This window comes from Zingiber officinale, chromosome 10B, assembly GCF_018446385.1.
Source record: "Zingiber officinale cultivar Zhangliang chromosome 10B, Zo_v1.1, whole genome shotgun sequence".
Classification (NCBI taxonomy): Eukaryota; Viridiplantae; Streptophyta; class Magnoliopsida; order Zingiberales; family Zingiberaceae; genus Zingiber; species Zingiber officinale.
The window spans coordinates 976,197-1,106,897 of record NC_056005.1 but is presented as its reverse complement, the minus strand read 5'-3'; the positions used below and the strand labels follow the sequence as shown (position 1 = coordinate 1,106,897).

The 130,701-nt window shown below is 40.5% G+C and overlaps 6 protein-coding genes and 3 long non-coding RNA genes across 13 annotated transcripts; 4 read left to right on the top strand and 5 right to left on the bottom strand.

Moving 5' to 3' along the window:
* Positions 1 to 10,510: 10,510 nt before the first annotated feature.
* Positions 10,511 to 11,619, bottom strand: LOC122030358. Its single transcript, XR_006125403.1, has 4 exons — positions 11,513 to 11,619; positions 11,214 to 11,425; positions 10,710 to 10,834; positions 10,511 to 10,569 (listed from the first exon to the last, which is right to left on the bottom strand). It is a non-coding gene; the product is annotated as an uncharacterized LOC122030358 (long non-coding RNA).
* A 6,518-nt stretch (positions 11,620 to 18,137) lies between these two features.
* On the bottom strand, positions 18,138 to 19,250 carry LOC122030331. Its single transcript, XR_006125400.1, has 4 exons — positions 19,140 to 19,250; positions 18,841 to 19,052; positions 18,337 to 18,461; positions 18,138 to 18,196 (listed from the first exon to the last, which is right to left on the bottom strand). It is a non-coding gene; the product is annotated as an uncharacterized LOC122030331 (long non-coding RNA).
* Positions 19,251 to 50,800: 31,550 nt separating this feature from the next.
* On the top strand, positions 50,801 to 62,308 carry LOC122029329 (protein NETWORKED 1A-like). Of its 3 annotated transcripts, none has more exons than XM_042588274.1 (6): positions 50,801 to 50,989; positions 51,087 to 51,229; positions 51,858 to 52,192; positions 53,567 to 58,023; positions 58,129 to 60,096; positions 61,007 to 62,308. In XM_042588274.1, exons 3-6 carry the CDS (start codon positions 52,090 to 52,092, stop codon positions 62,093 to 62,095), a joined length of 7,617 nt encoding a protein of 2,538 aa, XP_042444208.1. In that variant the 5' UTR covers positions 50,801 to 50,989; positions 51,087 to 51,229; positions 51,858 to 52,089; the 3' UTR covers positions 62,096 to 62,308. The 3 variants fall into 3 exon arrangements, with proteins under 3 accessions (XP_042444208.1, XP_042444206.1, XP_042444207.1); XM_042588272.1 differs by having other exon boundaries at positions 60,974 to 62,308; XM_042588273.1 differs by lacking the exon at positions 51,087 to 51,229 and having other exon boundaries at positions 60,974 to 62,308.
* A 1,535-nt stretch (positions 62,309 to 63,843) lies between these two features.
* LOC122030608 (E3 ubiquitin-protein ligase RDUF2-like) lies at positions 63,844 to 64,615 on the top strand. Its single transcript, XM_042589817.1, has one exon. It carries the CDS (start codon positions 63,948 to 63,950, stop codon positions 64,464 to 64,466), a length of 519 nt encoding a protein of 172 aa, XP_042445751.1. The 5' UTR covers positions 63,844 to 63,947; the 3' UTR covers positions 64,467 to 64,615.
* A 2,047-nt stretch (positions 64,616 to 66,662) lies between these two features.
* Positions 66,663 to 68,197, top strand: LOC122029789 (protein crumbs homolog 1-like). Of its 2 annotated transcripts, XM_042588918.1 has the most exons (7): positions 66,663 to 66,803; positions 66,907 to 67,039; positions 67,121 to 67,273; positions 67,360 to 67,443; positions 67,521 to 67,646; positions 67,710 to 67,814; positions 67,889 to 68,197. In XM_042588918.1, the coding sequence occupies exons 2-7, from the start codon at positions 66,916 to 66,918 to the stop codon at positions 67,960 to 67,962; spliced, it is 666 nt and encodes a 221-aa protein (XP_042444852.1). In that variant the 5' UTR covers positions 66,663 to 66,803; positions 66,907 to 66,915; the 3' UTR covers positions 67,963 to 68,197. The 2 variants fall into 2 exon arrangements, with proteins under 2 accessions (XP_042444852.1, XP_042444851.1); XM_042588917.1 differs by lacking the exon at positions 66,663 to 66,803 and having other exon boundaries at positions 66,810 to 67,039.
* Positions 68,198 to 68,316: 119 nt separating this feature from the next.
* Positions 68,317 to 71,503, bottom strand: LOC122029788 (protein LIFEGUARD 1-like). The gene is made up of 5 exons (XM_042588916.1): positions 71,357 to 71,503; positions 70,916 to 71,288; positions 70,715 to 70,828; positions 68,723 to 68,880; positions 68,317 to 68,631 (listed from the first exon to the last, which is right to left on the bottom strand). The coding sequence occupies exons 2-5, from the start codon at positions 71,268 to 71,270 to the stop codon at positions 68,431 to 68,433; spliced, it is 828 nt and encodes a 275-aa protein (XP_042444850.1). The 5' UTR covers positions 71,271 to 71,288; positions 71,357 to 71,503; the 3' UTR covers positions 68,317 to 68,430.
* A 9,078-nt stretch (positions 71,504 to 80,581) lies between these two features.
* LOC122029804 (polygalacturonase-like) lies at positions 80,582 to 81,668 on the bottom strand. Its single transcript, XM_042588935.1, has 2 exons — positions 81,393 to 81,668; positions 80,582 to 81,022 (listed from the first exon to the last, which is right to left on the bottom strand). The coding sequence occupies exons 1-2, from the start codon at positions 81,463 to 81,465 to the stop codon at positions 80,769 to 80,771; spliced, it is 327 nt and encodes a 108-aa protein (XP_042444869.1). The 5' UTR covers positions 81,466 to 81,668; the 3' UTR covers positions 80,582 to 80,768.
* Positions 81,669 to 84,121: 2,453 nt separating this feature from the next.
* On the top strand, positions 84,122 to 103,700 carry LOC122028764. 2 transcript variants are annotated; one of them, XR_006124951.1, is made up of 3 exons: positions 84,122 to 85,425; positions 102,232 to 102,310; positions 103,188 to 103,700. It is a non-coding gene; the product is annotated as an uncharacterized LOC122028764 (long non-coding RNA). The 2 variants fall into 2 exon arrangements; XR_006124950.1 differs by lacking the exon at positions 102,232 to 102,310.
* A 4,837-nt stretch (positions 103,701 to 108,537) lies between these two features.
* LOC122028763 (calcium-transporting ATPase 7, plasma membrane-type-like) lies at positions 108,538 to 112,302 on the bottom strand. Its single transcript, XM_042587640.1, has one exon. The coding sequence runs from the start codon at positions 112,177 to 112,179 to the stop codon at positions 109,141 to 109,143; it is 3,039 nt and encodes a 1,012-aa protein (XP_042443574.1). The 5' UTR covers positions 112,180 to 112,302; the 3' UTR covers positions 108,538 to 109,140.
* Between the last annotated feature and the right edge of the window lie 18,399 nt (positions 112,303 to 130,701).

Sequence of the window (130,701 nt, the reverse complement as noted above, 5' to 3'; positions counted from 1 at the left end):
ACCAAGGGGCCCAGCAAGGGTGTGCTAAAAGGAAATGAGAGCAATTATATTTAAGTTTTAGTGGGGGTGTATTAATCAGTTAATATAAATAGGGAAATTAAGTAGAGAGTTATTATTTTTGGATCGACAACTTTTTTTTCCCTCATCCTCACACGCCGCCCTCTCTCCTCTCCCGCACCCTCACGACATGCCAAGCTCAAGAGACCTAGGGTTCCATCCCTAGGGTCGTAGGAGCACCTTCCGGCGACAACTCCGGCACGAGGACGCTCCCCTTCGCGAGAAGAACGTGTAAACGTAAGAGGATCGCCGAGGAGACCTTCTTCTCCGGAAATCTAGTGATTTTGATCGTAAGAAAACTTAGCGCAGGAAATAAGTAACCCCTCACCTGCAGTATAAGTAGCTCCTTGTATGTTTTTATGTCCTTAGTCCGCATTTATGTGCATAGTGCAGCCACACGTAGAGATAGAGCATACCAGGTGCTCGATAAAATGACTAGTATAGTTATCTGCTACAGTAGGCATTTTAATAACTCAGTTAAATGCCATAGATGCATTTTTAAATAGCATACCTAGCCTAGCTTGAGTTTTATGGAACTACGGTCCAATGGATGGGCTCCCATAGTCGCCTCTAGGTTCAGATAACCTAGCTCTAGGTTCAGATAACCTAGCTCTAGGTTCAGATAACCTAGTAAAAGCAAGATAAGATAAATCAGCTTATAAACAGTATTATCAATGGCACTGTACTGGACTTCAGTTGTCCTTGGGTTGGACTCCCATAGTCGTCCCTAGGTTTAGATAACCTAGTAACCCTACTAGATTCGGGACTTGCTACCTCGGGCATAGTTTGTGATGCGCGCATAACAAGTACAGTTGTCGGGCCCATCAGCAGCATGTTTAATTTTTATCTATTATGGAAATAGTTTTTAAACCTTTACAAATCAGATATATGAATACAGTTCAGCGACAGCAGTGATCTAACACGAGTTTTAGCTTAGCTCATGTATCGATTTAGCTTCCTCGATGATACAGTAATTAGTTTGTGTTCAGTATGTGATTGATATGATTTACATGTCTATATACCATGCTCCTAGCACTTTCAGTATGATTCTCATTATGTATATCAGCATAGCATCTTTAAAAAAAAAAAGCATGATTTATTCGAATGCATGTTTTTGTAAGGTAGATGGTTTCTTACTAAGCTCCTAAGCTTATAGTTTCCTTTTTCCTTATGCTGCAAATAAAGGTAAAGGGAAGATGGAATAATGGAGGCTGGAGGGCAATGCAACCAGATGTGTGTGAGAAGGAACTTGGAATAAAGATTGTTGGGAACTAGCAAACCTTAAAACTTAACATTTCTTTATGTTGTTACTTTTCTACAGTTTAGGATGTTAAGTGTTTTGAATCATGAAAGTTATGCTTAGATTGCTTATTGTTTGGATGTTAAATAGCTAACCATGAGTAATGACATGTCTGGTAGTAGAGTGGTGTTTTTGTGTTGATTTTTGAAGGTCCTGTACGAGGTTTGGGTCTGATTTATGCGAAAATCAGAAACTCAATCGATCAACCGATCGATTGAGGAGGCCTCAATCGATCAACCGATCAATTGAGGAGGCCTCAATCGATCAACCGATCAATTGGAAGGAGTCCCCGCGTACAGAACGCTATTGAGTCAATCATCTGATCGATTGAGGAGCCCTCGATCGATCAACCGATCGATCGAAACGCGATCTGCTGCGTACAGAGAGCTGATGAGTCGATCAGCTGATCGATCGGCCATGGATCGATCAGCCGATCGATCGGGAATCTAAATCCCGTGAACAGAGAGCTTCTGAATCGATCTCTAGATCGATTGGCTAGACTGGATCGATCAGCTGATAGATCCAGACGGGACTTCCGTGTACAGTAGCACGTTGAATCGATCAACGGATCAATCAAATAACTCCAATCGATCAGCCGATCGATTGGAATGTCTGATTTCAGCCAGAAACGTCTAATTTCAGTTTTTGGATCAAATAGAAAGTTTAGGTTCCCCTCTTTAGCATATGTAAAATTTTAGAAGTGTATTCTGAACAGTGCATTCCAGATTTTATAGCAATTAGCGATGAGACTTTAATTACTTCAATGTTCCGCACTAGAATAGTTAGCATAATGTAACCCTCGGCCTTACAGTTTAGTTAGTAGAAGGTGGGTCGTTACAGCCAGCGAGCCGCTGTGCCGGCCGTGCCGGTGGTTGCTATTACCACTGTGCCGGCTGGCATCAGGCCGCTGCATGTGCTGGCCGGCAGCGGCCCGCTGGCCGCTGTGCCAGTTGCTTATGAGCCGACCGTTCCAGACGTTGCCTTGGTGATCGTTGCTGCGTTGGACATTGTTGTGTTTATCTGTAGTAATAATTTATGCTTTGTACTTGTTAATTTTTAGTAAAATTTTGTACTAAGTTGTTTTTATTTTCTAAACAGATAGCATTTGCTGCTCTTCTCCGGTTGACCTACACATCTTCAAGTATATTTTAGTAAATTGTACTTGATATTATTTAGCATGATTTAATTTAGATATATTCGTATATTATTCTGTAACATAATATAGTTATTTCATTTGTATTGTGTTTGTACGTTAATATTTGCTAATTTTTAATTTATTGGTTTAAGGTCAAAATGTCTATGAACAAAGCTTGGATGTACAATCGTTTGGAAAATTCAAAGAACGAGTTAGCGCGTCTGGTACTACATGGAGGCATGTAGACCAGGAGATGAAGCTATTTTACTATAATAAATTTGTGTTAAGTAAATTTAATATATTTGGTATTATATTTAATATAGTTATCACTTAACTTAAATGCTTAATTTATAATTGTAGAAAATGTATACATGGGAGGACGGGCATGAAGAAGAATTTAAATCTACATGGAATATATATTGTGCCAAACTATACAGAGACCATATGTATTACATGAGAAAGAAGGGCGTTAGACCTGCGTATGTTTCCGAGGCGATATGGAGTGCATGGACGACTACTTGGGCTACAGAAAGATGGTAGGCAAATGCTGAAAAGGCAAAAGCAAATAGAAATACAGAACCAGGTGACTCGAGCTCCGGAACCGCTTGGCATATGTCAGGATCCAGATCTATTGTAGAGCATACCATGGATCTGGTGAGTAAAATTTAAAGTTATACATTGTAACAAATTATGTATTTATTAGCAAACTTGTATAATTTTATCCAAAAATTTTTTGTACGTAGGAACGCGAGCTTGCCCGACAGCCCACATGTATGGAGGTCTTTCCAAAGACCCATAAGAAGAAGGATGTATCATTTGTTGATTCTTGATCTCAGACTCTCCATGTAAGATTATTAACTTTATTACATTTGTTCATTTCTATATTAATTAGTAGTCAGCAATATTGATTAAATTGGATATTATTTATTTGTTTATAGCAACAAATGACAGAAAGGGTGGCTCAGACATCTCAACCATTAGTAGAGGGGCCGGGGAGATTCACAGTCTCTATCCACCGACGCTCTAAATGAGATTTATTATGATGTTATTGGTGGAAGGACAAAAAACTCTACCCTCTACGGCCTGGGCTCTCAAGCAAAAGTTACATTTAATTGTCTGAGAAATTCGGCCGGCCGTGCTAGTTCCTCTTCATCTAGTGAGATGCAATCCTTAAGACATGAAAATCAAGAACTGCACACTCAATTGAAATCAATGGATCAGAGGATGACCGTTATGGATCAGTGGAGAGTTGATGAGGAGAAGAGGAGAGCCGAACGTGACAAGAGTAATGATGATCTCATGACCCAAATGCGCCAGATCATGGCTAATTTCACCCAGGGGTCACATGATTCTGAGTCACAGGAGACTCAAGATCCATCAGCCGGTGATGATTAGCATTTTCTGAGGTATGTTCAATTACACTTTATTAGTTTTTTATTTATCATATATAGATCGTGGTAATATATTTATTCCATTTTTATATTTGGTATAATATGTTCATTTAATTTCTAAATGTTTTATTAATATATGTTTCTGGAGTCACGTTCGGTTCTATTTACATACTGGCTCTTCATATGATCATATGCTCCTTTTTGTGTCAAGGTATCATTTTATTATAAATAAAATTCGATATACATATATGCAAAAATGTTTATTTATATATCAACATGATCATTTGATATTTGTCTTTTTGACAGGATTTCTAGCATTATCTTTCATTCTTGTATTATTTTGCGTACTCTACACTATGGTATGTATTATGTAACTTTGCACTATGGTATGTATCATTTTGACAGGATTTATATATGCACTATGATATTTTGTTCAGTTTAGTTTGTTTTAGATGATTATAGTTGTACTATAATATGAATGAATTGTTATGATATTGTAATTGTTTAAGTGTCGATTGTGTAAAAGTGATTGTTATATATATATATATATATATATATATATATATATATATATATATATATATATATATATATATATATAATGTAAGTTAGTAAGTGTGGATTATATGTTTGTATGCAGTTGTATCAATGAAGTGTTAGAATGTTATGATTGTTTAAATGTGGATTGTGTAAATGTGATGTTTTAATTTATGTGTGGATTATATATATTTGTGTGGATTGATTGTAATGAATTATATTTGTGATGGTTTGTATATTTGGAATTTGTATATATGGAAATTGCTAAAACAGATTGAGCCTGGAAATTTTTTTTAGTTTACCGACGGAATACCGACGGAAATCTAATCCGTCGGTAAATATCGAAAAAATCTTTTTTTACCGACGGTAGATCGATATGTTACCGACGGAAGAAGGTGTTTCCGTCGGTAATTACTGACGGAAACACCTTTTTCCGTCGGTAATTACCGACGGAAGAGGTGTTTCCGTCGGTAATTACCGACGGAAACAGTCTTCCGTCGATAGTTCATTCCCTGGCCAAAATCATTGTTCCAGCAATGTTTCTGACGGAATTATGGTCCGTCGGTATATTATTACCGACGGAAATAGGACCTTCCATCGGTAATGACCGTTCCGACAAATCGATTGCCGACAATTACAATTCTGTCAGTAATCCGTCGGTAACCTAGTATACCGACGGAAGGCCGACGGATAATTTTGTCAGTAAAACTATTTTTTTTATAGTGTTTGTATACTTTATGTTACATACACCATGGAAATCTAAAAAGATTGGGCTTGGATTTTTTTTTTTTTACACTTAATACTATAATTCAACTTTTAAATTCTAAAGATATTATTAGTATAATAAAAAATTAAAAAAAATAAAAAATACATCAACGCGTGCGAAGTTTGCAGGGTAATTATATATATAGGGGTTTGATATAGTGCCCGCTCTCGTGCTCAATTCCTATCCCTAACTGGGTGTACATGGGCGCCCGAAAGTGATTCAAGTGTCCGAATGTCTATGAGAGTCACGGACAGGAGTCGGGTATATATCAACCTCTCTCTCTATATATAGTTTTAAAATCATACCTGACTAAGTGTGCGAGGTGCCCGAAAATAATCCAGGCGCCCGAATGTATATGAGCCATGGACAAGAATTTTATATATATATATCCTATATTTGTTGATTTTAATTGAAAATTATGTAACTATTATTTATAGGGGATCGAGAATGAGTCATGAATTAGACTCGAATCAAACCAATTTAACTTAAAGATTAGGGCAAAGGGGGAGTCAAATATGTGTTGGTGTAATATCCCCTAGGTCAAGGATGACCAGGTTGACTAAACTTGAGTTGGCTCAAATTTGAGTCTTGATTTGGTTTCGATGTTTGACAATATATGGAGATTGCAGAAGTAATCGTCCTATTGGAGATATTGTTGGTGCAATCCCCCTCTGGTCAAGTTTTGACCAGTTTAATGTGAAGAAGAGTCAAGTAAGAGTCAGGCAGTAGGAACTGAATACTTGATTGGGAAAGTCCTAATTGGAGGTTAGACAAGGGGAAGTTCTGGTGAGTTAAGCAAGACAATTGAAAATCTTAGTGAGTGAAGCCAGGTGAAAGACCTAGTGAGTGAAGTCAGACAGTTGTGAAATCCTGGTGAGTGAAGATAAGTGAAAGTCCTCGTGAGTGAAGTCAGAGAATGGGAAAATCCTAGTGAGTGAAGCTAGGTGAATATCCTAGGGAGTAAAGTTAGGCGGATGGAAAGTCTTGGTAAGTGAAGCCAGACAGATGGAAAGTCTTGGTAAGTGAAGCTAAGCAGATGGAAAAACCTGGTGAGTGAAGTTAGGCACATGAAAATCTAGGCGGGCCAAAGTTGACCGAATACCTGATATTGGGAAGTCCAAGTAGGTCAAAGGACTCACCAGACACTTGGCATGAGATGGTAAGTCCAAGTAGGTCAAAGTTGACCGGTTACTTGGCACGAGGAGAAAAGTCCAAGTGGGTCAAAGGATTGATCGAACATTTGGTGAAGAAGTCCCAGCAGGTCAAGGTTGACCAGATGCTAGGCATGAGGAGTTCCAACAGGTCACGATTAATCGGTTGCTGGATTAGGAACCCTTGAGTTTGAGTTAAGCAAGTCAAGGGTGGTCAATCGATCAGCCGATCGATTGAACCGAAGCCCAATCAATCAGCCGATCGATTGGGAGAGTGTTATACTAAACAGCAGCCCAATCGATCGATCAATCGATTGGGAGTGTTTATCGCGAGCACAGAAGCCTTCCCAATCGATCAGCTGACCGATTGGGTACCTCCAATCGATCAGCCAATAGATTGGGTACCTCTAATCGATCAGTCAATTGATTAGGGCTGGAATTCTCGCGTGACGTGAGGAAGGCTGAATCAATTGGGCGATCGATTCAGGCCTTTTCTAGCAGAGCACAGAGGCACTCTGAATTGATTAATTGATCGATTCAAGCCTCCCTAATCGATTGGTCAATCGATTGGGATATGACCGTTGTGAAGGAAGAGCACAGTTAAAGCCATGGCGAGCCTCCTTCGTTCACATCTCTCTACTTCTTCTCTCACGATTCTCTCAGGCGATCTCACTAGTTCTTGAAGCTTCTTGGAGCAAAGTGTTGCTGCACTTCCAAGGTCAAGAGGCGTTCCACACAAGAAGAAGAAGTTAGCTAGGGTTTTATTTGTGTAAATCTTGTAAGATTTTCTTTATATTCACTTCTTTTTTTTCTTCTTGTTGTATTGAGAGTTTGCACAAAGCTTCTCCGCTTTCGGTAGTTACCAAGGAGTGTTTTTCTTAGTGGAGAGCGCGTCGTGTATGGATCCTTGGATTAGTCACCTCTTCTTGAGGTGGATACCAAGTAAATCCTAGTGTTAGCGTCGTGAGTCTTATTTCAAATTTAATCCGCTGCAAATCAACAATACCAAACCAAGCAAACGAAGTATGGACATATCCGAGTCCTCCATCAAGATATGAAGTCATTTGATCAAAGGATTAAGATCTGATCTATTTTAGCCGTTTATTTAAGATCTGATTGATTCTAAGTCATGCATCTAGTCATCCTGACCCACTACTAGGACCTATTAGATCTTAACCATATGCTCAGATTCGATGTTAGTAGCTTCATTAGATCTAGACTAATCAGAACCCTCCGTTCAAATTTGAGGAACTACAACACTCCATTTGACGAAAGGGGACGCATCTGCTTAATGAAAAAGGACTTCGCTACCAATCCTCCTCTTCTTCCACTCCGTCGCTGACCACCAAGGCCGGCGGCGCCACCACCTTCCTCACCACCGTCGTCGGCCGCCCACTTCATTCCCCTCCATGTCAATCAGCCACCATCCTCCCCAATACCTTAAACTTTGCTCACGCTAATTTGATCCCTTCACGCAAAATCCTCTATCCCGTCACCACTTCGATCTCTTCTCATGCCTCCACAGCCACATCTTCTTCATCGCGTCACCTTCTCCACGCCAACACCAGCTTTTGTCCCAACAGGTCAAGGTTGACCAGATGTTAGGCATGAGAAGTTCCAACAGGTCACGATTGACCGGTTGTTGGATTGGGAACCCTTGAGCTTGAGTTAAGTAAGTCAAGGGCAGTCAATCGATCAGCCGATCGATTGAACCGAAGCCAATCGATCAGCCAATCGATTGGGAGAGTGTTGCAATAAATAGTAGACCAATCGATCGGTCGATCGATTGGGAGTGTTTATCGCGAGCACAGAAGCTTTTCCAATCGATCAACCGATCGATTAGGGTTGGAATTCTCGTGCGACATGAGGAAGGCTGAATCGATTGGACGATCAATTCAGGTATTGTCTAGCATAGCACAGAGGCACTCTAAATCGATCAACCGATTGATTCAAGCCTTCCAAATCGATTGGTCAATCAATTAGGATATGACCATTACGAAGGAAGCACACAGTTAAAGTCATAGTGAGGCTCCTTCGTTCACATCTCTCTACTTCTTCTCTCAAGATTCTCTCAGGTGATCTCGCCAGTTCTTGAAGTTTCTTGGAGCAAAGTATTACTGCACTTCCAAGGTCAAGAGGCGTTCCACACAAGAAGAAGAAGTTAGCTAGAGTTTTATTTGTCTAAATCTTGTAATATTTTGATCCCAAAATCAATTGTTTCATTGTATGGAAGCTCGCTAGTGATTTAGTTGATCCATAGGGTCAATATGTCACGCCCCAGAGAAGTCTCTGTCCGAAGAAATTTCGACAGCATCTCTCCTGTACAGCGGACAATCTGAAACTTTTCTACAAGCACTATATACCTCAGCCACATGCGGCTGGAATAATAACAATAAAAGAAAACAAACACCACGCAGTTAATATCAAATTTAGCCTCTGGCTGACACAACCACGCAGTTAAAAATAAAGCAGCCTACTCGGCTGTACCAAAATCAAAACACAAAACTGCTAGCCGGCTAGACTTACACAACCAATAACATAAATACAAAATACCACATAACAACGTCAACACTCTAAAAATAAAACCAGAGTACAGAGCTAAACAAACTGATACATAAAAACAAACAAAACATACGTGAAACCGATAAGTCCTCTGATGTGACGTGGGGACCAGCAGACAGGATACTCCAAGCGACACCAAAACCAACCTGGTACCTGAAAAAGATAGTATCAACGGGGGTGAGTTCAACAACTCAGCGAATACCAATGGACATGAGTAGTAAGATATATCTAACAGCAACAAACATGGAATACAGCTTCCTAATCATATATAGGAATATGCAAAACTGAAAGGTAATCGAGGCGTACTCACCAGAACTCCTATCCGGACAAAAAAGGTCACAAACCGAAAGTGTCAATAATCCGTATGCAAGTCAAAAGTATGTATCCAACCAAAATGCAACAACATGCAGCAAACACAATCATAAAATATAAATGCATCAATGCATATGATGCTAATGATGCGTCTGGTCACCGCCAGTCGATCATCTCACACACAAATGGTGAGACCGAGTGGGTAGGGTGGTGACCTGCACTCTGTCGTCACTACTCCCGATGAGTGACCGAGTGGACGGATGTTGTCGTACTCTGTCCCGTGACCCCAAATCATAAATGGGGAGCTCAATGCTCTCAACTCCGACACGATGACGGGAGGTATCCCGGCTACCACGCTGAGTCACCGACCAACGGAGCCAACAGAGTCCACCGTCTGCCGGCTACTACTGCTACACTAGATGCTAGCGTAGCCAGACAGAGCGGAACGGGCTACCACGCTGGGTCATATGACTAACGGAGCCAAACAGCAGAACCGCCACACACCTGCCTGATATACCACTAAACCATGAGTGGGGGTGTGTGCAGTACATGTAACTGGCGATGGGCTCAACCATAGTGGAGCCGACAATCGCACAGCATGCAATCATGATGCATGTCACTATGCATAACAAAAACTGATCAACATAACCATATCCATATATACAAAATGGGTACTGTAAAACTGATGGTCACATACCAAAATCTAGAGTACACAGGTCAGATAGAATATCAAAACATATGTCCTGAACATAACAAGTATGGTATATCCTGATCAGCATAGAAAAATCCATATATATATAATATGGGTACCACAGTATCAGTAGGTCAAATCCACAGATCTAGGGCATACAGGTCCTCTATGGTATAGCAACCTAGATCCTAAACATATCTCCTTCCATAACATATGTACCAACAATATGCACATATCAAGAATCAAGGTCTAGGTACACGAATCATATATGATATACAAATAGAGGTACACAAGCCAGTCATGGCATAAAACCTAAGTATCATATAATCTCGATACACATGATTGAAACCAAAAGTCCAGAACCTAGTCCTAACCTCAGTAAAATATGGTATGTCACTTATTCTAGAAACTAAAATACTCATGGTAATACAGTACTCATGGCAATAAATCACATGATATAAGCACGGATATGTCACAGGCGATAAACCTAACATGCTATGGATATCAAACAGTGACATACCAAAGACAAACATGTTCATTGCTTGTAGTTATAAAATACTATGCATATCCAAAGACATTATCATAAAAGATAAGTCAAGAGGTACCCGCCTCCAATAGATCGAGCTAATCAACCTCTATGTCGAAGTGCTCGTCCCGAATCCGAATCCTGTATAAATCAATACATATATTTTATTTAGTCAAACTCATATGAACTAACCAGCTAAATAAAATACTCACGCCCAATTAGGGAAAAATCCCAATCATTCTAGCATACAGATTTAACCTAACAAACGGAATATCACTCACCTCAAAAGATCCCCAACATCCTCAATCGAACCTCAATCAGAACTATATCATTCCTTCACATTTTCTTCTTTTAAATCCAAGACATGAGTCAACAACTCACAGGATCCTCTTTCAACATAGATCATCTACAATTTTAATAAAAGGGTAAAATCATATAAATGGCAACTTACATTGAGTCCTGGATAAGGATAAATTCATATCACACTCCACCTAATGAAATAATTAGGTTTATTCCACTAATAAATCACTGACAACTAATCATATAACAAAACTAATCAACTAGCATGGATAACAAATTAATCATGTTAATCTCCAAACACAAGCTCCATAAATCTATAGATCTATTAATTCATGCATGATCACAAACCATAATTCCAACTCCTCCCTCCATTATAAACAACTGATCAAATCTCATACGTACCCAACCAAAACTATAATCAAATAACCAATCTAGTATATAAATGGAACAAACACTTAAATATTGATACACTGATCATATCTTACCCCCAAAATGATCTATCCCTGCGTGATGAAAAAATCTGGAAGCAGAAGGAAGAGATGGATGAGTAGTAACTCCGGATCCTTTTACCCCCACTTCAGATAGTGTGATTCGAAGAAACGAAATGTAACCCATCTGGGTGATCAGTGAAGCTTGAGATACGATGGCTCTCACCACGACTGCCTTAGTGTAGCGGCGACAATGATAGGGCACGTTTCTACAATCAGAGGAAGATGAGTAACACAATAAGCAACAATCAACACTAATCGCCGATCCATGATACCCAGATCAGAGCCAAACCTACTTCCACAGTGTCGACATCTAGGCCAAACCCTAAGGTAGATGAAGGACACACTGAGCCGATGGTGTGCCTCTGGTGATCGGCAATGGCAACGATGGTGTAGCGTCGCGAAGAGGAAATCCACGAGGGCGTCGACGCGTTTCGGCACAAGCACAGAGGAAGAAAGGCGTTGCGCGGTGATCGGCGCTAGGGCACCGGGGGTGCGGCGCTGCTCCGTGCGTCGCCGGCGGCTAGAACGCTGGAACGGCGTCGCTGCGGTGGCGCTGTCGCTCGGCGAAAACGGCGGAGCAATACGGCTAGGGTAGAGGAGGGGCGCGGGCGTCGGGCACGGGGGGAAAAAAAAAGAAACGGTGATAAAAATAGGTAAAAGAAAAACAAAATATAAAAAGAAAAGGAAATATCAACATTTCCTCACTTAAAAGGGGTAGCCTAAACAGGCTTTCCCGGATCCCGTTTTTATTCCCGTTAACTCGTTCGTACGAGCTCCGAAAAATTCCCGAAAATCTCCAAAAATTCCGGAAAATTCCCTTATTAATAATCGTCATTTTTTCCGGTATTTTACATTCTCCCCCACTAATAAAAATTTGGTCCCCAAATTTCAATATCTACCATCAGCAAGTACTAATAACAGATAATAATAATAAATGCTGAACGGTAAATAAACTCACATACCTCAAGTGAAAAGATGGGGATATCGAGCTCGGATCGTATCCTCGAGCTCCCAAGTAGCCTCCTCGTCCGAATGATACTGCCATCCGACTTTAACCAGCCGGATAGTCTTGTTCCGCAACTGACGCTCTTTCCGGTCGAGAATCCGTACCGGAACCTCCTCATATGTAATGTCAGGCTGAACTGGAACTGGAATATCTGTCAGCACATGCGTCGGGTCAGGTACGTATCTCCTCAGCATAGATATGTGAAATACATCGTGGACGCCTGACAGGGACGGTGGTAGTGCCAGTCGGTAAGCTACTACTCCGACCCTCTCCAAGATCTCGAAAGGGCCAATGTACCGCGGAGCTAGCTTACCTCTGATGCCAAATCTCTTCACCCCTTTCGTGGGTGAAACTCTCAGAAATACATGGTCACCAACAGAGAACTCTAGTGGTCTGCGTCTCCGATCAGCGTAACTCTTCTAGCGATCCTGCGCCTCTGACATCCTCCGTCTGATAGTACGGACCAACTCTGTATCCTGCTGAACTCTCTGAGGTCCCAACAACTGAGCCTCTCCAACCTCATCCCAGAGGACGGGTGTCCGACAAGGTCTACCATACAACGCCTCAAACGGTGCCATCTGAATAGCCGAATGAAAGGTGTTGTTGTAAGCAAACTCTACTAACGGCAGATGGTCCTCCCAACTGCCTCCAAAATCCATAACACATGATCTCAGCAAGTCCTCAAGAGTCTGAATAGTCCGCTCTGACTGTCCATCTGTATGTGGATGGAAAGCTGTACTAAGTCGGAGCTGTGTGCCCAAGGCCTGCTGCAGACTCTGCCAGAAACGAGACGTAAACCGTGGATCTCTATCCGAAATGATACTCAACGGAACACCATGTAGTCTGATGATCTCCCGACAATACAGATCTGTCAATCGATCTAGAGAATCAGTCCTCCGGATCGCTAAGAAATGCGCGGATTTGGTTAATCGATCAACGATTACCCAAATAGCGTCATGGCCTCATCGTGTCCTCGGCAATCCTACCACAAAGTCCATGGTAATGTGATCCCACTTCCACTCAGGAATAGGAATCCGCTGAAGTAATCCTGCAGGTCTCTGGTGTTCAGCCTTCACCTGCTGACAAACAAGACATCTAGCTACGAAATCCGCGATGTCTTTCTTCATACCGTTCCACCAGTAGGAACGTCTCAAATCTCGATACATACGGGTTCCGCCTGGATGGATCGTAAATCGAGAACGTTGAGCCTCCTGAAGTAGCTCCTGTAAGACCGGATGAGACTGAGGTACGCATAATCTGCCTCGGAAGTATATAACACCCTCCTCGTCTCGTGTAAACTCGGTCTGCTGCCCGGAAGCTATCTGACTGCAAATAAACTGCAAATACTGATCAGCAGCCTAGGGCTCTCGGATCCTCGTCCAAGTGAACTTCACGCCTTTCCTGGTCAGGCATGTAAGTAGCATAGCAATCCGTGAGAAACCCTCAACGTATCTCCGGAAATATCGGCCAAACAAAGGAAGTTGCGAGCCTCTTCTATAGACTCTGTCTACTCCCAACGGTAACTACCTCGATCTCCTGTGGAACCACGGTATACTCCTTCTGGTGACCGTGTGTCTCAAACATCTCACAAAAGACACCCAAAACACGCACTACTGATCTTCGCATATAGATGTTCCATCGAAACATCTCTAGAACTATGCAAAGGTGATACACGTGTCTCACCTCGGATCTGTAATAAATCACAACATCGTCAACAAAGACAATGGGCACAGATCCAAACATCCTGGGAATACTAAAATCATCGAGTCCATGATAACATCTAGGGCTCCGTAAGCTCTAATGGTAAAACCAAGACACATCATGTCTGTATCACAGACATTCCTAACCATAAGATCCTCAACAATAAACAGATCTGATCACCCACTAATAACATAAATCACCAAGGAAAAGATCCTCTAGTGTGAGAGCAACGCTCCATCACACGAAATACCACAAATGTGGGAGCAACACTCTACCACAAGAAATCATCCATATGTGGGAGCAACGCTCCACCACAAATAATCCAAAACATGTATCCACAATAAATATGGGAGCAATGCTCCGCTACAAACAATCCGCAATAAGTAGGAGCAACGCTCTACTACAAAATAATCCCTAAATATGTGGGAATCCAAAATATGTGGAAGCTATGCTCTACCACAAACGATCCATAACATGTGGGAGCTACACTCTACCACAACAATACATAAGTGCCCAAAACACCTAACTATCTAGCTAGAGACTGCACAAGACATCTCTCTACCACAGATCACTGTGGGTAAGCCTAGGGTATAACAACCCAGTAAGCAAATCAAATCCATAGTCAACTCTATCATCCTCCTAGTGGGTCGGTCACTCACTAATGGGAGAATTAGTTGACAAGGTAAAACAACCAATATCATAATGTAGACATTTAATATTCTACATTTAACATAGGTAGAATCATTATGATGCTACCATCCATACATTTGACACACGTGCACACACCACATATATATGATCGACATAATCCTCCAATTGGTACACACCAATAATACTCACATCATAGGTACAAATCACCGTGATACCTCCAACAATGTATACCGAACCCGTGTGCATATATCATCGTAGGTAAAATCAACAATACCCCTCAAACAACACTCACATGACAAATATACACATATGCCAAGAGTATAATCAACATATATTTCCAATAAGGCATACTAAAACTCAGGTGCATTCACAAATCACACATAATCAACAAGATACCTCAGATACCACACCAAACACATATGTACATATCACAACACCGATGTAGTCGACAAGATACTTCCAACATGACATTCACACCCATGTGCACATACCACTACACAGATTTAAATCAATAAGATACCTCCAATATGTCAATCAGACACGTACAGCTAACTAAGAAGTTATAATCCACAAGGAACATACAACAACCATATCTAGATGTGAATACTCACACTTCCTGCAAATGAACTAACCATCAGAGACCTCATACAACTCATTACAATCATATGTACACGAAACAAAGCTAGGGATAATCAACATATTTGACCCAATCAACCTGACATTCTGAAACGGTAGGGTCACCTTCTAAGTTATCTCACTAGGTACATACAGCCAAAAATTAAAGTCCACATGGAATAGGATACATCGATCCTCTATAGACTGACCCAATTCGACAATGATATACTGTCAACTCAATCTTTTCCCACGTCAGTACAAAACATGTACTCAAATGTGCTCTAAATATCCAACTAAGCACGAATAACCCAAGATTCAAACATCTAAAAAAATAAAGTAGGTCAATCCCCTACTGATCGGATCAACAAAACTAATCGGTCATCAACTAACTAATCAAGAACAAATAAAGCCTCTACAAGCGTCTAAGGTAAATCAACCCACGACTACCCCAAGTCAATATGTGTAAATCAGTTTTCTATTGACCGATCTAACCAGAGTAAATCAATATTTACTGATGAAATTTACTATGATAACATGGTATACTACTGGCTAGGTCAACATAAAGATATAAATGCTATCCACTACCCAGCTAATAAAAGCAGAGGCTGGCATAAGCTAAAAAAAAAACTTCTGGTGTATGACATGATAAATCACCAGAAACTGAAATCCTTAATCTCTATTAAGGTCGATCATCATCATTGGTTTACCTAATACATAAAACATATGCCATATCAACTAGACAGGTACCAGTAAAGGGTGTCAATACATGTCATAAACTGTAATAGTGAACAGGGCATAAACTAATCAAAAAGGTAGGATAACATATACCAACATACCTCCTATAGCTTGGAGATGTCCTGCTGCTGCCAGGTCCCAAAACCCGAAAAGTCACATCGAGAAGTCCAAAACACAAAAATCTGAAACACCGGAAAAATAAGACTCGTAAGCCGATCTCTGATACCAAATAAATTAGTATCAGATAAATCTCAAAAATCCAGAACACATAGCAAGTATCGTGTAACTTGGCTCTGATACCACTAAATTGTCACGCCCCAGAGGAGTCTCTGTCCGAAAAAATTTCGGCAGCATCTCCCCTGTACAGCGGAAAATCTGAAACTTTTCTACAAGCACTATATACCTCAGCTACATGCGGCTGGAATAATAACAATAAAAGAAAACAAACACCACGCAGTTAATATCAAATTCAGCCTCTGGCTGACACAACCACGCAGTTAAAAATAAAGCAGCCTACTCGGCTGTACCAAAACCAAAACCAAAACACAAAACTGCTAGCCGGCTAGATTTACACAACCAATAACATAAATACAAAATACCACATAACAACGTCAACACTCTAAAAATAAAACCAGAGTACAGAGCTAAACAAACTGATACATAAAAACAAACAAAACATACGTGAAACCAATAAGTCCTCTGATGTGACGTGGGGACCAGCAGACAGGATACTCCAAGCGACACCAAAACCAACCTGGTACCTGAAAAAGATAGTATCAACGGGGGTGAGTTCAACAACTCAGCGAATACCAATGGACATGAGTAGTAAGATATATCTAACAGCAACAAACATGGAATACACTTCTAATCATATATAGGAATACGAAACCGAAGGTAATCGAGGAAAGACTCACCAGAACTTCTATCCGCATAAAAAGGTCGTCCAAACCGAAAGTGTCAATAATCCTGTATGCAAGTCAAAAGTATGTATCCAACCAAAATGCAGCAACCAAATGCAGAAACACAATCATAAAATATAAATGCATCAATGCATATCTTGCTAATGATGCGTCCGGTCACCCCGACGCTCAGCCATCTCACACACAAATGGTGAGACCGAGGGGGTAGGGCACCGTGCACTCTGTCGTCACTACTCCCGATGAGTGACCGAGTGGACGGGATCTTGAGTACTCGTCCTGTGACCCCAAATTATAAATGGGGAGCTCAATGCTCTCAACTCCGGTACACGATGACGGGAGGTATCCTGCCGGCTACCTGAGTCACCGACCAACGAGCCAAACAGAGTCCACCGTCTGCCGGCTACTCCTCATACCAACGGAGCCAAACAGAGAGGAATCGACTGCCGGCTACCACGCTGGGTCATATGACCAACGGAGCTAAACAGTGAACCGCCACACACCTGCCCGATATACCACTAAACCATGAGTGGGGTGTGTGCAGTGTAACTGGCGATGAGCTCAACCATAGTGGAGCCGACAATCGCACAGCATGCAATCATGATGCATGTCACTATGCATAATAAAAACTGATCAACATAACCATATCCATATATACAAAATGGGTACTGTAAAAGTGATGGTCACATACCAAAATTTAGAGTACACAGGTCAAATAGAATATCAAAACATATGTCCTGAACATAACAAGTATGGTATATCCTGATCAGCATAGAAAAATCCATATATATATAATATGGGTACCACAGTATCAGTAGGTCAAATCCACAGATCTAGGGCATACAGGTCCTCTATGGTATAGCAACCTAGATCCTAAACATATCTCCTTCCATAACATATGTACCAACAATATGCACATATCAAGAATCAAGGTCTAGGTACACGAATCATATATGATATACAAATAGAGGTACACAAGCCAGTCATGGCATAAAACCTAAGTATCATATAATCTCGATACACATGATTGAAACCAAAAGTCCAGAACCTAGTCCTAACCTCAGTAAAATATGGTATGCCACTTATTCTAGAAACTAAAATACTCATGGTAATACAGTACTCATGGCAATAAATCACATGATATAAGCACGGATATGTCACAGGCGATAAGCCTAACATGCTATGGATATCAAACAGTGACATACCAAAGACAAACATGTTCATTGCTTGTAGTTATAAAATACTATGCATATCCAAAGACATTATCATAAAAGATAAGTCAAGAGGTACCCGCCTCCAATAGATCGAGCTAATCAACCTCTATGTCGAAGTGCTCGTCCCGAATCCGAATCCTGTATAAATCAATACATATATTTTATTTAGTCAAACTCATATGAACTAACCAGCTAAATAAAATACTCACGCCCAATTAGGGAAAAATCCCAATCATTCTAGCATACAGATTTAACCTAACAAACGGAATATCACTCACCTCAAAAGATCCCCAACATCCTCAATCGAACCTCAATCAGAACTATATCATTCCTTCACATTTTCTTCTTTTAAATCCAAGACATGAGTCAACAACTCACAGGATCCTCTTTCAACATAGATCATCTACAATTTTAATAAAAGGGTAAAATCATATAAATGGCAACTTACATTGAGTCCTGGATAAGGATAAATTCATATCACACTCCACCTAATGAAATAATTAGGTTTATTCCACTAATAAATCACTGACAACTAATCATATAACAAAACTAATCAACTAGCATGGATAACAAATTAATCATGTTAATCTCCAAACACAAGCTCCATAAATCTATAGATCTATTAATTCATGCATGATCACAAACCATAATTCCAACTCCTCCCTCCATTATAAACAACTGATCAAATCTCATACGTACCCAACCAAAACTATAATCAAATAACCAATCTAGTATATAAATGGAACAAACACTTAAATATTGATACACTGATCATATCTTACCCCCAAAATGATCTATCCCTGCGTGATGAAAAAATCTGGAAGCAGAAGGAAGAGATGGATGAGTAGTAACTCCGGATCCTTTTACCCCCACTTCAGATAGTGTGATTCGAAGAAACGAAATGTAACCCATCTGGGTGATCAGTGAAGCTTGAGATACGATGGCTCTCACCACGACTGCCTTAGTGTAGCGGCGACAATGATAGGGCACGTTTCTACAATCAGAGGAAGATGAGTAACACAATAAGCAACAATCAACACTAATCGCCGATCCATGATACCCAGATCAGAGCCAAACCTACTTCCACAGTGTCGACATCTAGGCCAAACCCTAAGGTAGATGAAGGACACACTGAGCCGATGGTGTGCCTCTGGTGATCGGCAATGGCAACGATGGTGTAGCGTCGCGAAGAGGAGATCCACGAGGGCGTCGACGCGTTTCGGCACAAGCACAGAGGAAGAAAGGCGTTGCGCGGTGATCGGCGCTAGGGCATCGGGGGTGCGGCGCTGCTCCGTGCGTCGCCGGCGGCTAGAACGCTGGAACGACGTCGCTGCGGAGGGGCGCGGGCGTCGGGCACGGGGGAAAGAAACGGTGATAAAAATAGGTAAAAGAAAAACAAAATATAAAAAGAAAAGGAAATATCAACATTTCCTCACTTAAAAGGGGTAGCCTAAACAGGCTTTCCCGGATCCCGTTTTTATCCCCGTTAACTCGTTCGTACGAGCTCCGAAAAATTCCCGAAAATCTCCAAAAATTCTGGAAAATTCCCTTATTAATAATCGTCATTTTTTCCGGTATTTTACACAATAGATGTTGTCTATTCTAAATCTGGGTTAGAAGTATATTTTAAAATCTCTAGCTGAAGTCTATTCATTTCATGAATGTCTATTTTAATCAGGTGTCGAGCTGTCTCAAATTTTAAATCTATCCATTCTGGAGAACTGTTAAAGGTGAAAACGATAAAAGTTTCTTCTTCGAAAGCTTGAGCTAAGATATCGACTAGTTTCTTAGGAAAGTCTTTTAAAGAGTGTAAATCATGAACCCAAAGTTTATTTAGAAGCCCATAGTCCATCAGAATAAAGGGGGTAATTAATTTTCCCTTAAAGTTTGGAACATATTTTTCATAATCAATATTTGTTTTCTGAAAAGTAAAGAAATTGGCATGAAGAACAAGAATTCATGGTTTGGTTACATGTTTTGGAGAGTTGTTAACACTTAAGTTTATAGTTGAACTTGACTTTATAAACTATAGTCATACCTTCTGGTGGACTTGTATGGAGGATTTTGAGTAATTCACATAAGTCCAAAAAAGTTTAAAATGTTAATTTTTTTACTAAGTTGTGAACATATGTAGTAATGTCTTCAAGAATATTATTGGGAAAGTCCAATAGTATAGATTCCGAAGTTCATTATTTTGACGTACTAGCCTCTTCGGCTTTAAGTTGGGCTAAAGTCAAGTAATTAAGTCTATGGATTAGGCCAGAAAACTATTTGTTTATTTTTTTCAAGCTCAGTAGCAGCTTGAGCATAACTTTTGTCTAACTGTAGTTTTTTCCTACCTTTAGTAAGATACTAATAAATAAATTTGGGCTTATTACTGCCCTGGCTAAAGAAAATACTTCATCTAAGGAGTAAAAGTCTTTATAGGATGATTTTTCATATCCTTGTATGACTATTTTGACTTCTTTCCGGTCATAATACGTATCTGATTGTGTTCATGAAAAAATAACATAGCAAGAGTATTTCTTGCCTTTTACTTTGTAAATTAGTGTCAGGAAGTAATTTGAGAGTGCATTAATGACAACAATCTTGTAATTGGAACTCCATGGTATTGTTGAGATATTTCAAATGTTGTCAAGTAAATAATTCTCTATATTATCAAGTTTATATCTTGAGGAGAAATGGAATTGAACCGCATGCTTTATGAATTGTTGAAGTTCTTAATTGCCAAATCTCATGATTTTCATGGCAAAAGTTCACACCTTTTTCTGTCTATCCATTAATCCTAAAATATTCATTAAATGTTAGTGTAAAAGTCTGGATAAAGAGTCTGCGAGGGAATTATTTATTCCTTTAATATGTTTCCAGTGGATTTTTAATCCTCTATTTATAATTGTGTTTGTAATTTAAGCCATCTTTTTGTGCTTAAACCTATTTTTTACTTCTTTGGTTTGTTGATTGTATTTTACTATTGCTTCAAAGTCTGTTCTTATGGATATATTAATGTTTTAAGTTCATATTTTGAAGTTTTTCTAAATAAGACTCCTTCCCATTCCGAGTCACAACCATTGGCTTTAATTACCATATAGACGGTGTCTAATGGAAGAGTTAGAGCTGGAATGATTTTTACCATTGCTTTGATTTGTTTTACTAGGTCAATATCTTATTGATTAAAAGATCTTTGCTAGTAGTTGAAGTTTTATTATATAGTGGTCCACTAATTTTTCTAATATTTTTTAAGTAACATCTAGCATAGTTAAGAAGTCCAATAAAAACTCTTAAGGTTGTTGTGTCTTCCATTTTATCTGGAAACACTAGTAGTTTGGTTGTGATGTGTGGTTGAAGAGTAATTTTTCTTTGTCCTATTTTAGTTTCTAGAAATTCTATGTTTTTTATGGCCAGTTTCATTTTCTATCTAGAAACTATGAGTTCATGTTTCTTAAAAAGGTTGAAAATAGTAAAATGTTCATCTATTGTTTTAGAAGAAACTAATACATCATCAACATAGACGTAAGTAAACATAGAAGCATTTCTAAAAATGTCATCCATTTTCTTTGAAAGATTTGTGGTGCTATCTTAAATCCAAATGACATTACTAACTGTTGCGCAAAGAGGAGAGGTAACACCTCTCAACCTCTAATACAGAAGAAGAGACAGAGAGAAAGAGATCGCGCGGAACAACGAGACAAAGCGCACAAGAAAGAGCAAACACAAGGAAGAAGAAAAAAAAAGAAAGAAGAGTTACCTGGTTTGACGACATGCCTACTCCACAAAAACTGTCGAAATTTTATTAGAATTCTCTCTACTCAATAGAATGACATTCAATGATTCTCATTATACAATAAGTTTATAATGATTCCTATAAATAGTGTCTAACCCCCAGACCCAATAAAATCATAATAGATTTTTGTTATGAAAAATCAGAATATAATTCTGTTATGAAAAAACATAATAGAATTATGTTATAAAAAATCGTAATAGAATTTTGTTAAGAAAAATCTTAATAGATTTTTTTTCATGATATTCATCGCATTGACTTTTATCCAAATATAGGTCACTCGTCAACACTAACCATTCAAAATGTCCTTCTGAATAAGAGAAGATTGTCCATTCGATAGAATTAGAATGCATCTTAACTTATCAAAATCCTGATTTCATATCAAAATTAGAATATCATTTTGAGTTTTGTATTTTGTTTAGTAGTTTGTCTTTATCAGGTATTTTATATCTATCTTCTTGACAATTATCATTTAATCTTTTGTAATTAAATATCATTCTTGATTATCTATGTTTTTGCTCTGATCCATTATTTACTATAAACGTTGGACACCTATGTCTTGAGGTGGATCTTTGGATTGTGCTAAGATTTAATTGTTGTTTAATATGTATAGTATATTCTTCTGTTTTCCAATATTTAGTACGATTTTCCTCTTTGATTTCAATTTTATCTAGTTTAGAAATTAGGGAGTCTAGGTAGGGTTGGACTTTTAATAATTGAAGTAAATATGATGGAAAAAGTAAATCCGCAGGGTTGTCTAAGAATTCACAATAATAATAGGGGCTAACACAGCCACGTATTTCTAATTTTCTTGATATTCTTGTATAGCTAGTGAGCTAAAAAAAGTCCAGAGTATTTATCAAACAGGGACCTTTACATGAGTTTTTGTTTCGACAATTATAATTTTCTTTGTTTATTTTGATAGTTAGTGCAATAGCTGTGGAGGTGGAAAGAATATTGAAAGGATCAGTAGAGATAGTAGCATTTGAAGCGGCATTACCACACTTATGCATGGTGGAAGGATAAGTTAGAAACAATAGGGAAAACAAACAGGAGTAGAAAAAAAAATAGCATGACCTTTAGTAAGGAGGAGAGCTCAATCGAGAGTGATGAGAAGGTTAAGTCCCAAGATTAAATGTATATTCGAGCATAGTAAAGGTTCAATCCATAATATAGAAAGGGGCATGGGGAGTGTCCAAAGTATCATAGTTGTTATAAAATCGTAAGTGTATGTTGGTAACTGATGATAACTAGATTTATCGCCGAGTTAAGTATTTTAAAATATTTATTTATCAAATTCCATTCCACTGTACTCATTACTCCGATTTGAAGGAGAAACATCTTATAGTAACCAGATTTATCCCTGAGTAATGGGGTTATCTTTTCTCAACTTTCAAGATTATTAACATCCAAGTATTGGGGATAAACTCTGTCGAGCAATATGACAAAGATCTACCGAGACGAGTAATATGATTAGATTCTGCTGAATAATATAACTAAGTTCAGCCAAGCAATATGAATAGCTTCTCCGAAGCAATTACATTTTCTGATGCTACAGAAACATCACTACTACTGTACTGCACCTGCTACAATATTTTTGGAAATCAGTATTGTCTTCAGAACGATCATATTATCATCACACTATAGTAATACCACTACTACAGTACGCTACAATAATGCTACAGTGTTTAGAAACTCAAATTAATTTCCGAACAACTTTGCTATAATAAAATGCCTGAAAATTTAAATTAATCCCCGAGCAACACTACTACAATTTGCGGAAACTCAAAACGAATCCCCGAGCAACCGTGTTATAGTAAAACGCTTTAGTATCAGACTGCCACATAGCGGTAGTAGAATGTTATACTACCACATACTACAGTGTTCCAGAAAATCAAATTAACTCCCGAACAATTACAATCTTATATAGTGTAGTACCATAGCTATAGAAAACACTACAGTAAGTCAGTGCTACACTATGCTATAGAAAATACTTCAGTGTTCTGAAAACTCAAATTAATTCATGAGCAACTCTACTACAATAAAATGCCTGGAGACTCAAATTTATCCCCAAACAACACTGCTACAATTCTGTAAACTCAAATAAAATTCCCGAGCAACTGTACTATAGTAAAATGTTACACTATTGGATTACTATATAGCTACAGTATTACTGCTACACTATCACATGTTACCATGTCTGGAAAATCAAATTAATTCCTGAGAAATTACAATCTTATATGCTGCGGTATCACAGCTATAGTAAATGCTACAATACCAACGTTCAGGAAATTAATCTATTTTCCCAAGTAATACAACCAAGTTCTGCCAAGAAATGTCACCAAGTTTCGAACAATATAGCAAAGTTCCCCCAAGCAATATGACAAAGTTCCTCCGTGCATAAAAAAAAAAAAGTCCTACAGAGCATTGGAGTCTACTTCTACCAAGCATCAAAATATACTTTCTCCAAGTACTAAAATCAACTTCCCTTAATAATAAGCTCTGAAGCTTTTGGTTACCAATATGTGGCACTTGATGAATAGAAGATAGTGTAATAGACTGTTAGAAGATTCATCTTCACCGACTTGCAGGAAAAGTAGAGAGGCACATAACATCTTTTCTGAGAACTATATAAACATCACGGATGACAAATTTTAGGGAGGTCGGTCTTCTTATTCTCACAAGCAAAGACAATTCTTCTCCACCAAGATGTCCTCCTCTTTTTTTTCTTCTTCTTTTTTCTTTACTCTTTGTTTAATCGGTGACTAACTTGAGCATCGGAAGGGTCATGCTGACAAGCCAGCCCAAGCGCTAATCTGTATTACATCTTAGGAAATCGGATCTTGCAAGTTGGAAGACGGATCTAAGCTTTTTGAAAAGGTGGAATCCGAGTGAGCGAAAAAATAGACCATCAAATTGGTGCCGTCTAAGGAAAAATCCTACAAAAAGCTACAATAGAAGATGAGCAAAAAGAGAGAAGAAACGTGGTGGAGGCATAAACCGTCACTTTCACATGAGCAAAAACATTGACGTTGAGGTGTCGAAGGTTGAAGGAATGAACTATGAAGATTTCTGTGATGGTCTTTCCAAATTGTTCAGCCAAAGCATCCTCAAACAAATCTGGGATTTTTTTTCATCATGTCAGATTTCAAAAACTTTAAGCCACCATTGGTATGGAGATCTATTGACGCCTCAAGTTAATTGATTCTCTTTCCTGTATTTTTGATCAAAATATTTCTCAATTCTGCTTGGTTTCTCCTTGCGAGAACCTATTCTGGTGGCTAACTACAACAAATGCTCCCGCAACACTTTGAAGCTTCTGTCGCTTTCGCGGTATCTTCTTTGTCAGTTATCGGCAGTGATTCATCGCACGACCCCTGGAGTTCTTGAGTTTTTGTCGTCCGAATCAAGGTCCTGTGGGATATTAAGTTTCGTCTTGCTCATCATATCCGCCTGTTTTGATTGTTAATCATTGATTTCTTATGATTTGATCTGGATATAAGAAACTCCATTTTGTGGTCTCCAATGATTGCTGGTTATGCACATAAGGGCGAGATTGAGGAGGCTTTGCATTTTCTCTCCAACTACATATGTACTGAGATTTTTATTGACTCACCATGCGTCCAGGTTGTTTCAAGATTTTCATCTCCTTAAAAACTTAAGTGGTTTGATGTTGAAATAATTTCTTCATTGGAGTGACAAGTGAGTTATGCAATATAGTTTTTCCTACATTTGCTTAGAAAATATGTAAAAACAGAAGCCTCTACTCTTGAAGCTAGTATTTTGTTCTCTATTATTAACACATTAATTGATGGAGCTATTACACATGAAACTTGTGGTCACTGGGCATCTTTTGATTCATGGAAGGTTCTGCATGATGAATTTGATAAAATTAATGATCAATTTCTCCATGGCCGAGTTTCCTTGCTTCTCTACTTTGTTTGTCAAGGAAAAATTCTGGAAAAAGTGTGAGGCCATTCAATTATTTAAACGGTATATGGATAATCTTTATGATTAACACTTCTATTATGCATAATGGCCTTAGAAATTTTCCTAAGGAATTTTGAAAGATTCTCTGCATGATAACCCAACAAGAAAATATGTCATAAGTTGGCTTCAAGACTCCCTTTCCTTTTCCTTTAATAAATCTCAACCAAAAAAGAACAAGATATTGAAGGATCCAAACCGTTATATCATGTTATCCAAAACTAGGAGATTTCTGAATGATGCAAACAAGGTTTTCTGAATGATGCAAACAAATTATTAAACAAGATGATCCAAGATGCATCAGTGCCGCTCATAATTACACAAGATGCTCTTCTAGAAGATTGATCCGGTCCGGAAGCTGAGTCAGACAGATCGTCGGGTGAGGTGGCGAGAATGTTGACTGAGTCGCGACGTCCTGGAGGGGTGTGTGCTGAGATGACTCCCGTGTTAACCAAAAGTCATCTGGTCAACGCTACCTGCAGCCAGCGACCGGGTTGACCCGGCCCCCGGTCCCCCGATGCTCGAGGCAGATCCAACGAATATATGAGTACAATGCTAAGCCATAGAATAATGAAAATGCATATGAAATATAAACGAGAAACGTACCCTGGGTCAGGGGGGCGCCCTCGAATGGGACGCGGCTCGAGCTGTCGCGACCCGGAAGAGTGGATGACTCCGATCAAGTGGAGAGCGGGTTATGACAACGAGAAGTTGAATGATGCACTGACCCAGAAGACGAGCTGCAGATCGGGATATAATACCGGTACGCAGACCGGGTTACGAGATCGGCACGCAGACCGGGATAAGACATCAGTACGCAGACCGGGAAACTAGGTCGGCACGCAGGCTGGGATATCAGACTGGCACGCAGGCCGGGATATCAGACCGGCATGCAGGCCAGGGCACAACATCAACACACATGCCCGAATACAACATAAACATACAATTTGAAATATAACGACTGCACGATGAACGAAATACGATGATGGCTCGAAAACCAAATCAATGCCGAACGCGCACAACGGCGTGGATCGGATGTCGGCTGGACGTCGAAACTATAAATTTGCACGGATCGGAGCATGACAATAACTGGGCTGCCAGCGACGTCGTGGATCGGGCGACGACGGCTGATGGTGTGCTATGGAAAATGGAGGAAGGCGGCGGCCCGAGCCCACTGCGGTTGCTCAGATTCGATGGTCGCCGTGCGAAGACGCGGGGGAGGACAACGGAGGAAAGGCAACACTGAGTCGGCTCCGGCGGAGGGAGAGGAGAAAGAGTAGAGGGAGGGCAGCGCTGGGTCGGCTCCGGCGTGGAGAGCTTGAGAGAGAGGGAGAATAGAAGGAAGAGAAGAGGTCATTGTGCTCGCTTGAGGACTCGCGAGTGCGGCATGGGTGGTCCAGTGAGCAGTGAAGCCAACGACGACAGCCTTCTATGCATGAGGTGGCGGAGAAGACCCCTGTTGGTGTTGACGTCGATGACGCCGGCGACGGGGAAGAAGGAGGTGATGGCGACGACGTGAGGGAGCGAGGAGTTGGAGGTGGAGGAGAAGTAGAACGTCCTGCTGGAAGAAATGGAAGGAGCAGCCGGTGACCGGCATCCTCGTCGACGGCAGCTACGGAAAGGAAGAAGACAACCTCCCCCTTTGCGGCGGCGGCGACATGCGGCGAAGAGAAGGGCAAAGTGGCAACCGACGGCGCCTATCGGTGGGAGGAGGGGGGAAAGGAGCAGGTCCGACCCTCCCTTGGCGGCTTGGGGGCAACTGCCAGCAGCGGCCGTCGCTCGATGATGTCGACGAGGGACGAAGAAGGCTCCGTGTCCTCACTGTGCATCGGGCGCCGAAGGGGAAGGAGAGAGGAAAGGGAGAGGGGCAGTGGAACATCGGCGATGTTGGCGTGTGGAAGAAGAGGAGGTGCGGCCGGAGGCGCAGGAGAGTAGAGGAGGAGAAGGCTGGCGGTGGCCGGCGTCCGAGCCGACAAAGAGGAGAAGGCCGAGGAAGGTGTGCTGACGGCGGAGACCCAAACACGGAAAGGAAAAGACCCCCTTTCTTTCGCATGCTACAGTGCCCTAAATAAAAGGTGCTACAGTACATTGACGAAAATGTCCTCCCCCTCTCCATTAATCTCTCCTCTGCCCTTTATACCTAGCCACATCACAAGCCTCCCCCTCAAGTCTAGTCGAAGGAGACGCAAGTCCGACTGACTAGACCCAGCCAACGATAAACAGAATCGCTACTGAATGCAAAGTTATATCGCGGGTCTGTCATATAATTGTGGAACGAGTAGCTGTGGACGACGGGTACCTGTCATATAATCGTGGTCAAGTAAACGGCCAAGCAACAGCGATGAGCGAAATACGGATGACGAGCGTCGGGCAGAGCGACGAGCGGGGCGAGTATGTCGAGCAAAGCTACAAGTAAGCGATGAGTGCCGACCCAGCCACAGCCACAGCGGTAAGCGAAGCGCTAAGGATGAGCGACGAGCAGAGCGGCGAAGCGTGCACGATGAGTGCCGGGCAGAGCGGCGAGTGAAGCGATGAATGCCGATCGAGCAACATCAGTGAGCGGAACGTAGGAGCTGAGTGCCGGGTAGAGTGGCGAAGCGTGCATGATGAGTGCCGAGCAGGGCGGCAAAGCGTGCACGTTGAGTATCGAGCAGAGCGGCGAGTAAAGCAAGCGGGATAAGTGTCGGGCAAAGCGGCCAGTGGAGGAAGTGGGATGGGTGTCGGGCGGAGCGACAAGTGAGTGGAGTGATGAGTGTCGACCGAGAGGTCATCGGGCGTGAGAGCAGAGCTCACTTATAACTCGCATTGGGGCGAGAGTCTGGGACCCTGACCAGGAGGTGCTCTGGAGGCCTAACCAGTACTCGATCTGGAGACTTGTGACCCAGAAGCAATCCGCAGGCCTGACAAAAAAGCAACCTGGAGGTCTGACCCAGCCTTGATCTGAAGATCTAACCCAGAAACAATCTGAAGGCCTGACAAAGAAGCAATCTGGAGGTCTGACCCAGCCTTGTTCTGAAGATCTGACCCAGAAACAATCTGAAGGCCTGACAAAGAAGCAATCTGGAGGTCTGACCCAGCCTTGATCTGAAGGTCTAACCCAGAAAATCTGAAGGCCTGACAAAGAAGCAATTTGGAGGCCTGACTAGGAATTGATCTGAAGGTCTGACCAGGACTTGGTCTCTGGAAGACCGAATGGGCATTGGTCTGACCGCCTAACCGAGAGATCGTTAGTGATACTCTGATCCGAGACCGGTGGTAATAGCCCAACCCCGAACGGGGGAGGATAAGCCTTGAAGCCCATAGAAGCGAAACCTGTAGCAATATAAAAAGACAGAATCTTTATCATACCTGATCACAAAGTGATGCCAACCGACTGAGGATCCGTCTCGGTCCCTCAACTCCCAAATACCCGTGGAGCAAGGGGAGAAGAGAATAATCTGAGCCCTGACCGTCAGAAGTCCGGGACTACCGACCTGAAAGGTCGTTGGGCGTGAGAACAGAGCTCACTTTTAATTCTCGCATGGGAGCCGACCTGAAAGGTCGTTAGGCGTGAGGGCAGAGCTCACTTATAACTCGCACTGAGGCGAGAGTCTGGGGCTACCGACCTAAAAGGTCGTTGGGCGTGAGCAGAGCTCACTTATAATTCTCGCATGGGAGCCGACCTAAAAGGTCGTTGGGCGTGAGAGCAGAGCTCACTTATAACTCGCACTGAGGCGAGAGTCTGGGGCTACCGACCTGAAAGGTCGTTGGGCGTGAGAGCAGAGCTCACTTATAACTCGCACTGAGGCGAGAGTCTGGGGCTACCGACCTGAAAGGTCGTTGGGCGTGAGAACAGAGCTCACTTTTAATTCTCGCATGGGAGCCGACCTGAAAGGTCGTTGGGCGTGAGAGCAGAGCTCACTTATAACTCGCACTGAGGCGAGAGTCTGGGGCTACCGACCTAAAAGGTCGTTGGGCGTGAGCACAGGGCTCACTTTTAATTCTCGCATGGGAGCCGACCTGAAAGGTCGTTGGGCGTGAGAGCAGAGCTCACTTATAACTCGCACTGAGGCGAGAGTCTGGGCTACCGACCTGAAAGGTCGTTGGGCGTGAGCACAGGGCTCACTTTTAATTCTCGCATGGGAGCCGACCTGAAAGGTCGTTGGGCGTGAGAGCAGAGCTCACTTATAACTCGCACTGAGGCGAGAGTCTGGGGCTACCGACCTGAAAGGTCGTTGGGCGTGAGAACAGAGCTCACTTTTAATTCTCGCATGGGAGCCGACCTGAAAGGTCGTTGGGCGTGAGAGCAGAGCTCACTTATAACTCGCACTGAGACTCCGGTCCGAGACCGGTGGCGATGGCGCTGGTCCGAGACCAGTAATGATACTCCGGTCCGAGACCGGTGGCGATGGCGCTGGTCCGAGACCAGTAATGATACTCCGGTCCGAGACCGGTGGCGATGGCGCTGGTCCAAGACCAGTAATGATACTCCAGTCCGAGACCGGTGGTGATGGCGCTGGTCCGAGACCAGTAATGATACTCCGGTCCGAGACCGGTGGCGATAACTCGACCCCGAACGGGGGAGATAAGAAATCCAATAAGCTGGTCTGAGACCAGTGACAATCGCTTAACCCCGAACGGGGGAAATATGAAACCCAATAAGCTGGTCTGAGACCAGTGAAAACCACTCAACCCCGAACGGGGAAGGATAAGCTTTGAAGCTAGTAAAAGCAAAGCATGTAGCAGCATGAGGAAATAAAGCTTATGTCATACCTGACAGCGGTGTGGTGCCAACCGACTGCGGATCTGTCTCGATCCCTCAACTCCCGAATACCCGTGGAGCGAGGGGAGAAGATAAAGGGCGCGAAGCCGATATAAGGGAGCAGAGCCCATAGCCATAGAAGGAAGCAGAGCACCGTGGATGAAGAGAGCAACACCTGTAGATGTAAGAGGCTGTACAACAAGTGAAGGATGCAGAGCATATAATAATAATAGAGTGAAGTGCATATAGCAATAAGAGAATGCTGAGCCTCATGGTGAAGGGTGCAGAGCCTGTTGTAATAAGAGGATGCAGAGCCTCATGGTGAAGGGTGCAGAGCCTGTAGCAATAAGAGGATGCAGAGCCTCATGGTGAAGGGTGCAGAGCCTATAGCGATAAGAGGATGCAGAGCCTCATGGTGAAGGGTGCAGAGCCTGTAACAATAAGAGGATGCAGAGCCTTATGGTGAAGGGTGCTGAGCCTGTAGCACACATGATCGAGGAACTGGGCCCTGGCCCCTGATCGGAGAGTAAGGTCCCTAGCCTGTAATCAAAGAGCGAGGCCCCTAGATCCTGATCGGGAAGTGGTACTGCAAGTCTATGCTCGGGGAGCTATGTCCCAAGTGTATGAGTGGGGAGCTGTGCCCCTAGAGTATGAGCGGGGAGTTGGGCCCCTAGTGTCCGATCAGAAATTGAAGGCTCTAGTCTTTGATCAAGGAACTAGGCTCTTAGGGGGCGTTTGGTTCTTTCCTAGGAATAGGAATCGGAATGGGAATCATTGTATTGTGGAATGGGAATGGGTATGAGCATGGATATCACTCTTAAAAGCAATGTTTGGTTAGTTGTATATCTTCTATCGGAATAAATCAAAGTTTCCTTTTTTACCCTTAAAGGAAAATAAGAAAAAAAATTAGATGGGAGAGAAAGATGAATGCGAGAGAAAAATATGATGAAAGAGAATGATGAGAGAGAAAGTATTATGAGAAAGAAAGTGTGATAAGAAAGAATGAAGAGAGAGAAAGTGTGATGAGAGAAGATATGATGTGAAAGAAAGTATGATAGGAGAGGATGAAGAGAGAGAAAATATAGTGAGAAAAAATGAGGAGAGAGAGTGTGATGAGAGAGATTGAGGAGAGAGAAAGTATGGTGAGAGAAAAAGAGAACAGTGAATATGATGGGAGAGATTGAGGAGAGAGAAAATATGATGAGAAAGAAAGTGTGTTGAGGAAAAAAGGAGTAAGTGTGATAAGAGAGATTGAGGAGAGAGAAAGTATGATGAGAGAGAAAGTGTGTTGAGGGAAAAAAGGAGGAAGTGTGATAAGAGAGATTGAGGAGAGAGAAAGTATGATGAGAGAGAAAGTGTGTTGAGGAAAAAAGGAGGAAGTGTGATAAGAGAGATTGAGGAGAGAGAAAGTATGATGAGAGAGAAAGTGTGATGAGAAAAAAGAGAAAAGAGAGTGTGATGGGAGAGATTGAGGAGAGGGAAAGTGTGATGAAGAACAAAAGAAGGAAGAGAGTGCGATGGAAGAGATTGAGGAGATAGAAAGTATGATGAGAGAGAAAGTGTAATGAGAAAAAAAAAAGAGGAAAGAGAGTATGATAGGAGAAATTAAGGAGAGAGAAAGTGTGTGATAAAATGATGAGAGAGAAAATATAATGAGAGAAAATAAGGAGAGATAAGTGATATGAAAGAAAAAATAAATAAATATATTTTGATATTTGATATTAATGGAGAAAATTTTAGTTTAAAGTCAAGGGTATTTTTGGAATAAGGGAATATTTTGATTGATGAAAATAGGGTAATGATTCATTGAAGGGGAGGTACATGGGAATGAGTCATTACCCAATTTCAAGGATTCATTCCCTTATTTGTATTCCTATTCCTATAATCCAAACATTAACAATGGGAATCAATGATTCCCATTCCCATTCCCCACTCCTATTATCCTAAACCAAACACCCCCTTACTCTTTTATCAGGGAAATATAGCAGTTCCTATAATCGTAAAAAGAGAGCAGAGCTTGTAATCGTACCTGATCGGGAAGTCATGCCAACCGGCTAAGGGTTGGTCTCGGTCCCTTAACTCCCGAATACCCGTGGAGTCAGGGAAAAAACATAACGGAAAAACTAACCTGTCAGCCAGCTGAAGCTCCACTCGATCCCTCGACTCCCGAATACCGGTGGAGTGGGGATGGAAAATAATATGTGCATCGAGATCCTCCGGGATTATGATAATAGCAGAGAACCCCCCGACGTCGTCCATCTTCACGTTCCAGAACAGGCTGTTGTGTTCCCACAGACGGCGCCAAATTTGATCCGGTCCGGAAGCTGAGTCAGACAGACCGTTGGGTGAGGTGGCGAGAATGTTGACTGAGTCGCGACGTCTTGGAGGGGGGTGTGTTGAGATGGCTCCCGTGTTGACCGGGTCCTCAAAAGTCCTCTGGTCAACGCTACCTGCAGCCAGCGACCAGGTTGACCCAGCCCCCGGTACCCCGATGCTCGAGGCAGATCCAACGAATATATGAGTACAATGCTAAGCCATAGAATAATGAAAATGCATATGAAATATAAACGAGGAACGTACCCTGGCCCACGGGGGCGCCCTCGGATGGGACGCGGCTCGAGCTGTCGCGACCCGGAAGAGTGGATGACTCCGATCAAGATGGAGAGCGGGTTCTGACGACGAGAAGTTGAATGATGCACTGACCCGGAAGACGAGCTGCGGATCGGGATATAATACCGGTACACAGACCGGGTTACGAGATCGGCACGCAGACCGGGATAAGACATCGGTACGCAGACCGGGAAACTAGGTCGACACGCAGGCCGGGATATCAGCCCGGCACGCAGGTCGGGAAACTAGGTCGACACGCAGGCCGGGATATCAGACCGGCACGAAGGCCAGGGCACAACATCAACACACATGCCCGAATACAACATAAACATACAATTTGAAATATAACGACTGCACGATGAACGAAATACGATGATGGCTCGAAAACCAAATCAATGCTGAACGCGCACAACGGCGTGGATCGGATGTCGGCTGGACGTCGAAACTATAAATTTGCACGGATCAGAGCATGACAATAACTGGGCTGCCAGCGACGTCGTGGATCGGCCGACGACGACTGATGGTGTGCTATGGAAAATGAAGGAAGGCGGCGGCCCGAGCCCACTGCGGTTGCTCAGATTCGATGGTCGCCGTGCAAAGACGCGGGGGAGGACAATGGAGGAAAGGCAACACTGAGTCGGCTCCGGCGAGGAGCGCACAGCTCCGGCGGAGGGAGAGGAGAAAGAGTAGAGGGAGGGCAGCGCTGGGTCAGCTCCGGCGTGGAGAGCTTGAGAGAGAGGGAGAACAGAAGGAAGAGGAGAGGTCATTGTGCTCGCTTGAGGACTCGTGAGTGTGGCATGGGTGGTCCAGTGAGCAGTGAAGCCAACGACGGCGGCCTTCTATGCATGAGGTGGCGGAGAAGGCCCCTGTTGGTGTTGACGTCGATGACGCCGGCGACGGGGAAGAAGGAGGTGATGGCGACGACGTGAGGGAGCGAGGAGTTGGCGGTGGAGGAGAAGTAGAACGTCCTGCTGGAAGAAATGGAAGGAGCAGCCGGTGACCGGCATCCTCGTCGACGGCAGCTACGGAAAGGAAGAAGACAACCTCCCCCTTTGCGGCGGCGGCGGCGGCGACATGCGGCGAAGAGAAGGGCGAAGTGGCAACCGACGGCGCCTATCGGTGGGAGGAGGGGGAAAAGGAGCAGGTCCGACCCTCCCTTGGCGGCTTGGGGGCGACTGCCAGCAGCGACCGTCGCTCGATGATGTCGACGAGGGATGAAGAAGGCTCCGTGTCCTCATTGTGCGTCGGGCGCCGAAGGGGAAGGAGAGAGGAAAGGGAGAGGGGCAGTGGAACATCGGCAATGTTGGCGTGTGGAAGAAGAGGAGGTGCGGCCGGAGGCGTAGGAGAGTAGAGGAGGAGAAGGCTGGCGGTGGCCGGCGTCAGAGCCGGCAAAGAGGAGAAGGCCGAGGAAGGTGTGCTGGCGGCGGAGACCCAAACACGGAAAGGAAAAAAACCCCTTTCTTTCGCATGCTACAGTGCCCTAAATAAAGGTGCTACGGTATATTGACGAAATTGCCCTCCCCCTCTCCATTAATCTCTTCTCTGCCCTTTATACCTAGCCACATCAAAGATCATTTCTCGTCTTTCGCTTTTTTCCTACAAATATTTACTGCACTGATTTACCGTCAAGATTAAGAATACTATTAGTTTGTTGGTAAAATCTGCCTCATGCAACCATTTTCAAAAGTGGGACACGATCAATCCATAGGAATGACAAGTTCAAAAGTTTTTTGTTGCTTCCGATCCTTGTCGAACACCATTATCAAGGCGCCGAGCATTCCATGTATGCAAGGATGGAATCCACTTAATCAAAAAATTACGAAGCGAGCAAGGGATAGGACTGAACTCGAGCACATTTTTGGTAAGAATTTATTTGTATTAAACTACTTAGAGATGGTCATTTTAAGGAGCTTTCATCGGCAAGATAAATCTCCTATTATTTACTGCTACATTATGTTTTACAGTTTTATCCTTTTTCCTGACTATTAGTCATTAGTGCAAATGGCTAAGACATGAGGGAGGTTATGCTCGGTCACGCTGAATTTCGACCCCAAGACCTCATGTGACAACACCTCATACCTTAACCATTGCACCACCCCAAGGGGACAACAATATCACCTAATACTTTATACATTTAGTGGATGAATTATTCTTTCGTGCTTATGCTTAGTTTGATGTGAACACATCTAATATGACTATTTTCTTACCAAGTCATTCTTTTGGATTATGCAACAATAAATTATGTTTTTTTCCAAATCCTTATAGAAATGCTAGATGTCACAATTTGGAGTTTTTCTTTGATAATCTGCCTAATATTAGTCGTTGATGGAAAACAATTATCTTGTTATTTCAATAAATCTTTCTAACTTTGTTTCAAGATATGTTTTGTAGGTAAGATTATCATCATCAATAGATTAGTTATCCAAGCCTTTGGGCAACTATAATGGCCTATGGCCAGGTATCATACAATGGCCCCTGGGCACTATAACAATGCTATACACTATAGTATATGCTAACAACCTCCGAGCCAACTATGACAGTGTCTAGGTTAGTATTGTGACAGCCTTTGGGCATCAATATAATGACATAAGTGATAAGTAAACTATTGCTTTTAAGCCACTAATAGCGGCCAATGCTCCATAGATATATGTTCGTACTGTCTTAAGACATCATTTTTACTGCCTCATGACATCAATATAATTAACGACTTCTGAGCCAATAATAACATCCAATGCGCTAGGTGTTACTACTCTAACAACCTTCGAGCATTAGATTAAAGGCCAGATAGCTAGTGCCTTCAGTCCATAATTATGGTCAATGAGCCAGGATATATATCTAACAATCGCTAACCCAACCTTAATCGTCTATATATCCTGATGGTTTAGTGAAGCTGGTAGTTTTGCATAATCTTCAGCTATTCTATATATATATATATTGTCCCCCCCCCCCCCCCCCCCCCCCCCCCCCCCCGCGAGCTGGAATCAATATTTAGGCGTCCATTTTACTGATATCGCCGATGAATCACTCTCATTTTGGTTGCACAAACAGGAGGCTCTGTTCTTGCTTCTCATAAGAAGGTTATTAATGGTATTTGGAGTTATTCCTACATGTGATGGTATTTAGAATTATTGAAGCATTTTGCTCAATAATATCTGATTCTATCCGAAAGCTAAGTCGATGGGTGTTGGGGATGTGGCGCTCCTGTTGACTGGTTCAGGACTCTGAAGGCGCAAGTCTCCTGCTGGCGTGGACCTGCAAACACAACGTCGAGCCAGGGAGGGGTTCCCCTGCGAGGGTCCTCCGACACTCAAGTAAGATCTCTGACGAAAGAAGAGTGAAGCCAAGAAATGAGAACTGTAGCTACAGTATATATGTGTGCATACCTCCGTCGAAGTCTGGGGGTCCTTATATAAGGCTCCCCAGGGGCGCGCACACGCTCCCCGAAGTGTGCACACTCAAAGCATACCTAAAATGGATGTGTCAGAAAAGCGTGGCTGACGCCATACCTTAGTATCACGAGCATATCTCTGACGTGACAATGGAAGTTTCCACCGTACGGTTCCCTGTTTGACCATGCCGCCGTCTATGCCTCTTGTCGGTGGCACTGGTTCCTAGGAAGATATCGCCAACTGCTCCCTTTGTCCTTTACCGGGCCGAGCGGAGGAACCGCTCGGCTAGCGCCTTTCCCGGGCCGAGCGAAGGAACTGCTCGGCTAATGCCGTCTCGGCGACACCAAGGTCGGACCGACCCGGATGTCCGCTCGTCTGGTGGTTTGATGTCCGACTCCGCCCTGTCGAGCGAGGGAGCCTTAACTGTCGGGTTGATGTCGTGTTCCTGGTGAGCCGAGCAGGATGTTCGCTCGGCCTTCGTCTCTTCTTGCTTTGCCTTATGAGCGTCAGAAACTCGGCACCAGGCCGAGCTGTCAAGATGCCGGGTCGACTATTTTTCCTGCCGCTCGGGAAGGTATCTCGCTCGATCGGCTGCCTACCCTGGATGTTGACCACTTTGACTTCCTACCGTGTGGACCTCGTCTTACCACCGGATCAATATCCTCTTGCAGGGTTTGGATTTCTTATTTTATTAGATTACTTTGTGATATCACAATGAAATTATTTTTCTATATCGTTGGTGATTGGTCTTCTACTTTTTCGACGTTTTTACTGATTGGCTCTGTTGAGATGTTATTGAACTTTTGTTATTCCTAGATTCCTAATTATCCCCACAACCAAAGGATCAAACTTCTCTCCCCGATTAGGATAAATTGGCCTTCTGGTGCTCTTTATATATTCTCATTATTATCCTTGGATGGGATTGGTCTTCTAGTCTTAATGAATTCCTATTATTATCTCAAATTGGATTTCTACTTTTCTTGACATTCTCATTATTCTCGATCGACATTGGTTGGATTTCTAGTTTTCTCCATAATCTTATGTCTCAATGATCAAGAGATTGAATCTCTTCCTTGGTCGGGATTGATCAGACTTTAGATTTTTCTCAATATTTTGCAATAGTGGGATCTTTTTCTGGTTGGGACTTTATGGGATTTTTAGTATTCTAGATTTTTATGATTATCCTCTTCGACCCAATACTCTTTATCAGACTTTATTCGACTATGTTCCTTAGTTTGACTTGAAGGAAGGACATATAATGGTAACCAAATTTATCCCCAAGCTAAGTATTTTTAAACACTTCTTTATCAAACTTCATTTGACTGTGCTTCTCAGTCAAACTTAAAGGAGGGATATCTGATAGTAACTGGATTTATCCTTGAGCTAATTATTTTAAATACTTTTTTATCAGACTTCATTCGACTGCGCTCCTCAGTTCGACTTGAAGGAGGGATATTTGATGGTAACTAAATTTATTCCCGAGTAATGAAATTATCTTTTCTCAAGTTTTGGGATTATTACCATCCAAGTATTAGGGGCAAGCTCTGTTGAGCAATATGACAAAGATCTATCAAGGCGAGCAATATGGTTAGGTTCTGTCGAATAATATAACTAAGTTCCGCCAAGCAATATGAATAGGTTCTCTTTGTTAGATTGGGTGGACCGGCTAGAGGGGGTGAATATCCTGTAAATAAATTAGAATTTCTCTTGCTTCTATCTTATCAAGGACACTCTAATAAAGAAGGGACTCGGGAGATTTACTTAGTTATAATCTAGGTGTTTGTAAATTTAAGGTAATGAAAAACACTAAAAGAAACTCATTCTTCAATAAAGGTCGGAGGCGAAGAAGTCTCTTACAGAAGTTGAAAGCTCAAAACTTAATTACAGAAAATGAATACTGAGTGTGTTGTTGAATTCCTAGTTCTAGGGTGTTATTTATATGCCACTGGTCGAAGTGACCATTTATTGACGTAGCATTGGAGGCACCTCAAATGTCATCCAGGGTGCCTCCATGTGAATAAAATTTTATCCTTAATGCGATGACAGCCTAACAAATCTGTGGGATTGGAGGTGCCTTCGATCAACTGAAGTCCCCTTGGCTACTATTCATCTAAGGCGCCTGTAGTCCATTGGAGGTGCCTCAAGTAGCTTTTGTGGTTCTGAGGCACCTCCAGACAACTGAGGTGCCTCGAGTCTTCAAGTCTTCAATGTCAACTTCCATGTTGACCCTTTTGAGACTCCACTAGCTTGGGTGATGCTCTGGTCGTCCAGAGTTGAGCTCATCCGAACCCAACTCTGACCTTCTCCTTGAGCAGACTTTCTCTCGATTTCTCGTCCCTCAGATACGGCACACACGTTATTCTCACTTCACCGATGTACTCTTCTGTAGCTCCTCACCCCTCAGATACATCGGACACATTGACTCTCTTCCCATGTCATCCTTCTCGCTCACTATGTCTTCTACTCAACTTCTTGTGTTCCTAAGTCCTTGAACACTTAGACACAAGACATCAAATCCACAAAGTCTAACTTAACTCGGTTGATTAACATCAAAATCAATCCGGGATACTTACACTCCCGAGCAATTACATTCTCGGATGCTCCAATAACATCAGAGTTACAGTACCTGACCTGCTATAGTATTTTTGGAAATCAATATTATCTTTAGAGTCATCTCATTCTCGGGATGCTAAAGTCCACTTCTATAGTACGCTACAATAAATGCTACAGTGCTCTTGAAACTCAAATTAATTCCCGAATAATTCTACTATAGTACAATGCCTAGAAACTCAAATTAATCCTTGAGCACACACTACTACAATTCATGGAAATTTAAAACGAATCCTTGAGCAACTATGCTGTAGTAAAATGCTACAGTCGGGACTGCTACATAGCTATAGATTACTAAATAGCTACAGTAAATTGTTGTAGTACAACATGCTACAGTGTTCTAGAAAATCAAATTAACTCCCAAGCAATCACAATATTATGTGCTACAATGCCACAACTACAGTAACACCATTGCTACAATACACTATAATAAATGTTGCAGCATTCTAGAAACTCAAATTAATTCTCGAGCAACTCTGATATAGTAAAATGCTTGGAAACTCAAATTAATCCCCGAGTAACATTGCTACAGTTTTGAAAACTCAAAACTAATCCTCGAGCAACCGTGCTACAATGAAATGCTACCATACCAGACTGCTATATAGCTACAATAAAATGCTATAGTACCACATCATATAATGTCTGAAAAATCAAATTAACTCTCGAGCAATCATAATCTTATATGCTATAGTACCACAACTATAGTAAATGTTACAGTGCCAATGCTAGTTGCTATAACGCTATGGAAATCAATCTATTCTCCCAAGTAATACAATCAAGTTCCGCCGAGCAATATGACCAAGCTACGAGTAATATGGCAAAGTTCTCTCGAGTAATATGATAAAGTTCCTTTGTGCATCAGAACAAAGTCCCATCGAGCATTGGAGTCTACTTCTACCAAGCATTAGAATATACTTTCACCAAGTAATAAAATTAGCTTTCCTTAATAATAAGCTCTAAAGCTTCTAGTTACCAATACATGGCACTTGATGAATGGAAGAGGGCGTAATAGATTATCAGAAGACTCGTCTTCACCAACTCATAGGAAAAGTAGAGAGGCGCATTATTGGGGTTGTAAGATTACAAACATAGTCCCACATTGAAAACACATCGGAAAGATCAGGGGTTTATAAGAGAAAAGATATCTCCATTGGCATGATGCCTTTTGGGGAGAGCCCAAGAGTAAAGTCATGAGGGTCTAGGCTTAAAGTGGACAATATCATGTCATTGTGGAGATATCTAAATTATTTTCGATCCTACAATTGGTATCAGAGTCCGGGCTGCCAGAAGGTTTAACCGCTGACTGTGCACAAGAGCTATGGTTTGATTGTGCCATGTGGGTATAATATTGACCTTGAACAAAGAAAGTGGGGGTTCTTATGTTCGGATCAAGAGGACCAGACACTAGGCAGGAAGTCCTTATAGGTCGGGTAGACCGAGGGGCAGGAAGACCTGGTGGGTTGAGGATCGGCCTAGTTGCGGCTAGGCAAGAAGTCCTAGTAGGTCGGGTAGACCGAGGGGTAGGAAGACCTGGTGGGTTGAGGATCGGACGTGGGAAGTCTCTGATTCTTTGTTTGAGGGGGGATTGTTGGGGTTGCAAGGTTGCAAACATAGTCCCACATTGAAAACACATGGGAAAAATCATGAGTTTATAAGAGAAAAAATATCTCCATTGGCATGAGGTCTTTTGGGGATAGCCCAAGAGCAAAGCCACAAGGGCCTAGGCCTAAAGTGGACAATATCATGACATTATGGAGATATCTAAATTTTTTTCGATCTTACACGCATGACATCTTTTCTGAGAACTATATAAACACCATGGATGGTAAGTTCAAGGGAGATTGGTCTTCTTATTCTCGCAAGCGGAGGCAACTCTTCTCCACCAAGGTCTCCTCCTCCTCCTCCTTCTCTTCTTCTTCTTCATCTAATCGATGACTGACTTGAGCATTGAAGGAGCCGTGCCGGTAAGCCGGCCCAAGCTTTGATCTATGTTACATCTCAGATACTGGATTTCGCAAGTTGGAAGATGAGTCTAAGCTTTCTGAAGAGGAGGAGCCCAAGTGAGTGAAAAAAGAAACCATCAGAACAAACTTGGTTGGTGACAATTCTTGGTCATCAAATTGAGTAATAACTAAAGGTTGCGCCACTGTCAAGGAAAGCATGAAGCGTAAATTCATGGTCATGAATGCTTACTAAACATCAAGCCTGTATATTAGTGGTTTGACCCATATTGAAAATATTGGTGTTTTTATAAAAACCATATCCAATCTGGATCTGGCTCATTTATCATTAAAGGTTTCCTTTATCCAATTGCTATGTAGAGAATATGTTTGGCTTGAGAGCGGTTAGTTTTGTTTCTATAAGGTTAAGAAGGGTTTCCAAGACTAATATTCATGTTTCAAGAAGTATATTTCGAGTACTACCTCTTACATGGGAGTATTGTGGGTATTATAATAGCAAAAATTTATTCTAAGCATAAGTTACAAACTTGCTTTCGACAAAGTTTTCACGTACCTCATTTGTCTATGGATGGATAAAATTTGCATAGAAAACATTGAACATTATTTTTTCCTATTTCTAATTCCAATTACGGAGGTAGTTGATCAATTCATGTAGGTACAGATGTGTGAGGTAGAACTTGCTGAAACATCAAGTCTATGTCCTCAGATGGGAGCAAGTTGTCCCATTGATCTTCTATGTCATTGAATTTGTACGAAACGTTTTCATTAGACGGTCCATATTTCTCAGCTGCCCTATTTTTGGTATTTAAAAATTAATTGACTAATTTATATTGGAAGAATATTGGATTTCTTCTACATCATCTGCGAACACAATAGAATAGATAGACGAAATGTCTGATATGTCTGATTGGACTTCCACTAAGTCTAAATTGGTACAAGTTACTAGTTTTGCTTCCCAAGTTGTTCAAGTTCTCTTAAATCTTCCAAAGTTATGTATGTTGTCATTTCAGCAAGTATATATATGCATTCATTTAAATCATCAAAAAATCCTTGATGTAGTTCTTGTTAAAACATACAGTTTATATTGTTTTGTTGATATATAAGTTGGTCGACTAATTGAAGGTGTTGGTTACCTAGTTGTCATAATGTTTGTCTTTCAATTTTTAAGGCATCTTTTTGTGGAATTATTTCAATATGCATTGAGTTAAAGTTTTTTTGTTTCTTCACTTTTCTCTGGTTGTAGAGTAGAAGGTTTATAATCATTAAACTTAATTGTCAGGCCGCCATGGTTGTCTTTATACATGATTGACTCTGTAGGTTGAAGAGTTTGGTTTTGAGTTACGAGACTCATATTCTAGTCTAGCCCTGTTAGATTTTTTGATGATAACTCTTTTGACTTTTGGTAGTAAATACCTTTTGATGCATGATATTATTGATTTATATCTTAAAACTATTGTTTATTTGTGTCATAGTTTTTCATAAGAAAATTATATTTGAAAATTATCTTAAAACTACCTCAATAAGTCTGATGATGACCTTTTCATCATCTGAAAATATGGTGTGCATATAGAGCGAGGAATACTTTTGCTCCTATGCTTTTCCTAGTTAATCCTCTAAGACTAAATACAATTAGTCCTAGATGAATATAATTATGTCTTCTTTGAAAAAGTGTTCTTGTTGACTCTTCAATCATAAGGTTAAATCTTTTTTTTCCTCCATCATGAAAATGAAGAGGTTATGTCCTATGATAGCTATAGAGTTAAGTACAAAAAGATAGTATCCCATGGTTGTAGTCTTCTCAGATTAAATGAGTTATATTGTTCATTAGAAAAGGTCGTTAAGTTCATGTCTACATGTATAAGGTTTTTTAATTGATAAGTTGAGGTAATATTACGTCTTCTAGTTATGACATTATCTAACCAGGAGGCTGTGTTTATTTTTGTTTGTCATCTCACTATTTATGAGGAGCCTGTAAAAGGTTCAGTTTGATTTATTATTAGACTCATTGAGACTGGGTGGTGTAAGTTAAGAAATAATAAGTTTTGTGTTGTCGTCTAGGGATGATATTTCCTGTAGATAGTTTGCTTAAGTCTCTTGTTAGATTCTCTATACTTTCACTCCAATCGGTGACCTTAGTTGTTTTCTAAATATATGTTTCGACTTGAAGTAGTTTATTTTCTAGTATAGTTAGTTTGTGGTTCAGTGATACTAGTAATGCTATTGTAGTATTGTTTTGTTAGATTAAAACTTGATCTCCTTTCCTAGTAACTTCAAGTTTAGAATAGTCGTTATCTTTGATTTTTTAAAATTGTGTAGAAAAGTCTAAGGCTTCTTCATGATATATATTTTTAAAATTTAGTTTGTTTATTTAAACTTGATTTCCTCAAGTGTGGTATGGAGAAGTTTTAGTTCTCCTTACATCAATGTTTATGTGTGGTAATTAGGTCTTTGATTCGTAGTAAAATTATTTTAGATTGAAGTTCAAAATGTTTGCACTGAAGTTCAGAGTTCTTAGGTTTATTTTCTTCAATAAGTCTCGAAAAGCTTGAGATTTCTTTCTTGGTAGAAATACTAAGTAGATTGAGTTGGCTGAATCTTATATTTAGCAAATCTTGTGCGTCTTTTAAGAAGTCTATGTTTCTTCTTAAAACACTTATTATTTGTGATTGTTGAATTAAAGTAGTAGATACTTGTTCTAATGTATGTGTAGTTAGTTTTTGTTGAGAATATAAAATAGTTCCTATACTAAGAAGTAGATCTTGTGATGGTTTTAAGTGTGGATTATCAGTATGTAAGTAGTGATTATATGTCCTAAATCTAAAATAACAACTATGTTTATGATGATTTGAAGTAATAATTTTTTTAGCTAGGGAATGGAAGACTAAATCTAAAAAGTCTAGTTTTTGAAAGTCCTAAAAGTCTTTAGAATTATAAGTCATGCATTGTATTATGATCCAGAAGATCTTAGGGCTCTAATACCAATTATTTTAATACTTCTTGTAGAAGTTGAGTTGTTTCTAGAAGTAGAAGTTGGGGTTTGGAGTTAAGTTGAGCTCTGATACTAATTATTTTAATGCTTCTTGTAGAGTTGAGTAGGAAGAGGAGTCTTGGCGTAACGGTAAAGTTATTGTTTTGTGATCAAAAGGTCATATGTTTGAATTCTGGAAACAGTCTCTTGCAAAAAGGTACGACTGAATATAATGGATCATTCTGCGGGACCCCGTATGATGGGAGCTTCGTCCACCGGATTGTCTTTTTCTTGTAGAAGTTGAGTTGTTTATAGAAGTAGAAGTTGGGTTCGGAGTTAATATATTGAGATTTTTAGTGTTTTTACTTGTGAACAGTAATTGTGAATTAGACAGTGAATAATAATTTTAGTTAAGATTCATCTAAGTTTTTGTAGTTTTAGATAAAACTTATAACATCTAGTCTTAGTCTTAGATATACTAGAGATGCATCTCAGGGCATTGGGCTGAGATTTGAGAGGTATAAGAGGCTTTAAAATACTATTGGGTTGTTCATTTTTATCTTACATTTTCCTATGTTCTACTGATTGTTTGTGGTTTGTTTGGTAATAAATATGAGTATTAATTTTGCTCTCCTTTTTTTTTTTTTTTTTTTTTGTATGATCCATGCTGATTGATTTCCATTACTGACCCAAAAAACTATTGCATGTTCATTCCTCACAACCTCATGTTGGCTAACTAAACTTCTTTTTAAGTAATCCAACAAGAATAACAACATACAAGTTGTATGCCCCAACAAGTTGAATTGGACGACTAAAATTAAACAGGACCCTGCATAAGATTTGTATTCGATAGAAATATTTTGTAGTTAAGGACACTTTTTTTAAAAAAACACACACAAATATATTTTATCTAAGATCTCCTTTTATGTTTATTTCCTTGAAATTTGCATACTTAACTATCTCTGATGATAAGAATTAAATTTAATGTGAGAGAAAATAAATTTTACTATTTTAATTAGTCGCTTAGAAAAACATAATAATGTATATGCAAATCAATATTTCTATTGGGCTCATTTGGTTTGCAAATAAAAATTGATTTAGATAATTTTTTATGAATGTAAGAGGGCCTAGATGCCTTGTTTCTTTCTTAGCCCAAATTAAGGGGTTTCTATTTCATTTTTATCTGTCTATTTGTGCTAGTAGTTTGTGATTTGCATTGAGCTGCTTCGATTGGAGCTGTCATTCTTTCTTGGTTTCATAATTCTTCATAGATTGAAGTATATGGCTACTGGGACCTTTGGATTGGCTAGATTAGGAGCCTGCACAATTTTAAGGAAGGATTGATATCATTATTATTATTTTATTTTGGCAGCTGTTTTTTTTTTCTCATTGAGATAGAATAATAGATTGGACGTTCTACTTGAAGAAATTTTCACACCCCTTGATAGATTGCTTCAGAAAAGCAGCTGTGCCTGTTTGAAATCATCAATATCTTGTGTGCTTCTTGTGCATGGAAGGTTCAGTTTCTCCATGGTGGAATCTAGAACACAGTTGTTGATTTGTTTGTTGGTGATCCGTGGTGGCTAAAAAAGTTGGAGACAAAGGTGTAAGGAGTTGGAAGGTTAGTTTAGACTGGGGGTAGTCAGAGATCATATATAATTTGGTGAACTGATTTTTATGGGGAATCCTAAGCTTATCTTGTGCCTACTTAGTTTCTCCTGTTAAAGATTCCTTTTCCCTGCTACTCAACAAGGTGTTTGTGGTGACCTGACTGACCTCTAAGATTGTTGGCATGGGAGGCAGCACAAAGATTGAACAAAGCACATGCTCATTGTATCCTGATTACTTGACAACAAACTGTTGAAATGCCTGACATCATTACTGATTACCAATGGGCTGTTATTGATGAAATTCAGGTGTCACATTGATATTATTACTTACCTACCACTTGATGGCTGTCATAATTTATTAAAAATAAAAGTTTTTTTTTTTAAATCAAAACTTGTTACACGAGTTTAAAAATAAACATGATGTCTTACACAAATATTAAGAAAGTTACTTTTAGAAGGTTCATAAAAAGGTTAATAAACTATTCAAAAGTTGAGGTAAATATCTTTCTTATATGTTAATCATTATTTTAAAAATTAATAGTTGTTCGTGATTTACCTCCTCCGTATTAACCTTTGGACGAGTTGACAGAGACACTGAGGACGAGCACATTCAATTTTTTGCCACCATAAAAGAGGCTAACAAACTTGTGTTACAATATTTGCCTTCTCCTAGATGCTCATTATGTTGGAGTATATGGCTTAGTCTTGATGCGGTGATAAATAGGAATCTATTAAGTATGATTCAAAGGATAGAGATAACAATAGATGTGAATTCTAAAATTAAGGAGGTCAATGTCAAGAGGACTAACGGGCTCAACGAAAGGAGTCGAGCGAAACTCTACTGCAGTAGCCGATCGAGCGTAAAGCTTCTGACCGGCAAATGGATGATCCAAGCACAACGTCGGTACATCCAAGATAATGAGGCGCTCGTCATAGAGCAGAGCACTATTGGGACGATCAAAGTGTTGGTCCGGTCAGACGATAACAAACTACTATACCCAACCACTCCAAGGAAGAACGACATAGGCCTACCAATCGGCGGAGTCTTAGTCAATCGGTCACCTCGCTCGATTGAATGGTGGGATAATTAGCGTATCTCTCAATATCCTTTTGGGAGCTAGTATCACTGACACGCGGCATGGTCAACATGCGGATCGTATAATGGAAGCTTCTATTATCTTATCAATGATATGCATGTCCTATTAAGGTATGGTGTCAGAGACACTTTCCAGACATGTCCTTTCATAGGATAAATTGAAAAATGTGTCCACGAAAAATTGGAGAATATGCCCACGACCAAATGGAGAACGTGCTCATGCTTCGAGGAGCGTGCACGTCGCCCACATGACACTATATAAAGGGAGAGTCCTACACCGACGGAGGGACACGTTATTCACTATTCACATCTGTATCTACTGTTGTCCTATCTTTTCCTCTTTCCGATGACTGACTTGAGCGTCAGAAGATTAATTTCGGGACTCCTTCCTTGACTCGATATTAATATTTCTTATATTACAGAGTGGAGCAAAATTTATATCCAATCAATATAATAATCACATCCTTAACTTACCATTTCATTGATTTTGGACAAAATTAAGTCCCATGTTGGATATCGAGTCTTTAAATATTTTGTTAGAGAAACCTTATGTCCTGTTCTGATTCTTGTTAAACCATAAAACTCTTAAGTTTGGCCCTTTTTCAATAGCTTAATCTCTACGACATGGTGATTGGTCCATCAAATGTCAATATGGCATCAAAGCACGAGTTTAAGTTGGCTTGGCTTCTCTTGGATCCCGAGCTGTCTCTTTTTGGATGGCTTATGCTAACATGCAACAACCTTTTTTCAATTAGATGAAATATCTTTCATGGTTTAAAAAATATTATATCATCCAAGTATTTTCTCCTTACCGACTCTTCAACACAATTGGGCTGAGAACAAAGCCATAGACAGTCAAATCGTTTTTCTCTTAGGTCGAAGCAGCCATTAAAAAGAGCGACAGAGAAACAAATTCACAAAAAGAAAAACTCCATTAAAGCTGCTTCATTGTCCTTTGGCACTGAAATGGTTTGCCGGATGCTCCTTGAAGTGTGTGCCCATCGATCACTGCTCATCTTGAACTGGTCATGTAGTCGAATGGTCACATCCTTCAGCTCCTCTGGGATACTGCCAACTTTGGGATGCCAGTAGCCATGCCCTGTTACTTGGGCTTCTGGGAATCAGTCATTATCTAGATTGTTTAGAGTTTATAGAAATACCTCTTTTATCCTGTCTAAGCTTTTCACCAAGGATTCAATTCCAGTAAATCTCTGACTGTGTAGAATGATGGACATCGAATATTATGACAGGCATGGGGGAGCAAAACCTTGTGGTGGACCAGAGAGAGGGAAAGAAAAAGGGACGTGAACCATGTGAATTGCACATGTGAGATCACAAAGATCTCTGTCTCTTCTGAGGAAAAGAAAAAGGTGACTTTTTGATTGGTTCAACCACCTACTCAATGAATGAATTCTCATCGAGCATTTATGTAAAACTGGGAGACAGGGCTCCCAATTCATATTATCTCTTTTCATGAGATCGAATTTGCCATGTTGATCAAGAAAACTAATTTCTTTTTCTAATGCGTCAGTCTATCATACAATTGTCAGATCATCCATCTCTTGTATACAGCTGGAAAACATGGCATCCAACAGTGCACTTGCATATATTGTAGTGCATCTATCCTGACAAGTTCACTGTTATCCCCCACTGAAGTCTGAAGTTTGGACTATGAGTCAGCCCTTCACAAATGAGGTTGCTGCATTGTTTTTTTTCCCTCCATCCATATACGGAGAATGCGAAAAGCGTCGCGAATGCAAACGATCATCAATTAGATATTGAACTGGATTAGTGTGAAGAAGAGTCCTAAGTTTTTCGAGTGAGCTGATCTACCATGTCAATCCAAGGTCATCCATCAGAGTTAACTGGCCAGCCTTCTAAAATCGATCCGCTAGGACCGACTTGCTAAAGCCAACTCTCCATTCTTCCAAGACTAATCTAACAAGACTTATCCGCCAGAGTTGATCGGCCAATCTTTCAACCAATCTTCTTTCTAGCTCACCGACATATTAGACTTCATCGATTTCAGACGGGATTAAATTTGATATTGTCTATGGAAACACACATCTTATCTAAAATGTGAAGATAGATTATGTCAAAAAATTCACTGTCATCACCATGACCCCGGATGATTTCGATAAACAGAACACCGTCATAATACAGGAACAAGAAATTAGAGTTTCTTATGTATCGTTCTCGCTTGGCTATTGGACTAGAAGCTCATGAATCTTAGGCTCAGCAGAATCCATACTCTCTAACTCTGCCATCGGATACTCTAAGGGCCGAGCTCCTTGATCGTATATTCCAGGAGCCAACTCCTCGATCGGATACTCTAGTAGCCAACCCCTGATTAGAAATCCAGTTCATGTCCGATCGATTCTACTACTTGGATGTTCCGACTTATTTCCATACTAACTCGACGTCTCTCCTAGATCCAAATATTTAGACGTTATATGCACATGGATTGACGTGACAAATGGAGCAGTGTGATAGATATAACGTGATCTCACGAAATCTTCTACAATGCCATATGTGATTGGTGAAATCTTTTGATACGACGATGGAACATCTTTTTTATCTTATCTTGATACAACATCCTATCATAAGCACATAATTCTTCTTAACAATCACAGATTTGACATATTTCTCTTTCAAATTATAAAAAGTCCCGTCTCACGGGCCAAAGTACCTACGCGTCTATAGAAATACATGTCACTATACTATACTGTTTATCTTTTTTATTCCCATTGTTGGAGATTAATTTGAGCATCGAAGTGGAAGGCCGGGGTAACTCAGTCTCACTCTAATGCTCCGTCTATCCTTTCCTGTCTTCTAAGAATTTTAGACACCTTTGACAAAAAGACTTTCTGACACCTTTAGTCATCTCTTCTTGATTTTTCTTAGGGAAATGACGATGTTCATGTTATGGGACTTCAATTTTACATGTTTGTGTATGTAGTCGGATGAGAATACTAATAAACTAATCCACAATTATAATGGAAACACACATTTTTTTTTATCATGCATTAGCTATAAAGATTTCTTTACATTTAATGTGATCGGCCATGTCATATTCAATGTCTTGAGCCATATAAGGACGGAGAGATGCTCCTCGTCCAGACCAAAAGAAATATGAATATACATTTTGACAAGTAAACTTCTAATTTATTTTAGCTGTAATTGCTCATTAAAATAAAAATATTTTTATTCGAAAAATTAAGCAAATACCGGCTGTACTATTGCCCCAGGGGTGATCTCGTCAATTCATGATCTTATTAATTAACAAATTATTCTTTGTAAAATTAATCAACATTGTTTATGGAATTAATTAATATGATTCCCTTTCCATAAGCTAGAGCCATCCGTGGGACCCTCTCGTGATTCGTGAATTGCCCGCCGAACCAGTGGCATTCTTGTAAATTTTGCTTCGATTTGGGCTATTGCACTTCCGCTCTGCTTGTGCAAAAGCCTATTTCCTGTCCCATCGGTTCTCTATCGCCAGGGTTTCTCTTCGGAATCCTGGACGATGTCTCGGCTCGGAGAGGCAGCAGAATGACAGAAATGCCAAACGGGTCGGGAATGGGGCCCGCATGTATCCGAGCTACGAAGCCTGTAGCGTGTCCTATCTCGGGCAGGCGATCGGCCTTACGAACAGAGAAAACCAGGGACAAAATCCAATAAAACGCTCCATGTATTCAAAATTAATTAATCGGTAATTAATTTTGACCACAAGGCCTCCTTTTTATAATAATCGTTTATAAAATTACTATAAAAATTCAGGTGCAAAAGTGTGATATTAATTTTTTTTAAAAAATATTCCAACTGTGATTCGATTTTTTTAAAAAATTGTTATGTAATGGGCAAAAGATAAATTGTCATTTAGGAAAATAAGGGATGCCTTTTGGAGTTTTATAAAAACAGTGGGGCGTTTTCTTGAATTTTGCCCAACAAGAGAGGCGAAAAAAGAGCATTACATTAAATTATTACTAAATTAGGAGCTATCAGAGTAGGGAAGGAAGATCACTCCACGGCCTAATCAGCTTCCCGTAGGATCCATCCCCTGCTCTCAGTCTCAGCCTTAAACAGCGCCGCGCTCACTCTACCGTCGATCTCCTCACTGCTGCCATTGGCGTTATAGCCAGCCAAGGTTCCGACACCGGCACAAGGCCACAGCGGACGAGGTGTGTTTTCCCTGTTCCGTTCCATTGTGCTCCGGTTTTCTCTCTTTTTTTTTTCTTGTGTCCACTGTGGCAGCCTTTTGTTTTTTTGTCTTGGTAGTACCGAAAGCATACAAATGGCAGTGAGACAGTGAGAGAGAAGGGAAGGGAGGTTGTGTTGAATGAGAGTGCATGCGGGAAAGGCAGTAGCAACTGATCATCGTCGCAGGCGCTTGTGATTTTGGGTTCAGATTTCGATCCTCGGTACTGATTTTTCTTCCCTAAAATCCGACCTTTTTTTCGTGGTTTGGTTGTTTTATTTTGATCTGCGAGGTGAGTGGCATCTTCTCGTTGGAGATTTTGGTAGGTGGTATTGACATTACCTGCTTCCATATTTTGTCCAAGCTCGGACGTCCAGTGATGATCATGATTTTAAGTAAAACGAGGATTTTTTTATATATGTATATTTAGCAGATCTCGTGCTCTTGAAGTTTTGATTATTGTGTTTTTTTGGATGATTCACTACTCTTTCCTTTTTAGTCGCATGGATTTTTTCCTTGATGAACATCGTTCTATGTTGAGAGTTTTTATAGTCGTGCAACTGTTTTTAACCCACAACAGCTCTTGTATCATCTCGAATTCGGTGATCAAAGACATTTGCATTCTTGCTTGATCTGCACACGAGGTTAATGTAATTTGCAGTCTTAGTTGATTCAAAAGGGTTCTTTTTAGAAAATGTCTTGATAGAAAAACCAGCGGAAAAAGATTTTTTGTTCCTGGTTCTAGTTCTCGTTCTTCTGGCCATTGGCCAAACCGATCTATATGCTACGTTTTACTTGATGCTTCAACTAATTGATTCAACTTAAACAGAACAAAATATCTTGTCTTGCAGATGGTGGATCTAGCCAAGTCATGTTGGTGACAGTCTGAATGAGAAATGGAGGGAGGCTAAATTTGCTTCTCCACTTTTGATAAGATACCGAGGGAAATTTTTGTGTGTGAAATACCATGCTGTATTAACATACTGCATCAGTATGGTACCTAGATAATTCTAGGATAGATATATAACTAAAGACATCAATTGAGATTTCTAAGTATATATCTGTATTTCTGCACTTGACCCCATGGCTACCAAGCTGCATACTGAATCAAGGCGACATTATTCATGGTGGTGGGACAGTCATATTAGTCCCAAGAATTCTAAATGGCTCAAGGAGAATCTTTCAGGTTCGTGATATTGTTTTCATCATCAATATGTCCTTTAGAAAAATAAACTGCATCTACCATACCATTTTTCATGGATATCCAATTCAATAAAACCAGAATTTTTTGTTCATTTCTTTATTTATTAGAATTCTTTGGCAGTGCGACTAGGGCTTGTTTGGAAACCAATGAGTGAGTGAGAGGGAGGAAGGGGCGGGGTGCATGTAAAAATAGAAAGGAAGGATAATTGGGTAAAATATAGGAGTCCCCTTCCTCAAACAGGCATGGAAAATAAGGAAAAGAAAAATACTCTGTTCTTCTATCGACAAATTCCACAATCTAACCATGCCATTACATTTATATCCACTACCATACTTAGGAAAGAGCTTAGATTGCATTCTTATCATGTGCTATATTGTGCAACTTGCCTCTATCAAATTGATCTCTGATACTCTTATTCCTAACTGAATTTTCAATAATGAATCCCAATACAGTTACTGTTATCACTTCTCTAGTGCTGTTCCTTGTGCTTTACTTCCCTTTTAAATGGCTTAGTGAATCAAGGTAGTGTTTGGTTTGCTACTATTCTATGGCCCTACTTACTTGGGTTGATGGATATGTTGATAGATGGATGTCAATAATAGACATCAAGAAGAATAAATTGAAAAATGAGATATCTTAATGCAGCTGATCATGAATTAACATTGTTCTACGCATTTTTGCTTATATGTTCCTAAATTTGGGTCTTTCTTACCTAGTTATCCTCAAATCTCTAGCTAACATATTCTGTAAGATTCTTTATCAGTTGGTACACTGTCATTTAAGGTTCTCTTCAGGTTTGTGGCCGGACTTTCTACCTCAGGAACTCTAGAACTTATTAATATGTAGCTTATTTGATCATAAGTTGAATCACTTCCATGGAAATTCTAGGGAATAATTAGATAAATACAGAGGTTGGGAGGGATGGAGGCATGGATCTTCAAATTGACAGATCCTATAAACCTCCCTGTATGGTTGCAAAGTTTTTATCTACTTACTCACAAAAGAGCATTTTGGTCCAACCCCACCTAGTGGAATAAGGTTTGATTGTTGTTGATGTTGTTGCACTCACAAAAGAGCATTTTGGTGAATTACTATTATTTATCTATTAAGGATTGAATTGAGTTCTCTTATTGCATAGTATGTAACCTTTACCATTATTTCTCCTTTGATGAGTGATATGGTGGATTAGAAAACATGTGAATTTTAACTATGGACAAATATTAGTGATGTGGTCTATCTTTTCCTAATGATTGTATAATTTTCTTATTGATGGTTTTATATAGGTAATAATTAGAATTTGATACTTTCTTGATTGCCATTGTGTTCTTTTTGTCTAAATGGGTCTTGCATGAACAGATGCAGACATGAAAGTCAATGCAATAATCAAGCTGTTAGAAGAAGATGCTGATTCTTTTGCAAGGAAAGCAGAAATGTACTATAAGAAGCGACCTGAACTGATGAAATTGGTGGAGGAGCTGTATAGAGCATACCGTGCATTAGCTGAGAAATATGATCATGCTACTGGAGCACTTCGCCATGCTCATCGAACAATGACCGAGGCATTCCCTAACCAAATCCCATTACTATTATCAGATGAATCTTCATATGTTTCCTCCAGCAATGAGGCTGAGCCACAGACTCCTGAAGCACCTCCACCACTTCGTGCATTATTTGATCCCGATGACTTCCAGAAGGATGCAGTGGGATTCCCATCAGAGTTACTTGTTGTAAAAAGAAATGGGCCATATTCTGAACCAAATGATTCTTTTTCGAGCAAAAAAGGTTTGAAGCAATTGAATGAGATGTTTGCCATACAAGATGAAACTGTATCTACGTCTGAAGGTAGAGTAAGAAAAGGGTTAAAATTTCAAGAGGAAGAGGGAGAAAATATTGAAAATAGAATGCTCAAGTGGTCCAAGGAACAAAATCAAGGTCATGAGAAATTGGATGCAAGCTGTGTGCCGAAAGGTCCTCATCAAGACATTTCCCAATTTTCAGATGAAGACCAAAGTTTGAAGAACCAGACAGAGGCAGAAATTGACCGGGCTAATAAAGCAGAGAGTGAATTTCAAAGACTCCAAAACACAATCTCTAAATTGATTGGAGAGAAGGATGCAAGTACAGTTCAATGTGAGATATCTCTTCAGAGAATAATTGAACTTGAATCTCAACTTTCTTTAACACAAAATGAATTGAAGAAAATCAGTGATGAGAGGGCAAGAGAAGTTAAGAAGTTGCAGAATATTGAAGAACTAAATGAATCTCTTCTTTTGAAGATAGAGCTGTTAACAGAGGAAGCGAAGAAGCACGAGCATGAGCTTAACCAGAAGCAAGATGAATTGGAGAAACTCCATATTGCCATTGAAGAAAAACATCAAAAATGTGCTCAGATTGAGATGGCTCTCGTCTTAAAAGAAAAGATGCATGCTCAATCTGAGGAAGAAGTAGCTCATTTGAGTCAAGAAATTGAAAAAGAAACAAAAAAGTTGAAGGACATGGAACTGTTAAACATGGATCTTCAGGAAAAAATTTGCAAGAGCAATGAGGAATTTTGCAGCTTGCAGAAAGAAAATCTTCATGCTAAATTGACAGTGGAGGAGCTTAAAGAAAAATTAATTTTGTATGAAGAGAAGAATATAGGTCATGAAAATGAAATTCAGATCCATTTAGGCAAAATGGAACTTCTTAATCAAGAGCTTTTCCAAGTTAAAGAAGACAAAATTGATTTGGAAGGGAAACAGCAAGATCTTGAAGCAGCACTAAAGCATTTGCATAATGAGAATTCTGAACTGAAGGAAATCTTGGATAAACATGAAACTGAAAAAAAGATTTTTGTGGACAAGCTGAAAGTTATGGACAATCTTCTTGATAAGAATTGCCTCCTAGAAAGGTCACTTTCATATGCAAATCTTGAGTTAATAGACTTGAGGGGAAAATTTTCAGCACTAGACAATTTGCACAAGGCTCTAAATGGTGAAATTTCCACTTATGCTGCTGAGAAAAAAGCACTAATGTCTCAGGCAGATGATCTTACCCAGACTATAAGTGTTCTTTCTGAGAAAAATCTCTTACTGGAGAACTCTCTTTCTGTTTTAAACTCTGAAGTAGAAAGTTTAAGAATAAAGTTGAAAGAGTATGATGAATCTTTTCTGTTGCTCAATGAAGAGAGATCTGATCTTCTTCATGAAAGGAAGAGTCTTCTTGCACAGATAGAGACCCTAATTCATTTTGTGGAGGAACTTTCAGAGAAAAAATTGTCTTTGGAGAAATCATTATCAGCTATCACCAGTGATGTTTTGAGTTTGATGTCAAAATTGAAAGACAAGGAAGACTGCTATCAATCTCTTCAGGAAAAAAACTCTGGCCTTCTTGATGAAAGAGATACTCTTCTTTCTCAGGTCAAGATTCTTACTAAAGATGTGGAGAATCTCTTGGGTAAGAATTCTGCTTTGGACAGCTCTTTATCTGATGTAAGCAGTGAAGTTTGTGATTTAAGGAAAAAATTGAAGGACATTGAAGAATCTTATGAATCTCTCAGTCATCAGAACTCCAGACTTCTTGCTGAAAGGAATACTCTTCTCACTCAGAGAGAGTTGTTTACACTAAAAAATTCATCCTTGGAGAAGTCTCTATTTTCAGCTAACAATGAGGTTGATTCTTTGAGATTGAAGTTGAAAGACTTGGAAGAATCTCTTCAGTCTCTCAGTGATCAAAACTCTTGTCTTCTTTCTGAAAAGAATAGTCTTCTTTCCGAGTTAGAGGTTCTTACTCAGGATGCAGACAAGCTTTCAGAGAGCAATTCCTCCTTAAAAAACTCCCTATCTAATATAAGCAGCGAGGTAGTGTGTTTGAGGTCAAAATTAAATGACTCTGAAAACTCCTGTCAGTCTTTGAGAGATCAGAATTTTGTTCTTCTTAATGAAAGAAATGCTTTAGTCTCCCAGGCAGAGGACCTTACTCAGAATGTGGAGAAGCTTTCACAGGAAAATTCTTTCTTTGAGAATTCACTAATTTCTTTGACCATTGAAGTCAGTTGTTTGAGTTCCATGTTAAAAGATTTCAATGACTCCTTCCAGTTTCTCAGTGATCAGAATTCTAGTCTTCTGGCTGAAAAAAGAACTCTTCTTTCTGAGATTGAGATTCTTTTGCATAATGTGCACCAGCTTTCTGAAAAAGGTTCCTTTCTGAAGATCTCTCTATCTGATGTAAGCAATGAAGTTGTGAGTTTGAGATCAAAGTTAAATGGCTCTGAAAATTCCTGTCAGTCTTTGAGAGATCAGAATTTTGATCTTCTTAATGAAAGAAATGCTTTAGTCTCCCAGACAGAGGTCCTTTCTCAGAGTGTGGAGAAGCTCTCTCAAAAAAACTCTATCTTGGAGAACTCACTAACTGCTATGAGCACTGAAATGGAGCTTTTAAGTCCTAAATTGAAAGATTTGGAAGAAACCTGCCAGTCATTGAGTGACCAAAACTCTAGTGTTTTGGCTGAAAAAAACATTCTTCTCTCTGAGGTAGAAATTCTTACTCAGGACATGGAGAAACTTTCTCATAAAAATTCATACTTGGAGAACTCCTTATCTAAGTTAAGCAATCAAGTTGGGTGTTTAGAGTCAAAATTGAAGGAATATGAGGAATCCTATCAGTCTATAAGGGATCAGAATTCTGATCTTCTTATTGAAAGGACTGCTCTTGTCTCTCAGGCAGGGGATCTTTCACAAAAGCATTCATTGTTGGAGAACTCACTCGTCGCTGTAACTACTGAAGTTGAATGTTTGAGATCTAAGTTGAGTAATTTTGAAGAGTCCTGTCAGTCACTTAGGCATCAGAACTCTGATCTTTTTGCTCAAAGAAACACTCTCATCTCTGAGGTTGACGTTCTTACTCAAAATGTGGAAGAGCTTTCCAAGAAAAATTCTTTGCTGGAAAATTCTTTTTCTGATGTAAGTACTAGGTTTGAGTGCTCAATGATCAAGTTGAAGGACTTTGAGAGGTCTTGCAAATCTCTAAGTGATCAGAAATCTTACCTTCTTACTGAAAGGGACAGTCTTCTGACTCAAGTGGAAACTCTTACTATTTCTGTCAATGACCTCTCTGAAAAGAATTCCTTCTTAGAGAACTCCCTTTCCAATGTAAGCACTGAGGTTGGATTCTTGAAGTCAAAGTTGAAAGATTCTGAAGAGGCCTTCCAGACAATGAGTGATCAGAATGCTGATCTTCTTTCTGAAAGGAACACTCTTGTTTCTCGCATAGAGATTCTTGCTCAGGATATGGGTAAGGTTTCAGAAAAATATTCCGTCTTGGAGAATTTGTTAGCTGATTTAAATACTGAAGTTGAGTGTTTGAGGTCAAAGCTGACGGACTCTGAGGAGTCTGGTAAATCTTTGAGAGAGAAGAATGTTTATTTTCATTCTGAGAGAGAGAATCTTCTTTCTCAGTTAGAGGTTCTTGCTAACAATATGGAGAACCTTTCAGGCCATAATTCTTTCTTGGAGATCAACCTTTCTGATGCAAGAACTGAAGTCTGCTCTTTGACATTGAAGTTGAAAGAAATGGAAGACTCTTGCCAATTGCACAGTGCTAAGAACTCAGATCTTCTCTCCGAAAGGAAATGTATCCTATTTCAGTTAGAGGTTGTCACACAGAATGCAGAGAAGCTTCAAGACAAGAATTCCATTTTAGAGAGCTCCCTATCTGATGTAAGAACTGAAATTGATTTTCTGAAGTCAAAGTTGAAAGACTATGAAGAATCCTGTCAATCACTCCAGAATCAGAACTCTGCTCTTCTCAGCGAAAGGGATGCTCTCGTCTCTCAGGTCACCTGTCTTTTAAAGCAAAATTCTTGAATTTATTCTGTGATATTTCATGTTATTTCTGTTATACATTCCTACATCTTAGCCTTTTCCATGTTCGCGTGTCAGGTTGATAGCATCACTGCAAATCTGAAGAATCTGGATAGTAGTTATGTAGTGTTAGAAAACAAATTCTTGAAAGCTGCAGAAGAAAGAGATCTGACAACAAATCAGTTCAAGGTTCTGCAAGATCGTTTGGAACTAGAAAAAGAAGAATATGGAACACTTATCCAATCATGTAAGAGTCAGATGGCTGCATTAGAGGACCAGATTTTTCTTTTGCAACAGGAAAGTAAACTTATAATGATTGAACATGAAGCAGCACAGAGTCATTTAATTGGCGCTTCAGTAGAAAATTTTGTGTTGCAAAGAAGTTTGTGTGATGTACATGCAAGGAACCTTTCTCTCTCTATAGAACTTCAGGAAAACATACAGGCATGCCGACGTGCTGAGGGTCTTGTTTCTGATCTTGAGAAGGATAATCTCATTCAGGTTGAAAAAAGAATGTCACTGAAAGAACAAAATAAGCGGTTATGCCAGGCAATTAATTTATTGCAGAGCACTCTAATTATTGACAAGAGCTTTGATTGTCTGGATGAAGTTCAGGATGAAGTTCTCCTGGATATGGTAGTTGAAAATATCTTGGCATTTGTTTCTGGAGCTGAGCATAATAATCAACTATTGCATCTTGAGATATCAGTTCTTGTCATTCTTTTGAAGCATGCAATGCTGGATCTGAACACTTTGAAATTGGAGAAGTGTTCTCTAGAAAGGGATCTTGCCATAAAGACCACAGAATTGTTAGCATTGGAAAACAAAGAGCAAGAACTTCTAGAATTAAATATAAATCTAACAAAGGACATTGAAGCAAGCAGCCACAAGGAGGTAGAAATAAAGATTGAGATTGAGGTTCTCTCTAGATGTTTGACTGAGCTGCAAGAGTCTCTCATGACATCTAAATGTGAAATACTAAGTTTGACGGAAGAGAATAAGATTCTAATGGAAAATCTTTGTATTTTAAGACAAAAGTGTGATCTATCGGAAAAGGAAAATATTGAAGTGCTCTCTGAGGCAGCCAAATTGGATCATCTTTGTTTATTCTTTAATAGCCTTTGTGCAGAGAGAGTCTCTGAACTGAAATGTTTCACATCTGATATTGATTCTCTTCATCATGTTAAAAATGGCCTCATGGCTAAGGTTTACAAGAAGAAGGGGGTGATTAGGGCCCTCAAGGAACAAAACACCCATCTTATTAAATCACTTATCTGTCTGGAAGAAGATTATAGAAGTCATATGCTACTCTCTGAATTTGATTTGATTACAACTGCATGCTTTTGTGAAGAACTAAATTTTGAGAGACAGAGCATAGAGAATAAATTACTAAAAACACAGTTACAGCTGTCAGAAACAATTCAGAAAACTGAGTCAATCCAACTGGAGAACTTCAAATTAGGTGGCATTCTTCATGTGCTTCGGCTGGATAATGAAACTAGTAAGATGGTCAAGGAACAGTTGGAGCAAAAGATTTCAAATTTATCTCAAGTGGTTGCTGACAGGAATCAGGAGATGAAATGTGTTTATAAAGAAAATGAGATTCTGCAAGTGGAAATTGATCAAAAGCACACAGAAATTGACATCCTTTTAAATAGGAAGGAAGATTTATTTTCAGAACTCCAAATACAAATCCATGAAAATGATCTCTGTCAAGTAGAAATGGAAGCACTGTTAACTGAGGTCCATCTCTCCACAATTACTGCAGTTTTATATGAAGAAAAAATCCATGAGCTGATAATAGAAGACGAACTCAGCACAATCCTGCAAAAAGAGACACTAATGATTGAGGTAAAGTTAATTAAGGAGTACATTGATACTCTGAAGAAAAAGGTCGATTATCTTGAAGGACGAAGTCATGGGTTGGAGGTTGATTTGGGGGTTTATGAAGCTTTGGTTACATCATTGTGGAATAGTATTGCCTCTCTGGGAGATCAGATTATTGAAGTGACAAGAGTTAGATCAGCAGTACATCATGACAATGAGGTAATCTTCTGTTAAATAAAATGAATCCGACAGGCATGATCCACTATACATAGTTCATGAACCTCAAAAGTAGATTGCAAGTAAGTTTAATTCTGTGAGTTTAGAGGAATTGGAAACTACATTAATACTAAGATGGTTTTAGATTTTGGTAGATTCTTAACTTTGGATGTTAGTGATATTGTTTTTGCTATTGTATAGTCTAGCTGGTAGCTCGTGTCCACTAGGTTGAACTCAATGCTCTAAGTTTGACCTCTGACTTTGTGATCTCTAGTTTCTGTGCTGAAGATATGTAAATTAAATGGGAAAAAAAAACAATTGTTGGACTAGAGTATGTATCCTATTGTTATGCTTCAAATTGGAAATGCACCTATAAGTGGAGTTGAATTCAAAATCTATACTTAGTTGAAAAGTGCAATTTTTATATTTGATTCTATAATCTTAGATAGACAGGCACAATTCTGACTGAAATTGAGAAATGAATTGTTTGTTTGGCTGTGTCTGGCCTAGACTAATATTATTTCACATTCGTTAATGCATTATTAAGTGACAAAACTGAATCAACCTATTCTGTTGGAAATTGTTACATTGTGCTGGCAGCTAATAGAAGTAAGAACTAGCAATTTGCAGACTCAAATCTATTTTTTTTCCTCTCAATTAGACAAACATGCAATGTTCAGTAGCTTTTCTGTTGCCTACTTTTTTGTTTTTGTTTCTAATATAGATCCACATGCTTGTCGTGGAGTATTATTGTCTAGTTGGTGAATTTTCATCCTAAATCTTCTATAGAATTTTTTCTCTAGTTACTTAGGTTAACTAAACATATTTGTTAACTGAGTTTTATATATTTATTTGTAACACTCAACAAATCTTTATACAGGATATGTCCTTGCTTTCTCATTTATATCTACAGGAAAATCATCCCAGTCAATGTCAAACAGGCATAAAAGTTGAAAGTGTTCAAATGTTGGAGAAGTTGATTACTAAAGTAGAATTTCTTCGAAATGTGATCAAAGATATCCAAAGTGACGTAGAGCAGGAAAACTTTGAATCGACTGAAGGAATTGAAAGGCTAAAGAAAAAAGAACTGCAGGAGCAGGAGTTTCAAACACAACAGAATTTTATTAGACAGTTTGATGGAGTAAATGATGCTGAAATCTCAAAAGGGAAGAAGACCAGAGAGATGATGAAGGATATTCAGCTCGATAAGGATTCAAGTTCTTTACCTAATGTGGCAATTGATTCTTTTGGTATAAGCAGGATTAGCAGTAAGGAGATTGATGATCAATTATGGGAAACTGCCGAAAGCAATTACAGCAACCAGAAACTGAAAGCATCAACCACTGCCATGGACAATGACATAGAGCCAGTGGAGGAAGAAAAGAGTGAATACCCTTCTTCGGAACTAATGGTTGAAAAGGAATTGAGTATTGATAAGCTAGAGGTACCCATTATAGTTCCTGCATGTCAAAAAGAATGGAACAAGCGAGTCCTAGAAAGGCTAAGATCTGATGTTCAGAGGCTGTCAGACCTTAAAACAAATGTGATTGATTTGAAGAGGAAACTAGAGAGCTCCCAAACGGGGAAACTTCCTGCTAGCTTCAGTCTTGATACAATTAAAACACAGTTAAAGAATGCTGAAGAATCTTTATTGGAGTTGTTTGATACGAACAAAAAGTTAAGAAACAAGGCTTTAGAGCATTCCTCAGATGCCGTCAGTACAGAATCTGAAGAAAGCAGCAGGACATTAAGGAAAAAAATTTCAGAAGAAGCAAGGAAGCAATCAGAGAAAGTCGGAAGATTAGAGCTGGAACTACATAAAATCCAATATGTGCTGCTGAAACTCGAGGAAGAGCACATGACCAGGCACACTCAAGCTGTGGACAGAAGAGCCCGAACACTCCTGAGGGATTATATCTACGGCCGAAGGGGTGGCAATCGACAAACGAAGAAGAGTCCATTCTGCGGGTGCATGAGGCCTAAGACAAAGAACGATCAGTGAGGTCCTTAACCACATAAATAACACAGGCGTTTCTACATAGAGCTGAGTCTGAATCTATTCTCATTGAAGCGTTATCGTTTCTCTGCACCCTTTTTCCCCTCGAGCCTAAATTTTCAAATGCTCAATCAACTTGTTGCTGTCAACTTTTGCTTAGTTAAAGAATACCTGTACATTCTAAGATGGTTTACTTCTCGATGGGCTTCGGATTTATCAGGCTTGGCGTTATTAGATAGAATAGAAGTTTTAAGCAGTACTAATTTCATTCTACTAAGCGTAAATAATCACAGCCAGTATACTTGCACCTATTGGTAATTATGTCTTGGGCCATTTTATTGGAAAAAAATGCAAATTGAGTAGTGTATTGCTTAGAATCAAGCTCAATTCCAAAACTTGCTGTTGCTTTCTGGGTGATAGGTTCAATTCTATAGAAATTTTTTATCAGTCGTTAAGTTAAATGGGAATAAAATATATTTTGAGATTATATCGTAGTTATAGATATATCGTAGTTAGAAATTAAATCTGTGATTTTGAGTGGCATTCCTTCTATTATTTTGTAGCCCTGGGAATAAAATATGATTATATCCGATACAACGAAGCTGGAAAGTCGGGGTTGATGTGGTCGTTGATGGGAAGAAGACTTTGATCCTCGTTTTTTGCAAAACAAAATCAAAATTAAGGAACGAGTCCCGGAGTTGATCCTCCGACACTTAAGTTAGAAATGGAAGCAACAGAAATTGAGTGACAGAATAATTTAGAATTTGATAGCTTAGATCTTGAGATAGGAAACTTCTCTTTTTTTATATCTTTCTTTATGATCCTTCATCTTCTCCCTGTTTAATGACATTAATTGTTAACAGAAGACATCTTTGTTTTGACTTCATTTAATGGCAGAGTGTTCTGCTTGATTCTCTTCCTGCCTGGGCCATATGCGGATGTCGAGCCGGGGCGGATGTCTCAGTCGACAGCTAATGTCCCGGTTAGTCCTTGCCGAGCCGACCAGACACCCGAGGGATAATATCCCGATCGACCAATATATCTGAGCGGCCTGTGTATGTCTAAGCGGCATGATTAGTCAACCCCCACTCGGATTCTGCAGATGAGTCATTCAATCCTGACATTGACCGATGTTGATCATCTTGACTCTGACCTACACGTGACAATTGATCCATACCACACCGATACCATATGTGCCCCTCTTTATCGCTGCATCAAAACAGATTTAATCAATCAAATAATCTATCGCAATAGAAAACAATTGAAATTATCTTCTATCTTTTAACCCAAAAATATTTAATCATGCCCTACTTTATTCGGGATCTATCTCTATTTGCTTCGGTAATCCAATGGCCCATTTCATCCGCCCTGTCTTTACAATAATTACGCAGCTGTTTCGGACAACCAGCGTTTACCATTATTATCTTATTAAAGTCCGACGCGCAATAACGTGGCGAGATTATATACGCCGATTTATTAACGTGCCACTATACTATTGGATCATAAATAGGTTTGCTGTCGCGGATCGAGTATCCGTAGCCTCCTAGTGTTCGACCTTTAGACGGCGGAGGCTTCCACGTTGTTTCGGAGTAGGTGGATGTAACGGGCGAAACTTCGTTCCGGTTTCCTGAAAGTTGAATTCATTTCCCCTGCGACTGCCAATGCTGTTGACGATATTACTCTTCGGATTCTATTTAATTGCAAAAATGCCACCTCGGCTTTGTAGTCATCGTTATAGCAGGATGGCTCTGATGTAATTATGGCAATAAGTATGGGTAGTTTCGACTCCTTGTTCATCGCCGGAGTGTCGTATTAAAATGGGGACGAAGAGAAGAAACCGGAGAGAAATCTGAATCTGATGTTGCCGGGAGTGGAGTTGGCTCGGAAGCGCAGGATGCATAACCGCCTCGACGGCTGGGCGCGGCCGCCGGAGCCTTCGCCCTCGGCGCGGCTCCCCCTTTCGCACCGGCCGTCGCCCTCGACGGCGATGGGCGAGTCGGCGCTCGCCGCGCGTCTCCGCCTCGCGGAGAAGCTTCAGAGCATGCACGGCTCCCACCGCCCTCCTACTTCTTCTCCTTCTTCTTCTTCTTCTTCTTCTTCTTCCTCCACCGCTTGCGGCGCAGCCGGTAGGTCGGTGGCGCTTGGGTCTGCTGCGGATGCGCAGGAGAGCAGCAGGAGTGGAGAGGCGCTGCAGAGGAGCAGGTCGAGGGTGGAGGTGTGCGCGGTGTGCCTGGAGGAGGTGCAGGCGCAGCAGAGGGTGACATGGCTGCCGTGCGCGCACAAGTATCACACGGAGTGCCTGCTGCCATGGCTGGCAGCTCGGTCGCAGTGCCCCTGCTGCAGGACTCATGTCGCTGCTCTGCCTCTGCTTTCCTAGCACTAATTTAGAGGCCTTTGATTTTGCTGAAGATGAAGAAGAAGAAATGAATCGATCTTGATTAATTTGTTGAATTCATTCTGATTGTGAATCTTCTGTGGCTGAAATCGATATTGGTATCAGTGGAAACAGGAATGCCAATTTCACGAGTTTGATTGGGTCGAACATGTTAATCGGCTGGTTGGTCAGCAAAGATTAGTCAAGCGGACTTGTGTTTCCTAGGGGTGCAAGCGAATTGAGTCACGAGCGGATTTGTGTTCGATTTGTGTTTTCTAGGGTGCAAGCGAATCGAGTCAATTCGTGAAGTTTTTGAATCGATTTGAAAAATATTAAATTTATATTTAAAATTATCGAATTTGAGCCCACTCAAACATGAATGTATATATCTTCGAACCTATTCGATTGTTCGCTAGTGAGCTATACTGGAATAATTATTTTTTCATAATTTTAAATTAATATATTTAAATTAAGAGAAAAATATGTTAGAATCTCCAAACACAATTTAAATTTTGTATATAATTTGTATGTAATTTTTTTTTAATATAATAAGAATTAATTTATCTAATTCTCTCTTAATTTTTTCAATAAAGAAATTTAAAATGAAATATAATTTTTCCAGCATATTATATTAAAATTTTATATATTTTTTTTATGTATGATTCTTCTTTCATCTCAATAATCAATTGAAAATATATGTTAATCGATTGAGTTAGGTTGAATCGATTTGGTTAATCGATTGGTTGATCAGGTAAAAAATAATGATGTTCAATTAAATGGAAAAATATATTAAATTTTTGTTAAATTTATGAGGAATTATATTAAGTGAAAAAAAAATCATGAAAATGTATTCAATATAAATTTAAATATGTTAAATTTTAAAAAAAATTATGTCTCATTTTTATCTTTTTTTATATAAAAAAAGTGAGTGACAAATAGATGATGTTTATATACATGAAAATTTTAAATACACGGATGAAAATAATTTTTTTTTTAACATGTAAGACTACATTCTAGGTTTAAGTTTTGATTGAAAATTTGAAAATAACTTATCGTTAAATTAATGTTCAAATAATTTACTAGGGTATTTTGAATTATAGTTCAAATATGTAGATATTTTTCTTTTTCATGTTGACCTTAGGACGGGTTGACGGAGACACTGAAAGCGAACGTATTCACCTTTTACCACAAATATATAGATATTTTGAATTATAGTTGGAATATATATATTGAACACAAATTTAAATATCAATATTTTTATATTATTCACCCTACTCCTTTCCATCTATATAAAAAAAAAAATATTTGGATGAATTTAATTTAAACATTTTACGTATCATAATCCTGCATTTTCATCGAATCATTAACGAGTTAACAATCTGGTGTCAATGTTGGGCCGAATCGATTCTGGAGGCCCATTGGACGTCTCTGTAGTTTTCAACGTGAAATCCATGTTTTTCTCAATGTTTGCTTGGATTGATTTACAAAAATAACGTTTTTAATTTCATTCATTTCATCATCCAATACAAACCTCAACTTCCAAATTTAAGGGGAATAAAAAACAAAGTTTATCATTTACCCGGAAGTGTGTGAATTAGGCTGCTTCTTTGAGTTTCTAATCCTTGAAAAAAATTAGAGGACATCGCTTTGGTTAGTGCTGTAAGGCATCGTTTTGTCAAAGGATTAAGGAGAAGTATAAAAAAAAAGCGACTTTAATTATTATTTAAACTTATCAATCCTTACTCTTCCGTATGAAAACCATGGCACAAGATTTCCTTCGATTGCTTTCCGTCTCTTTCCAAAGTTATGAGATTTCAAATACAGAATTCAAAAGGATCGAAAGATGCAAATTCCACTAAAATATTTTAAATTAAAGACTCGAGTAGTCGATGGGTCTGCAGGTTAATGTGGCATCTCTTCGGAGCGACAAAGCAATCAACCGAATGTGTTTGTTTTTTGGAATCCCCAAAAAATGATTTTGTGAAGTTAGTGCGTTATCGCTTCCCCTACACTCTCTCCTGGGATTTTGATTTCGGTGAAAATTGACTTGTTCTTGTGATCTTCTAGAAATAAATCAGTCAAATGTTTGAATGAATTTCCCCATAAATTTAGTCACTCAGTTTCCGTAAATGCTTCTTCCTTCCATCTGTCAAAAATCTCCATCAGTGGAAAATTCAATTGACTTTCGTGTGCTCAGATACGAGAAGAAGAATGCCAAACGATTACGGCATCGAACTCCCAACGGCCACCTTAATGAAGTCCGGTCGTGAACTTCAAGGCGTGGCCCAGTGAACGGTGGATACTTATTTCACACATTTCTCGAGTGTCGACTCTCGATCGGTGTGCATCGATTTCCAATGTCAATTTCGCATTGTGACATCGTCCCCTCGCTTTAAAAACTTCTCCCCTTTACTGCTTTTCGTTCCTGGCTCTCCTACCGCAGGGAAGGCAGATGGATCGTCGTCCTAAAGTCGAAGTGGCGGTGCTAACTCTGCTTGCTCTCCTCCAGTTCCTCGCCACTTCGCACAGAGCAGATGCAGGGAACCCGCTTGCTCCTCTCCTCCAGCCTCTCTTCGGTACATCCTCCTCCTCTCTCGGCGTGCTCCAATAGGATAAAGTAATTTGAGGTGGGTTTTGTGGTGGAATGGAATAAACAGGTAATATGTGCAATAGGAGCACGCAGTGCGGAAGGGGAACCTGCGAAGAGTCATCGGACGTGTTCTTCGGTTACGTGTGCAATTGCGACAGGGGGTGGAGCCAGTTCCATGTCGGAGATAGCTTCAGATTCCTCCCTTGCGTCGTCCCCAACTGTGAGTCGTCTTCCCCTCTTCCTTGCCATGGAACAGCAGTCGTATACAAATGGCCGTCCTGATTCAACTCTGGAAATCTTTTGTAGGTTCCCTAAATTATAAATGCTTCAATGACTCCGGGACTCCGGCAACGCCTCCTGAACCACCGCGTTTCCCCAACATATCGAACAGTAAGTTTCATGATCCTTGATATACGTGAGAGCTGAGGTTGAGGATGTATAACTTGTATCGCCTTTATTTCCAAAAGTTTGTTCCGTTGCCTACTGTGGAGGAGGCCAGTGTGTGCAAAACTCGACGTTCGGGTATCATTGTGATTGCCATGAGGGCTACAGCAATCTTCTCAACAGCACAAATTTGCCTTGCTACAGAGACTGTAAGAATATTATTCCTATGAATATTTGCCTAGGACTATTTTGAAGCTTTAAACCCGATTTAGGTTCTTTGGGAGCTGATTGTTCCGATCTTGGTATTACGCTGAACAATTCTTCGTCGTCTTCACCGCCAAGTCTTTCAGATAATGGTGGGAATCCATCTGGAGGAGGTAAGACTAGACTTCTGTATCTCGGTCATAGTTAAACCACTTTTTATTAACACTCTTCTAATGCTTGTCGACAGGTAGGTTTGCTCCAAATAGCTTCCTGTGGATAGGCAGCTTCTTGGGGATTTCCTTTATGGCTTTAGTGGGATAGCCAGAAACCATAGTAGCATGATATTTATATATACATACACTATCTTATCATACTAGATGATCATTTTCACTTTGACATTTTACAGCATTTTTTTTAAATTTTCTTCCACCTATTTAATAGGATTTTGAGATCTGATGTAAATGGCATTCAGAGCAGCCACTGGCTCTGATGAGGATGTTGTTTGATCATTCTAGATTGGTATTGGAATAATAAAGTGGCAGATCATTTATTAGAAGTTTGATTGGTTTATACGTATCCAAGTCTAATGAAGACTCTAAAAACACATGAATAAAGCGAAACAAGATAAGAGCATTGATTTCTCGAGTCATCCCAATTCACTACGACCTAAGGGAGTTGGAAAAGTAAATGTTTTCATAAACTGTAATTGCCTTTATATGTCTAAGCAAGCAAGTTAGGAAGGACCTGGATTCTCTGCTGGCATGAAGTCAATCATGCGTTGATGGTTGATTAGTTGTGCGTTGAGAAGCCCAAGAGGGACATGAAGAGGTTAATGATGTCCATGTACAAGCTGATTGCAGCAATGATGTATTCGTTGTAAGTGTGGCGCTTGATCATCCTCTCAGTGTCCATGATTATAAAGCCTGAGAAGATAGTCGAAGCTATGCAACTATATATTGTATAGAAGATGCTTGGCAGAGGGAAGAAAATCTGCAGGATGTTCGCATGAAATAGCTCATCTCGTCATGTATTAACCAGATAAAAAGTTAGCAGACGATCAAAATAAACAAAGTATCAGTACCTGAATGATGAGATAAATTAGAAGCACCGGAAGGCAGGCAAATAGAAATGGAAATAGAAAGGAAAATTCATGGCCTTGCCTTGCCGCCCAGAAAGTGTATAATGTGAGCCCGATGACAATGGCACTAGTAACAACTACAGATTGTAGCATGGCTCTACCTATTTCAGTTGACACAGAACAAATATAAACATCAAATGCTATTTATAAAGCATATAAATTGCAGTTGTGAGCATTCTCAGGTGCAACTAATCATAGAATTTGTTTCTTAAAAGGATAAAATCAAAATTGTCATAATGCTTATAGGAAATAACAATATTCAAAGCGTATATAGGATTGTTAGGTTGTTCTAAAAAAGCTGCTATTTTGGGTGTATGATATTAGGAACTTATCTTAGAGACCATCATGAAACATTTCCATATCGCTAATTTCAGAATTTATCCCACGCCATAACACGAAGTTCAAGGATATAGAAAATTTGAAGTTAATGATTTTCTTCCTATGATTATTTGCTTGTTATTGGTAACAGGTTTATACATTTTGAATTGATTTCATGAACTTCTGGTATTGAGAATTTAAGATTTGCAATAACTAACCAATTTATGATTCATAACAACCTAAAAATTCACAGGAATGGAATCATTATGTCGCTCATATACTTGTTTTCACTTTAAACGGTCTAAGTATTTAGAGAAAACCTGTTTGATTGCAATTTTGTTTCTTTTTAAGAATAAATTATGATTCATAACAACCTAGAAACTCACAGGAATGGAATCATTATGTCGCTAGTATACTTGTTTTCACTTTAAGTAACTTTAAACAGTCTAGTATATAGAGAAAACCTGTTTGATTGAAATTTTGTTTCTTTTTAAGAATAAATTAACATGGGTGCTCAACTCATGTTTAGAATGACATAATAAACTTGCAAAACAGGGTAATGTCTAAGAAAATCTCATGCAGTAAGAGACAGGAGTAATCGTCAGAATTAAGTTAAAAACAGCTAAGTAGAGTTATTCAATTTCGTTAGTCTGAATTTTGAAGTTTATAGTTAGTTGAACCAGTTCAATCGAGAACTAATCTCTATTTGGGTCAGGTTCAACAAAAAAATGTTAAGAATTGATCAACATCTTTTAAATTCTTTATGTAGTGTCATCCTTTAACTATTCATCTCTATCAATCAAATCCATTTCTCAATAGCAAAAGAAGATGATGCATTTTTTTTGTTTAAATAGGGGTATCCTAGACGTGTAGCATGGAGGTTGTCCTAGAGATAACATGCTACACTGGTCATATAGAGAGATGTCGTCATAGTAAGAAAAACTAAAAAATGCTTCCCTTATTTGTGTTAGTATTGCAAACTTTGATAGTATCATATTCTTGCTAGATTAGCAGTAAACTTATCAGGATCCATAATTGTGAGAGTTTTTCAGGTCCTGATGTTTTTTTAAGAATTTGATTGGAAAATAAGAAGGAAAGAAAGTATAACAATAGAGCTCCATGTGTAATTTTATAACTTTTTTCTATTCTGCTGATAACTTCCATCTAATTAATCGGATTTAAAAGTTGGAAATTGTACCTCTAACCCGGCATCAACATAAGCATACCGCTACAGTGGTCAGTGATATGTAGAAAGACTATATTACTTAAATTTAAAAAAAAAATCAACAGGGACATCATTCAGAACAAGAGATAAGGTTTAAGGATTATTCAAACAGTTTATTTTTATACAATGTTTGGTCCAAGTATTTCACACATTCCATATGTACAATTCATACAAAATAGAAAGAACAGCCAAAAGTAGTTGATAATAAAGTGATTACCATCACTCCATCATCACTCTAATTGAATATCGACCAAAAAAACAAAGGATAAAAACTGCATATGACATTGACGGATTAGTTCACTTCTCTCTTAAACTACCGAGCAATTAACAAGTAAAGAAACAGAAAGGATTTCAAATTAGAACAAGGAAGAAATTCTATGTTTTTTTCTTACCGCCTACAATCACGGACGTCACTCCGATGCAAAGGCTGATGCTGACAGTGTAAATCGCCAAAAAAACCAGGTTGATCGGGTGGCGCTCCCGGAAGCGCAGCACGGGCCACACCACTATCCATGGATCACCAACAAAAGCGAAACAGGAAAAAGTTACAAGGAAAAGTAAAGGTGATACAACCTGTTATTCGAGTCGATTACCGAGCAGCGGCAACAGGATGAAGGTGATAATGACGCCCCACGCGGGCATGGTGCCGGAACGGAGGAAATCGGGGATGGGGTGGACGAAGGAGATCACGGAAGCGACGCCGGCGGTGAAGACGAACTGGGCGGCGATGATCGCATAGACCTTGCGGATGAACATCCAACGAAGCCGGGGGTCCTCCGTCATATTCGGGTACAAAGGAGCCTCACCTGCCGAAGCCGGATCCGCCTTCCCCGCCTCAAGGTCGACAGTCGCTTTCGATGGGGCATCCGGATCCGCCTTCCCAGCCTCGATCTGAACAGTCGCCTTCGACGCAGCAGGCGGCGCGACCATCCCGGCCTTCGCCGCCATCGCAGGACTCTCATCGACCTTCGACATGCCAATGTCGATCAGACTCAAAAGAGAGGGAATGCGGTTGGGGAGGAGCGGAAACTCACAAGAAAGAAATGCTGATCAGGGAAACGTGGTCCGATCGCCCGGAAGGAAGCGAGGATGAGGATGAGCGAAAATGGAAAGCGCTGAGTAGTGCGGTTGCGTACGACGAGACGAGGTGGCTTGCTTTCCTTGTCTTTATCGATAATCCGAACCCTTTGGTGGGGGGCATGGTTCTATATATGCTGTATATTATTGACTTAAAGTTGTAATCTTTATTGATGGAAAGCCCAGAGTGAAAGGAATTCTTTTCCCTGCTAAATATGCCAAACAATTAATGCACTGCCTCCTTTACTAGCTGGCCCTGCCCAACTTTACACCGCATTATTAGGTTGCGATATTTATATAATAATATTAATTTGTAATTTGAATATCAGAATAGGATGATTTTTTAAGAGGATTAAAGCATATTATGGATTTCACATTCAGGTCAAATCCGTAATCTGTCAAAAATTTCGGATACAAAATTAATTTAGAATATTTTCTGATGGATCGTAAAGTTACGGGAGATAGCGATCATCATTTTTTTTTTTTTTTCAAAAATCGAGAATATGCAATGAAAAGAAAATACAAAAAATTTAAACACTAATATAAGTAATTTTTATTTGGTTTGAATCTTTCGACGACTCTTATTCCAAGACTCGTATTCGTCGAATATTTTTATTAGACAATCACTATCAATTTGAAAATAGGTTACAAAAGATTTAGTACAAAAACTGAAATACAAATGTTACCGATAAATAGAAAAGAAATTTGAACTTTGGAGCAACCGTTCGGTGTCGCGGGAGTCTTTTCAGAGCAGCGTGTAAAAATGAAAATTGTAGCAATTGTTGTTCTAAAGTTGCTGGTCGAAAGCCTTTATATAGGCTCATTCCGGGCTTCTGGAATCCCTCCAGGTACTTGGACCATTGTTGACGTGGCGGTCTCTCGTTGAAACTTCATCCGCGAAGTTTATCTACTTTCGGGCGCCCGGGCCCCCTCCAGGCGCATGGACCGTTGACGTGGGTTCAATCAGTCGTCGTGTTCCAACTCAGATTTTGGATATTTTTTCTGATTCGGGCGCCTGGACCAACTCCGGCGCAATTTCCTTGAAACAGATTCGCCCCACCTATGACTATACTTCGAGACTTTCTCGGGTCGTCTGTTTCCCAGGATACAACGGCTAACGACGATTCTCATCAACCACTGGTGGTCACGACAAACTGAGTGGTACCCGACTATTATCACGGGCACTCCGTCGGGTAAGAGTTGCATGACTGAGAAAGAAGAAACGTAGGTAGAGAGCTTCTGCTGCTTTTCTGTGTATGTCCTTTTACCTGTGATCATATACTCCTTATATAAGAGCTCAGATCAACGACAACGTTAATGATCGATTAATGATCATTACTTGCCGAGCTATGAAACGCCCATTTTGATTCTGCACTAATCTTACTTTAATGCATCCGTTACATAAGCAACAAAAAGATTTATTTGGCAAAATATTAGTTGTTTCATCTAGGCAAATTTTACCCTGACCGGTCCAACATTTAGCGCGCACAAGTCATGCCCGCACACGAGTCAACATAGTTCAATGCAATCCTGACCTTGAATCTCCAGTCAGCATAGGTTGGGTGTCCTTTACACTGATCGCTAACAACGACATCAAGCTCATTCCTCGTGATGATCTTGCAACTAACTCTCGATTTAACCCTTTAGTTAGCGGATCTACTAGGTTATTATTTGACTTTACATAGTCAACAGTGATAACTCCGGTTAAGAGTAGTTGTCTAATGATATTATGTCTACGACGTATATACCTAGACTTACCATTATACAGATGGCTCTGTGCCCGACCAATTACTGATAGACTATCGCAATGTATGCAAATTATCGACATCGATTTTGGCCATCTTGGAATATCTTCTAAGAATTACCGTAGCCATTTAGCCTCTTCACCACATTTGTCAACAGCTACAAACTCAGATTTCATCGTGTATTTGGTTATTACGATTTGCTTAGAAAATTTTCAGGAAATGACTACATCTCCTAGAATGAATACATATCCACTCGTAGACTTTGAGTCTTTTATATCGGATATCCAATTCGCATCGTTGTATCCTTCGATCATAACAAAATATCTTGTATAGTATAGTCCATATTCATGAGTATACCTTAGGTACCTCAGTACTCTTGTTATTCCTTTCCAATGCTCAACACCGGGATTACTCATGTATCTACTCAGTTTACTTATTCCATAGGCCAAGTCTGGTCGTGTACAACTCATTAGGTATATCAGACTTCCAATCACTCGAGAGTACTCTATCTGAGATATACTTTCACCTTACTTTTTTGATAGATGTTGACTCGTATCTATCGGCATTCGTGCCAACGCAGTATCATCCTTGGTGAATTTCTCAAGAATCTTGTCCACGTAATGAGACCGACTAAGGATAAGTCTTTCTGTTGTTTTAAGAATTTTGACTTCTAGAATCACATCAACTAGGTCCATGTCTTTCATGTCAAATCTTGAGTTCAGAATATCTTTAATGGATTTGATTATCTTATCATTACTCTCAATGATAAGTATGTCATCTATATATAGACACAAGATGATGTAGTCATTCTCTGTGACTTTCATGTAGGCACATTTATCATATCCATTAATTTTGAATCCACATTCCTTCATGGTATTATCAAATTTCTCATCTCACTGCTTTGGTGCTTATTTCAAGCCATATAATGACTTCACCAATCTACAAACCTTATTTTTCTGTCTTGACACAGAAAATCCCTCAGGTTGCTCCATGTAGATTTCCTCTTCTAAATCCCTGTTTAGAAAGATCATCTTTACATCCATCTGATGTATTTTAAGATTTCATAGAGCGGCAATAGCCAACAATATTCTAATGGAAGTTATTCTCGACACTGAAGAATATGTATCAAAGTAATCGAGACATTCTCGTTGTCGGTATCCTTTGATTAACAACCTGACATTATACTTATCAATTGTGTCATCTGACTTTATTTTCTTCTTGATGATCCACTTGTAACCTAGTGGTTTACTTCCTGGAGGAAGATCTACAAGTTCTTAAGTGTGATTTTATAAGAAAGATTTTATCTTAGATGTAATTGTCTCTCTCTAGTGAGGTCTATCAGAAGAGCTTACAACTTCTGAGTAACTTTAGAGTTCACTTTCCAACATGAAAGTGATAAAATCCGATATGTAGGATTTTTCTACCTGAGCTCTTTTGATCCGTCCAAGCTTAATCTCAACTGGTTCATCATCATCTTCTTCACCTTATGTTTCATATGCCTATTTTGAGGAGCTAGCATCCTCTTGAGTCTTATACAAAAACACACGTTCGACGAACAAGGCATTTCTCGATTCTATTATCGAGTTCTGATGTATCTCCGGTATTTGTGACTCGTACACAAAAAATTTATATACATTGTTATTATGCGCATATTCAATAAATATATAATCAACAGGCTTTGGTCCTATCTTAATCCTTTTCGGATCAGGCACCAATACTTTGGCAAGACACCCCCATATTCGTAAATATTTGTAGGACTGTTGTATTCCATTCCATAACTCATAAGGGATCTTATCTATTTTCTTTTGAGGCACCTTATTTAAAAGGAAATTCACTATTAGCATAGCTTCCCCCCACATGAACTCTGGCAATCCATAGTTCAATAGAAGAGCATTCATTATTTCCTTTAGAGTTTGATTCTATCACTCAGCAACTCCATTTTGCTGATGAGTATAAGGAGTTGTTGTTTTATGTCTGATCCCATATTTAACACACAACTCAGTGAATGGTGATATGTATTCACCGTCTCAGTCATTTCGAACTACCTTAATCTTTTTATTAAGTTGCTTTTCAACCTCATTTTTATAGAGAGCAAATTTCTCTATAGCTTCATCCTTACTTTTAAGAAGATACGTATAACAATATTTTGTATTATCATCTACAAAAGTGATGAAATATTTATTACGACAACGTGTTGGTGTACCTTTTAGGTCGCACACGTCAGTTAGATTAAGTCAAGTGGTTCATTACTTCTTTCAATATGTTGAAAGGACGACCTTATCATTTTCGCTTAAACACAAATCTCACACTTGTGTTTTGGGTCAAGGTGGAATGTAAGTATGCTTTGCATGTTTATTAATCTATGCAACACATCGTAGTTAACATGTCATAGTCTACCATGCCATAAACACAAAGACTCAAATATATAAGTAGAAGAGCATTCATTTTTATTTATCTTAGGCCTAATGGTCATTACATTGAGCTTGAATAGCTCATCAAATACATAGCCTCTCTTGACAAACATTACATTCTTAGACAATACAACTATGTCTGACTCAAAAATAATGTGAAAGTCATGCTTGCTTAACAGTGATTCAGACACTAGATTCTTCCGAATCTCCATAATATATAACACATTGTTCAGAGTTAGGTCCTTGCCCAAGGTCATCTTCAACACCACTTTTCCTTGGTCCATAATGTCCAAGGTTGCTGAGTTCTCCATGAACAGTTTGTCTCCAGTGATTTCTTTAAAGTTGCGGAGTAGCTCCTTGTTGCAGCACACATGTCTGGTGGCTCCAATATCGATCCACCATTGCCATGAGTTTGAACCAACTAGGTTCAGTTCTGAGATCATTATGCAGAGGTCGCCCATTTCTGGTCTCTCGTTTAGGTTTGTCTCTTGCTTCTTCTTCAACTTTCTGTACTTCGAAGATTTATGGCCGACTCGGTCATAGTTGAAACACTTCTCAGAAAATTTCTTTTTGCTGATGCCTCTTCTGGGTCCCATCTTGGAAGACTTGGAGTTCTTCCATTTCGAGTTTTGATCGTGCTCAATCACGTTGGCTTTCACAGTAGCTTGAGAGAGCAGTTTCCTCTATGAACTATTGTTATTTTCTTCAATGCGAAGTCTAATAATAAGTTCCTCCACATTCATCTCCTTCCGCTTATACTTCAGGTAGTTCTTTAAGTTCTTCCAGCCAGGAGATAGTTTCTCAATGATAGCAGTCAACTGGAAGGTATCACTCAGAACCATCCCTTCTGAGTGGATCTCATGCAAGATCACCTAAAGCTCTTGGACTTGGCTCATCACCGTCTTAGAGTCAACCATCTTGTAGTCCAGGAATTGGCCCATGATGAAATTCTTGGCCCTGTATCCTCCGTCTTGTATTTCTTGTCTAGGGACTCTCATAGCTCCTTAGTCATTCTCTTCATGCTATACACAACGTACAGTGAGTTGACAAGACAGTTGAGGATGTAGTTTCAACAAAAGAACTCAGAAAGAGACTATGCCTCCACTACACTAATGGTCTGCGCATCAGCATCCTCAGCTCGCTTGGGAGGGTCATCGGTCAAGAATCGGGCTAGATTGAGCGTAGTCAAGTAGAAGAGCATCTTCTGCTGCCATCTCTTGAAGTTCAGTAACTTCTCTGGCTTTTCCCCATGATTGATTAACACAGTTCCAATCAGAGCGGAGGGGGCCTTCATGTGTTGAGTTTGTTGCACTTCAACATTCTGTTCTGTGGTCATCTCAATAGAAGCGATTCTGTTTCAAGTTTGTTGGAGAAGCAATCTGCTTCCGAAGATTTATGAGGTATTAGTTGAATTTAAATTACATCGAATTAAATTCACTTATATGTTGAAATATCAAGAACTAATAATCTCAGGCTACCAGCAGGGTCTGATTTATGCTAATTGTTGAGTGCAGACCGAACTACGAGTCCTAGTAGCAAAGTCCAAGCGGACTGAAGGGTCGGGCGGGCAAGCAGTAGACTGGCCGACCGGGAAGTAAGGTCAAACAAGTTCGACCGAACAGAGCAGACAGGCCGAGCGATAGGCCGGTTCGGCGAGCAGACAGACCGAGTGAGAGGTCAGTCGGGCGAGCAGATAGGTCGAGCGAGAGGTTGGTCATGTGAAGCAGACATGCCGAGTGAGAGGCCGATCGGGCGAACAGACAGGCCGATCGAGAGGCCGGTCTAGTGAAGCAGATAGGCCGAGTGAGAGGCTGGTCGGGCGAATAGGTAGGTCGAACGCGAGGCCGATTGAGAGAAGCATACAAGCCGAGTGAGGGGCCGATTGGGCGAAGTAGACAGGTTATCGACAGAGCAAATGAAGAGGCTGAGCGAAATTTCGTTGAGCGAAGGATTCAGAAGGGCGGGCGATGAACCGAGGCCTGTGAGAGTCGCAGTTTCCTTGAAACAGATTCGCCCCACATCTGGCTGTGTTTCGAGACTTCCTCGGCTCATCTGTTTCCTAGGATACAACGGCTAACCGTGATTCCCACCAAGCATTGGTGGTCACGGCGAGCTGAGTGGTACTCGACTGCTATCACGGGCACTCTGCCTAGCAGGAGTTGCACAACAAAGAAAAAGGGAATGTAGGTGGAGAGCTTGTGCTGCATTTTTGTGTGTGTGTCCTTTTACCTATGATCATATGCTCCTTATATAGGAGCTCAGATCAATGACAACGTTAATGATCGATTAATGATTATTACTCGTCGAGCTGGGAAACACCAACAACATTTCACTCGGCCGTTTTGATTTGGCATTAATCTTACTTTAATGCATCCGTTACACAAGCAGCAAAAAGATTTATGTGGTAAAATATTGGTTGTTCCACTTGGACAAATTTTATCCCAATTGGTGCTCTATTCGGCGCGCAGGTCGTGTCCGCACACGAGTCAACATAATTTAGTGCAATCCAGGCCCTGGATTTGCACTCACCCTACGCACCCACGTATGAGAGAGAGCCTCTCGTCATGCATTTGCTCACATTATCAATGTTTGTGAATCAATATAAACTAACCAACATGCCATGAAACTCTCAATGTGGGACTAAAGTCTCATTCATAATAGAGTCTCTTACCACTTCTACTTATTCTCCATTCACATCACTTATATCCAACATGTTGTTTATCATGTTAAATTTTTATCCCTATTTAAGCTAGTCTTAATTACCCAGCAGGGTAAAGTATTATTTTTGGATGTGCCAACTAATTTAGAACTTCCCCCTGAATTGTTGAATTTAGGTTTAGGTTTTACGTTTGTGTCGATTTATTTTATAGTTATAATAAACTTGATTGTAACTTGAATTTAAATTAATTTTGTAGTTTATTTATTTAAATTTAGTTTTTCGATTTGAGTTTGATTTGTTTTATTTTATTTTACATTTTAGGTTTAGGTTTAAATTAATAGGTTTAGTTGAATTTAGTTTTAGATAATGAATTTTATTTTTTGGTATATAAAATTGATTGAGTCATATTTGCATGGTTAGGCAGAACAGAAGAGGATAATAGTAGTAATTAGATTTTGTCTCCCCAAGACCAAGATCTAGTCAAAGTCTCAGCTTAGATTTTCTAAATTGACCTAAGTTGGACCGACGCTTACAGTTCCCTCAACCAAGAACGCACCCTCACTGAATCTCTCCTCCAGCTACTTACCTCCACTCACCAACTGTAGACTTCAGGTCCCTTGATCCACCAGGACTTCCTGTCAGATTTCAACCAATCTGGACTTCCTCCTGTCAGATCTCAACTGATTTGAACTTCGTGCCGACTATCAACCTAGTTGAACTTCCTGCCAAATCTCAAATAATCTAAACTTCGTGCTAGATATCAATCTAGCTGAACTTCCGCCTGGTGTTCTGATCTTTTATTCTCATCATGTCCTGCACACTTAGTAAAGAGTTTAGACAAATAACATATCTAACTTTAACCTATTTGTCATATATCAAAACTTGATTATCAGTGTAACCTGCACCAATATTTTCGGAGTTTCGAATATTTTTTTTATTATTTTTAGTAATTTTTTTTTAAAAAATATTTAAGATGTTTTTGAAATTTTTTTTATGAGTTGAAAGTTTATCTATTTAACTATAGTAAAAAAATGATTACACTAAAAAAAATGTTGCTTGTGGGATAAAGGGCAATAGGGAAAAATGATGCCATATAAAGGGAAATACAAAGCAGTGTTCAGAGAAAAGAATAAAGGGATAAGCGATTAACTTTTTGTATATTTGTCTCCAAGGACAGTATAATATATAATGTATATGAAGTATTTGGTCAATTGATTGATTCATAAAAAAATAGAATTATTCGAACAATTATTGAATCCTAATACTAATTTGATTTAATTTGGTTATACTGGTTATATTAAAATATAACGATTCTCTTTTACCCTCCCCCTATAATAGGAGATCTTTATGAGTACGAAAGATTGGATTAGCTATAAGATATGTTGCTCCAATAATATTGCATCAAATTTTTGGTGTATTATTTGATGTAAGATGAAGTTTAGAAATAAGCAATTTAAGTCAAATAATTTCATATGTTTAATTGACTATAGTTTTATATTCAACCTTAGCGCTTGAATGAGATACCGTATGTTACTTTTTTGAATTCCATGAGATATGATTTCGTTATAGAAATATTGTATATCCACTTCTAGATTATTTGTCTTCAAGAGAGTCTACTGAATTTGCATCGCAAGCTATAAGTATGTAAATCTCAACGTGATTGACGATATAAAAAAAAGACGATAAAATAATACCTATGAGATAGTGAAATATTCTTTTTATATTATCTCAATTTTACTCAGTTGGAACATGTATAAATTGACAAAGACAATTTAATGCAAATGTAATATCAACTTGTGATAATTACATATTGTAAGACTCCAATAATACTTCAATAAATCAATGGATTAAACAAAATAGAAGAGGATGAAGTGTAGAGTTATTTATAGCAATTAGTATCATATCCCACTTTCTCATTCATGCTCCTTCCCCTACCCTCTACCTCGCAAGCAACCTTTTTCTTTTTTAACCACTCCTCACAGTTTATCCTCAAGCTACATGAAGGAAAGTAAATTATGGAGTCCATTTATAGCTGACTGTCAAGTGATGAGGAGATGAAATTTTTTATTTTCCGAAGATATATATCTATCAAATTTTAATTTTTATCTCATTATAATAAATCTATCATCACCTCATCAACCGTTTAAAATTTATCTATTTATTTAAGTTTCTATTTAGTTGCTTTAAGATTATCTTTTATTATTATTATTGAATGAAATTTCATTTTTAGGAAAAATTTAGACACTGATTTCCTATCGTTTGTCGATTGCTTTTCTCTAGAATTCCTTTTTAATTTCAGCCATAGAATAATGTTATTATGTCCGACGTCAGGTTGAAATCAACTTGTGAGCAGAAGAATTTTAATCCTTTGGTTCTGGAGACGAGATGACTCGACAAATTAGAGTAGCTAATTTACCATTACATAGAAATCTTTTGTACAAATAATGTTTACAAAGAAGCTGTTCTCATAGCGGCTTCTTCTTCTCCTCGCTACACTAAAAATGGTCTCCTTTTTTTTTTTTTTGACGAACTCTGAAGGACTGTTGATTTCTTCTTATGGCGTGAAGAGCTTGTTGCCGCATTTGCATCGCCATGCCTCAGGGTAGTACTCGAGCGGCATGGCCCGGCCGGGCTGGATGGCGACGTGCACCGTCACGCAGGGGCGGCAGCGGCCGCAGCGAGCCCTGCAGTTCGGCGGCCATGAGCCGGGCCCGATGAGTAATCTCCGACGAGCCTCCGAGATTAGCTCCCTGTTCCAAACCCGCACCGGCTCTCCCTCTTCCTCAAGGATTCCAGCTAAAGCGACACCTGCACATCAAGACCGGGAACATCAACAGCGAGTGCATGAGCAAGAACAGTCGACGGCGAGAAAAAGTCCTCCTTTTTCCCCTTTTGAGCGACATGGTAATGGTCGTAGTAATCATTTCTCCCTTCGGGCAGAGAACTGGATTCTTTAGTAGAAACCATGGACCACAAGTAGGAAAGATCAGAAAAACAAGTGGCAGAAGGCACTCAAAAGCAAGAAAAGGAGAGATTTTTAGTACGAACTAGAACGCAAGTTTGGATTTTTAAGCTGAATAACTCGTTAAAGTAGGCAGCAAGAGAGCCCAAAAAAGTATAGGTAAGGTAACTCAAAAAAGCCAGAGACAGAGCAAAAATGGGATCTCATTACTCTCACCGAGGGCGGCAGCCAGGACGAGGAAGGCTAAGACGGTGGAGAGGCGGCGGTGCCGGTGCTGTAGTGTGTCCATTGCCTCTCTTACAGACAGCGCAGAGGCGGGGGCGGCGAAGCAGACCGAGGAGCAGAGATGGTGGAGGGGGAGAAGTCCTGCAGTGAGAAGGCGAAGGGTTGTGTTGTGTGTAATAGGACACGCTTACTGCCTGAGAAAGATGCAGCGTGGGCGTGGATCATGGAAATTAAGGTTTTTTTGTTGAATTAAAAATATGTTTTTCCCCCCTTTCTCAAACTATCTCATTGTGGGACCGAATTAGATGGCAGAGGGCTACGTTCCTACGAAGAATAGACCTCAAAAAGGAAGATTCAAATCATTCTGTCCTCTTTGAATCCAATGCCATTTCTCCTCTCAATTTGAATAGAAGTCCGTGCTTATACACACAAACACAGTCGTTGGTGTTCTTTGAACTTGAATAAGTTGAATAGGTCATGGAATGCCCCTAGTTTATGCTTTCTTTTGTGTGTAAAACTCCAATCGATCCACTAATGCTGTCTGTCCTCTTTGGAGCTCTTTCCTCAAGTCGTTTGATAGGACACGACGAGCGGTGTCGACGCAAATAATTGTGTTCCAACCATTGCTTACAATTTTTTACCGAGGAAGAAAAAGAAAACTTACCTACCGGCTACCATTGCAGTCTAATTGGAAGCCAGGAGGCGATCACGGCATCGATGGCAGACCATGTTTATAGTACAGGATCCTAAAACTCCATTTTTTAATTTATTTATTGATCGACACTTGCTTAATGAATCACATTCTACTTCAGTTTCAGTTTAAAAAAGATGATCTTTTGGCAGAGGCCAGTCGATTCGCCAGCAAAACGTCATGTCCTCAAGAGGTGAAGGAGTCAGTGAACCAAACAATTAAGAAGTAGGCAGCAGCGTGGCTGAAGGAAACAGAACAGAGGAGAAATCATATAAAAATAGACGAGGCCGGCATGGAAGAAGAGAAGCTTGACCCCGTCCCCATGGACAGACAATAAATGAGTGGGTGGGTTTCGGGGACGTGCATGGCTGTATCGTCCTTCACCTGCCAATGCAAGTCAGAGAGCCAATGGCTTGCAGCAACACGCAACGAGCGTAGCATAGAGCTGCTCTTCTTATTTTCTTAAGCTTTCTCTTCCAAACAGTGGCCGCCGCGTAGGTCCTTCTTCTTCTTCCTCCCTCTGTCCCTTCTGCCCATCCATCGATCGCCTCAAACTTATTTAAATTAAATTATCTTTTATTTTTTCAAAAAAGGAATTGTTTCTGCGAAGGAAGGAATTGGGAAGGGAAAGACGGGTAGTTCGACTCGTGTTGGGTTTGCACGTGGAGAGGGTGTCAGTGGAAGAAGAGGCATGCAGAGGAAAGAAAACGACGAATTCACGGACGAGGGAGCCGACGACTCGGCTAGTGGCACTAAATGAGCGAGGGCCCCGCGTGGGGCCGGCGCACCTGCTCCTATGGCCGGTCGCCGGGGTTCTCAGGTGCGCCTGGCCCCATCAGGTTAATGATATATTTATTTGGTTCGATGAGTCTCATGTTAATGTGGCCCAGTGACCAAGAACATAATGCTTGATTGAAAGAAGATTGAGCTATGGCTGCATATAATGTAGCTCGGGCGTAGGCATTCAAACGCACTGTACATCTATTAATTCCGGCACCTTGTCCTTGTCCTTTATAGGCCTAGTTTGATGCCGGGTGGAAAAGAAGAACAGACTTTTACCTTTTACCGTTTTAAGTTTTTGCCCATTTCAGATTTTTTTTTTTTTAATTACCTAGTTCAATCTCTTCTTCTATAGAATATCTTTTGTCTTTTTGATCTCTCAAAACTTAATTAATCTATATCTCTTTTGCAACAATGTTTTGGTGTTTTCTTCCTCTGATAAAGTATGAAAAACGAGAGAGAGATATTCCGCTGCTCTTTCTCTCTGCCATGTTCGTGGTCTGACTCAATGTGTGTTTTTTTATCACTCACGGCCTCATCCTCGTGTGAATTTGTTGTCGTGTTCATCCACGGTGGTAAAAAATAAATATGCTCACTCTTAGTATCCTCGTCAATTCATCCCGATCTCACTATGATAATACCTCATACGTTAACCAGAAGATTTATCGTGTTCATCAACGATCGAATAGAAGAACATTAATGCATATGCATACACTGTTGCTGCGTACATGCATGGAAGATGCGACTGCTGCTGGGCGATGGCATGGCATGCAGTTCCAAACTCCACGCTGATTGGGTTTCTGCGTTTAGTAAGGTGGGAAGGGGTAAATTGAAGTTGCAGAAAAAACCTACTACACAGCCATGCTAACTGTTAGTGTGGTCATTTCATGGTCGTCCTATCTCCTTCATGTTTTGTCTGCACCTGAAGCTATGAAGCTATGAAGGGAAATAAGAATCCTCCTTTTTCTCATCTATGCTTTGATCCATGCTTCATATGATCTCAGCTGGAAACAAGAACCTCTTAGCTTTTAGTTGTTTTGAAAAAGAAGTTAATTAAAAGGTTTATCAGTTCATCTGGCTTGTTCTTCTGGGCTGCGAATGCTAGGCCGGTCACTTGGTGAGATCAAAATCAGTGAAAGAGAATAATAGCCCATGAATATCAAAGTCAGCTTTATGTACTGATAATAATCTAAACTTGAGATTTCTGTTGAATCATGTGCAATTTAAACTGTTAATCAATCTGGTAAACATGGACAAATAATTATATTGGGGGTGTTTATGTTGAAAATTAAATTTAATTTTGGATAAAGATAGTGATCCAGATGTAGTTTGGAACATGAAAGGAATTAAGAAGAAGAGAGGGGCATTTGTGTCATTGGGAAGGAGAGGGCTTTAGGGATTTTAGTGCTTATAAGCACTGTGGACACGAAGGCCAGAAGAGGCCCGTCGCCAGGGAGAAACGGAGGGGGAATGCGTGCTTTTGGGGGGCGGCCACCAGCAACCTCCGTGAGGGGGGTTCTCGTCGGCGTCGTGATCTCTCCTGTTGAAGCAACGTTGTCGCCAAGATGGAGGCAGTCTGTGCTTTTCTCTTCCGCCGTCGGCGTCCTCACCACCTCCCCCCTTCTCCTTCCTCGCTGAAGGCCATGATCGCACACTGCCGAGGTCGCCGCTGCACCTCTCTTCACTGATCTTCTTCGCCGCCTCGCGCCCAAGGGGTGCTTTTGCTGCCTGCGGCTACATCCGGGGTGGAAGCAAAGCTTCCTGATCCTTCGCTACTGCCGCCGGATAGATCCGCCGGCGACGAGGGGACCCCCTCCTCCCTTATCCTCCGACCTCGATGCCTCCCTCCGCCCCTGATGACAGGGGAGGTTGCCGCCTATGCCTCAAGCAGGCGTCCACGAGATTATGTTCGGCCAGCGAGCTGAGGTGGTTCCAGCCATCGAACCGTTGGGTTTTACTCCATGCATCTTTATTATGATTATGAGTTATTTGTGTTATACGGCCTGCATGCCGTGTATCGGCCTGCGAGACGTTATGGCTCAGCCTACATACCGCATTCCAGATCCAGGCTGCATCGTATTTCGTGCCGCCACCATTAGATTCGACTTCTCAGCGGGTTCACACCCATCTACTTGTCAGGACCGCGACGACTTGATTAGCACCCCGACCAGCTCACTCATCCATCCGAGGGCGCCCCCTGGGCCAGGGTATGTCATTGCACTAGTTTCATGCTTATTTTATTATCATGTTATTATGCGGCTGCTTATGCATTTGTGGGATCCGCCTCGAGCACCGAGGTACCAGAGACCGGGGCAACCCGGTCACTGGCTGCAGGTACAGTTGCCCGGAGGACTTCAGACGACTTGGTCAACGCAGCGGACAGATCATCAACCGGGTCATGGGGATGCGGTCAACCTTCCAGACACGTCACACCGGCAGGTTCGTTTTCTCAGCTTCCCGACAGGAACAAATTGGCGCCGTTTGTGGGAACGCGCCTGATCTGGAACATGAAGATGGACGATGCCAGAGAGTTCTGCCATTCTCATGACCCCGGTCAGTTTTCCCGTTATTTATTCTGTCAGTTATATGATTTGCATTAGTTCCTCGGGCGAAGACCCCCGAGCCGATCGGCCGGACGGATTATATACGAGCCACAGGCTCGATGTAGAAGACCCTCGAGCCGATCGGCCGGGCGGATTATATACGAGCCACAGGCTCGATGTAGAAGACCCCCGAGCCGATCGGCCGGGCGGAGTATATATGAGCCACAGGCTCGATGTAGAAGACCACCGAGCCGATCGGCCGGGCGGATTATATACGAGCCACACGCTCGATGTAGAAGACCCCCGAGTCGATCGGCCGGACGGATTATATACGAGCCACAGGCTCGATGTAGAAGACCCCTTAGCCGATCGGCCGGATGGATTATATACGAGCCACACGCTCGATGTAGAAGACCCCCGAGCCGATCGGCCGGGCGGATTATATACGAGCCACAGGCTCGATGTAGAAGACCCCCGAGCCGATCGGCCGGGCGGATTATATACGAGCCACACGCTCGATGGTGAAGACCCCCGAGCCGTTCGACCGGGAGGATTATATACGAGCCAGGGGCTCGATGGTGAAGACCCCCGAGCCGTTCGGCCGGGAGGATTATATACGAGCCAGGGGCTCGATGGTGAAGACCCCCGAGCCGTTCGGCCGGGAGGATTATATACGAGCCTGTGGCTGCCACGGGCTCGATGGTGAAGACCCCCGAGCCGATCGGCCGGGCGGATTATATACGAGCCACACGCTCGATGGTGAAGAACCCCGAGCCGTTCGACCGGGAGGATTATATACGAGCCAGGGGCTCGATGGTGAAGACCCCCGAGCCGTTGGGCCGGGAGGATTATATACGAGCCAGGGGCTCGATGGTGAAGACCCCCGAGCCGTTCGGCCGGGAGGATTATATACGAGCCCGTGGCTGCCACGGGCTCGATGGTGAAGACCCCCGAGCCGTTCGACCGGGAGGATTATATACGAGCCAGGGGCTCGATGGTGAAGACCCCCGAGCCGTTCGACCGGGAGGATTATATACGAGCCCGTGGCTACCACGGGCTCGATGGTGAAGACCCCCGAGCCGTTCGGCCGGGAGGATTATATACGAGCCAGGGGCTCGATGGTGAAGACCCCCGAGCCGTTCGGCCGGGAGGATTATATACGAGCCCGTGGCTGCCACGGGCTCGATGGTGAAGACCCCCGAGCCGATCGGCCGGGAGGATTATATACGAGCCAGGGGCTCGATGGTGAAGACCCCCGAGCCGTTCGGCCGGGAGGATTATATCTGAGCCCGCGCTGCCACGGCTCGATGGTGAAGACCCCCGAGCCATTAGGCCGGGAGGATTATATACGAGCCAGGGGCTCGATGGTGAAGACCCCCGAGCCGTTCGGCCGGGAGGATTATATACGAGCCCGTGGCTGCCACGGGCTCGATGGTGAAGACCCCTGAGCCGTTCGGCCGGGAGGATTATATACGAGCCAGGGGCTCGATGGTGAAGACCCCCGAGCCGTTCGACCGGGAGGATTATATACGAGCCCGTGGCTGCCACGGGCTCGATGGTGAAGACCCCCGAGTCGTTCGGCCGGGAGGATTATATACGAGCCAGGGGCTCGATAACGAAGACCCCCGAGCCGTTCGGCCGAGAGGATTATAGCCGAGCGGTTAACTCGACGCTGAAGTCCCCGAGCCGATCGGCCGGGTTTGAATTAGGCTTGAAGACCGTCTAGCCCAGACGTTAAACCGTAGAGTCGAACCGGCGACTATAAAAACCCCGGCTTGAAGACCGTCTAGCCCAGACGTTAAACCGTAGAGTCGAACCGGCGACTATAAAAACCCTGGCTTGAAGACCGTCTAGCCAGACGTTAAACCGTAGAGTCGAACCGGCGACTATAAAAACCCTGGCTTGAAGACCGTCTAGCCAGACGTTAAACCGTAGAGTCGAACCGGCGACTATAAAAACCCCGGCTTGAAGACCGTCTAGCCCAGACCGTCTAGCCCAGACGTTAAACCGTAAAGTCGAACCGGCGACTATAAAAACCCCGGCTTGAAGACCGTCTAGCCCAGACGTTAAACCGTAAAATCAAACCGGCGACTATAAAAACCCCGGCTTGAAGACCGTTTAGCCCAGACGTTAAACCGTAGAGTCGAACCAGCGACTATAAAAACCTCGGCTTGAAGACCGATGCATGGACTAGGTATCAGATATTCTATCTCCCCCGTTCGGGGTCGAGCGATTATCACTGGCCTTGAGTCAACTTATCAGCATATCGTATTTTTTATCTCCCCCGTTCGGGGTTGAGTTATTACCGATGGTCACGGACAGGAGTACCACCACTGGTTGTGGACCAGGATCTCCGGGCTTTGCGTCTATTCGGCTCACGACACTCCAGCTCTGTTTGCGCATGATACGCCCGTACGGCATTAGCCACTTAGTTTTACTCGATTGCTGGGCCAGCACCTTACGATCGCCCATTGACTATTTTTGGGGCTGCGCAGTCAGCACTTTCATAGCCGTCCGATCGGTATCGCGTGACATCGTCCGCCTGGCATTTATTTGATCGATCGCCATCATTCCGGTCGCACGCGTGGCATCGTCCGCCCGGCATTTATTCGATCGATCGCCATCATTCCGGTCGCACGCGTGGCATCGTCTGCCCGACATTTATTCGATCGATCGCCATCATTCCGGTCGCACGTGTGGCATCGTCTGCCCGACATTTATTCGATCGATCGCCATCATTCCGGTTGCACGCGTGGCATCGTCCGCCCGGCATCTATTCATCCGATCTGCATCATTTCGATCGCTCGCATGACAGCGTCCGTCTAGCATCTATCCATCCGATCGACAGCACTTCGATCGTCCGGTCGGTATCTTCGCGGCTGCACACTCGGCATTGGTCCGATTACAGACTTGGTCCGCTCGGTACCATTATCATCTCCTACGACACCACTATTATAGCGACCGCTCGAGCGACATTATATTATTAGTTCAGCGATTTGGCTTTGACATCAAGAGCGGTTCAATTCTTTGCAATAGACTGTCCAGTCAGTCGGACTCACGCCTCCTTCGACTAGACTTGAAGGGGAGGCTTGTGATCCAGATGTAGTTTGGGACATGAAAGGAATTAAGAAGAAGAGAGGGGCATTTGTGTCATTGGGAAGGAGAGGGCTTTAGGGATTTTAGTGCTTATAAGCACTGTGGACACGAAGGCCAGAAGAGGCCCGCCGCCAGGGAGAAACGGAGGGGGAATGCGTGCTTTTGGGGAGCGGCCACCAGCAACCTCCGTGAGGGGGGTTCTCGTGGACGTCGTGATCTCTCCTGTTGAAGCAACGTTGTCGCCAAGATGGAGGCAGTCTGTGCTTTTCTCTTCCGCCGTCGGCGTCCTCACCAGCTCCCCCCTTCTCCTTCCTCGCTGAAGGCCATGATCGCACACTGCCGAGGTCGCCGCTGCACCTCTCTTCACTGATCTTCTTCGCCGCCTCGCGCCCAAGGGGTGCTTTTGCTGCCTGCGGCTACATCCGGGGTGGAAGCAAAGCTTCCTAATCCTTCGCTACTGCCGCTGGATAGATCCGTCGGCGACGAGGGGACCCCCTCCTCCCTTATCCTCCAACCTCGATGCCTCCCTCCGCCCCTGATGACAGGGGAGGTTGCCGCCTATGCCTCAAGCAGGCGTCCACGAGATTATGTTCGGCCAGCGAGCCGAGGTGGTTCCGGCCATCGAACCGTTGGGTTTTACTCCGTGCATCTTTATTATGATTATGAGCTATTTGTGTTATACGGCCTGTGTGCCGTGTATCGGCCTGCGAGACGTTATGGCTCAGCCTACATACCGCATTCCGGATCCAGGCTGCATCGTATTTCGTGCTGCCACCATTAGATTCGACTTCTCAGCGGGTTCACACCCATCTACTTGTCAGGACCGCGATGACTTGATTAGCACCCCAACCAACTCACTCATCCATCTGAGGGCGCCCCCCTGGGCCAGGGTATGTCATTGCACTAGTTTCATGCTTATTTTATTATCATGTTATTATGCGGCTGCTTATGCATTTGTGGGATCCGCCTCGAGCACCGAGGTACCAGAGACTGGGGCAACCCGGTCACTGGCTGTAGGTACAGTTGCCCGGTGGACTTCAGACGACTTGGTCAACGCAGCGGACAGATCATCAACCGGGTCATGGGGATGCGGTCAACCTTCCAGACACGTCACACCGGCAGGTTCGTTTTCTCAGCTTCCCGACAGGAACAGATAGGATATCATACAGTTAGTAGATAGAAATAGAATATCATGGAGTTAGTGAATAGAAATAGTATACTATGGGGTGACAAATAACGGATAGATGAGGTGATAGTTATTGAAAAGAATGAGAGTTCATGGTAAAAGAAAAATGATCTAAATTCAATGAATGAGAGATAAATGTCGAGATAGTGGTTGATCCTATCTGGAAGCTAAGAAGGTGGAATTGTTCGTATGATGTGGCTAGAATATCGATCGAGTTATCATGACCCGGAGGGGGGAGAGTATGATGAGCTGTCATCTTGGTTGATCAAATCATCAGAAGGTCTCTAGTCAATATTATCTGCATACAGTGATTGGGTTGCCCCAGCCCTTGGTATCTCGATGCTCGAGACAGCTCCTAAAAATATATGAGGAGCCGAATAAATAGTAGAATCATGAAATGCGCGGAAAATAAGCATGAAAAACATACCCTACCCTGGGGCACCCTCTAGGAGACCGTTGAGCTGGTCGTGACGCTGATCGAGCCGTCGTGATATGGAAGAATAGATGAATATAAGTCGGATGAGGAGCTAGATCTGATGGCATGGAGCTGAACGCGGCATGAATCCAGAAGGTGACACAGATGTTGAAATATAACAGCAGTACACAAGCCGGGATATGACAATGGCACACAGGTTAGACGACGTGAAGATCGGAACATAGCCTTGGCTCAAAAGTCGAAACACAATATCGGCTCAAAAACGAGAACACCATATTGGCTTGAAGGCCGGAACCCATATTGGCTCGAAGATTAGAACACAATAACAAGGTGCACGGCTGCAATGACTCAGAAGATTGGTGGCATCGGTGTGGAGAGGGAGAAGGAGGCAGCCGCCAGTGGTGGCGAGTAGGAAGAAAGGGCCAGTGGAGACGTGCATGATGGAGAAGATAAGGGGTCGGGGCTCTGGCAGCATGCGTCTAAGCCAACTCGGATCTGTCAATAAGGGTGCCAACAACAACTATAAAGGTTCAGCGGTATTAGCTCTCGTGAACGCGAGTGGTCACGAGGTGAGGATGGCATTCGACGGTGTACGATGGTAGCTTATGTGAGAAACTTGTCCGGAAGAGGGAGGTGGGGTTGGCAACGGGGGCCACGTGACATGCATAAGGTAGCGGGGTGCGTTTGGAGGTAGTGGCGGCGACACCACGAAGAAGCAATCCCCTTCAAACGAAGCCTCTCTCCTCCTAAAGCCCTAATAGTGGGTTGACCAGAATGCCCTCTCCCTTCTCTCTAGCTAATTCCCTTGGACCACCTAAATAAATCTACATATGTGGTTATCCAACAAACCTATAAATATGTTAACTTCTTTAATGAATGAAAGCAAATTGGGTTTACATTTTTTCTTATTGTCCTCTTCCACTTATAGTGCATTTATTCTTCCATAATTTTTTTCTTCCAATAAAATGATATCAGATGTAACAAAAGGTGATTCGCTCGCCCTCGTCAACCCGTCCTTAGGCTAACATGGATGAGGTAAATCATGGATGACTACTAATCATCAGTGCAGTGACCAAGGTATTAGGGAAAGCATGCTTGCATGTATCGAGTTTCGATCCCATGACCTAATGTGGCAGCACCCCATTAATTTATCATCGTATCACCTCGAGGGATCACATATCTTCAAAAAATAAAGTCCATACGACAATAACTCCAAGTTCAGGTGCTCAAGACGAGTAATTATGATAATTGGAATATTAAGATGAAGGTATTTCTTGGAGCTCATAATGTTTGGGAGGTTATGGAGGAAGGCTACAACAAGCCACGTGATTACTTGATATTATCTCCAATTGAAAAATATAGAATGAGAGATTTAAGAAAGAGAGACAAGAAGACTCTCTTCCTCATTTATCAAGCTTTAGATGAGGATGATTTTGAGAAAATTTTAAGTGTTACTTCGGCCAAGCAAGCATGGGAAAAACTCCAAGTCTCGTATCAAGGAGAAGAAAAGGTGAAAAAGGTATGCCTTCATACATTAAGAAGTCAATTTGATGCTCTTCGTATAAAAGAATATGAGTTGATATCTGATTATTTTTTTAGAGTCTCTATCATTTCCAATCAACTAAAGAGAAATTGTGAGAAACTAGAAAAAGAAACTATCATTGAGAAAATTCTTCGATCATTGAATTCAATATTTGATAGTATTATATATAACCATTATTGAAGAGACTAAGGATCTACAAGCCATGATGATAGAGCTGCTCTTGTGTTCATTACAAGCTCATAAATAAAAAGAAGAAAATTAATACAAAGATTACTTAACATCTTCTTAAGACTTCTCTTCAGCCAACTAAGAAGGATGAAAACTTCTCTAACAAATAGAAAGGGGTTGGATATGTACGAGGTTGTGCTAGTGAACAAGGATGAATCTCCAACAACAACAATGAATGAGGAGAAAATTCAACAAATAAGAGGGCACACAAACTTAACGTATGATAAATCTCAAGTTAAGTGTTACAATTGTGATAAATTTAGGCATTATACTAAAGAATGTAAATTGTCTAAGAATAAAGTATATGAAAGAGCAAACTATATGGAAGAAAAGAAAAAATAAGATGACATCCTACTGCTAGTATATAAAAATGCGTAGCGCAGACGGTGGGCGCATGGTATCTCTGGCGTAATGGCCAGGGGTCAATTCTCAGAAACTGACGACCTGGGGTTTACCCTGCCATGCGCCTATGACATGTGTACCTGCATGAACCTCCCTCCGTATCCGTGGGGACGACACTAAGGGGCCGCTAAGGTAACGGATCTACCTAAAAATAATAAAAGAGATGAAGATACAATATGGTATCTCAACACTAATGTAAGCAATTATATGTGTGGAAAAAGAAGCATATTCGTAGAGCTTGATGAATCAGTTGGTAGTAATGTATCTTTCAAAGATTGATGTAAATGTCAAAGGTAACATTATCATCCATTCAAAGAATGCAAAACATGAATATATTTCAACTATTTTCTAGGTGCCAAATATGAAGAGCAATATTTTGAACTTAAGACAACTCTTGGAAAAAAAGATATAATATTCATCTAAAAGATAATATACTCATCTTGAAAGATGAAATTGGTTATTTAATTACTAAGGTATCAATGTCAAGAAATAGAATGTTCTTACTTAATATTCAAAATGATATTATCAATTGTTTGAAAGATTGTTATAAAGACACCACTTGGCTATGACATCTTCGAATTGGGTATCTCAATTTTGGAGGACTAAAATTATTTTCAAAGAAGGAAATGGTGAAAGGACTACCTCGCATCAATATCTTGACCAATTATGTGAAGCATGTCTACTTAGGAAGCAATTTAGAAAAGATTTTCCAAAGGAGTCAAGTTTAAGAGCCCAAAAGTTGCTTAAACTTATACCCACATATATTTACGATCTGATAAAGCTAAATTCACTTGGTAAAAGTAATTATTTCATTCTTTTCATAGATAACTTTTCTAAAAAAACTTGAGTATTTTTTAAAGCAAAAATTGGAAGTTTTCGGCATATTCAAGAAATTTAAAGCTATTGTAAAAAAGGAGAGTAGTCTCAAGATCAAAGCTATATGATCTAATCAAGGAGGAAAATTCACCTCAAAAGAATTTCAAGAATTTTGTAAAGCTAACGAAATATGACGACCTCTGACAGTTCCAATATCGCCTTAATAAAAAAGATCAGTAGTGGAAAGAAAGAATCGAACCATCCTTGACATGACAATGAGCATTCTCAAAAGCAAGAGACTACTAAAGGAACTTTGGGCAAATACGATTTCATGTGCAATATATGTATCTAACCGATTACCAAGAAGGAGTATATGGGGCAAGACACCACAAGAAGCATGGAGCAGAAGGAAGTATGAGATTTCTCATCTAAGAGGTTTTGGGAGTATAGTCAACGTTCATGTGCCTGATGAAGCAAGAAGCAAATTGAATGATAAAAATAAGAAGTTCATTTTTATGTGCTATAATACTAACTCAAAGAGTATATGCTATACAATCTTGATACTAGGAAGACAATCATCAACAAAAATGTCAAATTCAATGAAGAAGGAGAATGAAATTGAGAAACTCAAAATGAAGATTACAATTTTTTTTTCATACTTTGAAGAAGAAGATATAAAGCAACAAAGGATGGAGCTAATAAGAGAGGAGCCTACTACTCCATTAGTAACACCAATATCAAGTACTCAATGAAATTCATCTGTATTAACTTTAAGTGAAAGAGTATCATGCTTTAGCAGCTTACGTGACCTTAATGAGGTAACTGAAAATTAAGATAATATTACTCTATTTTATTTGTTTGCTAATTGTGAGCCTATGGATTTCCAAGAAGATATAAAGAGCAAAAAATGGAAAGATGTGTTAGATAAAGAAATCAAGGCGATCAAGAAAAATGGTACATGGGAGTTAACTTTACTTCCTAAAGACATAAGACAATTGGTGTGAAGTAGAAATACAAAATAAAGAAAAATGCTAAAGGAGAAGTTAAAAGATACAAAACAAGATTGATGACAAAAGGCTATAGTCAAATATCTTGAATTGACTATGATGAGGTATTCACTCCCGTTGCTCGATTAAAAATTGTCAGAATAATCATTTCTTTAACAGCCCAAAATAAGTGGAGAATATATCAAATAGATATAAAATCTATTTTCTTAAATGGAATTCTCAAAGAAGAAGTTTATATTCAACAACCATTAGGTTACAAGGTCAAAAGACAAGAAAATAGAGTTCTAAAATTGAAAAAGGCTCTCTACGAGTTAAAGCAAGTACCAAGGGCATGAAATAGCCAGATAGACATGTACTTGCAATAGAAAGGCTTCATCAAATGTCCTTATGAACATGCATTATACATTCAGAATAATGATTAAAATATTTTGATTGTTTACCTATATGTCGATGATTTGATCTTCGCGAAAAGTAATCCAAGTATGTTTAAAGAATTTAAAGAAGTGATAACTAAAAAGTTTGAGATGACTGATATTGGGCTCATGACATACTATCTGGGCATTAAAGTGAACCAAAGAAAAGATGAAATCTTCATCTCACAAGAAAGTTATACAAAAGAGATATTAAAGATGTTACGTCTCGAAGGAGTCTTTGCCTGACAAACAGACAATATCTCTCCCCTTATGATAATATATGGAACTTGGATACATAACCACTTAGGTATATATAACAATAACCTTACCTCACATGGCTAGGAACAATCACAACAAAAAACATAAGGGCACCCACATAACTAACACAAAATATAAAAATAGGAACATGTCTGCATGCTCACATGTCTAACAAATAATATACTTTCTTTGTAAACTGACCAAGTAGACTAACTATGAAAATAAAAAACAAAACAGGTTTTCAAAATAAATTTCAAAGCAAATTTTAAATATCGGAAAAGTCAAAGTGTTATGACAACGAAGATAAATAAAAAACATCTTAGACAACATGAGACTGGCAAACAGGACCTCTAAGCGACATGACTTTACTTTTCCTACCTACTAACCTGAAAAATAAAAGGAAGCAAAGGGGTAGTGAGCAAAAGATACTCCATGGGTATAGCATAGATAAGGAATGATACTGAAATATAAAGGAGCGAAAGGAGCAGTCTCAGGTATACCACTTACAGGCGAACGTAAGTGCAAAGCACCAACCTAGAAATCCACAAATCTGAACAACTAAACATGACATATACATATAACAAGTATACAACAACTATTGACTGCAACCGAACTGTCAACCACGGTATGTAAGACATCACTATCTACGGAGAATAGTCTACTACGGATGGTCATGTAAGTAGACTCATGGCTATATCACTGTCTAGGGTACACGCCACTAGCTATATCACTGTGTAAAAGTATTGTATGGGTATAAACAATCAAACATAGCAACAAGGAGACTACATAGATGTCCAATGGAATAAACATAAGGGCAAGTAAAACAATTAGCAATATCAAGAATCAAACAAACATAGATCTAAGGTAAGCTATGTATACTATCATAATAATGAAATAAAATCATGCACCAAGTACAAAGGATCTAAAAGAGAACAAGAGGGAACTATCCACCTCAAATGTAGATCGTGTCAAATAGCTCCAACGACGAGATACTCCTCTCAAATCAAGGTCTTGCATCAAAATGCACAATTTACTTATTATATATGTAACAATTAGCTAATCCCAGTCCCAAACTAATTAGGGAAAGACCCAAATGGAACGATCATTAATTAACTTTAATTTAGCCCAATTCCTTGATTAGATTTGATCTTACCCATCATTAATCTTACATAAAACAATATGTAATTCATTTATGAATTAACCCAAGTTAATTTAGAACTAACTCGTTCATCCTTAATAGTTGTCTAGATTAATATCAAATGATTCATTACTCAAATTAGCATTTAATCCATCTACTAATAATATCCTATAACTCTAATAATTTTGCAACTACCTCAATTTAAACCATACATTTATTTATTACTTAAATCTAATCAAGTAACAGGTTCAATTTTGGTTAGCACGTGAAGTACCCAAATGTAATTTAAGTCCATGCATTACTTGTACAACTTATCTCTGCTAAATCTATGACCAAAGATTAATGTCATTACCCAACTATTACTCTGATGGTGATACATAATGTTTGGTAGCTAGTCATGGATAAAGAGAAAAATCAGTGAGGGTTCTTCCAACTGTGGCGACCTCGCTGTGGTAGCAAGAACGACTGCTTGGTTGAATCAAGGATGAAATTCACCAATGTCTTACTTGTGGCTTGCGCAAGAGGGAGACAACGGTGGATGGCTGGCTTGGCACAGGCGAAGGAACAATAGCACACAGAGAGGCCAGTGCCTTCTCGATGGGCGGCAACGTTGGCGTGGACGACAGCATCGACGTTGAGCAACGACACTCGGGAAGAGCAGTGGTGGATCCAGACAAATATTTAGAGGGGTGCTCAAAAAAGAGATTAAAAAAAAATTCTTACTATCAAATAAATATATTAAAAGATAAAAGTACTAAATTGATAATGATAATGATACAGACATAAAAATATGTGCATACCAATAAAGTAATTATTTTTTGATACTTGAACCACCAACATCAGATCTAAACATACAAACAAGAGGAGGTAACAGGATCCTATGAGTATTCATCTATTGAAAATGTTGTAGAATTTGTTCATTTTCAATTGTAGCAAAAATATCCTTCGCGATGTATACTACCAAATTGTCATTCATCCACTCATGCCCCATCCTATTACGCAAATCAGTCTTGATAATTTTCATCACAAAAAAACTCTTTCGATAGAAGCAGTTGCAATTGGTAAAACTAATGCTAACTCGATCAAACGATATACCAATGAAAAAATTATATTCATGCCCGTTTCAACTATCTTTTTAGCAAGATTTCCCAAATCTTCAATCATAGAAAATTCACCTCGTACATTTTGAATGTAAGTCTCAAGTTAGTCCTCAAGTATTACACGATCAGTCAATGAAAAGTCCTCTGGATAAAGTTTAGCAAGGTGAAGTGGCTTACCAATATCAAATTGAGAAAAAGAGTCATTTGGATCTAAGCAAGCAATGCAAGTAAGTACCTCCGTACTTGATTCTGAAAATCAATTATTCATCTCTTGAACCATCATATCAAGAACCTAATATTGTAACAATAAAAAAATGAATAAAAAATATTATTAGAAAATTAAAATTTAATAAAATATTTAAAAATAATACCTGACAAAAAATTTCAACATGATAGTAATGAAAATTAGTAAGCATTTGTCCATTACGTCTACTGTGACCACGAGTTCTCATATTTTCTTCCATATTCGGTACTGGGATCATATGCTTACTACAAAATTTGTTGACGACATCCAAAGAATTCTCTCATCCTTCCTCTTTCAATTTTTGTAATCGATCTTTCATTGTCTTGATCAAACTGACAGCCAGTACAATGTTTGATCCTTTTGTTGTAAGGCAAGTGACAATTCATTTGTGATTCCCAATAAAGATTTCATCAAATGCATCACAAACACGAATTCATAACTCTCCAACTTATCTATCAAACTGATGGCGATACCACTATTATCATCATTAGTACCATCATCATACACATTTTCAAGCATTTGTAAAACAGAAGTCCACGTAGACATCAAACGGATAATAGTTATGTAATATGAACCCCAACGAGTATTCCCTGGTTGTTTTAAACTAATTTTCTAATTTTTCCTTTGCCACTAACATTATCTCCTTTCTCCAAACATTCTACAAGTCTATCATGTTCAAGTTATCTAAACTTATCTTTTCTTTTACATGAAGCACCAGTAATATTCACAATCATAGTAACATATTGGAAGAAATCACTCACAATTCGATTGCTTTTAGCAACTGCAACAACAACTAGTTGAAGTTGGTGAGCAAAACAATGGACATACCTTGCAGATGAATTTTCCTTCAATATAAGAGCCTTCAATCCATTATACTCACCTCACATATTTGAAGCTCCATCGTATCCTTGACCTCTCAATCTTGATAATGATAACTTATATTTTGCAAACAATTCATCAATAACCTTCTTCAAAGAAATAGCAGAAGTGTTAGACACATGTACAATAGCAAGAAATCTTTCAATAACACATCCATGTTTGTTCACGTATCTTAAAACAACTCCCATTTGTTCTTTGATTGAAATATCTCAACACTCATCAACCATAAGAGAAAATATATTGTCTTTTATATCATTAAGAATGACATTTGTGACTTCAGCAGCACAAGCCCATGTTAAATCCTTTTTAACTGTTGGAGATGTCATTTGATTGTTTCCAGGAGCATTTTCATTCATGGTCTTGGCAACCTCATCATTTCTTTGGGTATACCACTCAATCAATTCAAGAAAGTTACCTTTATTTGAGGAACTCAATGGCTTGTCATGTCCACGGAAAGACAAGCCTTGTTTCAAAAGAAAGTGTGTAACATCTAAAGTTGTTGTTAATCGAGTGTGATATGCAACCTCCATTCCACGCCCCTGTGCTTGTAGCCAATGTGACACACTTTGTCATTGATTTTGAAAAACCTTAAGTTGTGTTCTTGCATCATTGTGAGCACTAGCTACACCACCAACATGCGTATTAAATACTTCCATTGCTTTTCTCCAATTAGTCATCCCTTAATTAGTAAATGCCTCATCTCCAACTCGACATCCTCTTGAGAATTTTTGAAGAGATAACACCAAAAACAAAAAGCTGTATCTTTTGATATGTTGTACTCTAACCATGAATTTTTTTTAAATCAAACAACTTGGAAACTTCTATTCTCTTTACCAAATTGTCTTTGGGGATAACTATGACCAAATGGTTGACAAGGTCCTCTAATCAAATATTCTCTTTGAATCTGATCTCTAATAGAAACATCAAATTCATTAATTGGTTTGTGTAGCCCTTTGTCACTAACAACATCATCCGGGTTGAATTCAATGCGAGAATATTTTTTCTTACTATTTTCTTCCATAGAATTCTTAGAAGACTCAATACTTCGTTTTAAAAATTTCTCCATAACCTATGTCAATTTCTCAAAATTATTAATTTATGCAATCAACATAACAATTAATGTACTACCAAGTATAAATCATGAAATTAGAAATTAGATGAAATAAGGAACAAGATTAACCTAAAATTGAAAAGATTTTGCTTGTTGTTGGAAAAGGATCGACATTGAGAAAGGAAGGGAAAAGGGTGTTTTTATGACACTTTTGTGAAAAAGTACAATAAATTTAAAAAATTATAATTATGACTTTATTTTTTAATCATGATATTATATATATATATATACAAAAGCAAGGGGGTGCAGAATATATATATATATATTCAAAAGCAAGGGGGTGCTTCCGCACCCCCCTGCATGCGTCGTTGGGGAAGAGGGTGGCGACAGTGAAAATCGGGAGGAGAGCGGTGAGGGAGAGAATGTGCAAAATAAAGTTAGGGCACTTCATTAGCCCCTTTCGTTAACTATTTATACTTAGGTCTTAATTAAATGATTAATTAACCTAAACTTAACTAACCCATAATCTTCCCTTATTAATGTCATACCAGTTCGATTTTCTAAAAATTTTCAAAAAAATCTACAAGGTAATTTTTCATTTAACCATATTATTTAATTATTATTTGATTGATGTATTTAACAAAAGAAATTCAAGATGGAAAATAGTAAGCTCATAAATATCTCAGTAGAATGTGGAGTCAAGTTATCAAAGTATGATGAAGAAAAAAAAGTTGATTCAACATTTTTCAAGAGCTTAGTTGGAAGCTTACGATACTTGATATGCACAAGGCCTGATATCCTTTATGCTATTGGACTTGTTAGCCGTTACATGGAGGCTCTAACTACTACCCACTTTAAGATCACTAAAAGAATTTTACGCTATTTCATAGATACAATAAATTTTGAATTGTTTTATTCATCATCTAACAATTTCAAACTTGAAGGATATAGTGATAGTAATTAAGGTGGAGATATAGATGATAGAAAGAGTATTACGGGAGTTGTGTTCTTTATGGGAAATACAACTTTCTCTTGGATGTCAAAGAAACAGTCTATTTTGACACTTTCTACTTGTGAAACCGAGTACGTGGTTGCAACCTCATGTGTTTGTCATGCTATTTGGCTCAGAAATTTATTGAATGAGCTAAGTTTACTACAAAAAGAGACAACTAAGATTCGAGTTGATAACAAGTATGCAATAGCATTAGTAAAAAATTTAGTCTTTCATGATAGAAGTAAGCACATCGATATACCCTATCACTGTATCAAAGAGTGCATTATAAGAAAAGAGATGCAAGTAGAATACGCAAAGTCTCAAGATCAAGATCGGCTAGCATGGAGGTCAAAGGCACCAATAATAGTAGGGGTGTGCCCAAACTGGCCACATGGCCAGTCGGACGTGAGTGTCCGATCGGGCATCCCGCTCAGGAGAACTTTATGTCTTATCCCGGAACAGGCAGGTCATCCTCATTGCTGAGCATCAAGTAACCCGACTGACATCCTTAACCGATCGATAAAGTGGGCCGATCGGACACGCTATTCCTTTACGGCTAAGGAAGAGATATATCGAGTGAAAACTGGGTCGTCGGAGGTGACCTATAAGGCCAAGTTGGCAGCCCCCCTAAGTGACGGTTGGTCAGCCTAATGTGAGCCCATGTACCTACCATGGCATACTCTTTTAGAAGTTTGTGCTATAAAAGACAGAGAATATCTTGCAGACAAATTATACTTTAGAAACTTCCAACATGTTAAATCACAGAGATTTGCGCACTTATTTAATGAAAAGTGTCAGAAGCACTTTATGATATGTCCTTTCTTAGGAACACTTTGGGAAGTGTGTAAATACTTTGAGATGCATGCATAAATACTGCAGTGGCATTTGATGCAACAATCACTACAAGAAATATGACTTTTTGTGATGCATGGTGGCGCACAATATGCTCAACGTCGCTACAATTGCGAATTGTGTAGCTACTTTTTCCCTCTTTTATTTTAGGTTATTTGACGATCGGACAAAGTTAATGCGTCGCCATATGTGAGCATTTGGCGATGCGAAGAACACTCACATCGCTAAAATGTAGCAAGAAATTTTCCCTCTCCCGCTTTCTTTCTTTTGGCAACGCGACTCAGTTATGCGTCGCAGAAATATAAGCTAGAAGCGTTGCAAAATAGGTATATCATTGTACAACGCATTCCAAACATTGTCGAATAGTATTTTTTTTACCTAATAATTTCTCTTCCCTTATTCCATTACGGCTTTTGAACATAGCAAAATTGGTATAGTATTTATTATAACTATTATATATCTAAATAATTATTGTATATATAATGTGTAAAATTTCATCTTCCACCAAAACCCTCCTCTCTCCTCATCTTACCGTCGCCATCAAAATCCCTAAAAAATCATCAACACTCTCTCCCCGCCTAAAATCTCCAAATCATCTCCTTCCAAATCTATTTTTTTTTATTGGGAAGTGGCTTCAACGTAAAAGATTCTCAGAGAGCTGTTGTTAATCGGAAGAGGCAGGGTCAAAATTTGATTGCAATCGATAAGGGGAGTCATGGAATGAATGTTGGGTCCATTGACTTTGTCGCTCTCCTTCTATTTCGACTTCAAAGTTGGGTTATTCGAGGTTCGATTTGAGGCTGCTTTTCGACGTTTTGGGTGCATTGCTCACCCCTGTACACGTCACCAATAACAACCCATTGCTCACCTCTGTATTAAAGACACCCCCCATTGTTAGTCATCTCTCTCTATTCATTTCAGTTTCTTTTTATTTTTTATTATTTATTTAGTTGTATTTAATTTTTCATTTTCGGCTATATCTCTTTTTTTTAGGCATTTGCTTGCATTGCTATATTAAACTTGTATTGACTGTGAAATAGTTGGATTGGACAAGAATTATTTTTTGTGTCTCATAAATTAAAAAGTTATTTTCTTGCAAATTTTTTTTATGGCTATTTTTGGCTATACGATGTTTTATATTGTTATACTTGTTTCTTTATGCATATGATTCAGATGTATTCAAGAGCAAGAGAGATTTGTGGATGGAAACTATTTACAAGCCTGCTTGAAATCATTTTTCGTTAGTGTTTTGGTATTCTTTTTTGTTTTTTTACTTGCAATTCTTTACACAAAATCTTCTCTTTTGCCATAAAATTCAATCTTTCAGTTCTTGCTAAATTATTGAATTCATCATTTATTCAAATTCAAGTTTTAAAATGTTTTTTTTTCCTTTGTCTTATATGGTTTATTTATAATTTTTGTTAGTGGTTTTTTATAAATGTTAATGGATCGGTTTTAGAAGTTGGCAATTTATTCTTGAGTTAGTAATATTCAGCTAGATAGTAATGTATGGAATTGGTTGATTTCATGGCATGTAATGAAGTTTAATGTATATGCTTGCTTGTTCTATAGTTTTACAAAATAGCGATTGATAAAAGTTGGATGAGTGTAAAAAATTGAATCTCTCTCGAATATAAAAATGATGTTTGAATATTTGTAACACAAGCTATGGAGTACGCCAATGAAGACGGAAAAATAAGATGTCCATGTAATACTTGTTTGAATCATCTGTATCAGTCACTGTGCTTAGTAGAGATACACCTAATAAAATACGGGATACAACAATCATACAAAGTGTGTGATTACTGTGGTGAGCAATATGAACATCCACTAATCGAGCATGAAGTTTTATCTGAATATATCTCTCAACAATTTTACTGGCATGGATTATATTTGATTGTGTTATTGAATGTTGATGTGTTAACTTTGGTAGGATGTGCTATTCATTAACATTTCTTGAGTGACTCAGATTTTAAGGTGTCATTCTGATTATTTACTATATCAAATATCTTAACCTTGGTTTAAATATCTTTGTATAATTTTTAAGTATTCATTATTTTTATTTACCTCAGGTGACATTCACATTATATTTAGTTAATTTTCGTACTAAAATTTTATTTTCTTTTTAGGTTGAAAAGGTGAAAATTTGATCGACTCAGCTAGAAGGTGAAGTTTATGTCTCTACTATAGATAATGTGCACCATCTTAAAGATGCTGATATCATGACGCAAGCCTTAGGCTCACGGTCTTGTTACATCAAGGGTTAAGGTTCATTACCTAAACTATATATAGCAAGTGGTCCTAGGGCCACAAACATCAGCTCAAAGCATAATGATGATGGTAAAAAAATTACTGCTATACAACAAATGATCGATGAACAAAAACAAACTATAGGTGAGCAGCAAAAGACATAAGTGAGCAGCAACAAAGATTTGATGCATTATTGCAACAACTTCACCATGTCATTCTCGATTTCTTTTTCCAGCCTCCACCGACAAGCTCTTCGACATGATCTCCTTCATAATATCATTGGCATTCAACAACACCTATGTAATCTTTTATTTTGAAACATTTTTTAATTAGTGTTTGACTAATTATGTTTTGGATATTATTTTACTAGTTATTTAACTTTTTGAAAAATATTTGACTTGTGATTAGTAAATTGCACATATATTAAATTTGATTGTCTATAATTATTTTATTTGATATTCATATTTAATAGAAAAAAATATTTATGACATAATTTGACGACGCTTTCATAGTATCACAAAAATTAAAATAAATAAATAAATAAATTGTGACGCTTGAAGTGCGTCACAAAATGTCTAATATCTTTGGTAACACTTTTTTGCATCACCAAATGATTATAATAATTTCAAAAAATTGAATCGAGAAGTATATTTCATGAGGCAAGGTAAATGTCACCAAATGGTTAATACCGTTTAGCGGCGCGTATAGGAAACGCCCCAAAATGCTTAGACCTTTAGCAACGTGTTCCTTAACGCGTCGCTAAATAGCAAATCAACATTTGTATATGAGCAATTTGTGACATGTCTTGGCGACACATTTTGGCATAGCCAAATGTTCAGCGACACATTTTGTTTACATTTGGTGGCATGTTTCAACGCCGCCAAATGTAAAATTTCTTGTAGTGGATATAGGGAGGCCCACCTGGCACGGGTCAACTGCCAAGGTACAGGTAAAAGTCAAGCTGGTCAACGTCAAGGTGTCAAAGGGCCAAACGGAAGACAATTGCTACGGCCGGTCAGAACAGTCAGTGCTCGACCGACGGGAGACATGTCTAAGCGGACCATCCGTCCAGCTCAAGATAATATGATAGGATAACCGAATGCTTAAGGTGGAGCAATAGGACGCCAAAGAAATCGGAGAGCTTATGTCCGAACGGGGAGGTCATGCTACTATACATGAGGTTGACACAGCGGAGGGGTTCGGGCCGAGTAGCTACCCTGCTCAGCCAAGTGGCGGGACCATAATTGTCAAATCTCTAAGGCCGACAAAGCGAACGATTCTCGGCCGAGCGGCTACCCCGCTCAGCCAAACAGCAGGACTATGGTTGTATCTCTCAATATCCTTCTGGGAGATAGCGCCGCTGACACGAGGCATGATCGACAGGCAGATTGTACGACAGAAGCTTCTATTGTATTGTCAGGGATATACATGTCCTGTTAAGGTATGGTGTCAGAGGTACTTTCGTGACAGGTCCCTTCATAGGACATAGTAGAGAATGTGTTCATGCCTCGAGGAGCGTTCATGTCGCCCACCAAGGCTCTATATAAAGGGGGATCCATCACTAACGGAGATATGCGTTATTCACTGTTTGCGCTAGGGTTACTGTTGCTTCACTTTCTTCCACTATTCGAGTGATTGACTTGAGCGTCGAAGAGCCAACGTCGGGAACCCTTTCCCTGGCTCAACACTGACATACTTGTTTTGCAGAGCGGAGCGAGATCTACAACCGGTCAGCGAAGCCATCACATTTCCAGCTTTCCACCTTCCTGCTTTCGGACAGGATCAATATTATAAAAGGGGGTCTCCATTTACAGGTAGAGGCATGCGATGCTGTATAAGCTTGAACGTTTGTTGGCACATTTTTTATCTACTATTCTCCCCTCTTAACTAGATCATTGACTTGAGGATCAGAGGATTATCCTCAGGGACCTCTTCCCTGGTCCGACATTAACTTTCTTTATGTTGCACAAGATAGCGCGGAGTCTTCATTTGATCAACAATAAAGTCACATTTCCATCTGTTCATCGCTTTTGAATAGGATCAGAATCTATGTGAGACAAATGTAAAATTAGTGGTTACCAAATAAGTTTATAAATATATTAACTTTTTTAATGAATGAAAGTAATTTGAATTTACCTTTTTCTTATTCTCCTCTTTCACTCAAAGCGCATTTCTTCTTCCATGAATTTTTTCTTCAAACAGTTTATTATCGAGCGTGCATGTCATACTAATAATAACATCAATTAAATGAATGCTATTCTAGATCACAAGATCTTTGGAAAGATTATGACACCTAGCTACTTTAATTTGTCTCCCTCGGCCTTTTCCAACATCAGAACTATAATATAAAGTGTGCAACCGCATTTCATTTAGCTATTTTTCTTTTTTAAAAAAACAGCAAGAACATAGCTCACAATCATTGATAGATATCAAAGTCGTGTGATTTCTTATATATCATATTCGCAATGATTAATGTGTATTGATCCTGTCCGAGCACTGAATTGACAGATGTTGGGGACGTGACACTCTCCGCTGTTGATCCGACTGGTGTTTAGATCTCCGGCGAACCTGCAAAGAAGCCGAGCTGGGAAGGGTTTCCTAGCGACGACCCTCCGACACTCAAGTCAGGCAACGAAGAAGCAGAGTAACGTTACTGTGACTACAATGATCAAGATTGCATACCTCCGTCGGAGTCTGAGGATTCTTATATAGGACCCCGGGAGGCGCGGGCACGCTCCTCGATGCGTGCACGCTTCCCCAAACATACCTCAGTAAGGTTGTGTCAGGAAAGTATGTCTGACACTATTCCGCAATCGTCCGAGCATATCCCGGATGTGACGGTGGAAGCTTCTACTTCTACCGTACGATATTCTGTCCGCTCCGGCCGCCGACCATGCTTTTTGTCGGCGGCAGGTGTCTCGAGGACGAAGCTACCAGCTGTCCTTTTTGTCTCCTAGCGCTCTTATCTAATCCCGGGCCGAGCGGAACAGTCGCTCGGCGCTCATGTCCTCCAAGAAGCCCTACTCACGTGCTCGGCTGGAATTGTGGATTACTGTCCTGCAGCTCGGCCGCGCGTCCTGGCCGCTCGGCTTAAAGACTCTTTTACCTTGAATATCGAAAACCCGCCTCATGGTCGGGTTGTCTTTTGTCCGGTCGCCTGGGAGACCCGAACCGAGCGCCCGGTCGGCTGGATGTCCGGGGATGGAATACGCCAGTCCGCTCAACACGACTTTGATGTTGACCATCTTGACTCTTGACCTTTACGTATCATTGATCTCCCACCAATGAGTGATCTCTGTTCTTACCACCGGATCATGTATGATTCACGTATATTATGTACGACAGTAAACGTTGCCCCCAAAAAAACAATCAGTGAATTAACATTAATGAATATTCTTGAGAATAATTTGTTCACGTTGCCCATTGCTTTCTGCAAGCTATTTTTTTGTTGTATTTATTTATTATTAATATAATTTATTTGTGAAGTAGCTTTCTGCAAGATACATCATAGGACCACGAATAAGAGAAATAATTGAACGAGAAAAGGGAAAAGAAGAGGAGAAATGCTCAAGGAAAAGATAGAGCATGCAGCGACAAAGTGAAATCACTACAGTGCAAGGAAAAGAGCGAGCGAGCAGATAATTCTTTGAAAAATATATTTGACAATATTTATAAATCAGCACGCAAGGAGAGAGTTGGCTTCACATGGTCAAGTCACTCGGTCTCCAGCCCCATGCATGAGTTAAAGCTACATAAACACTGCACACTTTGCTTTGAAGTCGCGATTCTCATGCTCAGTATCCAAGTTTGGTGATGATGGAGACTTGTCATTTGATTCTTTGTGGTGAATTACAAACGGTGCTCTAGATATTTCATTTTGAGATTAAAACTATATACATACACTATACTGCAGATATATAGATAATTTTTTTGGGGGGAAAAAATATAAATATTAATGGACAGCTAGCTAATGCTTCAAAAGAATTCACCAGCAGTGCTGTCTAATTACACATCATGAAGCAACCAATGGATCAGAGCCACTCCACAAATAGTTTATTGTATAGAATTTTAGGTGATGGTGAGCTTTTTCAAGGGACCACTTCTGCATTATTCTGTCTTCTTTTTAACCAATTGCATCATCTTAATTATGACTATCATCATCCCCACATTGCCATATCTCTTCTTCTTCTTCTCCTCCTCCTTTTTCTTCTTATTCTCCTATCCTTCTTCTTCCTCTTCTCCTTTTTCTCTTGTTCTCTCCTTTCCTTCATGATCGATACCAGTTTTGTGCTTATGTGTGTACACATGTAGATCTAATTACTCCATGCATGTGCACCAAAAGTAGCTGAAGCTGCCAGCATGATCTCACGATGCCCTCCTTTCCTATTGATTTTCAATCTCTCTGTTTAAGTTTGTTTTCTCTCTATGTATATCTATAACTAGGTTTAGATTGAAGGGATCAACGAGATCATTATGGCAGTTTCATCTTCTAATGGGGAGCACAATCAAACCCTACCTTAGCTAGCTTATATATATATTTTCTGTACACATCTCAAGGTTCAGTACTGTTTCCGATAAATATATATCTAATTTGTTTCTGAAAGGCGCTTAAGAGGAGGAAAAGAAGCTAATGGACATGATCAAGTTCTAGGTGAGTAATTAGTGTTCTTGATTGATCATCTCACCTTCTCGGTGGTGAGTTCTCAAATCTTATGTTTCATTTACAGCTTCAATTAATTTCCAGTCGAGAAATTTCTGCAATTCATCTGAATAGTTTGTTGAGATTACCTCAGTTAGTGAGATTGATTAGAATATTGCATACATACCACAGTTAAATATGTCTCTAATCTATCTTCATATGTATATTTGATTTCAATTGCAACACTTAATTAATCTCAGTATTAGTGTCTATATATGTGCATGCAAAATTATCAAAACCTAATTTCGGTCACTATTTGGATTAAGCTTCAGTGGGATATTATATTCTTATATACAATGTAGATTGCAGTTGTGTTGATGCAGTTACGTACGTACTCTCAGTTGTTTTGGCACTTGTGTTATGAAACCTTATTCCATGATCATTGATATCTATATGATTTGAGGCACATGCTTGATTTTTGAGTTTGCTATATATCTGAGTTGAGTTATGAGTCTGGACATTTAGCTTGGAGGAAAGCCAGAAGAAATGTCTGAGTGAAATTGGGAGAAGATGAATTGGCAAGCTTAGCTTCTGGAATTTTCAAACTTTGTCTCGGTCGCTAAAGAACAAAACTATTTTGTTATATATCTTAAAGAGATCCAACCAAGAAATTATGGAAGAAGTTGGAAGACAAGTATATATATATATATATATATATATATATATATGTAACAGACGAGCATTGAGAAGAAACAATATCTACTGAAGAAGTTTATGCCTCGTGACTGCTCTACATTTGTTTGTTAGTACATTGATGACGTCACACTCTTTCTTCTTTTTATTTTCCAAAGTCGATGAGTCGTGTTGGCTCTATAATCATTCGTATCTCTACTAATTGAGATCAAATCCTTTAGATTCTCGTGTCCCCGTATTTTATCATCGATCGGACGTATTAATTGTATCTCAAAGATACAGTGCACAACACGAGACTGTTTAACTTGCCCGATCGACGATGAAACACGAAGACACGAGAATATGAGGACAGAGGATTTGATCTCCTACTAATTAGTCTAGGTCTTTAGGTCAATAAGAAGATAAATTATGAATGACTATTATTCATTAGTACCAGTAATCAATAGAAAATAATTTCCATAAACTATATAAACATTTATGAAGGCAAAATTAATTTTATTTCACTGTTTGGTGACGTAACGCCGGAGTTGAAGCCATGGATTGTCGACCACCGGAATAAACTTCACAAGCCACCCAATTGGCCACGAGATGGCCGCGATGCCGACGCAGATCCCCCACTGTCCCCATCCCAACCTCACCGTGCCAGCGAACTTCTTCAGAAACTCGACCATCATCACCTGCAAGACCACCGTGACAGCCACGATCCCCAAGAACAGCTTGTTCTTGTGGATCCCCTGGAACACGTTCTTTTTCTCCAGCTTCCTCGCGTTGAACTCGTTGAAGACTTGGCAGAGGACGAAGGTGTTGAAGATCATCGTGTTGTTCTCCGCCTCGCTCCATCCCAACAGCGACTCCCCTTGGAACTGGAACACCAGCAGCACCGCCACCTGGAACAGAGCCTGCGCCAACAGGTTGCGCCACATTACGCTGGTGATCAGCGGCGCCGTCCGCCCCACCGGCGGCTTCTCCATTAACTCCCTGGTGGGCGTGTCGGTGGCCAGAGCCAGCGCGCCCATCGTGTCCATGATCAGGTTCACCCACAGGAGCTGCACGGTCGTCAGCGGCACGGCGCCGGTGGCCACTGCGGAAACGAAGTTGATCACCAGGGCGGCGACGTTGACCGTGAGTTGGAACTGTAGGAACTTCTGGATGTTGTTGTAGACGCACCGCCCCCATCGCATGACCGTCACCACCGTATCGAAGTTGTCGTCCATGATCACTATGTCGGAACTCTCCTTGGCGACTTCCGTGCCTTGGATGCCCATCGCCAGACCCACGTCGGCCTCCTTCAGTGCCGGCGCGTCGTTTGTTCCGTCGCCGGTGACGGCCACCACTTGCCCCTTCTGCTTCAGACACTGCACCATCAGGAGCTTGTCGAAAGGGGACGACCTCGCCATGACGCAAATCTGGTCGACCTTCTTCAGACGCTCCTCCGGCGAGTAGTTCCTGAACTCCTGCCCTTCCACGACCAAAGCCTCCGACTCATCTGGTCTAATTATACCGCACTCGACGGCGATGGCCCTGGCCGTGAACACGTTGTCCCCCGTGATCATCTTGACTCCGACTCCGGCATTTCTGCAAGCATCGATCGCGCGCGCCACCTCCGGGCGACACGGGTCTTTTAGGCCGACGAACCCCAGAAGGGTGAGCTCGGTGTCGTCGAGCCTTGATGCTTCACCTCGGTTGGCCTCGAAGCCCTCTGTTCCGGTGGTGTTCTTGTAGGCGAAGGCGATGCAGCGGAGACTCGAGGCGGCCATGTCATGGATGATCGATTCGAGCTTGGATTTTGCCTCGAGATCGACACGTTTAACGCTCCCGTTCGTCTCTGTGTAATGAGAGCATCGGACCAGAAGCATCTCGGCGGCTCCTTTCCAGTGCGTGATCATCGCTCCGCTCGCTTTCTCTTCCACGAAGATTCCACTGCGCTTCTTCTCCGAATTGAAGGCCTCGACATGGATGACGACGCACTTCTTCTTCATTTCTTCCGCAACCATTCTGAGATCCGAAATTGACCACGAAAGCAGAGCCTTTTCCGTTGGGCTTCCTGTGATCTCTGGCTCCGACGCCGCGGTAGGCTGGAAGACGCTGCCGGTGGTGTTCAACCCGACGGCCTGGTATAACAATGTCAGGACGCGCAGCGCAATCGAAGTCGTCGGCGTGCATTGCTCATTTCCGATCCAGAATTGGGTGACCTTCATCCTGTTCAACGTCAAGGTCCCTGTTTTATCAGTGCAGATGGTGGTGACCGAACCCATGGTCTCGCAAGCAGAGAGCCTCCGGACCATGGCGTTGTCCTTCATCATTCTTGTCATGGAGAAGGCCAGCGTCAGCGTGACGGCGAGCGGCAAGCCTTCGGGGATGGCGACCACGATGATGGTGACCGCGTCCTGAAACATGTCGACGAGGCCGCTGATGACGTCAGAGGCTTTTGCATTGTGCTTGTCGAACTTGGGCCGTCCGTCGTCGCCCTTCGTGCTCCCGGTGAAGTAGCGGATCACGAGTACGGCGAAGACGACGGCGGCAACCGCGATGCCGATCTTCCCGATGCTCGACGTCAGCCCCTGAAGCCGCTCCTGCAGCGGCGTCGGCTCCGACGTCTCGCGGGTGATGGAGCCCATCATTTCGCCCCACGTCGTGTCGGTGCCGACGGCCGTGACGAGCATCGAGGCGTAACCGTCGATGACCTTGACGCCGGAAGTGAGGAAAGGGTTCTTGACGGCGTCGACGTCCACCGGGTGGCTCTCGCCCGTCATGCTCGATTCGTCGACCTGCAGAGAGTGCCCCTGGAGGAAGACTCCGTCGGCCGGGACCTGGTCGCCGATGTTTAACAAGACGACGTCGCCGACCACGACGTCGGAGATGGACACCGGGTGCCGGCGGCCGCCGCGGACGACGGTGGCGCGGATGTTGTCGCATTCCGCCGACAGCTTGTGGAAACGCTTCATCTGTCGGAAGTTGCTGACGGCGGAGACGACGGAGACGAGGAAGACAGCGAGGAAGATGCTGGCGCCGTCGTACCATCCGTCTTTGAGGCCGTGCTCCTTGATACCGAAGGCGAGGGAGATGGCGGCGCAGACCATGAGGATGATGATGAACAAGTCGTTGATCGCCTCCAACACGAAGTGGAAGAAACCCTTGGGCTTCGGTCGGGGGTAGGTGTTGGAGCCGAACGCCGCCTGGCGGGAGCTCAGGTCGTCGCCGCCCCCCTGTATGCCATCCTCGGCGTCGGAGGCCAGCGCGCTAACGAGGCCTGCGGATCCGCCGAGGCGGCGGAGGTCCTCGAGGCGCCGCTCCTTGACGAGGGGCCTAAGACTGCTGGCATCCGCGACTTTGGGGAAAGTCAACGATGCAGAGTCGCCGTCGACATCGATAGCGACGTAGGAGGGGGCCCAGCGGATGGCGGCGAGCTGCTTCCGGACAAGGACGCTCATGGCGCGGCAGGAACAGATCATGTGGTAGGCAATGCGCCACCGCCGCAGCGGCGCCGATGCGGCGAAGCGCCGGTCGGGGAGGATCAAGAAATCTGCAACACCATCCATTCGATCGATTCGGGCGGCGCTACTACAAATTTAATCAAATTAGCAAATTGCTTCTCGGTAGGATGAGAATTTGTACGATGATCTTGAAGAACGCTAATTCATTGAACTTATAAGGATCATTAGTCGGTGTGATGAGAATTAATTAAGGAAAGGAATTACGTCAGGATGAGAATTAGCAATGAAAGGAACCGCGTGACAAAAAGAGGAAAGAGAAATTAATTTGCGAAGTAGCGAGGAAGTTTCTGATATTCCTGCTATAGAAAAAACTTTAAAGCAATTGATTGTTTTTATTAAAGGTAGGATTCAGTCAGTTGACCTCGGTAGCTTAGCCACAAAGAATCTCCTGAAAAGAAGTCCAATGTAAGTTTCACAATTCACATTGTCGACTGCGTCGAAAGTGCCATCCGATTGACATTTTAAGAAAAAAAGCTTAAGCCGGATCGAATCGGTGAATTGTTTTGAAACGAAATTGAAAATTAATCAAAATAATGGTCTAAATAGTCCAATTAGACCGTAAATATCTTATTATTTTATTAAAAATCTAGACTTTTGATTAACTAATTCTTAATTAATTAATTTGTTGAAAATTAAAATTAAATTACGGGTTAATGTCCTTTTTTTTCTTTTTATATCGATTTTTTTAAAAATTTATTAGTAATTTTCTCAAGACTCAATTGTTATATATTATTAGAAATTTTTTTCATTAATCAATCAGTAATTTAGAGTTAAACTTAACTACGATATATTATTTTGACTTTTTCTCATTAATCAATCAGATCAAAAATTCAAAATTCAAAATTATTTTATCAATAATTTTTTATTCTCTTTTAGTCCCACAATTTAGGATTTGATAACATTGTGATACTTTTCTATACTTTTAAGCTAAGATCATATGATATTAAATTAACTTTTTTATATGATATTAAATTAACTTTTTTATAAACAAAGGGTTCTTGAGTGTCATCCAATTTATGCTTGTGCATAATCTCTAATTTCTTCTAAATATTTATAAATCTCCCATTATGAATTAAATATGAGATTTTTTTTTTCAAAAGGAGCGGTCACATTTTTTTATTTACCAAAAGAAATATCCTAGTTTCAAAACTATTAAAAAGAGCACCAAAAATAGTGTTATGTTGATGCAATATTCCCTAGGTCAAGGTTGACCTATTTGACTAAGCTTGAGAAGGCTCAAGCTTCAGTCTTGATATTTGGGTTTCGATGTTTGACAATACATGGAGACTGATAATACATGGAGATTGCAGGTGCAATCGTTTATTTGAAGAGATTATTGGTATAATTCTCCTTTGGTCAAGGTTGACCAGTTAGATGTGAAAAAGAGTCAAGTAGGTCAAGACTGCCCGGATACTTAACTGAGAAGTCCTAGTTAGTGAAGCTAGGCAGTTAAAGAAATCCTGGTGAGTGAAGCCAGGCGAAAGACCTAGTGAGTGAAGCTATGCAGAGGAGAAATCCCGGTGAATGAAGTCAGACAGTTGAAAAGTCCCGGTGAGTGAAGTCAGGTGAAAGACCTAGTGAGTGAAGCTAGGCTGTATGAAAATCCTAGTGAGTGAAGCTAGGTAAAAGTCCTGGTGAGTGAAGCCAGACAGATGGGAAACCCTAGTGAGTGAAGCTAGGTAAAGGGAAGTCCTGGTAAGTGAAGTCAGACACGTGGAAATCTAGGTGGGTCAAGGTTGATCGGACATCTGATATTGAGAAGTCCAAGTAGGTCAAAGGGTTGACCGGATACTTGGCACGAGGAGAAAAGTCCAAATGGGTCAAAGGGATTGACCGGACACTTGGTGAGGAAGTCCTAGCAGGTTGAGGGTGACTGGATGCTAGGCATGATGTCCCAACAGGTCATGGTTGACCAGATGTTTGGTTTTAGGGGCTTGGAACTTGATGTCCAATCGATCGACTGATCGATTGGACTGGTGTTGCAACAAAAACTCCTCCCAATCGATCAGTGGATCGATTAGGGGAGTAATGTCGTTGCACAAAAGCCCTCTCAATCGACCAACCGATCGATTGGGAACCTCCAATCGATCGGGCGATCGATTGGGAACCTGGAAATCGCAAGAGAACTTTGAATCGATCGGACAATCGATTACAACTTTTTCCAGAGAGCACAGAGGTGCTCTGGATCGATCGACCGATCGATCCAAAGCCTCCCCAATCGATTGGGAGTAATTCAATCGATTGGGATCCGACCGTTGGCGCTGGATAAAGCCATTACGAGCATTTTTCTTCAGCAGCTCTTTCACTTCTTCGCCCGATTCTTCATCGATCTTCACAGCAACTTCTCCGAGCTCTCACCGCCAGTTCTTGAAGATTCTTGGAGGCAAGTGCTTGTGCATGTCCAAGTCAAGAGGTGATCTACAACAAGAAGAAGAAGCTAGGGTTAGGGTTTCAAGTATAAATCTTATAAGATTTCAATTGTATTTGCTTCCCTTTCTTTCTTCTTGTACTGAGAGTGTTGTAGGGCTTCTCCGCCTTCGGTAGTTACCGTAAAGGAGTGTTTTCATAGTGGAAAGTGTGTGTCGTGTGTGGATCCTTGGATTAGTCACCTCTTCTTGAGGCGGATACCAAGTAAATTCTTGTGTTAGCGTTGTAATTGTGTTTCTTGTATTTTCCACTGCATATCATCACCAAGAAGCAAGCAACGACTAGCACAACGAGCTTTCACACCCCCCCCTCCCCACATTTCGACCCTAACATGTTATTCCCTTAATACCCCTCCCGCCAACTTCCTAAATCTCATGTTTTCAATGCATGGGGTCTGCTGATATGGGAAAATATCAGGCCTACGTTGGGTCTAATATTTGACCATATCAAGCCCAACATGGGCCTAATATTTTTCATATCGGGCCTAACATATATGATATGGGAAGATATTAGGCCTAGTGTGAGCCTGATATTGGATTATATCAGGCCTAGAGTAGACTTGATATGAAAAAATATCAGGCCCACAGTGGGCCTGGTATGGGAACATATCAGGCATTTTTAATCCTGGAGAGAGATGATGCATTGTAAAACGACGAGAGTGAGGACTTAGGAGGCTGGTGGGAGAAGTAGGAAGGGAATAATATTATTTTTAGTGTTCTTTTTGATAATTTTAAAATTAGGGTGCTCTTTTAACACTATTTTTGATACTCTTACTCCTTAAGTATTCCAAATTACATAAACTAAATATTTATATACCCCATATATTAAATATCTTACTCCTAAATATCTCAAATTTTAATAAAATATAATTTTTATCATATGATTTCTCTCTAAATATCCCACTCCTAAACGTCAGAAATTAACTATTCCGTTTTAAAATACTTAAATAAAACGTGTTTCTCATCGTTCTCGAATATCCTTTATTATATATTTAATTACTTTAATCAATTGAACTGTTCAATAAAACAACTTAAATAATAGATTACTTGGTTAGTTAAAAGAAAAGGGAATTATAAAAATTGTCAAAAAAAATAATTCCAATTATTCACAGTGCAAAAGTTCAATATCATTTGGTTGCGCATCTTATTTGGAGAAAAAATTCCTACCATAACTAAGGATTGAACTATATATATCTGAAAGACAATTTAAATATCCTACCACGACATTATATCTCAAAGACAAAAATATAGTTATAATCGAGAAGGAAGCTCAGGCTGCTGTAGATAATTGTTCAAATATTATAAGTTTTTTTGAAAAAAAATCATTATACTCGTTAAAAAAATATTTTAATAATTGAAAAACTCTATCATTTAATAATTATGATTTTATCTCAATCAGTAAAATTCTTTCACCGCCTGCTGCGAGTATTTTTCAATTTATCCTAATAGTCGATAGAAAATTTTGTAGGACCAAATAGATTATCTAGGGGCAGTCAATGAAGCTAACTAGATTTATCAATTCTTTTTTTTTTCAATCACTAACATTTTTAATGATGAAAATTTTTAATAATTGAAAAATTCTTATCGTTTTTCTCAATCACTGAAATTTTGATAGGGGTTTCTTGGCCACCTGCTACAAGCATTTCCCGATTTACTCTAGTGACTAATGAAAAAATTCTATAGAGCCAAACTGATCACCAAGATATTGTTAGAAGTAGATCGAGAATAGAACTTCGTTTTAAGCGTGAATCACTTTTCTTAAGGAAATTTTTGCCCCCACTATGTTGCTGCTGGGTTTAGTGACAAATTCCCTCAAAAATACTCAAAATAAAATAGGATCTATAGACAGTAAATCTATAAATTATCCCAAGATAATTTAGAGAAAAAGGTGATCATGGAGAAGATGTTAAAAGATGTATATATAGTGAACAATACGCAGAGAACCTATTCATGAATGGGCATGTAACTGTCACATCTGTTCACCAAGAAAAAATTAATGTAGAATTCAATTTTATCTCTGTGCCCACGTGCCCATCTTTGATATATATATAAATACGTTCCACTTGGTCACCAAGGTCACCAATCAAATACAACATATTTGATGCACATCCTTTAATAAGTCCATCAAACATCTTCATTCTTTCCAATGTGGGACTAAACATATATCACTTGTTAGGACCAAAAGTAGCTAGAGGGGGGGGGGGGGGGGGGGGAATAGCTCGTCGCGTTCGCTCGTTGCTCGGCGTTGCTTGTTCCTTCAAAGATGTGCAGTGGAAAATACAGAAACAAACACACAACGCTAACACGGTTGGTTTTACTTGGTATCCACCTCACAGGAGGTGACTAATCCAAGGATCCACACCAACACACACCCTCCACTAAATAAAACTCTCCTTTGTGGTAACTACCAAGGGCGGAGAAGCCCTACAATACTCAATACAAGAAGAGAGGGAAAGGATACAAGAAATACAAGCTTACAATGAGTACAAAACCCTAACCTAGCTTCTCTTCTTGGCTTTGATCCGCCTCTTGACTTGGAGAGCTTCCAAGATCCTTCAAGAGCTGGCGAGTGAGGGCTGTGGAGGAGTTGGCGAGAGCTGAGTGAATCGAGAAGTGATGTCGCATCGTGCGCCTGCGGCTATAAACGACGCCGGTCGGATCCCGATCGATTCGAATGTTCCCAATCGATCGGGAGGCTGGATCGATCCATGGATCGATCCAGCGCCTATCGCTCGAAAGCGCTGGATCGATCCACGGATCGATCCGGTAGCTATCGCGGCGGCGTCCCAATCGATCCAGCGATCGATTGGGACCTCGAATCGATCACGGATCGATCCGGAAGCTCTCGTTCGCTGGGACAGGCCTGGATCGACTGATCGATCCAGCGATACCGATCGATCCAGCGATCGATTCGACGACGCGGTGTTCGCGGCAAGTCCTAAACCTCCCGAACCAACATCCGGTCAACCTTGACTGTTGGTATGTCATGCCTAGCATCTAGTCACTCCCTTAACTGCTAGGACTCCCTTACCAAGTGTCGGTCAATCCCTTTGACCCACTTGGACTTTTCTCTGTGCCAAGTATCCGTCAATCCTTTGACCTACTTGGACTTTTCTTTCATGCCAAGTATCCAATCAATCCTTTGACCTACTTGGACTTCGACACCGGATGTCCGATCATCCTTGATCCATCTGGATTTTCCTGCACTTCACTCACTGGGGCTTTCACCTAGCTTCACTCACTAGGGTTTTCCATCGCTAGCTTCACTCACTAGGACTTTCACCTAGCTTCACTCACTAGGGTTTCACTGCCTAGCTTCACTCACTAGGACTTTCACCTGCCTTCACCAGGGTTTTCATCTAGCTTCACTCACTAGGACTTTCACAGCTTCACCAGGATTTCCATCGCCTAGCTTCACTCACTAGGACTTCCTCACTGCCTGCTCACAGGACTTCCTGGCTTCACTCACGGGACTTTCACCTGACTTTCCATAACTGCCTGGCTTCACTCACGGGACTTTTCTTCTGCCTCACTCACCGGGACTTTCATTTTGCCTAACATCCCAGGTAGGACTTCCATCAAGTATCCATCAACCTTGACCTACTTGACTCTTCTTCAATCAATATCTTATTGTCAAACATCTAAACCCAAACCAAGACTCAGCTTGGTTACCCAGGTCAACCTTGACCTGAGGGATATTGCACCAACAATCTCCCCCTTTTTGATGTTTGACAATACCACAATAACACTTACAATCCCATATGTAAGTTAGGCTAATCTCATAGCCTCCTTCTTCATGCCACTAGGTAATGAGAGCATAAATTAAGCTCTTCATTCTCCCCCTAAGAGGGCAAACTCCCTCTAGGTAATGAAAGCCTAACTTACTCCCTTTCATGAGTCCTTTCATTCTCCCCCTATGACCTTCCCATAGGTAATGAAGGACTAAGCTTAACCATACATTCTCCCCCTATTGGCACACATCAATCCATCGTTGGACACACATCAACCTATGCTCCAATTCTGGGCACACTTCAACAAATCCATTTGTTGAAGACTCTCCCCCTGAAGAGTTGCTCATCGTTGTTCACAACATCACTCGTTGTGATCAACACGATAATGAAGGTCTCATACCCTTCATTTATCCTTAACTTCTCCCTCAATGTAGACAACTACCCAACCTTGAGCATTATCTACCACATGAGTGTCCACTTGAAATAATGAGGATATCCACTCCCCATTTCTCCCCATTTCAAGTTTAAATGCTCAACCTTGAGCAAGTTCACAACAGAAGGTTAACCACCTTCCAAGGTTCATGAAAAATAATTTTCATGTCTTTAAAGAGTCCCTCCCCCTAAAGACATGGTGGTAACTTCTGTCATTGCACCAACAATGACTTGGAATCCCTAAACCTTTAGGAAACCCAAATTTAGAAGTTTTGAGGTTCAAATATTCAAAATTTGAAACAACCTCAACCTAAACTTCTACTTAGTCTTCGTTAACCAATCCATCCTTGTTTTCAACATGAAAACACCCTTTGTATGTATACAAATGTATTTAAGGGGTTTGGAATGGTTACCTAGACTCAAAGAGGTTCAAAGATGCTGAAATCAAGCCTTCCCAGCCAAAATCAGCAACTTGGATCGATTGGAGTTGGGTTCAATCGATTGAACCTTTCTGAATCGATCCACTGATTGAGGACTCCTGAATCGATCGGCTGATCGATCCAGTGAGTCTCCTCGCGGGAATTGCCGTTTGAATCGATCCATGGATCGATTCAGAACTCAATCGATCCATGGATCGATCGAGACTCGATAGTTGCTGAAATTCTATTTCAGTCAACGAAACCCCTAGAAAATTCTACAAAAATCCAAAAATTATGAAATTTCGTGTAGACATTATTTAGGGCATACTTAATCATGGAAAAATAGTTTTCTATGAAAATACATCATATTTTCAAAGATTGACACAAACTTGAAAACTTGCAAAAACTTTAGTGTTTTTCTTCAAGTTTGTGTCTAACTATTCAATGGTGATTACTATCAAAAGATAGCCTTCACCAAGGTTTTCCAAAAACATTTTAAAACATTTTCAAAACCAATATCCCATCATGTTCCTTGGGCATAATGCACATGACTTGTACATTAGCTTTCCCAATGATGGGAAAACACATAACTATGTGTTTTGATGAATTTAAAACTCAAAGGAATGCACTAAATCAACATCTTGAGCTTTGTTCATCATCCTAACATCTCACTTGTATATAATATGCACTAAAACACATACAAGTCACCTTAGAGGTCTTTGTGAGATGTAAAATTTGGTTTTGCCCTATTCTAGGGATCATGCATATCTATCTAGGCATTTTAGAGATATTAGACATCCACCCAGGATGTCACTTGTTAATAAGTGTCGTTAAATGCCATTCGTCCTTAATTACAAGGAATTAAACTTAATGCATGATTATGTTATGGCATACATCAAAAGAAAATAATTTTCAAAAGAAAATATCCTATTGCTACATGATGTATGAATGTCATGACATGGTATTTTTTTTTTGGATTTTTCATAATAAAACATGAATGTAAAAATAGACATGATGTCATGGCATATGATGGGCAAACAATCATGGCAAGATTTAGCATAAATAAAATATACCTAGATTAGCTATCTAAGTATCCTTAAAATCTTAGCTAAACTTACACCTTAAACCTAGATTGCCCTAAAATGCTACAAGAGAATGCCAAAGCCTAAATTTGGCATTTCTAATTTCCTTGATTTAATGTATGCCAATTGAAAATAAACATGTCCTCAAATGTTGGCATATTCCATTTTTCCACAAGAGTAGCACTTTTAAATTAAGGCTTAGTTTGCCTTTAATTTCCTAAGAACATACCAAAATCCCAACTTGGTAGTTCTTGTGTTTTCTCAAATTTGTGCCACTTTAAAATAAAATCAATACTTCTCCAATTTGGCACATTTTACTCTTTCAAGGAGTAAATAATAATTCCATTTCATTTTCAAAGGTTAACAAAAACCCTGAAAATGCTCCTTGAGTGTCAATTTCCTCAAAGTTGGGTTAACTACCCTTCTAATCGGAGTTAACACTCTCTAACCCATCTATGGGGTAGAGAAGATGCTCCTAGGAACCCAACACCTATTGGTGCTCCTTGGATGCTCTAGGTACTCACTAGGGATAACTTCCCTAGATACCTTCCTAGTGACCTTGTTGGGCTTCTTAGAAGCCTTGGTCACATTTTCTAGGTCAACTCTAGGGATAACCTCCCTTGTGACCTTGTTTGTGACTTTCTTAGACTTCTTAGAAGTCTTAGTCACATTTATTGCAAAAATACTCTTAGGGATGACTTCCCTAGTATTTTTGGCTTGACCACTAGACCTAGGGTTTGTTCCATAACTATATGGAACTCTATGGTAAGAGGGCACATCCTTCTTAGCCTTTGGTTTGTATCCCAAACCTCTATGGCCATTGGATGGCTTTTGTACCCCTAAACCTAGGTTATGCTCATTTTGCCCTAATAGGATATTTTCCATCCTTTTTAGGGTCTTTTCCATTTTATCAAGCCTTGATCTCAAGACTTGATTTTCTATCACTAAGTCCTTAGTTTTTGGTTTTTCATTTGATCCATGAGCATTTTTGTTTCTAGGCTTATATCTTACATCCTTAGAGTTATCGCGTAGGTTTTTACCTACATTCCTAGCCTTAGGGATAGTAGTTTTGGCATGTAGGGCCACATGCTTTTCCTTAAAGCCCTCATGCTTCCTATTCTTATGGTAAATTGCATTAAAATGATAAAAATTTGATCTAGCATGCTTTTTACCATTTTGCAAGGGAATAGGCTCAATGAAAGTTACCTTCCTTTTTACCTTGGAGGCTCCCCCCTTGACTAGTGCCTCCTTGAGCCTTGACCATCTTCTTCCCCTTGGGGCATTGACTTCGGTAATGCCCTTTTAGTTGACACAAGAAGCACACAATGTGCTCCTTGCTCTTCTTTGTCCCGGGGGTGGTCTCCTTGAGCTTCTCCTTGCCCTTTTGTGCCACTTGGCCCTTCTTCTTGGCCAATTTAGGGCATTTGCTCTTGTAGTGCCCACTTTCCCTACACTCAAAACATATTATATGATTTTTATTATTAATTGAAATATTTATACCTTTGCTTGTAGGGGTGGCATCTTTTTCTTTGGATCCGGAGGTAGAAGCTTCCTCTTGATCGGACCTTGATTCTCCTCCATTTGATTTTTCTTGACTTGTGGAGGTAGAAGCTTCTTCCTCCTCTTCTTCTCTTGACCCAGATGTAGAAGCTTCTTCTTCTTCTTGATCCGGTGTCACCAAGGATTGCTCCCCCTCAATCCTAGAGGTGGAGGCTTCATCATCTTGAATATGAAACAAGGAGTATGCTCCCTCCTTGTTCCCTTCGTTGCATTCCCTTGAGGATGAAGCTTCTTGGATTTCCTCTTCTTCGGAGGTTGAGTATCTCTCAACCTCGGAGTCCTCCTCTTGGTCTTGCTCCAAAGAGTCACCCTCTCTGGATTCTTCATGATCTTGTACAGTGGAGGGGATCTCTTCATGAAGCTTAGCCAATTTGCTCCAAAGCTCCTTGGCATCTTCAAATTCTCCAACTCGAGCCAAGATGTGGCTAGGCAATAAGTTGACCAGAAGCTTGGTCACTTTGTCATTTGCCTCGCCCCTTTGAATTTGCTCTGAGCTCCATCTGCTTTTCTTTAGAAGCTTGCCCTTGGAGTTCGTTGGAGCTTTGAAGCCTTCCATTAGAGCAAACCATTGCTCTATCTCCATCATAAGAAAGTTTTCGATTCTTGATCTCCAAGAATCGAAGCTTACCGATGTGTATGGTGGAGCCACCCTTGTGTCAAATCCAAGTCCATCTTGGAATTGCATCTTGAAGTTGAGCTTGATAAAGTCTTGAACTTGAAGAATTTGCTCCAACTTCTTCACCCTCTAGCTTTTCTTGATATGTTTGCCCCTTCCGGCGGTGATTCCGGTGAAGAGCAACCTTGTTCTGATACCACTTGTTAGGACCAAAAGTAGCTAGAGGGGGGGGGGGGGGTGAATAGCTCGTCGCGTTCGCTCGTTGCTCGGCGTTGCTTGTTCCTTCAAAGATGTGCAGCGGAAAATACAGAAACAAACACACAACGCTAACACGTTTGGTTTTACTTGGTATCCACCTCACAGGAGGTGACTAATCTAAGGATCCACACCAACACACACACCCTCCACTAAATAAAACTCTCCTTTGTGGTAACTACCAAGGGCGGAGAAGCCCTACAATACTCAATACAAGAAGAGAGGGAAAGGATACAAGAAATACAAGCTTACAAGCTTACAATGAGTACAAAACCCTAACCCTAGCTTCTCTTCTTGGCTTTGATCCGCCTCTTGACTTGGAGAGCTTCCAAGATCCTTCAAGAACTGGCGATCTGAGCTCTGTGGAGGAGTTGGCGAGAGCTCGGGTGAATCGGAGAAGTGATCGCATGACCATCGAACGCTGCGGCTATAAGCAGCGCCAGCGGTCGGATCCGTCGATCGAATGTTCCCAATCGATCGGGAGGCTCGATCGATCCATGGATCGATCCAGCGCTCATCGCCGAAAGCGCTGGATCGATCCACGGATCGATCTGGCGCTTCCAATCGATGGCAGCTCCCAATCGATCGCGATCGATTGGGACCTCTGAATCGATCCACGGATCGATCCGGAAGCTCTCGTTCGTTGGGACAGGTCTGGATCGATCCATTGATCGATCCACTGATCGATTCAGCACTTGGTTTTTGTCCAAAACCAAGTCCTAAACCTGCCAAACCAACATCCGGTCAACCTTGACCTGTTGGTATGTCATGCCTAGCATCTAGTCACTCCCTTAACCTGCTAGGACTCCCTTACCAAGTGTCCGGTCAATCCCTTTGACCCACTTGGACTTTTCTCTGTGCCAAGTATCCGGTCAATCCCTTTGACCTACTTGGACTTTTCTTTCATGCCAAGTATCCAGTCAATCCTTTGACCTACTTGGACTTCCCAGCACCAGATGTCCGATCATCCTTGATCCATCTGGATTTTCCCTTGCCTGGCTTCACTCACCAGGGCTTTCACCTAGCTTCACTCACTAGGGTTTTCCATCTGCCTAGCTTCACTCACTAGGACTTTCACCTAGCTTCACTCACTAGGGTTTTCACTCTGCCTAGCTTCACTCACTAGGACTTTCACCTGGCTTCACTCACCAGGATTTTCATCTGCCTAGCTTCACTCACTAGGACTTTCACCTGGCTTCACTCACCAGGATTTCCATCTGCCTAGCTTCACTCACTAGGACTTCCTTCTGCCTGGCTTCACTCACCAGGACTTCCTTCTGCCTGGCTTCACTCACCAGGACTTTTCTTCTGCCTGGCTTCACTCACCAGGACTTCCTTCTGCCTGGCTTCACTCACCAGGACTTTTCTTCTGTCTGGCTTCACTCACCAGGACTTTCATTTTGCCTAACATCCCAGTTAGGACTTTCCAGTCAAGTATCCAGTCAACCTTGACCTACTTGACTCTTCTTCAATCAATATCTTATTGTCAAACATCTAAACCCAAACCAAGACTCAGCTTGGTTACCCAGGTCAACCTTGACCTGAGGGATATTGCACCAACATCACTAACTATATTCAACAATCCCCCACTTAGTGATATTTGTAATCAAATGCAAAGTTGGTGTCTTTCAACTCAAACTTGCTATTAGTATAAATATTTCAAAATCTTATCGAAATATATGGTAGTTAATGAACTTAAACTATAATTTCTATATGATAAGATTGGAAATATCATACACATATGACTTTTGATTTCTCTAATATGTCCACTGTGAGCTTTAGCACCATATTATGGCCTTGTGCTATCTTGAATTCACAAACACTTACAAAAGTTTTTATTCTCAAACCTTTGATAGAAGCGGCACCACTTCTTGTGTTCGCATAGGTGAAAATTTTTAGATTTCTTGTTTATGGTCAACATAAATTTTCATTAAGAACACTTTATGTTCAACCTTTTTTTTATAAGTATTGCATTGATACTAGTACTTGCTACATGTCACTAATAATCTGTTGTTACCTGTTAAACCTTTAAAATTACTATATAAAAAGAAAGGTAAGGTTCCATTATTACTGATAAATCAGAATGATTTTAGACCCATTGCACTTGCAGTGTTTTTTATCATATCTCTCGAGAGTCCTTTTGTTAATGGGTCGGCTAGGTTCTTACTAGACTTAACATAGACAACTGTTATAATATAATCATAAATTAGTTGTCTAATATATTCATGCCTTAAGGCAATATGTCTTGATTTATCATTGTAAATCTTGCTAAATGCTCTAGACATAGTTGTTTGACTATCATAGTGCAAATAAATTGTTGGCATCGGTTGTAGCCACAACCTTATGTCTATCAACATGTTTCTTAGTCATTCGGCTTCTTTGCCTGCGGCTGCCAAAGTGATAAATTCATATTCCATTATAGAATGAGTAATGCACGTCTGTTTCTTAGAAACCCATCAAATAACTCCTCCATCCAAGGTGAAAATCCAACCAGACGTTGATTTATTATCAGTGACACTAGTTATCCAACTAGCATCTATATAACCTTCTAGCATTGATGGGAACTTATTATAGAAAAAGGAATGAGACTTTGTTTTCTTCGAATATCCAAGAACTCTTCCAATCACTCTCCAATATTCGGTGCTTGGATTATGTGTATACCTTGCAAGCTTGCAAACAGAAAAGGCAATGTCGAGTCTTGTACAATGCATTGCATACATCAAACTGCCAATAACACTTACATAGTCTAAATGACTAATTGATCTACCTGAATTTTCTACCAATTTGTTCGGAACATCAAATGGAGTATTAGCTTCTTTTATTCCTAGATGACTAAACTTAGAAAGAACTTTATCTATATAGTGAGATTGACTCAGAGCAAAACCCCCACTATGTTGTGTTACCTTTATTCCTAAAATAATATCAACTTCTCCTAAATCTTTTATCTTAAACTGAGAAGATATGTCACGCCCCCAGAAGAGTCCCTGTCCGAGAAAATTTCGGCAGCATCTCCCCTGTACGGCGGACAATCAAAATTTTCTACAAGCACTAAATACTCAGCCACAGGCGGCTGGAATAACAACAGTAATAAAAATCAATCACCACGCAGTTTATATATATATATTCAGCCTCTGGCTGACACAACCACGCAGTAATAATACTCTGACTCGAAATCAACCCTACTCAACTACACTCGTAAAGCCCAAATCCGATTTTTCTTACCTCTTCTGCCGTTCAGGCAGGCATGTAGTAGAGTAAATCCAAATCATACGAAAAGTTCATCCAACGGAAAGATTCCATACAATATCCATATGTAAGTCCAAAACAAAACTAAAATAAAGTCTGATAGCGAAAAGCTAAAATGAAACAACTCAGAAAACCAGCAGCGGAGCACTACGTGCGATGGGGACTAGCGACTGGAACTCCCTGACAGCATCAACCTGAAAATAACAACAATGGAGCGGGGTGAGTCCAACACTCAGCGGTACAGTTGATATGCAAAGTAAAGAAACAACACATAGCACTAATCATGCGTACACCTGATAAGAAAGATAAGAATGCATCCGAAATAAACAGGAGAATCTCCTATCAGAATATCAGGTCATCAGACCGAGAGTCATAAGGAATCTGTATGCATGTCAAACATAGGTATCCAAACAATATGCGCATATAAATGCGGCAAACACAAACACAAGCAATAAATGCATCATGCACATGATGCCAATGATGCGTCCTGGTCACCCCGACGCCATCGATCATCTCATACAAAAGTGAGGCCGAGGTAGGGCTATGACAACCGTGCACTCTGTCATCACTACTCCATGAGTGACCGAGTGGACGGGATCTTGTCGAGTACACCTATCCTCCTACCCCAAATCATAGATGGGGGCGCGAATGCTCTCAACTCCCGAAAGACGGGAGGAATCCCTGCGGGATAACACGTTGTGTCACACTACCCATGAGCGGACCAACGGTGCCTTACATGCTGCAACACACTCATCCTGAATCGACCACTAACCCATGAGTGGTGGTGTGTGCGAATCCATGTAACTGGCGATGTGCTCAACAATAATGGAGCGGACTATCGCACAACATGCAATCATGCAAATGATGCATGGCAATAACCATATAAACATCCTGACCTAATCCATATATATAGAAAAGTGCACCCTAGGTCAACGAATCATATCGAATCAAAGGTACACAGAAGGTATAAAACCTAGGTCCTGAACATGGTCAAGCATGGCATATCACTACCCCTATAAGCATGTATAAACAGGTAAAATATACCTGAGATGCAAAACCAATCAATCAATCAAGCATGTAAGATTTGGGTAGTGATTAACCGAAACAGATAAGAAACACAATTAATGCAACATGTTAATTTAATTACTAAGCATATCAAATGACATAAGTCAAAAGTACCCGCCTCCAATAGGGTAGTCCAATCCGACTATCGATAAACTCGTCTCGAATCAAAGTCCTGTGTCACCAATACAATTATATTTTATTTAACTAATCCAAATGTATAGCTAAATAAAATTCTTAAGGCTAAATTAGGGTAAAACCCTGATCAATCTAACCATCCAGAAATCCAATTTATCTCCAATTTGATACATAAACCTAATTCATCAACATCACGTATCAAAATTACTACACATGAACCTAACTACAAAATATATCAAATTCCTACCCCTTACCTCAAATCATAGCCACTGCTTGCTGCTGAAAAACAAGTCGTTTGCTGCTGGATTTCAAGGTAAACAACTGCTCCAATCCTGAGGAACCTACTGCCAAAATTCCTAGCTGCAGCTACCTCAGAAATTACTGATTCCTAAATCAAAATACTCATAATCAACACTTGATGTTATCCAACAGGCCCAAACGCTACTGATTGGATCTGTACCCTAACCTCAAATCGAAAGAGTACCTAATTCCAATCACAGTTAGGGTACAAAGCCTAAGTCTTGTGATGAAACGAACCTGTGGCCGGCGGCAGTGCAAGGGCACAACTTCAGCAGGGCTCGGCTAGGGCAGAAGCTCTGCTCGACGATCGGAGGGAAAGCTCTAGGGTTGAGGAAGGCCGGCGGCAGCGCTGAGAACTCCGCAGCAAGAGGCGACGGCGGCGATTGTGGTGGCGGCGGCGCGTCGCTCAGTGAGGAGGAACAGAAGTGGGGTCTCGGCGAAGAGGAAGAAGAAAGAAAACGAAGAGGAGTGCTCGGCTTCTCCCTTGATCACAACCTAAATGCTCGGGGGAAGATGGAACCGCCGAGTGTGGTTAGGGCAAGGAGGATAGGCGCTTCGGCGTGAGAGAAGAATGGAAGAGGGTGCGGGCGCGGGCGGTTTTCGGGGAGATGGCTTGGCACGCGGGGGAGGAGAAAAGAAATAAGAAAGGAAAATCAGAAAAAGAATAAAAAGAAAAAGAATTAGAAAAGGAAAAGAAAATAAACTTTTCCTCACATAAATGGATAGCGTAAAACAGGCTTTTTCTCGGCCCCGTTTCCATCCCCGTTAACTCGTTCGTGCGAGCTCCGAAAAATTCTCGAAAAATTTTCAAGAATTCCGGAAAATTCCCTTAATCATATTCGTCTATTTCCGGTATTTTACAAGATAAATAAGATTTAGTTTTATTTACTCCTTGCATATTTGTTCCTATAATTAATATATCATCAACGTAAATACATATAATGACACCAACAATTTTGGTGAACTTAGAGTAGATACATTTGTCTGCCCCATTATGTCTAAAGCCATGTGATAGAATCACATTGTCAAACTTTTCATGCCACTGTTTATGGGCTTATTTGAGTCCATACAAGGATTTAACTAATTTGTAGACTTTCTTTTCATGACCAAGAAGTTCAAAACCTTCTGGTTGTTTCATGTAAATTTCTTCATCAAGTTCACCATTAAAAAATGTTGTCTTTACGCCCATTTAATGAATATGTAAATCGTAGATTGATGCTAAAGCAAACATAACTCTTATTGAAGTAATTCTTGCTACAGGAGCATATGTGTCAAAGTAATCAACACCTTCCTTTTGCCTAAAACCCTTTTCTGTAAGCCTTGCCTTGAATGTTTGTAGAGAACCATCAGTGTTGTATTTTCTCCTAAACACCCATTTACAGCCAATAAATTTTAAATTAGAAGATGGATCAACGAATACCCATGTTCCATTTGCTAAAAGAGAATCCATTTCATCATTTAGTGCTTCCTTCCAGAAACAGGAATCTCTTGAAGTCATTGCTTCATTATATGATTTTGGATCATCTTCTAAATGCAAGACAATAGGCATTTTACTCAACACCTCATCTCTACTTCCTTCAACCAAAAACATCAATGATTGTGAATCTATAAAATCAGTACCAAAATGCTTTTCTTTTCTTGCTCTTTAACTCTTCCTTAGTTCATTAGGAGGTTCTACTGATTTTCGTTTCTTAGTTGAACTTGAATTCTTAGTAGTGTTTTGTGTTACATTTTTAGGGACTTCTTCATTTAATTGTGAATTACCTTTTGAATCTTTCAAAAAACTTATTTCTAAAAATTTAACATCCCTAGATTCTATAATAATATTAGAATCTGCATCCAACAATCTATATGCTTTTGAATTTTCAGCATATCCCACAAAAACGCTTTTAAGAACTTTAGGTCCTAACTTAGTCCTCTTAGGATCAGGAACTCTATAATAAGCTATACACCCCTACACTTTCAAATAACTTAGACTTGGCTTCCTTCCTTTCCATACTTCATATGGAGAAGTTTTAGTTTTCTTTGATGGAATTCGATTGTGTACATAATAGGTTGTTAGTAATGCCTCTCCCCATAGATTTGTTGGTAGTTTAGCATGCATAAGCATAGCATTGATCATATCTACTAGTGTTCTATTTTTTCTTTCAGCCAAACCATTCTATTGTGGGGTGTAGGGTGCACTAGTCTGGTGGATTATGTCATTATCTTTACAAAAATTTGAAAATTCAATTGAAAAATATTCATCACCTCGATCACTTCGCAGAATCTTAATTTTCTTTTCCAATTGATTCTCAACCAAAACCTTATAGTTTTTAAATATATCAAATGTTTGATCTTTTGTTGTCATTAAATAAACTTGCGTATATCTAGAATGGTCATTTATAAAAGTAATAAAATATCTTTTTTCCACCTCTAGTTAAGTGACCATTCAATTCACATATATCAGAATGTATTAGTTCAAGCAATTCGATAGTCCTTTCATTTTTAGGAAAAAGTTTTCTAGTCATTTTCGCTTGTATGCAAATCTCACATTTTTCAGATTTTCCATTTGGACATGAAAATAAACCATGCTTTGACATAAATTTAATTGAATTAAAATTAACATGAGATAAGCGAGCATGCCATAAATTAAATTGAGGCATAAGCATATAAGAAAAATTATTATCTTTATTGATACTTAATTTAAACATTCCATCACAAGAACATCCTTGTCCTACAAATACACCATTCTTAGAAATTATAAGTTTCTCTGCTTCTATAATAGCCTTCAATCCCCTCTTGCATAACAAACTTGCATAAATCAGATTCTTCCTGAAATCAGGAACATACAATACATTCATTAAGATCATCTTCTTTCCAGAAGTAAATTGCATCTCAACGGTTCCTTTTCCAAGCACTATGGCCATATCATGATTTTCCATTAAGACTTTTTTCTCCTTTGCAGCAAGTTCATAGTTTTTGAATAAATTTCTTTCATTGCAAACATGAACTGAAGCCCCGAAGTCACACCACCAAGCAGCAGATTTTTTATTTGTTGCCATGTTGCACTCAGTCATCATGCTGATTTTAAGATCAGCAATCATAGTAACTGATCCAGCGGTTAGAACGGGGGACCCCCATTCTAAGGGGTCCATGCCACGCTGGAGTCAAAAGGCCAAGTGGCCGACCGGATAGGCAGACCAACCGGTGAATAGCTGAGGCAATAGGCGCCCCGACTAAAGTTGGGGTTCCGACGCTCAATGAAACAATGTCTAAGAGCCGAGCGGAAGGCACTCACCCGGAAGTCTCCCCAGCGTT

Bases quoted from the DNA above. Each gene is read 5' to 3' on its own strand.
- LOC122029329 (XM_042588273.1), top strand. From the start codon at position 52,090: ATGGCTACCAAGCTGCATACTGAATCAAGGCGACATTATTCATGGTGG. The intron at 52,193-53,566 runs GTTCGTGATATT...TTGCATGAACAG, and splicing joins GCTCAAGGAGAATCTTTCAG to ATGCAGACATGAAAGTCAAT. The intron at 58,024-58,128 runs GTCACCTGTCTT...TTCGCGTGTCAG, and splicing joins GGGATGCTCTCGTCTCTCAG to GTTGATAGCATCACTGCAAA.
- LOC122030608 (XM_042589817.1), top strand. From the start codon at position 63,948: ATGTTGCCGGGAGTGGAGTTGGCTCGGAAGCGCAGGATGCATAACCGC.
- LOC122029789 (XM_042588918.1), top strand. From the start codon at position 66,916: ATGGATCGTCGTCCTAAAGTCGAAGTGGCGGTGCTAACTCTGCTTGCT. The intron at 67,274-67,359 runs GTGAGTCGTCTT...AATCTTTTGTAG, and splicing joins CCCTTGCGTCGTCCCCAACT to GTTCCCTAAATTATAAATGC. The intron at 67,815-67,888 runs GTAAGACTAGAC...GCTTGTCGACAG, and splicing joins TGGGAATCCATCTGGAGGAG to GTAGGTTTGCTCCAAATAGC.
- LOC122029788 (XM_042588916.1), bottom strand. From the start codon at position 71,270: ATGGCGGCGAAGGCCGGGATGGTCGCGCCGCCTGCTGCGTCGAAGGCG. The intron at 68,881-70,714 runs GTAAGAAAAAAA...CAACTGAAATAG, and splicing joins GACGTCCGTGATTGTAGGCG to GTAGAGCCATGCTACAATCT. The intron at 68,632-68,722 runs GTACTGATACTT...AACATCCTGCAG, and splicing joins TAATTTATCTCATCATTCAG to ATTTTCTTCCCTCTGCCAAG.
- LOC122029804 (XM_042588935.1), bottom strand. From the start codon at position 81,465: ATGGACACACTACAGCACCGGCACCGCCGCCTCTCCACCGTCTTAGCC. The intron at 81,023-81,392 runs GTGAGAGTAATG...CTTGATGTGCAG, and splicing joins CGTCCTGGCTGCCGCCCTCG to GTGTCGCTTTAGCTGGAATC.
- LOC122028763 (XM_042587640.1), bottom strand. From the start codon at position 112,179: ATGGATGGTGTTGCAGATTTCTTGATCCTCCCCGACCGGCGCTTCGCC.